General features: G+C 42.5%; 1 protein-coding gene and 1 pseudogene across 4 annotated transcripts; both read right to left on the reverse strand.

Annotated features, from left to right (window-relative positions):
* Positions 1 to 6408: 6408 nt before the first annotated feature.
* LOC100355042 (putative monooxygenase p33MONOX pseudogene) lies at positions 6409 to 7291 on the reverse strand (annotated as a pseudogene).
* A 14010-nt stretch (positions 7292 to 21301) lies between these two features.
* OLFM4 (olfactomedin 4) lies at positions 21302 to 74882 on the reverse strand. Of its 4 annotated transcripts, none has more exons than XM_089303633.1 (5): positions 74765 to 74882; positions 39550 to 39702; positions 32831 to 33043; positions 31632 to 31791; positions 21302 to 23312 (listed from the first exon to the last, which is right to left on the reverse strand). In XM_089303633.1, the coding sequence occupies exons 3-5, from the start codon at positions 32969 to 32971 to the stop codon at positions 22501 to 22503; spliced, it is 1113 nt and encodes a 370-aa protein (XP_089159759.1). In that variant the 5' UTR covers positions 32972 to 33043; positions 39550 to 39702; positions 74765 to 74882; the 3' UTR covers positions 21302 to 22500. The 4 variants fall into 4 exon arrangements, with proteins under 4 accessions (XP_089159759.1, XP_089159760.1, XP_089159758.1 ...); XM_089303634.1 differs by lacking the exon at positions 74765 to 74882 and adding an exon at positions 74491 to 74603; XM_089303632.1 differs by lacking the exon at positions 74765 to 74882 and adding an exon at positions 74123 to 74244.
* Positions 74883 to 144179: the final 69297 nt, after the last annotated feature.

The following is a 144179-nucleotide window of genomic DNA, read 5'->3' on the forward strand; positions in this document are numbered from 1 at the left end:
AAAACAAAAGATACAGGCAACAGAAGATATGGATTAGTTCTCTCTCCAGATGGATTAACATTTGGATTGTTTTTCCCAGATGTGACCAGCCAGGATTAAAAACCTACCATATTCCTCCCACAGGGGGACACTCACATGGAGGCCACGGAGACTCATGGGGACCCTAAAGAGACAGCTGTCACCTTATGAGTTCCCCATGGGGATCTCACTCTGCAGAGGTGCAGAGCTGGAACCAGGCAGGCTCCGGGCGGGAGATGTAGTCCCTCTCCAGCCAAGGCAGCCACCTCTGTCCCTCCACCCACACAGGGCCCTCAGGGACTATACATCACACACCCAAGCCCAGAAGCCTAGAAAAAAAATAGAAAGACGTTGGCTTGGTCCTAAAGCACCAGATGGCTCCCTTCCAGATAAGACTTTCTAAGTGTCCACAGAATCCTTTCTTTCTTCCTGGCTAACCTTTGAGGCAGCCTTTTCTCCAACTGCACCTGGCTCCTACCAGCTGCTCTTCCCCAGGGGCTCTGTGAAAATGAGTCAGACTTTGTAGATTCTGGAAAAACAATTTCTGCCCCAGGATACAAGTCTCTGGAAGAAACAGCAGCATCCTCTGCCTATATGACGTGGCTCCTTCACACTCACTATCCCCCCCCTCTCCCCTCCAGCATCCTCCCTAGCACTCAAATCTTACCTATCCTTCAAGGAAAAGTAGCTGACAAACCATACTGCTCCCCCTCCAATAAAGCCTTCTCATATTTCCCAGAGTTTTCACTCTATTTCCTTGTTCTCCTGTTGCCTTGTATTTGTTATAACCTTGAGTTAAGTCTACTTGCATTATAGTTGCTGTGGGTCTGCTTCTCTCCCACTCTTGATTTTCAGCCCTTGGAGAGTAGAGCTCTGTTGGACTCAGCCAGTAGCCTCCAGGGCCTGCCACATGGAAGCTGTTCAGTCAATGTTTGTTGAATTCATTAGAATAGGTGAGTAAAGGAACAGGTTGCACTGCTGCCGTGAGAAGACACAGGTGTACCAAATGCAAGTCTGTTTCTATGAGCTGCCTGGATTTCATAACCCACTGTTATTGCAGGGGGACTTAGGGATGTCTGCCAGGAGCCATGGTTATAGGTTAGAGCATCCACTGGCCAAACCTACCAGGAGTTCACAGGGGAAACTTTGTGCCTCCAGGAAGAGTCCTGGCTCAAACATGGTTTAGTTGATCCTGGCTTTGGAGCCCTGTAATAACAGGCAAATCTCTTACCCTATCTAATTCTCAATTTCTTCATCTGTATAGGGATGATATGACTATCATTTCAACTCTTTAAAAAACTTGTAATGATAGGAATGACAGATGATGGTGCTTCACAAGATTTGCAGGAAAATAGAATTAAAAGATAAATTTATTTTGGTGCAAATAATTTTGCAAGTGATGCATAATACATGGTTTCCGTGAACTTTCTGAAGTACCCTTTTTGTGAAATCTGCAGTATGAGTAGGCACTTTACACAGTGCCTGGCACTAATTAGGTATGTGATCAATTCTTTGAATTGAAGGAGAATATTAACTAAGAGAAGGCACAGCATGGAGATGGGGAATGCTAAGCCTTTGAACAAGATTGGGCTTTTTATAAGATATATTTATTTATTTACTTGAAAGGCAGAGTTACAGAGAAGTAGAGGAACAGAAAGAGAGGGAGAGAGAGAGACAGAGAGAGAGGGGTCTTCCATCTGCTGGTTTACTCCCCAGATGGCCACAATGGCCAGAGCTGCACTGATCCAAAGCAAGGAGCCAGGAGCTTCTTCCATGTGGGTACAGGGGCCTAAGGACTTGGGCTATCTTCTACTGCTTTCCCATGCCACAGCAGAGAGCCAGATGAGAAGCGGGGCAGCCAGGACTCCAACCGGTGCCCATATGGGATGCCAGCACTGCAGGCAGTGGCTTTACCTGCTACGACACAGTGCCGGCCCCAAGATTGTTTCCTGTGACTCAGATTAGTGAAACTGTTTGGGTGTCAGTGCATTTGTCATCTGGGATAGTGAGCCCGAATTCTGACCCTAACTCCACCAGCACCAGAGAATACGCTGAATGAGTTTTCTGAGCCTTGATTACACTGGGTCAAAATCATTGTTTCCCCTATCTCTACAAGGTTACTCTGAATACCAAACCACACAAAGTGGTGATTCTCTTACGAAACAAGACATGCAGCTCAGCCCTGCACCCAGTCCCTAGAAAGCAAGCCATTAGAAGAATGTGGTCACTTCTGCTATTATCCTCCTTCCCCTCTAGACTCTAAGCTCCTGGGAGACAGGAACTGTGTCAGTTTGGCTTCTAACTCTGTACTCACATAGTTAACAAAGAACCCCTGACAGGTAGAGGGCCTTAAATAAAAAAGAAGGAAATCTGTTTGTAAACTATGAAGCAGGGAAGCTGTAATGATCAGTAATGTTTATTTCATTCTAAAATCATTCTAGTCTGATGTCCAGTCAGATGCTGTGACCAGTTCAGGTCAGGAAGAATTTCAGCAGTTCTATTTGTGGTGTATTGAATCATGAATAAAAACCAATCACGATTTTTGTTTTCTTTCTCAATCCTGTTTTCACTATGAAATAACTAGGAGCTGAGAAAAATTCTTTGCTCCTGTTTTTAATGTTAACCAACACACTTATGATCTTGAAGGTATATTAATAATTAGGATTCTTGTTTGATATTTAACTTGGACACATAGTTTTCCACTTGGGATTTTGCAGATTTTCTTGGCCATAGCACTGATAGAGAACAATCTGAATCCATGACCACTCGGAGTTCTGTCTGAACCAGGGCCACACCTCTGATCCTGCCCAAACCTGTGGTTCTAGAAATAGGAAAGAAGAGGGACATGACCATTTTTAATGTGCCAGTCCCTGTACAGGAATTCTTTTGCATTTGTGTAGCAGTAATTCACTCTGCCCACCAAGTGAATGGTTCAGGTTCTTCTCCTGGGAACACTTCCCTTCCCTCGTGAAGCTTGGTTCAGCCTTCTGACTTGCTTAGGCAACAAAATGGGAACAGGTGCATCTCACTTTGGGGGTAAAGTTGACAGAACTAGTGTGCTATTTTACACCCTCACCTTCCTTCCTTCCTTCCTTCCTTTCTTTCTTTCTTCTTTCTTCTTTCTTCTTTCTTCTTTCTTCTTTCTCTCTCCTTCCTTCCTTCCTTCCTTCTTTCCTTCCTTTCTTCCTTCCTTTATTTTTAAAGACCTATTTATTTATTTGAAAGCCAGAGTTACACACAGAGAGAGAAGGAGAGTCAGAGAGACAGAGAGAGAGGTCTTCCATCTGATGGTTCACTCCCCAGTTGGCTGCAATGGCCAGAGCTGTGCCGATTCGAAGCCAGGAGCCAGGAGCTTCCTCCGGGTCTCCCATGTGGGTGCAGGAGTCCAAGAACCCAGGTCATCCTCCACTGCTTTCCCAGGCCATAGCAGAGAATCAGATTGGAAATGGAGCAGCTGGGACCTGAACCGGTGCCCATATGGGATGCCAGCACTGCAGGCGGTGGCCCCACCCACTATGCCACAGCACCGGCCCCTACACCCTCATTTTCATCCTGTATGGCAGTGTGCCACATGGTGTGGTCTCCTTCAACCTGGGACCCAGAATTAGGAGGATCTGGAACTGAATCTCCCCGCTGGTTCCCCATAAATGTGTGGCATCAGCAAGACATAAACCTCGGGTTTATGGCACTGAAACTTGATTTCATGTGATACCACAACATAGCCTGGCCTGACCTGCCTGATGCCATTTATTAGTTCATTTAATTCTCATTTTTAAAAAATCCACAAGCGAGTGTTGGGAGGCCGTTCTTCAAGGGTCTCATGCATTCTGTGCGGTGTTCAAGTGAGGCACTAGCTGCCTTTTTTTCTGAATATCTTCTCAAGGACACTTGCACAGTCAAGGGCCTGCAAAAGAAGAGGCATTGTCTCCCTCCAGAGGAAGGGGGAGGCAGGCTTACTGCCCACGTTAAAGCAGGATACCTGAGCTTGCTTTAACACGACTCAATGTGTGAGCAAGCATCCATCTGAGCCGTTTGCAAGGGAAACATATATAAAGATGGTGATGCGCTTGTTTTTCTGTGCCCTAGGTCATGAAGGCCATGTATCTGAGTCCAAACATCCAATGCCTCCTGCCGGATTTTGAAACTGCAGCAGACTGGCCTGTTATCTCTCAAGCGGGTAGCATCTCGGACTTCTCATGGTTCCTGACAGTGGGTGTTAGCATCACTGCTTTACAGTGGATGAAACTGAGCCTCAGAGAGAAGGAGTTGCCCAAGGGTGCACCACTAGTAACTGGTAGAACCCATTTTTCCCAATCTTTCTCATTGCTTGCCATGGAAAAAAAATTAAAATGCCATTTATTCATTCTGATATTCCTGAATTCATTCATTCATTTACTCAATTAATGTCTACTAAAGACCTTTTTACTGTAAGCACCATGTGAGGGTGCAGTTTTCCAGCATGCTTTAAAAATTAGCATTGAATTCTCCCAACATCACCAATTTTGACATCTAAAATAAGCCACTTGTGATTATCATAATCTTATCAAATACAATACCTATTTTCAATCACCTTTGCCCAAGAAGCAGATGACCCGGATAGAGTAGGAGGAGTCAGGTACCATACAATGTAACATTGAGAGTACATTTTGCCTGTTGTTGGAGAGAGAGGTTTGGGGTCTCTGGAGGAAGCATAGAAGATAAAGAGTGTTTGGATCCCATAAATTACTTACTGCACATCAAGTGCACTCATATCTACACAGAGCTTCTCCCAGGTCTGCAATAGATGAGGAGGAACCAGGCGCTTAGCACAACTAAGCTATAATACATGGACTCACCTCCTCTTAGTGTAGAAGCATTTGGTTCCAGGAAAACTGAGCCAGGGTGTCACATCCACTACAAGAGACTCTAACAGAAGACACAAAGAAATTAATTGTCCTGGCAATTTTAGCCATCAGGACCTCTTTATAGGAAGGTCAGTATTTATGTAAACAAGATATGACCCAAAAGAAAAACCAACCGTGCTTGAGACAGTGCTCCAGACAATAACTGAACATGAACACAGTGATGAGAATTACAAAGGCAGCTTCTCTTGGGGACAGCATTGTGGTGTGGTTAAGTTAAGCTCCATAACAGAGCTCCAGCTCCAGTCCCAGCTACTCAGCTTCCAATACAGCTTCTTACTACTGTGCCTGGGAAAGCAGCAGAAGACAGCCCAAGTGCTTGGGGCCCTCCCACCTATGTGGAAGACCAGGATGGAGTTCCTGGCTCCTGGATCAGCCTGGCCCAGACCCAACTATTACAGCCATTTGAGAGGTAAACAAAAGGAAAGAAGATCTCCTTCCCTCCCTCTTTCTCTCTCTGTCACTCTGCCTTTCAAATAAATAAACAAATCTGTTTTCTAAAGCCAGATTCTCTTATTTCCTTTCCTCTGTTAGATATGTATTGCACAAGGGCATGAGGCTTATTTTGGTGAAAAATGCTTTTATATAGAGAACTTTTGAATGCTTCCACACCCTCCCACAACCCAAAAAAAAAAGTCTCAGGCCCTGACCATGATAAAGAAATCAAATAAAGGGGACACTACGTTGACATGAACACTAAGACAATAATCCAACTGAACTTTCTTTACTATCAATTTTGACATCCATTTGTCTATACCAAATCAATAGATTAAATTTTCTCCCTTAGTTTTCAACCAAATTGGAGTCAAATTAACCTCACTTTAAAGTGCAAGCAAACAAGATAGACAGGACTAGTGTTTGCTCTGCAACATAAAAGCATCATCCACCCGGCTGCACCGACTCAAGAGGCAACACCTGATGATAAATAGGCCGCAGGACACAGTGGCCAATTAGCTCTCCCACAAAAGCCTTACACAGAGAGGCTCCTGCCAAGTCTGACTTTTAACTGTACCCAACTCTCAAATCGACCTTAGGTCCCCTTAACTGGCCAGACTAGAGCACACACCAGCAGTCAAGGGGGCCAAGTTGTCCAAATCCATCAGTGAGTGTCTCTATGCCCTGATTTGCCAATGCTCATGCTGACAGTGGTCAGAGAACACAGAAGCCTGGGTTTTGGAACAGCACAAACCTTATTTACTGAGTAAGCAAAGATCGGATCCTTGTGTAGAGTAAATGATACAAAAAATAGGTAATGAGGTCTCCCATGCATCACTGCTGAGGTTATTTAGTCTAACTCTAAAGCAAGATGGTTTCTTCCAAATGATGAGGTCGGGTTTAGCATTGATGTGTCTCAAAAACCAATTATGCCTCCAGCTCTATCCTCAATTTAAGAGGATTTGTTAAAATAAGGCTTTCTTTCATCAGAGCTGAGGTTAAGGGGAGTGAGTGCAAGGGCCCTGTAACCAGACACCCTGGAACAGAAAGAGCTCTAGAACCTAGTGGGTGTGAGTACATTCAAGTCACAGGGTCTGAGTTGATGGGTCCACGGTGGTTATTTCTTCCCTTTTATCCCTGGGAAGCCCATCATGCACAGCTTGAAGTTTGCTGAATCTTCAGCCATTCGAGTGACCCAAGCACAGATCAATTCCATTGGAGAGGGCCCCTGGGTTCTTCTGTAGGCCTGGATGACAAAACTCCCAGGATCAGACTTCTGATCCTGATGAGTTCTTGCCCTTATGTCCATTTCCAGGATCCACAGTACTAGGATTTGGACCAGGTAAGGCTTTGGAGGAACTAAAAGTGAACCAGCCTCTGGGCTCCTGCTTTAGGAGAACAGTAGAGGCTGCTACTGGGGAGAACTGGCCTGACACAGGCTGCTTCTCTTCTTTGTTCTCTTCTCCATTCTGCAGCTTTAGTTCGTAGAGTGGTTCTGTCACTCAAAGGTACTTGGTCTGCTCAGTGGTAAGGCTCCGGTGGGGTGTGTAGCCAGCATCTCTCAATTCTGCCTGTTGCTCAAAATGCTGAATGCTTCTGTAGGTCTGTTTTGTGATCAGAGAATTTGTGATGACATGAGTAGCTTTAGCCTTCACCACCAGCGCCTTGTCCATATTGTCAGTGAATGTTGACAGGGTCATGACAGGGTAAGGACACACTGGCATCTCCTTTGTCCACCTTGACAGAGCATTGATACTGGCAGTCTGGAATCACTGGTTTCTAGGAGATGCTGCCCACATCCAGCGTAGTCAAGGATGCAGGTCCCTGAGAGCATCATCATAGCTGAATGCCTGGCAGCACATTCCAATGGGCAGGGACATCTTGTCTGCAAGCCCACTAGGTTCAAGAGCAGGCACTCCTGGATGTCCTGAAGCCATTCAAAGCCTGGGATCCAGGTGCTTTCTCTATATAAAATTCCAAGCTGGGTCTCTGCCACCATGGTGAGATGATGTGACCGCTATCCTGACAGATAGATGTCAGTGAGGACCATTGTCCCACTGCTGCCAATTAGCAAATCTTTCCAGGAAACTCACACAGAGTTTCTTTTCTCCCACTACTGTGAGGACACTGGCAGCCCAAATTCAAGCACTAAAGAGGTTTCAAGGATCCTGGTCTCCTAAGAGATCCAAGCTATGGTGAGATCTGTAGCAACACCATAAGTCCCCAGCACTGGTCAGGGTAGACTGGCTCCACTCTGCTCTCAATTCATCCTTTTCTAATGGGACACAGTGGAAAGGACTTGTGTCAACAGTTTTGGGTTCAACTCTTTACTGCAATGCTAATGCACTACTTCAGGGATTTTGGTGCAGTTTTTTTTAACCTCTCTGAGTTGTGTTTTCTCATTCATAAAGTAGGATAATAATAGCTAATTTATAAATTTTGTCAAGATGAATAAATGAGAGCCCTCTGTAAAGCACAGAGTCTGGCACACAGTAGGCTTTCAATAAACAGCAGCAACTCACATGATTACCATCGTCATTTTGCTTTGGCCAGGTAGACAGGACATCCCTTTAAACAAAAAGAAAATTAGACATTAGGTACAGAGTCACTGGCAGGAAGCCAAAGGGGGAAGATAAAGCGTTATAATTGCCTCTCCAGGGAAAAGCAATAAATCTGGGCAGCTGTGCCGCTCCCACTCTTTGGCAGCAGGAGAGAAGGGCTGCATCAGAGGACACTGTCTCGGAACATGTGAGCGTCCACCATGTACAAAGCCCTCAGTGGGCAATGCAATGATACAGAGATGGGACAGGCATGGTCCTGCCCCCAAGAATTTAGTATCTACTGAGACTGGGACAAAGGGAGAACTAGATCACTAAAGCAATCATTCTAACATGAAGCGAACTGATCAAAGGGAAGGATATGCACGTGGGTGAGTTTTCATTCTCATAACAGGTGCTAAGACAGGCTTCATATAGGATACTCAGGATGGGTACTGATAGATGACATTTCAGTAGAGAGCTATTGGGAGAGGTGGCGAAATTAAGGCAAAGGACAAGTAATATGAGTCTGACAAGGACTGGGTCCATTCAGAGAACAGTGAGCAATGCTTGGCTGGAAAGTGTGATAGGGTAACCAGGAAACCAAGTCTACCCGATGGGTGGCCTTGAGAGTGCTTAATCTGCTCATCATTGAAGAATGGCAGCCTCAGGACTGTATGTAAGGAAGATTAATTTAGCATCTGTGTGTAGAACAGGTTGGAGGAAGAAGAGACTGGCAGCAGGGAGACCAATTAGGTAAGTGTGCAACACTGGAAACATGAAGAATGGATGCCTAAACTCAGGGGAGTTGTCATGAGAACAGAAAGGATCATTTCAGGAAAGGAAAAGATTCTAGATCCAAGCAAGAGAAGCTTGAGGAGAAGCTTAGCAACGTTAAAGCCATGTAGCAAGCATTCCCTGGACTGGGACCACAGAGGGTATCATAAGCATCCTTGGGATGTGAGTACTGCCCCTACATTGTGGAGGGAGACATAATGCTAACTGTCCAGGATCAAACCAGTCAAGAATTGAGGGTGAACTTAATCAGCATTCTAGCACAGAAGAGCTAAAATCCATATAAATACAGCCAAGCAAAGGCCTCATGGGCTGGACGGTTCTGAGAGGTTTTATAAAGAAGCCTGATAGGGAATGCCATTCTACTTGGCAGAAGATGCTGGACTGGATCAGCTGAGATCCAGAGGTCATGTTCGAGTTCAGGAAGTCTCCGGTCTAGGGCTTCCTTAGGAGGAGGTTCCAAAGGATCCCTGAATCAGGATCATTTTCAACTGTTCTGGATGCAGCCCAGAAGGAGGAGGAGGAAATTGGCTTTGTATTGATTAAGGGTGTTAATTAGTAATTTGATGGCCCCTTTCACTAAAACAGTCCAGTGGGAAACCTTGGCTGGTGTAGCTTCGGAGAATGAGCTGTGCAAAGTAAAGCGTTGTTCTTTTGCAAAGCAGCTTGGTAGTATGGATCAAGATTTTGACAAATGTTTATGTTTCGACTCAATAATTTATTTCCAAGAGCCTCTCTCAAGAAAATGACCAAAAGTGCAGACCAATATTTTTATGCCATGAAGTTTTTATAAAGGCAGAAACAAAAAAGAAAAATGGGGGAAACAAATCAAATTACAGCAATAGGGAGATGGTTAAATAAACTATGCTATCTAGACATTAATAATCACCATTGTTCAAAGAGGTAAAACTTAGATTTGATGGCACTGGATTTTTCAGCTTTTGCCAGTGGCACAACTCCTACTCCCCAAACTGTGTTCTTGACAAATAAGATAATTTGTTCACAAAAGGCTGTTAAATGAAAAAATTAACCAATTAAATTGTGCATAAACTAGGATAATGTGATATAATATGTGTATACAATTCTATCTTCTCTTGGTGTGTCCACAACACAAAGGGTAGCAGTGTCCAAAGGAAGGAACTGAGGCAAATTTCATTTCTTTTGTATTTTTATGAAGTTGAAACTTTTCTATGATAAGTATGCATTAACAATAGTCATAACAACAAACATTTATTAAAGACTCACCATGTGTGAGGCTAGGTACTAATATGTAAATACACACACACACACAGAGGATACTTCATGAAAAATAGAAACAAAAGATAAGTTTATTTAGGTGCAAAATAAGTGTGAAACCTGTGCATAGGTTTTTATACTATGCATTTTCCATGCACTTTTTGGAGACCTTTCATATATCATCACACTTCATATATCACCACACAACTACAAAATAGGCACATTTATCATACCCACTTTACAGCTGAGGAAGCCGAGGCTCAGAGGGGTGGTTTGCTCAAAGGCACATGGTTAGGAAAGGATGGAAGCCAAACTTGGAGTCAAACCAACATGACCTAGCCTCTGTGCTTGGTCACTGCCCTAACTCTACCCTATGACCAGTGAATGCCCACAAAGGGGCTTCAGAAAGTTGGGGGGAAATGTCCATCTTTTAATTCTATTGCCAACAAACTTTTTGAATCCCCTCATGCGTGTAATGCTTTTAATTTTAAAATGTCCTTCTTTTCCTTTCGCATCTCACTTTATAAGGGAGTATAGGGTGTTTAACAGAAGTCTGACCTTTGGGAATCAGACTCTGGTTTTCTGCCAAGTCATTCACCTTTTATGCCAATGTCACCACTATACCGATGGTGGGAACTTCTTTGCAGTGGGAGGTACACAGATTATGAAAGGTCAAAGAAAACCACTTTCCATTATTAGCAATTAGCTAACTAAGTAAATTAAATTATGTTAATTAGTTAACACTAGACTCATCATTAGAGTTAATATGTAGATTAAGAACAAATAAGAATGGGCTTTTTTTACTTAGGAATAAAAGGAAATGAGAAAGATCTGCCCATTGTTTCCCTGAGGGGAGTTTGCTCCTTTCATAGACAATGAAGGGGAAGCACCAGGATGCTCACTTGGGCTCTGGATCCAGCCCAGGCCTGAGTCAGCTGTGTGGGGACCTTGAATGAACCACCTACCATCTCAGGGTCTCCATTCCCTTATCCAAGAACAAACAGGTCAGGCTAAATGATATTTCTAGTGCTGAGGATCCCTACTTCTACAGGTCTATGACAAAACCGGTATCGAAGATAAACTTGCATCAGACACAGTACACTACCGGGCACAGGAATTCAGCCATGTGGCCTTTCTTTGTCTATTTTTTCTCCTCTAGAAAGCAGAACCCTTGACCTTCTCTCCAGCTGGAAGCCCCGCCTTTACCAAAGCAGCCAAAATGGGAGTGGTGCTTCAAAAAAAATGCAGGATGAGGGAGGGAAGAGAATAGGGTGCTTTAGGGGTTGCCAGATCAATTCCTATCCATGCTTCCCCTCTGGAACTTCAAAACGCACCACCTCCTGATCCCTTTTTTATTTTATTTATTTATTTTTTACTTTTCCTTCTTAATCAGTACATGAGACTAAGAGTTTATAAGCCTAAGGGTCACTAAGCTCATTTATAAATGAGAAAAGAAACTAATCTCTGTGCCTGTAGTATGATCCTCCTGCCCCCCCACTCCCAACAATGCACACACAGGGCTGGCAGCACCTGGCTTGCTTCTCCTCCACACCAATTGATATTCTGCTCACGGCACAGCACACAGGAGAGTCAAGGCCAAACAGAGACGATGCACAATCAGAACAGGCCAAAAGCTGACCATTTTCTGGGGGAACAGATCCTGTTACCATCTTATTGTTTGGAGATCACAAGACACAAGAAGAACAGGCCCTCAACAATGTCTTTGAAGGACACTCATGCTAACTTACTCCAGGAGCTCCCTGCAGGAACCTGAAACAACCAAAATATAACTCCAAGCTGCGTTGGCCCCTAGTAAACAAACACCCACTCTGCTCCTTACCCTACTGTATTCCTTCTTTCAGCAGTGATAATAAGCACACATCTAGCAAGCCAGGGACCAGGCACATGCTGGATCCTGTAGTATATCTGAGGTTGGAAGAGCTGTGTCAGACCCAGATGCTGCCCAGACCATCAGGAACATGAAAACTGAAACTAAATAAAAGACTGTCTGGGCATGCGCCGTTGGCCAGAAAGAGCTCATTTTTCTCTCCTGCAAGCCTCCTCCTGCTCCACTTAAAGGTTCTTAAACACTGGAGCTGGAAGACAGGATGGAGAGACCAACATCTAGTGACCAACCCTAGGGGTCAGATATGGTGCTTAAAATGGGGACATATTTAATTAACAAATCCACACAACTACCACACTTTACCAATAAGGGACCCAAGACAGAGAGTTGAAGGAACCTAAGGTGACACAGTAAACTGTGGAGTTGAGAGGATTTGAACGCAAGTTTAATTACCCCCAAACCAGATCTGTTTCCAATAGGCTGTACAGTCACTTCACACCCATATGTTATGTGCCTTGTGTGGTGTGTGTGTGTGTGTGTGTGTGTGTGTGTGTCTCAAACTCCCTGGGATGTGAGAGGTCAACCCAGCACAACAAACTGCCCAGGCTCATGTGTCACCCACCTTTTCCTACTTCAAGGGTCCTTCTGGTGACCAGCATTGTGGCACAGTGGGTTAAGCCAACCACTTGTAAGGCTGACATCCCATATTAGAGTACCTGTGCAAGTTCTGGCTGCTCCACTTCTAATCCAGCTTCCTGCTAAGGCACCTGGGAAGACAGTAGAGGATGACTCAAATACTTGGATCCCTGACATCCACGTGGGAGGCCCAGATGAAGTTTGTGGCTCATGGCTTCAGCCTGGTACAGCCCTGGTCATTGCAGTCATTTGGAGAGTGAACAAGCAGATAGAAGATTCTCTCTCTCTCTCTCTCTCTCTCTCTCTCTCTCTCTCTCTCTCCCTCTCCCTCTCTCTCTCTCTCTCTCTGTAATTCTGGCTTTCAAATAACTAAAATAAATCTTTTTTTTTTTTTAATTAGTCCTTCTCTAGGGAGGGAGCCAGGACAGGTTATCAACCTTTGCTGTTGAAGCTGGAAGCAGGTGCAACTATGTCCTCCCCTACTTCAAGCATTTCCACCGGAGGCTGCCCCAACCACACAGCCACATCTTCAGCATATTGTGCTCAGGGCAGTTCTATCAGGGCCACTAGGCCGTCAACAGACTAGCCCACCATGCCACCTTACCTACCCTTCTCCCTGTTGCCACGACTGTAGCTCTAGTGCTAAGCAGTGATCACAACCAGCATCAAGGCCCAAGGAAGCACCAGGTATCCAGGAACCATGTGCTCCGTGTCCATCTGCATTTCGGGGGTGCCGTTTGCTTTCTTTTAGGCTTGCTTTGGCTTTTTTCCAGTTGACTCATGCTTTTGCTTGGCGCTAAATTGCTATGTGAAGGTGGAAGCATGTGTGTCCTCACAGCTTCCCCAAAACAAGATCATAAAGAGAGAAATAGACACAGGAGAGAGAAGCAAGAGGCCAAAACATGACCTTTCCTACAAGGTGCCTTCCAAGAGAGTGACTAAGTGATTTATTCATCAAACTGAAGCTCTTCTAAAAGTGAAAGGGAGCCCACTATTAAGAACCACACCAGGACAACAAGCATCAACTGAGCCAGGCAGGCATGATCTCTTCTCACCAGACAGAATGCAGGTCTCGGCAAGTAGGGTCCATACCACTGCTCTTTCCTGGGTAGCTCTTTGCTGGTAGTAGGAGGTAGTGCTGATTGTTCTTATGGTTTTAAAAAATACCTCTGAAAAACAAGAAGGGAAAAAAGCAAGAGTTTTTCGCAGGAGAGGGAATAGAGGGTGGGAGCCCAGCAGAAGCAGGAACCTGTATCTCTCCAGCTTGGGTCTCTCCCTCTCCTATCCCTTGTACTGTCTAGATGTCTCTCATCTCTGACTAGCTCCCCACATTCCTGAAAATCTTCCTCCTTCCCATTATTCAAACTATTCAGGCACTATTGAAGAACAAATAGTTCAAATTCTCTTTGTCAAAGACATTTGCATGTTAACTGTGAACAAATCCCTAAGGCAAAGGCGTGGCTCTCTGCAGCTTGGAAATAGGGTACCAGGTAGGCAGCAGCCTGCTCCGTGCTCTAAGGAAGCCCCTGCCTAATGAAAAGCCCCACCCCCATTCCTTGCTTTGTCAGAGGGTTTGCAGGGAATAACCTGGCCCTCATGTATATTGAATCCCTAGGATTAACTGGCACTAAGCTTTGTCATCGAGACCAGGTTAATGAGAGACAGAGACCCAAGCTAGGGACACGTGCTGTGCCGCATGGCCTCCTCACCTGCATAGGAGGGCACCCAGGGGTGCTCTCCTCCTCTGTGGGGCTTGTGGATGCAGATGTCCACTCCAGATCCCCAATCTCCCGTTCACAGAATTGCAGTTTCTCTCTTTACAGGCGTTGATGACCCGAGCTCTTGTGAGCTGAGTAGCGCCGAGAAAGCTAGCAGGGTACTTCTTAATTGGGTGCACTGAATCCAGAGCCTACTAATGGCCATTTAAATATCAACCCCATTAGCTGTCTCGCTGTAGAACTAGCTACCAGATGTGTAACAAACATATTTACTGGTCGGTATGCAGGCAGTTGTACCTTCTCTGGGCTCATGCCCCATTCATTCAAACAGCTGTGTCTCCATCTGCTTCAATGAGAAAACCGCAAAGCAGCCTCAGGTCACGCAGTCTGTTTGTGTGTGATGTGTGTGTGTACATGCAGGTGCACACACACACAACACACACACAGGATGCCTAGGACAGGCTCAGGAGGGACTGCAATGTTGAGGTCAGAGGGCTGCAGCCATCCGATTGTTATTAAACACAACATTTAGAAATAACAACCATCTTATTGCTACCAGAGTACTGTACTGTATTTTTCTGCTGGGAGAAGCAAAGCTCTCTGAATGTTTTATTCAGCAGGAACTAGAACACTGTTGTTATAAACTTTCTTTCCCAAACTAATTCCCTGAGCTTATGCTGCCAGAATCTCTCCTCTCCAGGGCAGTTCTGCCTTCGTTCACTGACTTCTCGGATCCTGCTAGGAAATCCGCCACCCGCATGCCAGCAAGCGGCAGATCAGCTCAGTGGGGCTGGAACTCACTGCGGTGCAGCCCCGCCTGGGACAGCTCTGAGAAAACAGTTGTACTGTGTGGTTTTGTGGGAAAGGAACACAGACTTACCAGGACTTATCAGGATTCTCCCTGGGTGGAGACTGGCAGTGGGATGGGCCCCACCTGCCCTGACATCTCAGGATTCCAGATAAAGCGTCACGTCCTCAAAGCAGCAGTCTGTAAGTCTATGGGAAAAGTTATCTGCCAGAATTTCAGAGATGATGAACAGGAGAGAAACAAAGGACATGGGTTACCCCCAATTCTGGATGCTTCTGTGTGGCTTCACAACTAGAAGGGATTCTTACCCAGAGGCAATAAAAGAACAAGGGTATCCAAGCCTGTCCTAGGACACTGCTGATGCCCCTGGGAGTGACTCACTAGGTAGCAGCTTTGTCCCCACTGGCGACTAATGGAGGGGTTGTCGAGAAGCAAGAGGCAGCTCCCCTTCAAAGCCCTTCAGAGAAATCACGGGGGCAGGAGGAACTTGCCGTTACATTGGCACGAGGCAAGGCCACTGCTGGGTGCAAAGGCACAGACACTCCTCAATTCACAATGGTTCAATTTAAGGTTCTTTTCAACTTTACCATGGTGTGAAAAAGAGATGCATTCAGTAGAAACTGTACTTTGAATCTTGATCTTTTCCCAGGCTGATGACATGCAATAAGATCCTCTCAAAAAGCCAGGCAGCCCCACCAGCAGAAGGGGAAAAAAATCCAGAACTATACAGTATCCATTACTCAATAAACTACATGGAATAGCCAACACTTTATTATAAAACAGACTTTGTGTTTGCATTAGATGATTTTGCCCACGTGTAGGCTAAGTATTCTAAGGACTTATTCTGATTAGGGTAGACTAGATTAAGCAACGCTGTTTGGTGGGTTAGGTATATATTAGATACATTTCTGACTTTACCATATTTCCAATTGATGATGAGTTTGTTGGCATGTAGTCTCACCATAAGGTGAAGAGATTGCAGTGATAGGTGATCAGAGGGCAAGGAGGTGCCAAAAGAAGCAGTCACCAAAGAAGAAAGGAATTGTTGTGCCACGTTTCAGACAAACTTTGTCCACTGGCGCTAGCACCGATTCCCAACCTCTTCTGTCATCTTCCCTATATTACCAGAAAGAAAAACTAAGATGCCATTTCCCAAGATTTCTTTATAGATACAGTGTTGGGTGCATTTTAGATTCCACCCACAAGATTCATTTACGTGAGATTTGCAAAGTGGAAGGCTACAGGGACATAAGTGGGCATCCACACAGCTGAGTGGTTTTGGCAGACGGTCTCCATGTTCCATCATCTCGTACCAGTTTGGGGAATGTGGGATGACACCAATGGCAGTGGCAGAATGCAGTTCCTCAGTTTCTGGACTGTAGGTGATGGTGTGGCTTCAAAGTCAAGCATTCACCAGTGGCCTCTGCTTGCTGCACTTCTAGCCTTTCTGATGATTAAGCACCTAACTCTGTCTTCAATACTCTTCTTGTAATACCTAGAGTAGTGAGATGGACTGGCCATTTTCTCTTCCCCTGCATACCCGCTAGACCATGTTTCAGGCCTCCCTTGCAGCTAGGCATGGCCCTGTGCTAATGGATTGTGAGCAGGAATGTTGTACACCACTCTCAGACTGATGCTCATCAACCAGCAACCTAATTTCCTTCATGTTCTCTCCTCCTTACAGTTGCTTTGCTAGAAAGGAGTACAGTGAGCTGGGAAGCTGTATGTGGACATGGTGGAGACACAAGATGGAAGCAGCCTGGATTCCTGAACCACTACTCTAGAAGCTGTTCCTGAATTGCTGTTCCTGAAGTTCTCCTCCATCATGGTGGAGAAAAAAAATCACAACTAGAGTGTGAGATGGGAAAAAAAAAAAAAAAAAAAAAAAAAAAAAAAAAAAAAGAGGATGCTGGAAATGGGAAAGGGGTTAAAAAGAAACAATGACAAGGACAGAATTGTGAAAGCCTGCTGTTGTGCTCAACCACTTAACAGCGATCTTTGCCTGCTACAGCAGGTAGCAGCACCCCAGTAAAAAGAAGCTATCTCTGCTCTTACACTGAACTCTGACTTACAGCAGGCAGCAGGTGAAAACCAGAGTAAGTCACCAGTCACGCTGATGTACAGCATGATTGATCCCAACCAAAAAGAACACATCGGTTGGTAGAATCCAAGTGAGAAGAGAGGAGATTTGGTAGCTATGTCAGACAATGTGCCAGTTAATTAGTTAATTAGCTTAATTGTGACAATCATTTCACAGTGTATATATGTGGCAATGCATCGTGTTTTATACCTTGAATGTTTACCATTTTTATCAATTATACCTCAATACAGCTGCAAAAAGAGATTTGATTTGGAGTCACTGTAAATGTCCTGGGTGGAGGCGCGGGAATCAAAGCCCTTTGATGGCACAGAAACCCTGGCTCTGTGCATCATTCCATCCTAACACTCTGTCACCTTCCATTTGCACTGAGTTCTACCCAAATCACACAGAAGTCCTCAAACACACCTTAGGTCCGTCTTTGGTAGTCCTTGAGGGGCTGAGGTCTGAGAAACTGTCTTCACAGTGGAACTCCTGGCTCCCAGGAGTCCAGGGGTGGCACCCAAGAAGCTGCTCCCCCTTGGAGAGATGATGGGCCTCTTTCTCCACTATGAACCTTGATTCTCTGATTGTTCCCCCTGATGAAATCCAGGAACAGATGCGGATCTCAGAGACGAGTGGGCACAAGCCAGTTACAGATGTGGGGCCTGGCAGCTGAACTGAAACTCAAACAGCATCTCTCATCCATGAGCAATGCCAGCTGGTCTGTTCCACTGGTTGGGAGTGTGCCTTAGAAATGTGTCTGCCTTTTATTTTCTGATGTGTCACAATTCACTCTTTTGTTGTTCCAGAACATTCTGGAGCACAGGAGGCTAATCACCCTTCATGACATGACATCTGTTTGAAATGACAGAAGGCCTGGGCTCAGAACCTCTCTATGCCATCCTGAAGGTGGCCACACAGTCACCTTCTATCCCTCCTTTGACAAGCTGTCCCATTCAGTGGTTCATGAAACAAGAGAGAAGAAAAACATACTCTCAAGGTTAGGGATGTAAACAAACTCTTAAAGGCTTGTGTTACTAAAAGGGAGTACAAAATGACCTTTTTCTAAAGGTTATTTTACTAAAAGTAGAGTACAAAATAAGGACCTATCTCTGTTCTGAAAAACTGACATTCTTCTTGACTATGGCAAAACAAGTAGGAAATTGTATGCATCTATTTTAGTCTTATCCACAGGGCTTGATGAAAGCCAGCCTTCATCTAGGTGTCAGTGCCCCCAAAGAGAGGGGAAACAGGGTCAGTTTCTACTGCTCACATTGTTCTCTCTTTTGCAGCCAACACATAGCAGACATTAGTGCTCAGGATCAATCTTGGAGTTGAAGACAAAGAGATGTCCCAACCTGCATAACTCTTTCAGGCCAAAATGGCATCTGCTTCAAAGAGTCACTGATAGCAACAACGATTATAGAGGAGAAATGTAAACTCCAATTAGCTTTATATCTTATCAACATAATGACCATTCTGCAGATGAAATTTGACATGGGAAACAGGGATAATAACTCTTCATTAGGGCAATGCATGTGCCAAAGACTTTACTAAACACTTGATATACATAATATCATTTATTACACCCAACAGGATTGTGAAGTAGGTGGCATTATCCAAATCCCTTCTTGTTGAAAAAACAAAACACTGTTTCCAAGAAGTTAAGGATACATACCCTTGTAAGAAGAACTAAGAGTCAAATCTCATTTGCATGACTCTGCATCCTTTGCTTTTAACTACTTGATTCTTCACTGGTAAATGTCAGAACTCACCTGGGTATAGATGGTCGAGGCATAGGGGTAGAGACTGAAGAATTAACCGTGAACAAGGCTGGTAGTAAGGAAACTTTTCAGCTTTGGGCATGCTACCAGAAAAGACTGATTGATGCCCAGAGTTGGGTCTCTCTACTTTGTGGCAACTTCCGGCCACTAAGGAACACTTAGAAGGGCAGTGGATCACCATCACCACAGCTCTCCACAATTTCCTATTCAGACATAAGAAAAATAATTTTACAATGCAGAGAACCCCAAGAGTCACTGATAAACCCAGTTACCTACCTTATTCTGGTGTAATTTGAACTCACTAGTTTTATTTTTTCTTTCTTTTTTAAAATGTTTTTATTTATAAAAAGGGAACAAACTCCATGTATTTCCTATACATTGTTATAAAAGCATAATGAGGGGCTGGCATTGTGATGTAGTAGGTTAAGCCTCTGCCTGCGATGTCAGCATCCCTTATGGGCACTGATTTGAGACCTGGCTGCTCCACTTCCAGTCCAGCTTCTTTCCAATGTGCCTGGGAAAGCAGTGGAAGATGGTCCAAGTTCTTGGGCTCCTGAATCCACATGGGAGACCCAGAAGAAGCTTCAGGCTCTGGGCTCCTGGTTAAGCCCAGCCCAGCTCCAGCCATTGCAGCCACTTGGGGAGTGAACCAGCAGATGAAAGATATCTCTCTCTCTCTCTCCCCCTCTCCCTCTCCCTCTCCTCCTCTCTCTGTATCTCCACCTTTCAGATAAATAAAAAATAAATCTTAAAAAAGAAAGAGCATAATGAAGCTTCCTACTCCCCTCCTTCTCTCACTCCCACCTTCCCCCTTTCTTGTAATTTTTACAATGATGTACCTTCAATTTTCTTTATATAGTCACAAGCTTCACTAGTTTTACTTTAGAAGAAGTCAGATTCAAAAGGCTACCCAGAGTATGTTTTCATGGCCAGGTCGTTCTAGAGAAAGCAAAACTACAGTTTTGGAAAACAGGTCAGCATGTCAGGAGCTGACAACAAAAGGGTACAATAGAACTAAATTTTTTTTTGGGGGGGGGTTAATGGAAATGTTTTATTTCCTAATTGTGGTAGTCTTTATATGACTACTCACTTCTAAAAACTCATTGAACTGGCAAATGTTATCACATATGAATTGTACTTGAATAAAGCTTATTTAAATACACACACACACACATGCACACACACGCACAACTTCCACTGTGTTAAATGCATTGCAGTAAACCTTTGAGCCTAAATCCCTCAGTCACTCAATTTTTCCAGCAGGGAGGCTTCCTGCAGGCAATCAGTGCAGGCTCGTACTCCACGTGCAGTGGGAAGGAGGTTCGGAAATGAATTTGCAGACTAACGCCTCTGTAGCCGTTCAAACAAGAAGTTGATTGTGAGAGTTACCTCGGCTTCCTGCCTCCTCTCCGAATCTTCAGAGGTCATACTGTGTACTTGGTAGAAACATTCATCTGGAAAATTGCCTTCAGCCAGATTAAATATAACATCACTGTTTTTAACCTACACCTCACATGACATACGTGTCTTTATCTTTTATATCTCATTGCATTTTGAAGGCCATACCTGTCTCTATGTTCAGCTCTGAAAAAGATAGGGGAAAACATTGTCAAAAATACTAGATAGTTTAGCTGCCATCTGCCTTACAAAGCTTGGCATGGGTAAAAAGGTGAGCATTTCAGTAAGACGAATATATTAGCAGAGTCCATCTGTCCTTCCAGCTCTAGTATCAATTGTCCCCTGCACATTCTCGTGGGTAGAGGTACTTTCTTCTGGATAAGGCCAGTTAGTCCTTTGCTTTCTGTCCAAGACACTCTGTGTGGGAAGGATCTGGAGGCTTCTGACCCATGCTAATGGTTCACTTGGAAAAGGAACATAACCACACAAATATAGTCTAGCATTGGAAATAATCAGATCATTCATGCAAATTAATAAGAACATAAGGTCATATCCCAAAAGATAAGAGGGCAATCCTGTACAATAAAAAGCTTCCAGAAAGAACAGATTTTAAAGGGAAATGAAAACCAAAGAGCCAGCCTGATTTTGAATCCTTATATAAAAGTTACTGATATGATCTGCCCTTAGGTGACCACTCATGTTTGGGAGGTAGCCATTCTATGTACCTCACAGCAGGAAGTGGACTATCTTAAGATGTTGGATTATTTATTTATTTATTTATTTATTATTTTTCTTTTTTTAAAATTTTTTTAACTTTTATTAAATGAATATAAATTTCCAAAGTACAGCTTATGGATTACAATGGCTTCCTCCCCCCATAACTTCCCTCCCACATGCAACCCTCCCCTCTCCCACTCCCTCTCCCCTTCCATTCACATCAAGATTCATTTTCGATTATCTTTATATACAGAAGATCAATTTAGCATATATTAAGTAAAGCTTTCAACAGTTTGCACTCACACAGAAACACAAAGTGAAAAATACTGTTTGAGTACTAGTTATAGCATTAGAATTTTTTATTTAAAAAGTAAATAACAACAACAGACAACTTTTAATTTTAATCATTTATTAAAAGGGGGACAGTATAGCATATAAGAAACCAATCCTATAGACTAGCACTTGAGCATCAATGTAAAACAGACCAAGATCAGATGATAAAGCCATCTTTTGACACAGAGACCTGCAAGGGTTTCAACCTGCACCAATTTACTAGAGAGTTTCAACAGCTTTCCAACATCTCTTCCATACAAAATAAAATTAAAATTTCATTTTCTCACAAGTTCCAGACTTAAAGAAAGACAAAAATTACATGAAACAACTGATGTGACTTAATGCAAGTGTCACATATGCTCCAGGGTCTTTATTATATAATCACAGATGCTAACATTTTATCACTGCCATTTGGTTTTCTTTCAGTTGTTAGAGCCCTCTAAATAGAAGTACATGATGAGACAAAAGAAAGCTTTCTTATATTTTTCTGTAGAAAAATGGTGAAATTTTTATAACAAACAGTAGAGAGGAGGTGGGGGAAATTGGTTGGCAATTCTGATTCTAACCTTCTGAGCTGCCTTTGGAATGAAGTGATGAGGTAGAGGGTTCTACTGACTCTTATGCTGGTACACAATGAGAAAGGAAAGTTAAGTTCCTCATCTGCAGATCCTTCTGGGATTTATGTGCGATACACAATTTAGTGCATCAAAAGCCCTTTCTCCAGAAAACTCAGAGCACTTCACAGATTTACCTACGTTCTAAATACAAAGCATCATTCTACGTGCTACTGGAAAAAAAAAAAGTTAGAAATTTGGTCCTTCAGGGAGCTTTGAAATTAGTCTGCCTTATTAAGCCCCAGGGTCCTTTCTGGCTTGGAAGAATTACTGGGGCTGTCTAGATGAAGAGCAGCCCTTGAGCACTCCCTCCTGCACAGAGGACCCCAGAACCTTACTAAGTGCTCTTTGTGTTGCTTCTTTCTCAAACGTCACTGCACCATAGGCTTCACTGAACCCATAATGCTCCCTAAAACTCTGAGATTCCATCCTGGAAAAACCTTATTTTAGCTGGAAAATAGATCCCAATAGACAGATGCTCCCAAAAGAACTCACCAAGTCAGAGCAAACGTCATAGGTCCCTAGTATTGCAGAACCATGCACCCAATTACCACTAACCAATCACATTTCTAGATCTCCCTGCAAATAGCTAACTAGGTAAAGACTACTTTTAACAAATATTTTGATCTCCTTCACTCTAACACCTAAACAGTTTTCTGGGGTTCTTGTAAGAAAATAAGATCATAAGTCAGGAGGTAACCATCATTATAAACGAAAAGTTTTTGCTCAAAAGGGTGATAGTTAATGCTCTGCACTCTTTCCTGTACCTTATGCATTGGAATCTGAAGCTGGCCCTCTTTTTCTGTGTTTGTGTCATAGTAGTAAAAAATCTCTTCGGCTCTGGTGTTCAGAGTACGGGTGGCATATAGAACCCCACAAACCATGAAGGCATTAGAAACAGATGGTTTATACTGCTTGGTAGACCAAGTATTTAGCACCTGAAGTGTGGTGTCATTGAGTTTGCTAATCACCATGTTACCAGTACTGGCTTCAGTTGAATAAATCACCCACAATCCATGCTCATCCACAGCAATGTCAATATCTTGCCAAGCAACATTAGCGTATGAAAAACGGTTATTATAAGCAGCACCAGGGAGATTTTGAGTCACAGCAACTGTATTGGTGGTCAGGTTAACTCTGGCAATGTTTCCGGTGTTGTACCAGTTGACATACATGTTGTTGTTGTAAACAGCTGTACCACTGCCTTGGCCATAAGCAATCCGAGACTGTCGTGCATGTTTATACAGTAGCAAATCATCCAGTGTGTTATAGATTCTGTAGTATTCCAACACTCTCGCATCTGTATTTAAAGGTGCCACCCAATACAGTCCTTGGTCTGGGTGCTGGGGAGAATAATCCCGACCCCAGGCACCAAACTTATAGGAAAACCCTTGCCAGTTGAGCTGAACTATAGATGGTTTGCTGATGTTCAATACACCACCGTGACCACAGCTCCCTATACAAACGAGAAAATAAAAAGGCATTCTTAGAGAAAAATGAATGACAGGATATAGACAGTTTAATAACCTAACAACCAAAAGAATCCATATCCTGTCAACGTTCAATGACAGCAGTGGTTCTGATGGAGAAGAGCCAAGCCTCCTCCTATTGGCTTCCGTCTCAACGTGAACCTGCCGCTGGCTCTGCAGAGAGCCACCTTCTGTTTCTGTGGAAGGGCTTTCAATCTGGGAAATGGGAATAATGAAACTGCCAATAACCACATTCAAGAAGTCTGAGGGTCCAGGGAGAGACAAGCAAGAGACTTGATGTTTTTAACATATTTTTCTTTAGCAGAAACCATTTGGAAAATGTTATCTTATTTCACTTTACTTACAGAGAAATCAAGACAGAAAGAGTATCCCAGAATTCTACCTTACTTCCATTAAGCCAGAAGGTGCTGTTCCCCAGGGTCAGCCCCAGGGAGGATCGTGACAAAGTTGGAGATTATCCTGGGCAGTCTTCATGTTCTGATTCGCTCTGCCTTTCCCTGGGACCCCAAGTGCCTACCCACACAGACACCAATCCCACTCCAAGCTAATCTCAGGAATGGATGTTTAAAATAAAGTATTTTATGGATCTATAAAGAGGGTTCTAAGATGCTGGGAATTCAGGCTTGAGAAGCCATGAAGTTATTTGAGGGCAATGTTGTCTGTGTGTACCTAATGCATAGCACATCCCATAAGTCAGTTGGTGAGCCTCCTGCTGCAGAGTTGCAAGGTAAGACTTGCTGTTCATGAAGCATATGCTACTGTGCCAGGGAATGACAGGCAAGTATTTCATCCTTCCCATTTGGACACAGTCATTGTCTCAATGTGTACAATCAAGTGCGACCAGATGCACTGATCCATTGACTCTATCTTCCCTGTAACTCTTGGGGAAATTACTCAGGCTGGGCAACTGGCCCTTGCACTGTCACAGAAATGCTTGCCAATTTGAAGGTTTTATGAGCTATAAAAAACATAAATAGAATTCCCTTGGGATTTTTACAATAACTATCCTAGAGTTGAATATACATTTTCTGGAATCTTCATAAATACCCTTGAAAAAGACTGATGAGGGAGTTTATTGGCCAAGAAGAAAATTCAACTTTAAGTACATTTGAGTTCATTTTCTCCTGTACTGCTGTCCAGAGTGGAGCAGGTGAAGGAAGGAAGGAGCAGAGCCTGAAATGCTTGGAGGGAATCAGGGAGCCCCTGAGGACATATGAAGTGACCTGGAGCCAAAAGCAGAGATCTGTGGAATTGCCTGAGACTGGCACTCTGGGAGACAAAGGAGTGAGTAGAGCTTCTGTCTCTGAGTCTCTGCTTCTGTCCAATATGGAAAGTCTCAGTCCCTGCCTTGCTAAATGTTTCTCCCCTCTTTCCTCCCCATTCAAGAACTGTTCAGAGGTGAAATCATTACTAGAAATCTTGCTTTTATTTTTCCAATCTGCAGAGGCTTTTTTGGTCCTGGAATTAATACGTGCTCCTTAAATGCTCTCATAAATCCACAGTTGGTAGGAAAGCCAGCCAACCATACAACAGGTAGAGAAATGAAACCACTCTGTACCCAACCTCAAATAATTTTGCATATCATTAAGCACAACACAGTCGCGGGTTTATTTTAATAATGCATGCGCCATTTCATAAATAAAAAAGCAACGTGTGTTCAGCCAAGAGACTGCTCTCCACTAAAGAAATAATAAATAGAATTATAAATTATTATTTCTTCTCCTAAAAGTGATCTCTCAGATGAATGCTTGTTTGCTTTTGTTTATGAAACAATGCATGAATTATTAAAATAAAGTTAGCAGTGTGCTCAGTTTAATGATAACAAAAACTGTTCCAGTTTCCATATGCTACAAACTGGATTTTCTAGTTGAAATATCTTCCTGAGAACTTATTTATTCAACTACATTTCACTCTGAGGAAATGAAAGAAAGTCACCTTTTTTTTTTTTCCTTTCAGATTGGAAGACTTAGGAATTATTTGCTTCATTGAATCTTGCCTTCCCAGAAAGGAAATGTCCCAAACCAACAGAGACAAAATATTTGGGGAAAATCTGTGGTGCATATAGCTTATTTAAGTATTATCATAGGGTTTAAGATAATAAACTATTTTGTCCCCAGATGCAGAAATCTAAAGATACAAAGGAACCGAAATCAACTTTTCAAAAATTACTATTACTATTGTCCTAAGAGTACCTTTATTAAGAATATTAATACTGGGGCTGGCATTGTGGAGCTCAGTGGGTTAGGCTGCTGCCTGTGATGAGCACTGGATCAAGTCTTGGCTGTCCCACTTCTGATCGAGCTCCCTGCTAATGCACCTGGGAAAGCAGCAGCAGATGGCCCAAGTGCTTAGGGCCCTCCCATCCATGTGGGAGACCTGGATGGAATTCTAGGCTCCTGGTTTCAGCCTGGCCCAGCCCTGGTCTTTGTGGCCATTTGGGGAGCGAATGCTACTTATGCAACTACTACTACTACTAATAAAAATGGTTCATCTTTTTTTATTTAATATTTATTGTTTAGTCTTAATATTTAAATCAGGTACAATTTTAATTTTATGATCAACTTATAAAATGATGAGCCACTAGTATTAGCAGCAGTAGTAATAATGTTATACTAATAAAAATATTATTAGTATAATTAGTAGTAGTAGTAGTGGTAATCTTGAGAAGTTTATTTTTGTTCCTTCATGCCTAAATATTTCCTCATCTGGGGATATAGTAGATTACTTTCTTTAATGCCATGATAATGCCTGACTAAGTTATATGCACTATCAATTTTTCCAAAGTTCCCAGCATGGTAAGGTGTTCACAATAGCCTATTATATATTTTCTGAGCAAACAAGAGAGTTTGAAGTCTCCAATTATAAAGCAATGGCAAAGAGAGGGAGATGTTAATCACCCTCTTTTGGTCACTATACATTGTATACATGTATTAAAATGTCAGACTGTATCTAATAATCTGTACAATTATAGTTGGTCAAAAAATTTTTTAAATGAAGAGATGGAAAGGCTAACTAACCATATTTGATCTTCACATGTTAAATACCTGTGTTTAATTATCACAATGTATCCCATGAATATGTAGAAATTAAAATAATAATAAAAAGAAAACAGGAGCAGGCAGTTAGCCTAGCAGCTTAGACCCTGATTAGGAGGCCCCCCGTTTTGCTTCTGAGTTCCTGGGTTTGATTCCCAGCTCTGATTCCTGATTTTGGCTTTCTGCTAATGCAGACCTGAGGAGGCAGCAATTATCACTCAAGTGATTGAAATCTCTGTCACCCCTGTGCAAGATCTGGATTGAGCTCCTGGCCCAAGCCTGGTCATCGCAGCCCTTTGGGGAGTATGCTAGTGAATGGGAATTCTCTCTGTGTGTCTGTTTCTGTCTGTCTGTCTCTCTCTCTCCCCCTCTCTTCCTCTCTCCATATGTATATGTGTCCACACACATATACAGGTGCACATGCACACATATCTGCTTCTCAAATAACTAAATTAAACAAAAAAATGAGATAAATTTCTTTACTTAGCCCCTCAACTATTCCTAAATACCCTCCTGTCCATTTTATTAATCCCCCCTTTTCTCCATCCCCTCTGGGCCACTTTTAGGGTCTTGGTTATGGTTAAATAGAAGTGGAAATAGGTACAAGAACCAAGTATGATAGCCGATACTATAGATGTGGCCGCACCAGTGACAGAGCAATGAAAAACTGGCAGCTTCCTCAACTCCTGGCCGCAAACCTCCATGGAAATAATAGTGGGTCCCCATTGCCCTCACCCCATCGACTCTGAGCTTCTTCCCACACTTCCTCTTCTCACACTGCTCCCCAGACCCTTCCTTTACTTCAAGCTCTTAGTTACACTCCATTCCATTCCTACCTAGTTCCCCTCCCAACTTAACCCTGGTGCTTAGGCATTGCCCAGTCATGACTCAAGTATGGGAAAGAACCAATGAATCACGTTACATTTTCTGGTGGAAGAGAACACAGCTCAGAACCATCAGGGCAAAAGTACCCTTTTAGCTCCTCCCTATGTGAGTCTCCACGGTACAGTGAAAATACTACCAGGCAGGTTCCAATTCAAATCCTGATTCCTCCAACACGTAGTAGTTGTATATCTTTGAGCAAGTTACTTAACTTTATGAGCCTCAGTTTCCCCACATTGAGTGAAAAATCCCTCCCCTGCAGGACCATTAGGAAGGAGAAAAGAAGGCATCAAATTTAACTCGATAGCAGGTAACTATCACCATCTGAATCACATCGAGTTACAACCGGAGATCTGGATGACTGTCTCCCTTCCTGGACCATGGCTTCAAGGGATTTCTATACCCATCCTGGTAACCCTAAACCTAGAACACAGCCAGCTACACAGCAGGACTAAATTACATTTGTGCAAAACAGGAACTAAAGACTGAACAAAAGACCTAAACCCATCTTACCTGTATGTGTAAAACACTAGCCCTCCAACCTGCAACACATCTGAGTTTTCCAGAAGCCTGGTACTGACTCCACAGAACATAGTGGAAGGAACCCACTATGCAACTGAAGCCTTCCTCATCTAATTCATCAGTTACTACCATGGCATTCTAAAGAAGCCAGAATTGTGAGATTTTAAAAATTCTAAAAAGCTTTTCAAAGCTATGATTAACAGTGTGTTGTTTTAAAAATTCTAAAAAGCTTTTCAAAGCTATGATTAACAGTGTGTTTTTTTTAAGCTGAAACTTAATCTTGGATCTACTGATGTACACTCTTACCTGGGCAACTGCACTTTGAGACAAGAGGCAGATATGATTGGTTTGTAAGAATTAGGCAAGCAAGGGCAGGTCTTTAGGCTAGCAGTTAAGCCACCCACATTCCACATGAGAGTGCTCTGGCTCTGGCTCCTGGCCCCAGCTTCCCAAAATGCAGACCTTGGGAGGCAGTGATAATGGTTCAAGGAATTCGGTCCCTGCCACCCAAGTGGGAGACCTCAGTTGTGTTCCTAGTTCCTGGCTTCTGCCCCAGCTGTTGAAGGAGTGAAGTGAACTAGCAGATAAGAGCTTGTTCTATATCTGCCTCTCTCTCTCTCTCTTTCTGTACATATATGTATGTGTGTGTGTACACAAACACATATCAAACATATATATGTATATACACACATATGTATGCCTTTCAAATACAAGTTTTTAATTTTTTATAGAATTAGGCAATTAAGGCCGGCGCCGCGGCTCACTAGGCTAATCCTCCGCCTAGCGGCGCCGGCACACCGGGTTCTAGTCCCGGTTGGGGCGCCGGATTCTGTCCCGGTTGCCCCTCTTCCAGGCCAGCCCTCTGCTGTGGCCAGGGAGTGCAGTGGAGGATGGCCCAGGTGCTTGGGCCCTGCACCCCATGGGAGACCAGGAAAAGCACCTGGCTCCTGGCTCCTGCCATCGGATCAGTGCGGTGCGCCGGCCGCAGCGCGCCGGCCGCGGCGGCCATTGGAGGGTGAACCAACGGCAAAGGAAGACCTTTCTCTCTGTCTCTCTCTCTCTCACTGTCCACTCTGCCTGTCAAAAAATAAAAAATAAAAAAATAAAAAAAGAATTAGGCAATTAAAATCATCATGATCACAAATGATTAAGACTAAATTGACTGAATTATTTGATATATGCTACTCAACCATGCTCTTTTCTAAGCTTGGGGTTTTAGCAGACCAATCCATGTCTTTCATGCACTATTCAACTGCCAGCCCTTCACTGAGCACCTACTATGTACGAGCACATAACTCAGCATCCCAAGCAAAATGTGAGAAACCTCAGAATTCCCATCACATCTTGCCTTTATGTGGTCATTTAGATTCAGAGGAAAAAGAGAGAGACTGAAATCAATTGTTTCAGGGAGAAAAGTTAATGAGTAGAAGGCCAATTATTTTAGATTAGAAAGTTCTACGAAATGAAGCAGAAAAGGATGTGATTTGCAGCAAGAATCAAATATCAAGTGCATTTTATTGAATCCCAAGTACTGGTTCTAAGTTCAAGCTGACCACAGGGTTGGCAAACTGTAGCCACAAGGGAGAGGCCCAGAAAGTGCAGAGTTACTTTACAGCTGAGACCTGCATGCAGTCATTTTTGTTCTGTGCAACTCTGCAGTGAAAAAAAGCAGACAGGCCAGATTTTCAAGTCCCATAATAGTGAGGAACTTTAATTAAAGTCTCCACAGGCTCACAACTCGGCAGTGCCTGGGGATTTTCCAATTCTGCATTATCAACCAATCCAAACAGAAAGAGAGCAAGTGAAAGAAATTGATTTAAAAACACGACAAAAAGTCAGTTTAATATAAACATCATAAATATAATATGAACAAAGCTGGAGAAGGGCCAAGTGGCTTGGCAGGGATCCAGGTACAGCCAAGGTTGTGGGAAAGTGAGTGGAAATCTGGGTCCTGTTTGCTAAAACAACACAGCTGAGCTGGGAGTGTTCATTCACAGAAGCCGAAGTGTGAAGACCGAGGGGAAAGTTCTTGGAAAACTTTCTAACAAAAACAATCCAACGGATTCACTCGTTTCCCTCCCAGGATACTAAGTGATGCGTTTTCTCCCTCACCACCACGCTTGCACTACTGACACCTGACACTGCATGTCCTGCGATGACCAGTGAGTGAGGATTCTTATACATCAGCTGCAGCTCTGTCCCTAACCACCTGTGTGGACTCAGGAAAAGCAACATCCTTGCCACCCAAGACCCCTCTCTGAGACAAGGCGGGGCCAAAATAGATGCCTTGCATGCTCCTTCCTGCTCTAAAATGTCCTCATTCTAAGGGAAGCATCGAAAATGGAGCCACTTATAAGGTCTACTCCGTGAGGATGATTTGCTGGCAGGGCGGCAGGGGGACATTTGGCTCAGTTATGTTCAGGCGTTGTCATCACATTGACCCCTGCCCCACTGAGCCTTCTGTGGTCCTGCAGAAGCAGCTGTCATTTCCAATGCATGTTTACACCACTGATCCCAGACCCCACTCCGACTGAGTTTGTTACCGAAGACAGACATGGCCTCTGCCCTAAGTCTCCCATGTATGTCATAGGAAGGCAGATTCCCAACCACAGAGGGAAAAGAGTCCCTTGGATAAGACCAAGAGGCTTCTGACCATGGCCACCTCTGATTAAAGCTTTGAAGAAGCCATCCACATTGACAGGAGCCCCAAAACTCATGGTATAAAAGAAACTAGCTTGTGAGGATTACAATCAAGGAAAGTAACAATGGCTGCACATGAAGATACAGACGGCATTCAGGCTGAAAGGTTCATGTCCTGCAGAGAGAAGTTTCCTGAGGCATGGCTGTCACTAATGGACGGGCTGAGCAGCTGTCTTGAGCTGCCCCGGGGGAACATCAATGCACTTCACTGCACAGGGACTTCGTCCTGCTTTTGTTCACAATGAGGTTCCCACCTCAGTGACCCGCATCACTACTAATATCCGCTGCCTGCGTGTAAGTGCCTGCTGCAGAGCCCGAGCTTCCCAAGCCTTGCCTCCAGTGCCCACAGCAACCCGGAAAGGCGGGTGCTATTCATCTCCACCTTACTAATGAGGGGAGTGAGGACCTTTTTTTGCCATGACCACATTCCTGGGAAGCCCAGGTCCATGGGATTCCAAAGTTTTGCTCTTGAAACCATCACTCTGCTGTTTCCACTCATGGATGTATTTACAGCACCCAGCTCTGGGCTGAATTTAACCCTAAGAGAGTGAGATGTCAACCCTGCCCCCAGGAATTCACAGTCCAGGAGGGGTAGCAACACACATCTGCAAGTGTCCCCAGCAGGCAGGGCCAGCCCTTCCATCCTCACTGAATTCCAGGACACACGATATAGCAGGTGCCTGGCAAGTATCTAAGGCATGAATACAGGAAAAATCAAGGAGGAGGACGGAGAGAGAGAGGCTGAAAGGATTCATGGCCAAAACCCAGTTCATCGTACTCATAAGCCAATCAGCCCTCATGATCCACGGGGAAGTGGATTCTGGGATTCCAGAGGCTTTCCTTGGACCCCCCCACAGCTCCTCTGTCATCACAGAGATGCTGTCTCTGAGAGTAAAGGTAAAGGGAGGATGTGTAACCTGTGGGTTTTGCTTTCAATCGACTCATTGTTTGTGCTCTGCCTCTGTGAACCCCAGAAGATGCTGGTATGTAGAAGTCCTTGGTGGAATTTAAAACATGAAAGATTAAACTCAGAACAGCAAAAAATCCCATCTTCCCATCAACATTGCAATTCTGCATCCTTTCCCCTACCCCACTCACAGCTCCTTTGGGGATCCAGCTCAAGAGATAAAAAGGTGGCCTGCTTACCTGGAGCAGGGGGAGGGACAGTGGCATGAAGGTTTTCATCTCTCGAGGCCTCACATTCCTTCAGCTTCTTCTTCAGAGCCAAGATTTCTCGGCGAATGGCAAGGACATTGTTTGCATCTAGCGTCTCGAGCTTCTCCACCAGGAGAGTCATATTCCTTATCTAAGGAAATAAAATTCAGAGTGACTTTATATTATTGGGCAATTTCTTTCATAAACATTCCAGGGCTGAATTTGTCACTTAGTGAAACATTGCTGGAGAATACACCCGAGATTCTTCTGAATGGTTTCATTTGGAAGAATACATTTTAGGGTTGAACGTGAAGGCCTGTCAGATCTCAGGCAGATACATGTGACAAGAAGAAAATGGCAAAGATTTTAGCAGCTTTAATAACAGAGCAGAGACTCATTCCAGGCATTCACAAATGTCCATTAAAGTTCATTTCTAATAACCTTCCCCTATAAACTCGTGTTTACTCATGTTGTATTATAATTAAGTTTCTAATGAATAGTGAGGGCCAGAGAAAACTCAAATTCTAAAATACGTAACTAGAATTCTCAATTATAGCCCATGTCATGACTGTGCTAGTAAATTCTCCTTGATACAAATTACCCAACCATAACATTAACATGATAGTCTTTATCCACAGAATTAAAAAGGCTTCACTAAAACACACTCACAAGAAATTTCTGAAAGGAGGCCTCCAGTACGTGCAGAAGTTTTCCAAGAGGATTTGAGGGTTATCTCATCATTCAAAAGGAGAGAGAGATCCCACCAGTCCACAATCAGGTAAACTGTGGGTTTCTAGCCCCTTGAGGATAAATCCAAAGCAGACAGATGCATTAGCTTGGCCATAGGAAGTCATTCAGACTTATACCTTCTTTTTAAACAGAAATCAAAAGGCCATTTGGTTCTGGGCCAGGATTTTCACCATCAGATGATGTTTGCTCATCATGTTCTCAATGTGCTTAATCTACTACTCAAAGACAGGCATCCATCCAAAACAGAACATGGACTGTGCCGTGTGATCATAAGAGAGTGCAGAATTAGAATTTGGAGGGGTGGGAGGGGGGAAAGGGGGAGAAAGAGAGAGAGAGAGCAGGAGAGAGAGAGACTGACTGACTCATATCCCAGCCTTAGCACTTGCTCATAGTCACTGGAAAGAATTTATGATTTACTGAGAAGTTAGCTCACTCCTTACCTCCACTTCCAGCTGGTCAACAATGTGTGTGCTTCCCACAAAACTCTCCTTCAGCTGTATGATCAGTTTCTCCATCTCCTTTATTTCCATCTTGATCAGCTCAAAGTCAAGTTCAGTGTAAGAAATAGTATCCTTTTCCATGATCTCAATCCGGACAGTTAGGTTGAAGAGTTTCTTTTCATATACACTGATTAATTGGACATATTCCTTCACCTGAAGGTGAATCAAAAGGCTCCAATCAATTCAGAGTAGCATTGTACAGTCTTCCTCCATGGCCAGTCCTTTGAAGACTATTTGATTCCTATCAATCACTTTTTTTGTATAAAGAAATAGATCAAAGTATGTTTAGCTATATTCCTTAAATCTCTCTAAATACAGACTAAAAAGAGCATATTGCTACAATGAGGCGGTGGAGTGGACTTTGTACTTACCTCAACTAATAATTTTGCTTCAGAACCATCATTTGAAAGTATATTTTAATCTCTAATATTTGAAGACATTAGTTTCCAAAACTAAACCGGTATGAATCAGAGACCCTTGATGCTCCCCCACCTCTCAACACACTTGTTCTGAATCAAGATTTCTCAGACTCAGCCCTAGTGACATAAGGGAAAATGGATGCTTCTTTCTTGTGGGGGAGAGGGAAGGATCCAGGGGGCTGTGTTTTGTGTTGTATGTGTTTGTAGTATTTTCAGCAGCTCTAGATGCCAGTATCTGTCCCCTACTCAAAGTTGTGACAAACAAAAAATGTCTCCAGATAGTACTGGATGTTCTCCGGAGACAAAGTCACCACCACCACCACCGTGCTGTCTCATTGCATTCCTTCTCTGATGAGCATATGCAATGAGTTTTGAGCCCCTCTGCCTTTTAAAAAGTGGCATAGAAAACCAACTTACTACACAATATGTGAGTGTATGTGTAACTGTAAAAGTGCACATTTCATTAAGTATGCTCACATTTATTCCAAGAACTGATTATTGCAATCAGACCTTTAAATTACACATTTGTTGCATATATTTGAATGTCTGATCATTAAGTTAAAATACTTCCAAAAATTCCCTTGGTGGTTTGGTGTATAATTGGAATCTCCAAACAGATATTTGAATAAGCAGTTGGTGGTACTTTCTGTATCTGATCTCTGCAAGAAATGCCACGGCTTTTTTTAAGGACTTGCTCGTTAAAAGGTACTGGGTTTATGTTCCTTTTAAAAATATGAACCTACGTGATACTTTTCCCCAAACTGCAGCAATGTCAAGTAGCTGATCCACAGTGCCTGGATGAAATCAGAGCCAGATGCTGGCCTCTAATCCTTCTAATACCAAAGGCAGCCCTAACTTCTGTCATTTTAGCCCTTCCACTTAACCCCACTGTGCAAATTAGAGTAGACTCATAGGCCACAGACCTAAAGGGCTAGGGCTTCAGGCAAAGAGGATTTTAATGAAAGTTGAAAATGCAGCCCTTGGCACTGCTGGTGTATCTCCTCGGGCAACTGATGCTCACTGCCATCAAATGCACCATCACTCAGGGCAGATATGGCTGGTGACATTTTGGTGGATAGGGAAGTTAAGAAAATTATATACACATACATATAATCTGCTTAACAGATACTTTTACATATACACACACATATATATAAGCTGCTTAGCAAACTCTTTTACATATGTGTTTGTTACATCAAAAATGCATGAATATGTTTTTTTTCTGAGAAACCATGCACAGACTTCAAACACTTTTATGCCAACATAGACTTGTCTTTTAATTCTACTTTAGCTTGAATTTTCTGATGGGCCCTCGTGTGTTTGTGTGTGAAACCTGACAAATCCCCCTAAAAAGTATACATACAGATATCAAGTATCCAGTTTAAATTTTTACAGAAATTGCACATAGAACCTTGCCTGTGTTGCTTTTTTTTTTTTTTCAAAGTGTAATCCGTTGCAGAAATGGAAGCCTGAGGAATGAATATGCTTGTTGGCATTTGGCCTTGCCAGCTCTTGGAACACATGAAACACCCTCAGCTTTCCTGGAACACTGTGGTGGCACATCGCAGCTGTTGCTCTACAAAAATGAGTGATGCAACTGTCATCTCTGCTCGTGCCGCACAGGAAGCCAAGGCAAAGCCTGGAGGTCGCTGCCCAGTGCCGGGTGCCTGCACCAGCTCAGCCCTGGGACGAAGACAATCTGAAGATGTACGAGGGGAAGGCACTTGGAGGCCTTTCAGCTGACATTTAAAGAAAAGCTCAGTGGTGTTCAGGAAAACTGGAATCGTCCACAGACTTGTAGAAGGAGGAGAGAATTTGAAGATGGGCCAGAAGAGTGTGCAGTTTATTAGTTTAAGCAGATTATTTGTACAAACCTCTCACATGTGGGCATCTGGCCCGAGAAGGCGACACGGACAATTGTGAGAACCTGCCAGGTCTTCCCGGGAGCCACAGTCTCAGGAGAGCAGCCCAGCTTGCCCAGGGGCACTTAGTGCATTTCTTCCACTTCCAGAAAATATTTAGGTTTGCAGCCATTGTTCTCAGAGACAGGGAGGGGAGGTGGTTTAGGCCCTAGGGAACATTCAGTGGTGTCTGGAGACATTCTTGGTTATCACAACTGGGACATCAAGGGGGTGCTATTGGCATCCAGTGGTCAGGGATGCTGCTCAGCATTCTAGCAGATGGGCCCAGCCCTGAGAGGACACAGTGCTGCAAGAACATTTTCGCCTCTAGCGACCTCATTACTACAAGTTTGAGCACTAGAAGACTCATCTGTGATTCTCCTCAGACCACCGGCCTAACGTTCAGAACTTCTGCTTTATTTCGTTGGTTATACACTTAGCTTGCTATTGTTTTGTTTGTTGTTCACTTAGTTCCTTATGTCATTGATGAAGAATTAGAGTTTGTTTTCGACCAGCTGCTATTGTCCCTGCTAATGAATAAAGGTGTATAATGGCTTCCCGTTGCATCTATATTCTTGCAAATAAAAGGATTTCATTTTATATTTTCACTGGTGCATAGCATTCGAAATAAGCCAGTCCCAAAAAGACAAATACCATATGTTCTCTCTGATCTGCAGTAACTAATAGAGTACATAAAAGGTAATCTATAGGAGTAAAATTGACACTTTGAGTTGCGATGCTTTTTAACAGCCCTTGTCTTGACAGTTGAGGAACAGTGGCTTTTTTTCTTCATACTATTTATTGAACTCTTTACTTTGTGTAGGGTTAATCTCATGGGTATAAAGCTAACTGAACGTAGATCTTTGTAAAAAAAAAATAAGAATGGGAATAGGATGGGAGGGAGGAAGAAAGGTGGGAGTGAGAAGGGTGGGAAGCACTACAGTGTTTCTGAATCTGTATATATGAAATACATGAAATTTGTATACCTTAAATAAAAATTTTAAAAATGAAGGTGTAGAACAGCCGGGTGTAATACAAATGACTTTGGTTTGTGTTTCTGCCAGAGCCTCAAGATCTATGATTTTAACCATGGCCAGATTACTTGAAATAAGGAAATGTACTTTGTAACATGCTGCTTTTTTTCAATACGTATTTTTAAAAAGTGATTGCAGTAAGGTTCATTGGGCCTGAAGGGAACATCAAGACATGAAGCACTTTGGCACTGGACCCTCCTGAGCTTAAATCTGACTTTAGTCCTTAATGGGTAAATCATTTAATTTCGCTAAACCTTCGTTTCCTCCTAAAAGTGGAGATAATGGTATCAAGCTTGCAAGATTATTTTGAAGACTAGAGTTAATGTGCATTAAGTGCCTAGCTAATGGATGACCTATAAATTACAGAAATTAATAGAGAACGAGTGATTTCAGTGTTTTCCAATCTGACCTTTTAATTTATTATATTTCACTGCACAAAACATTGCTCAATCAATGTTGTTTGTTTATGAGTTGCCGAAATGTCTCCCAGGCTCCCTCAACCTTCTCATGCATGAAGATCTATTAGCCAATGTGTCATATTAAATAACTTGCCCCAAAGACCATAAGCCTGCAGACAAAGGGAAAATCCTGAGCTGCCTCGTGTTCCACCCTGTCCTTAGTCACAAAAAGACATGTCATAAACAGAAAAGCATAAAATGCTTTCAGCTCCTTATGCAGAGGCAGCTTCCTGTCTTCTCTGTGTACTGACAGATCATGAATCAAGGCAAGGCAGTCAAAACCCTTTCCCACTGACCCGCCCAAAGCGGGCATTTCCCCAGGTCCCTGGATAAATGGTGATTTCCATGGCAGCCTAGGGACAGCTATAATAATTTTGCCTGAAATGCAAAAGCCCTCAGCTAAAGAGGTAACTTTGGACTTGAAGGCACTGCTGACCTACTGTATCTCTTCTCGGAACTGCACTGAGCACAGTATCAGCATGACCAGGATGAAAGAGAGCTGCAATGATTGCAAAGACCTGAATTCCTGAGCTGGCTTAGCCAGCCCAGAGGAGGGTGGCCATGGGCAAGTCCTTTTCCCCTTCATGAATCTCAGTTTTTCTGTCCCAAAATGGGAGGGCAAACCTGGTCCACCTGCCCTAAACACATTGCTTGAGAGAACAGAACTGGAAGCATTTGGAAAAACGCACACAAAAGCTGCTGTTATGGTTCATATTAGCACCTGCCACACCAAAGCAACGCCATAAATGCCAGCTGGCAGGTAAACTCCTTCCTTAGGCCTCAATCACTAATTATTTCAGGACCAGTTACTGATACTTTCAGAACTAAAAATTTTCCCACCTATTCTGCACTTCTTTGCCAGTCATTAGCAAAGCAGATGCCACCTGCACCTCTCTACCCTCATCCTCCACTGCCACCTTACAGGACAGGAGTTAAACGCCCCATATTCATAAACTTGGCAGGCTACATGCTCTCCCTGGAGCAACATGGGGTTTCAAACTGCCCTTCACACTCCTGGCAGCAAAGACAACATGCAAATCAGTAGCTTCCACTATTTCAAAGCAAATGACTCTAACTGAAAAGATCTTTACCTAGGATTTTCCTCTACTTGTTATGTTTTTATGCATAACTTCTTATCTGTACTTGATTATGCTGGAATAAGGCTATGAATATTAATGGTTGGAATTTATAATTTAATGCTGTGCCTTTTCTGCTGATTAATTCAAGGACATTTTATTTCTTAAGAAGCTAGGTTACTGGAGTAGTCAAACACATTTTCCTGGACACTCATTTAAACTTGGAATGTTTATCTACCAATTCAGGTTGAAAGCAAGGTCTCAGCCTCACCATAATTTTTGTCTGCAAGGATAACTATGTTGGATATTGAGGTGGCTAAGCTTAAATTTCTCAGGAGAACTTATTTTGAATCTCGCAATAAAGTCAGAGCTCCTTGTCAATTAATGGAGTTGCATTAAATAATATATAACGTGATTATAACGTAACGTGGGCTTCACCTGTACAGAAAATGGGAGCATTTCTAATTGATTTTTTAACTTGACTAAAAAGGTAGAAGGGGTCAAAACCAGAATGCTAAATTCCATTGCTTTCCAGTTAGCTCACAGAAAGGTAAACTTTTAAGATAACTTCCTCGGCCGGCGCCACGGCTCACTAGGCTAATCCTCTGCCTTGCTGAGCTGGCACACCGGGTTCTAGTCCCGGTCGGGGCGCCAGATTCTGTCCCGGTTGCCCCCTTCCAGGCCAGCTCTCTGCTGTGGCCAGGGAGTGCAGTGGAAGATGGCCCAAGTGCTTGGGCCCTGCACCCCATGGGAAACCAGGAGAAGTACCTGGCTCCTGGCTTCGGATCAGCGCGATGCGCCGGCCACAGCGCACCAGCCACGGCGGCCATTGGAGGGTGAACCAACGGCAAAGGAAGACCTTTCTCTCTGTCTCTCTCTCTCACTGTCCACTCTGCCTGTCAAAAATTAAAAAAAGAAAAAGAAAAAAAAAAGATAACTTCCTCCAGGTGGAGAGAAAGCAGGAGGCAGAGGGCTGGAGTCAGGGTGGGCTGACAGACTTATTAGTCTGGATTCAAATTCCCAGAGAAGCCTTCAATTTTGGTCTAAGGCTAAACAGGTCTAATAAAATGGTTTTGTGGAGACAGTAAAATGTAACTACCAAGAGAGAAAGAGAAAGAGAAGGGGAGAACAAATTATTAACAAAAGAAGAGAACAGAAGAGAGAGGAGGACGAAGATGAAAGAGGAGGAGGATGAAGATGAAAGAGAGATGATTTGGGCAAGTGCAGGAGCAGGAGGGAGAAAAGGAAAAGAAACAGAAGGAACCATCTAAAAATAAGAAAAAAAAAAGTCCAAAAAGGAAATGGAATTCGAAAGGTTTGTGGTGAGAATAAGGAACCAAAGGAATGAGGGATGAAATAGAAAGAGAGGAAGAGGTGGAAAGGAAAGAAAACAGAACAGAACTAAAGAGGATGGAGGAGAGGAAAGAAAAACAAAATCAAAGCTTGAGGAAAGAGCCAGCAGAAGACCCAAAGGAAATACAAATGGCAGGGCAGGGCTCGTAGGGAGAACTCAGGACCTGAGTGCCACACTGCAGTGAGCTGGTCCTCTGCGAAGGCAACCTTGACCCCATCTGCTCTCGTTTTCTGGGCTCTGAACAACTCCACAGGTGGGTGGTAAATTGACAGCTATAACTTCATAGGACACAAATGCACTGTCTGTGATACGTGATATGGTGAGGAACAGCTGCCTATAAAATGCTGAATTATAAAAAGTTTTGTTTTGTTGTTTGTTTATTCTTACCAACATACTAGTGGAAAAGAAAATGCTTACTTTAGAAAGCTCTTTCTCGAACTTCTCGGAAAGGATGTGAGCTGTGAATTCCAAGCGTTCCACTCTTTCCACGGGAAAGACCTTGTCTGGCAGGGACACGGAGCACTGGCAGGTGCCGCGGTCATCCACAGAGCCCGTGAAATTGGAAAACGACTGTAAATAATAATAAGGTGAGCATCAGTTATAAGCTGGAAAATGAACTCTTTGGCAACTGGAGTAGCAGAAATTGGCTTGTCAAAAGAGTGCTTAGAGGCGAGCAAGTGGAGTCCAACATGTAAATGAATAGAATCATAGAAACAAGCTCCCGTGGCTGTGTTTCCACAGGCAGTAACCACACACAGCATCCAACGACATCTCCGCCTGTTGGACGAACCCACTAGGTCTGCAGCCGTACCAGCAGGAAGGGTCTCCACTCTTGAGGAGCCTGAAAGGAAATCATTCCTGGAAATGAAAGGAAAGGGCAATAAAGAAGCGACGAGGAGCCTGGTGTGAACCTCAATCCCGCCACTCTCTGGATGTGAGGCCGTGATCCATCTCAGTTTTCTCATCTGTGAAGTAGAGAACCCACTTCAAGGGGTTCTCCTTGGGATTAACCAAGGAACACGAGCCAATTGCTGGCTCCTTCTGGTTGGTGGCCAGTAATTGTCATGTCTCTTTCCTTCATGACTCAATTCCTTTTCTTCACCTTCACCCCAACCCCAAACCAATTCTTCCCAAATGAAACAAGGAAACTATTAAGAATATAGGCTACAACAAAAATAGTGCAATCTCATAGGCTCCCTTCATTTGGGAAAACGTGTCATTATCCTTCAAAATGACAACAGCCGCCATTTGTCAAAAACTCAACAGCATATGAGTTTGTGGGGTTTGTGGAAATTTTAAAAAATAAAAGTGTTCTAGCTTGCCACTTGCAGAAAAGTCACTTTAAAATATTTGATGTTTCTTTAAGATATTCAGGCTCACACCTCAGTGCTGCTGCATATTTTTAAATGACAGGTTTGAAAGATCCTGTTTTTCTTTTGTCCCCTTTGAACTACCCCAAGGGGACCCTGGCACAATTAACATTTTTTTTATTACTACTATTGCCTTCCAGAGTAACTCTTGGCAGCCGACTGGCCATGCCTTTTAATGATCTCATCTGAAGGCTAACCCAAAGCTCACCTGTGGAGCATCAGCCTGAAGGGGCTCTTTATGAAACTACTAAGGAGAGAGCAATGATTTTCAGAGTTTTAAAGAGACTCGGGTCATGTCGCTTAAAGCTCAGATCAGCTGGTGGCAGCTGAGGGTGTATGCTTTGTATATTTAATGTCCACCAACCTCCCAGCAGCTGTAGAGGCTTGGCCTATATGCTTCCATAATGAAGAACTTTCCCATCAGTGACCTCTGAGCCAATTAAGGTTTCTAGGATTAAGTTGTTTCAAAAATTTCATCTAAAGGGCCATCGTGGTGGAGCAGCAAGTTAAGCTGCAACTTGGGATGTCAGCGTCCCATATAAGCGCCTATTCAACTCCCAGCGGCTCTGCTTCCAGTCCAGCTGCCTTCTAATGCACCTGAGAAAGCAGCAGAGGATGGCCCAAGTGGTTAGACCCCTGCTACCCATGTGGGAGACCCAGATGGAGCTCCTGGCTCTGGGTTTTGTCCTGTTCCCACCCCGGCCATTGCAGCCATTTGGGGAGTGAACCAGTGAATGGAAGATCTCTTTCTCTCTCTCCCTCCTTTTCTCTCCTTGGAACTCTGCATTTCAAATAAATAAAACTGAACCTTTAACAAAACAAAAAAATAAATAAAATTTGGTGTAAGCTTCTTTAAAATGAACAGAAGGAAAAATCTGTACAAGTGCACCTAAATATTTCTAGGCTAGGTAAGTTCTTGACATTGGCTTCAATTTTCTTTTTCTTTTTTAAAGATTTATTTTATTTATTTGAAAGACACAGTTACAGAGCAAGGTAGAGCCAGAGAGAGAGAGAAAGAGAGAGAGCAAGAGAGAAAGAGAGAGAGCAAGGTCTTCCATCTTCTGGTTCACTCCCCAGATGACCGCAATGACCAGAGCTGAGTTGATCCAAAGCCAGGAGCCAGGAGCTTCTTTCGGGTCTCCCATGTGGGTGCAGGGGCCCAAAGACTTGGGCCATCTTCTACTGCTTTCCCAGGCCATAGCAGAGAGCTAGATTGGAAGTCAAACAGCCAGCGCCCATATGGGATGCCGGTACTGCAGGCCACGGCTTTAACCCACTGTGCCACAGCGCCAGCCCCTCAATTTTCTTTTTTTTTTTTTTTTTTTTAATCTTTTATTTAATGAATATAACTTTCCAAAGTACGACTCATGTGTTACAATGGCTTCCCCCCCCATACCGTCCCTCCCACCCACAACCCTCCCCTTTCCCACTCCCTCTCCCCTTCCATTCACATCAAGATTCATTTTCGATTATCTTAATATACAGAAGATCAGCTTAGTATACCTTAAGTAAGTATTTCAACAGTTTGCTCCCACACAGAAACATAAAGTGAAAAATAATAGATGATTTTTTTTAAATGATGATGAAATCAGATCAGACCTATTGTCATGTTTAATCCCAGTGAGAGTCAAGTTGGGAATTGATAATTTCTTTCTTTTTTTTTTCTTTTTACAGAAGATCAGTTTAGTGTACATTAAGTAAAGATTTCAGTCGTTTGCACCCCCATAGAAACACAAAGTGAAATATACTGTTTGAGTACTCGTTATAGCATTAAGCCTCAGTGTACAGCACGTTAAGGACAGAGATCCTACATGAGGAGTAAGTGCACAGTGACTCCTGTTGTTGACTTTACCAATTGACACTCCTGTTTATGGCATCAGTAATCTCCCTATGCACCAGTTATGAGTTTCCAAGGCTATGGAAGCCCCTTGAGTTCTCCGACTCTTATCTTGTTTAGACAAGGTCATAGTCAAAGTGGAGGTTCTCTCCTCCCTTCAGAGAAAGGCACCTCCCTCTTTGAAGACCTGTTCTTTCCACTGGGATCTCACTCACAGAGATCTTTTTGCCAGAGTGTCTTGGCTTTCCATGCCTGAAATACTCTCATGGGCTTTTCAGCCAGATCCGAGTGCCTTTAGGGCTGATTCTGAGGCCAGAGTGCTATTTAGGACATCCGCCATTCTATGAGTCTGCTGAGTATCTCACTTCCCATGTTGGATCACTCTCCCCTTTATTTATTCTATCGGTTGGTGTTAGCAGATACTAGACTTGTTTATGTGCTCCCTTTGACTCTTAGTCCTTTCATTATGATCAATTGTGAACTGAAATTGATCACTTGGAGTAGTGAGATGGCATTGGCACATGCCACCTTGATGGGATTGAATTGGAATCCCCTGGTATGTTTCCAACTCTACCAATTGGGGCAAGTCAGCCCGAGCATGCCCCAAATTATACATCTCTTCCCTCTCTTATTCCCACTCTTATGTTTAACAGGGATCACATTTCAGTTAATTTTCAACACTTAAGAATAACTGTGTGATAATTACAGAATTAAACCAGTCATATTAAGTAGAACAGACAAAAAAAAAATACTATGAGGGATAATGTATTAAGTTGTCCATTAGCAGTCAGGGCTATGCTGATCAAGTCACCATTTCTCATAGTGTCCATTTCACTTCAGGAGGTTTCCTTTTTGGTGTTCAGTCAGTTGTCACCGATCAGGGAGAACATATGGTATTTGTCCCTTTGGGACTGGCTTACTTCACTCAGCATGATGTGTTCCAGATTCCTCCATTTTGTTGCAAATGACTGGATTTCGTTGTTTCTTACTGCGGTATAGTACTCTAAAGAATACATATCCCATAATTTCTTTATCCAGTCTACCGTTGATGGGCATTTAGGTTGGTTCCAGGTCTTGGCTATTGTGAATTGTGCTGCAATAAACATTAGGGTGCAGACCGCTTTTTTCTTTATCAATTTAAACTCCTTTGGGTAAATTCCAAGGAGTGGGATGGCTGGGTCGAACGGTAGGGTTATATTCAGGTTTCTGAGGAATCTCCAGACTGATTTCCATAGTGGCTTGACCAGTTTGCATTCCCACCAACAGTGGGTTAGTGTCCCTTTTTCCCCACATCCTCGCCAGCATCTGTTGTTGGTAGATTTCTGTATGTGAGCCATTCTAACCGGGGTGAGGTGAAACCTCATTGTGCTTTTGATTTGCATTTCCCTGATTGCTAGTGACCTTGAACATTTTTTCATGTGCCTGTTGGCCATTTGGATTTCCTCTTTTGAAAAATGTCTATTGAAGTCCTTGGCCCATCTCTTAAGTGGGTTGTTGGTTTTGTTTTTGTGGAGTTTCTTGATCTCTTTTTAGATTCTGGTTATTAACCCTTTATCTGTTGCATAGTGTGCAAATATTTTTTCCCATTCTGTCGGTTGTCTCTTCACTCTCCTGACTGTTTCTTTTGCAGTACAGAAACTTCTCAATTTGATGCAATCCCAATAGTTGATTTTGGCTTTGACTGTCTGTGCCTCCCGGGTCTTTTCCAGAAATTCTTTGCCTGTGCCAATATCTTGAAGGGTTTCTCCAATGTTCTCTAATAACTTAATGGTGTCAGGACGTAGATTTAGGTCTTTAATCCACGTTGAGTGGATTTTTGTGTAAGGTGTAAGGTAGGGGTCTTGCTTCATGCTTCTGCACGTGGAAATCCAGTTTTCCCAGCACCATTTATTGAATAGACTGTCCTTGCTCCAGGAATTAGTTTTAGATCCTTGATCAAATATAAGTTGGCTGTAGATGTTTGGGTTGATTTCTGGTGTTTCAATTCTGTTCCATTGGTCTATCCATCTGTTTCTGTACCAGTACCATGCTGTTTTGATTACAACTGCCCTGTAGTATGTCCTGAAGTCTGGTATTGTGATGCCTCCAGCTTTGTTTTTGTTGTACAAGATTGCTTTAGCTATTCGAGGTCTCTTGTGCCTCCATATGAATTTCAGCATCATTTTTTCTAGATCTGCGAAGAATGTCTTTGGTATCTTGATTGGGATTGCATTGAATCTATAAATTGCTTTTGGGAGAATGGACATTTTGATGATGTTGATTCTTCCAATCCATGAGCATGGAAGATTTTTCCATTTTTTGGTATCCTCTTCTATTTCTTTCTTTAAGGTTTTGTAGTTTTCATCGTAGAGATCTTTAACGTCCTTGGTTAAGTTTATTCCAAGGTATCTGATTGTTTTTGTAGCTATTGTGAATGGGATTGATCTTAGCAGCTCTTTCTCAGTCATGGCATTGCTTGTGTATACAAAGGCTGTTGATTTTTGTGCATTGATTTTATATCCTGCCACTTTGCCAAACTCCTCTATGAGTTCCAATAGTCTCTTAGTAGAGTTCTTTGGATCCTCTAAGTACAGAATCATATCGTCTGCAAAGAGGGATAGTTTGACTTCTTCCTTCTTGATTTGTATTCCTTTGATTTCTTTTTCTTGTCTGATGGCTCTGGCTAAAACTTCCAGAACTATGTTAAATAGCAGTGGTGAGAGTGGGCATCCCTGCCTGGTGCCAGATTTCAGTGGAAATGCTTCCAACTTTTCCCCATTCAATAGGATGCTGGCTGTGGGTTTTTTATAAATTGCTTTGATTATATTGAGGAATGTTCCTTCTATACCCAATTTGCTTAGAGTTTTCATCATGAAAGGGTGTTGAATTTTATCAAATGCTTTCTCTGCATCAATTGAGATAATCATATGGTTTTTCTTCTGCAGTCTGTTAATGTGGTGAATCACATTGATTGATTTGCGAATGTTGAACCATCCCTGCATACCAGGGATGAATCCCACTTGGTCTGGGTGGATGATTTTCCTGATGTGTTGTTGTATTCTATTGGCCAGAATTTTATTGAGGATTTTTGCGTCTATGTTCATCAGGGATATTGGTCTGTAATTTTCTTTCAGTGCTGCATCTTTCTCTGGCTTAGGGATTAAGGTGATGCTGGCTTCATAGAAAGAATTTGGGAGGATTCCCTCTTTTTCGATTGTTCTGAATAGTTTGAGAAGAAATGGGATTAGTTCTTCTTTAAATGTCTGGTAGAATTCAGCAGTGAATCCATCTGGTCCTGGGCTTTTCTTTGTTGGGAGGGCCTTTATTACTGTTTCAATTTCTGTTTCAGTTATGGGTCTATTTAGGTTTTCGATGTCTTCATGGTTCAATTTTGGTAGATTGCATGTGTCCAGGAATCTATCCATTTCTGATAGGTTTTCCTGTTTGCTGGCATACAGGTCCTTGTAGTAATTTCTGATGATTCTTTTTATTTCTGTGGTGTCTGTTGTTACGTTTCCTTTTTCATCTCTGATTTTATTGATTTGGGTCTTTTCTCTTCTTTTTTTAGTTAGTTGGGCCAATGGGGTGTCAATTTTGTTTATTTTTTCAAAAAACCAGCTTCTCGCTTGGCTGATTTTTTGTAATGTTTTTTTGGATTCAATCCTGTTAATTTCTTCTCTGATTTTAATTATTTCTCTTCTCCTACTAGATTTGGGTTTGGTTTGCTGCAGTTTTTCTAGGTCCTTGAGGTGCGCTGAAAGCTCATTTATTTGGTACCTTTCCAATTTCTTGGTATAGGCACCTATTGCTAGAAATTTGCCTCTCAATACTGCTTTTGCTGTATCCCATAAGTTTTGATATGTTGTGTTGTTGTCTTCATTTACTTCCAGAAAGTTTTTGATTTCTCTTTTGATTTCTTGAATGACCCAGTGTTCATTCAGGAGCATGTTGTTCAGTCTCCATGTGTTTGCATACTTTCTGGGGTTTCCTGAGTTGCTAATTTCCAACTTCATCCCGCTGTGGTCTGAGAAGCTGCATGGTATGATTCTAATTCTTTTAAATTTGCTGAGACTTGCTTTATGGCCTAGTATGTGGTCAATCCTAGAGAAGGTTCCATGCGCTGCTGAGAAGAATGTGAAGTCTGTAGATGTAGGGTTGAAAGTTCTGTAGATATCTGTTAGATCCATTTGGGCAATAGTGTCAATTAAATCTGCTGTTTCCTTGTTGATCTTCTGTCCGGATGATCTGTCTATTTCTGAGAGTGGAGTATTGAAGTCCCCCAGTACTATTGTATTGGAATCTAAATCTCCCTTTAAGTCCCTTAACATATCTTTTAAATAGACCGGTGCCCTGTAATTAGGTGCATATACATTTATAATAGTTACATCTTCCTGTTGAATTGAACCCTTAATCATTATATAGTGTCCCTCTTTGTCTCTCTTAACAGTTTTTGTATTAAAGTTTATTTTGTCTGATATTAATATGGCTACACCTGCTTTTTTTTGGTTTCTGTTGGCATGGAATATCTTTTTCCAACCTTTCACTTTCAGTCTGCATGCCTCTTTGTTAGAGAGATGTGTTTCTTGTAGGCAACAAATAGTTGGGTTGTGTTCTGTGAGCCAGTCAGCTAAACGGTGTCTTTTAACTGAAGAATTCAGACCATTAATGTTCAATGTGACTATTGATACGTAGTGACTTTGCCCTGCCATTTTCCCGGAAATATTTTCTAGTATATGCTTTGAGCTTCCCATGCTCTTTTACTGGTAGGTGTTCTTCCTTTCCCTTCTTTCATATTGATGGCCGTGTTTCTGTGTTTCTGAGTGTAGCACATCTTTAAGTATCTTTTGCAGGGCCGGACGAGTGGCCACAAAGTCTTTCAATTTCTGTTTGCTATGAAAGGTCTTTATTTCACCTTCATTCACAAATGAGAGCTTGGCAGGATATAATATTCTGGGCTGGCAATTTTTCTCTCTTAGCACCTGTGCTATGTCTCGCCATTCCCTCCTAGCTTGTAGGGTTTCTGATGAGAAGTCAGCTGTGAGTCTGATTGGAGATCCTCTGAGAGTAATCTGACGTTTCTCTCTTGCACATTTTAGGATCTTTTCTTTATGTTTCACTGTGGTAAGTTTAATTACCACGTGTCGTGGTGAGGATCTCTTTTGGTCATGTTTATTGGGGGTTCTATGAGCTTCCTGTACTAGGATATCTCTGTCCTTCTCCAAACCTGGAAAGTTCTCTGCTAGTATCTCACTAAAAAGGCCTTCCAATCCTTTCTCTCTCTCCATGCCTTCAGGAACTCCTAGAACTCGAATGTTGGTTTTTTTAATAGTATCCTGTAGATTCCCAACAATATTTTTTAGGTTTCTAATTTCCTCTTCTTTTCTTTGGTTTGACTGTATGTTTTCCTGTGCTCTATCTTCTAAGTCCGATATTCTCTCTTCTGCTTCACCCATTCTGTTTTTAAGGCTTTCTAATGTGTTTGTCATTTGATCTATTGAGCTCTTCATTTCATTTTGATTTCTCTTCACTATAACACTTTCCTGTTCTACTAGTTTCTGAGTTTCATTTTGACTCTTCCTTAAAATTTCGTTTTCACGAGAGAGATTTTCAATCTTGTCCATTAAGGATTTCTGTAGTTCAAGGATTTGCTTTTGAAAACTTCTAAATGTTCTTATCATAAATTTTTTGAAATCCGTATCTTGCATTTCTTCTATCTCATCATCTTCATACTCTTGGCTTGGGGTGTTTTGCTTATTTGGAGGCATCATAGTGTCATCGTTGATCTTGCTCCCTCTATTTCTGTGTTTGTTACTCGGCATAGTTAATTCTTCTTGCGTCACTGTGCGTTTTTTTTTCTTCTTCTTTTTTTTTTTTTTTTTTATACTGTGTCCGTGTTAAGTGGACTGCCTGCTGTTGGAGGAGCCTTGGAGGCTTGAGATGGGTGCGGCCTGAGAGCTCTGCCTGGTTCTTCCAGGTTAAGGGTGTGCAAAGGTGACACCCTCAGGTTATGCGTGGTAAATCTCTCTCTTTTTATTTATTTATTTATTTTATTTATTCAGGGGGTAAGTAACACCGCAGGGCAGGGCTGTGCAGAATTGATGGTATTTAGCTTCCAGTCTTTGGCTCCTCTGGACTCCCACTGGGTTGCCTAGGCTACTGAATTGTAGTGACTCAGTTCCTTAGCTCTCCCCCATTGATATGTAAATCCAGAGAGCAGGCCTGCTCTTTGTCTCTTGGGAATTCTTCTAGCCTCACAGCCTTGTAACCTTTGCAAGGTTAGGGGGAAGAGAAACCCCGAAGCTTTTTTTTCCTTCTTTCCGGTAGTGAGTTTGCTGCACTTTCTGGCCCCCCTCTAGATTCTGACCCCCGTTTCCCCACCAATGTCTCGGGTTATTGAGCTCACCTCCCCTTCCAGCGCCGATGTGTGGACTCGGAGCCCTGAGCGTCCCAAGTCTCCCCGCTGTTGTCTGTGTGGCATGCACTCCCCTTGGAGCACTGGGGCTTCTGCGGCTCAGTCCCGCGATTTGGCTTCCGCGCGGTGGGCGACCTTGTTCTCCCAGTATGTCCTCCGATTCACGATTCCCGTGCAATTTTTTCCTGGTTCTTTTTTCTGCGGCTACCGTAACTCCCCTTTTATTAAACTAAATTTTCCCGGACTATCGGTGCGCCCCCTCACTATTCCGCCATCTTGGCTCCGCCCCTCTCCCCTCAATTTTCTTTTTCAATCACATCCCCATACCTGCAGGAATTGGGGAGCTGTACAGAGGGACAAGCAGGCATATGCTAAAAAGCTAGGGTGGGGTATGAAGAGGTAAAGGGATTTTGCCAGGGATGAACAAGGACAGGGTAAGAAACACCACAAGCCTGGCAGAAAGGCTGGCTTCTTCTGGGACCATCTCCATCTACCACTCTCTCTAAAGTTAGACTCCAGCTCAAGGTGGGCATCATGGCACAGCTGCTTGAGCCATTGCCTGGGACACCTGCATCCCCTAGCAGAAGGCCAATTTGAGTCCCGGCTTCTCCATTTCTGATTCAACTTCCTGCTGATGCACCTAGAAAGACAGGGATGATGGTCCCTGCTTTCCACATGGGGGACCTAGATGAAGTTCTAGGCTCATGGCTTTGACCTGGTCCAGCTTGGCCATTGCAGCGATTTGGGGAGTAAACCAGAAGATGGAAGCATTCTTTCTCTCTCTCCCTAGTTCTCTGTCTCTCTCTATATATGTTTCTCCTCTCTGTCACTCTGCCTTTCAAATAAAAAATATTTTTAAAAAGTAAAAAGAAAGGTTCCAGCTCAAGCATGCAGAAGCTTTCATAGAAAGGACCAACCTACAATGGGCTTTTGAAGAAATGGCTTATTATAAAAGCTGTCTAGCAAAAAATAAAAATCTTGTATTGCATTTTGACAAGGAGAGGTTAATTAGCTGCACAAGACATTCTTAGAGTTCTCTGAAAAGCTCTGTCAACTCAAGAAACCATGGATATCATAAGCAGTCTCTAGACAATCAACTAAGAATGAATAGCTAACAACTTTTAGTCCTGAAGTTCACCTGAAAGACAGGCAAATAATTATGAGCCCTGCTGACAGCCATTCTCCCAGCTCCTATTGAACATCTATGTCCTGACACTGTGGATGCCCCGGCTTCCATCCTGCTTATCATCAGCCCGGTGTGCTCAACTGACATCAAAATGGTCCATAAGTTTGATCAGTGTCTCCCATTAGAGATATTTCTGCTCCTTGCATTCAAAGACAATGAAGCAAATGGTGATGAGTCTCTCTCTGTGGTGAATGTTTAAACTATAAGTGAGAGTAACCTGGGGAATGGGAGACAAAGCCAACTGCTCGTCTCCTTGGTCTTTGGAAGGACATGTGATTGCTGAGGGCAAACAGGACCCTGTGAACCTCATAGGACCCCCTACGCTGATGGGCTCTCACTCTGCGCATGTTCAAAGAATGTTTGCTGATGTCTACTACACAGCAGGTTCTGGCTTTATGGAGATGATTGAGACCCAGTTTCTGTCCGGAAATCAGGCCATTGTCATTGCCTAGTAGCCTGATGACAAAAGCACCTGGCTCATTATGCCAGTTACCAAGGGAGAGGAGCATGGAGACTTTCCTTATCTGTGACACGAGGACCTGTGATGGTCCCTTCTTTAGAGGATGGCATCTGAAGTGTGTGCAGTGCTCCAAGCACTACAGCAGAAGGTGCTACTCACATCTCTGATTTATGGATGCAATTGGCTCTAATTAGCAGCCCAGTCTAAGTGCCCGCAAAGATTCAAGGCATAAAATAATGGTACTCAACATTTTCAAAGTACAGAAAATGATACGTTTGGAACTTGCTCAATGACAGTTATAAAAGGGTTTTCCACTGCTTTCCAAAGAGCTCATCAAAATGACAGCCAGCCCCAGAAAATTAGGCTTCGAGTGGAATTGATACCTAGTCCGCTGTAAAAGACATTGGAGTTGTAATACTGACCCACCAGAGGGAGATTAGTAAACTGGTAAGGAAATAAAAACCTCTAAGTACAACTTAACCACCTTTTCTTATCTACTTTTAAATATCTGTCTCCTTCCTAGACAATAGGCATTTTGAATTTCTCTGGTTCTTGATCCATATTTTGTTTGCTGATAATCTTACCTAACTTTTGGCTTCTGATCAGTGATGAACTTTCATAATAAATTATTATTGTTAAAATCATTCCAAAAAGAAACCATGCAAACCAATTCTAATCATCCCATCATTTAATATCATGGAAGAAAATTGTGCATCTGATTTCTGGTTACAAAGAATCCTTGTGCATATTCATGATTCCTAAAGCTTTCTCTTCTTAAAAATATGCAAGTTTCATCTCTCTTCTCTGGAAATATAGACAACTGTATATTGAGAGATGGTAAAGAGAGTGAATAGACCAATTTTGACCCATGTAACTTGCTAGCGTCATGACTTCCAGCTAACAATTTCACCTTGCTAAGCCTTAGCTTGGACATCCGCAAATGGAACCAATAATCTTGCCTACCTCCTATGGCTAAATAACATAATACATATTATAGACTTAGCCTCAGGCCAGTGCCGCAGCTCAATAGGCTAATCCTCTGCCTTGCGGCGCCAGCACACCGGGTTCTAGTCCCGGTCGGGGTGCCGGAGTCTGTCTCGGTTGCCCCCTTCCAGGCCAGCTCTCTGCTGTGGCCAGGGAGTGCAGTGGAGGATGGCCCAAGTGCTTGGGCCCTGCACCCCATGGGAGACCAGGAGAAGTACCTGGCTCCTGCCATCGGATCAGTGTGGTGTGCAGGCCATAGCGCGCCAGCCGCGGCGGCCATTGGAGGGTGAACCAATGGCAAAGGAAGACGTTTCTCTCTCTCTCTCTCACTGTCCACTCTGCCTGTCCAAAAAAAAAAAAAAAAAAAAAAAGACTTAGCTTCATCTTGGCATGGATTAGGCACACAGTGAACATCATTGTTGCTATGTCCCTAGCCAAACCATGTGTTAATTTCCCATGTTGTTGTTGTTATCTATTACTTCTGACAGCGAAAATGAAAACAATCAAAAGACTTTTCCTTTCCTTCTCTCATTCACCCTTCCATCCAGACTCGCACCTGTTAGCAGCTAGCTGACTTAAGAGTAAAGATCGAGTGCAGGGCCAGTGCTGTGGCATAGTGGGTAAAGCCACTGCCTGCAGTGCTGTCATTCCATATGGGCACCAGTTCAAGTCCCAGCTGCTCCACTTCCAATCCAGCTCTCTGCTATGGCCTGGGAAAGCAATGGAGGATGGCCCAAGTCCTTAGGCCCCTGCACCTGCGTGGGAGACCCAGGGGGAAGCTCCTGACTCCTGGCTTCAGATTGGTGCAGCTCCAGCTGTTGCAGCCAATTGGAGAGTGAACCAATGGATGGAAGACCTCTCTCTCCCTCTCTCTCTCTCCCTCCGTCTGCCTCTCCTTCTCTCTCTGTGTAACTCTAACTTTCAAATAAATAAATAAATCTTTTTTTTTTTTTAAAAAAGATCAAGTGCAGAGGAGGAACTCAGGAGGAGTTAGGGCTCCTGTACCCTCTTAGAAGTTGGGCAGCTTCGAGCTCCTGTGGAAAGCCCCAGAAGTAAAGTGAGTCTCTGTTTCTGGCAACTTTAAAGAGATCCAGAGATAACCTGTCCCCTGAGGAGCTGAGCTCACTGTGCTTCCCAAGAGGTAGCCTGGCCCAACCAATACCTGTGTAGTGTGCAGTTTTTTTGTTTTGTCTGCTTGTTGCTGCTCTTGTTTGAAGCTAAAAATGACCCCCAAAGATTCCTTGTAAAGAACATTGAAAATACTTCATACTCCTCAGAAAGTGTCCCTATGGAATGGTACTTTTCTAAGACCAGTAACCCCTCCCCCTGACTTCTGTCATTCATCTCCTTTGCAAGTCAGGCACAAAGGAACTGCCAGCACTACAACAGGAGCAGTCTGGCCCTCACTCCCTCAGGGCCAGGATTCACAGTCTGCAGGGTCCCTCCTGGGCAGCAAATAAATGGGACAAGCTTTCCTGGAGCTGTAGTGTCCCCTCCCTAACAGTTCTCTTCTGGATCTGCATGCTAGAAACCAGTATGAGAGCTTTTTAACGATAATTGATTTGGGGGACAGCATGTAGCAGTTAAATCATTGCTTAGGATGCCCGCATCTCCTATCAGAGTCCTTGGGTTAGTCCTGCCTCCACTTCCAATCCCGCTTCCTGCTAGTGTGCACCTGGAGAGGCAGCAGGTATTCTTAACTCCAGTAGTTAGGTCTTTGCCATTATGTGGGAGACCTGGCTTTTGTTCCAGGCTCCTGACTTCAGCCTGGTCCAGCCCTGGCTGTTGTGAACATTTAGAGAGGGACCAGTGGATGGAAGATTTTTCTCTCATTCTCTTGCTCTCTCCCTCCTACTCCCCCCCCCCATCTCTCTGTTTTCAAATAAATAAAATAAAGAGAAATTGCTTTTCAAAAACCAATGGCAGAAACTCATACCATGGCTAATTCAGTGAAGTAGAATTGTTTAAAAACATCTACATGGAATAGAACCCAGGTATGTGTAATTTTAGAGCCCCCGGCTGCCTGTTCTAATGTGCAGCCCAGTTTCACAGCCTCTTCAAACCACAGATTCCTTCCCACAAGTCCTCAGCTGGAGAACAGAGATGTTGTCTCTCTTGCTAATGATTTAATTATTTCACCCAGGTTTTAATTCATGTCCTGGGTGCCTATAGTGAACAAAAGGAGTCATAAATCTTTTAGAGTGCCCAGGACTAGCCATCTGTGAAATTATATTCAGGTCCCCCAAAAGAGAGGAAAGGAATGAATGCAGCTCACGTGGGCTCTGAGGCCCCTCACCTGGGACACAGGACCGCCTTCTGCCCAAGAGGCTGTCAAGGGAGCTGTCCAAGGAGTCAGAGCTGGATCTGTAGTCACCGGTAAGTTTGGAGTTGAGGCCAAAGTCTGGGGTGGAGTAGAGGACAGTTGTCTCAAATTCCCCAAGCTCCCTGCAGCTGGACCGAGGAGGAACAGAAGGGCTAGCGGAAAGGTGAGGCCCAACCTCATCTTGTCCTCTTGGCTGGAGCTGCTGGCTTCTACACAGAGCCCGCGGCCTTTTTATAGTGCCCTGTGGGGATTTTCCCCAGCCCCTCTATGGGGAAAGAGGAAGCAGCCAGGGAGCACACGACGCACCCCAGGAATACCGGGAACCTGACGGTTGTCCACAACCTGTCGCTGAGCCGCCCTCTGTGGGCTGCCCTTGGATCCAGATATCTCCTGCCAAATATTAACTCCCTGGTGCTTTTTTTGCAAGCCAAATATCTGGTTTCTAACGCGGTACTTCCTTGAGAGAGATTGGATCAAAGGCGTCTTTGTGGATGAGACACAGCTCAGAGGCCAAAAGGAGGAAAAACAGCCCTCAGTCACCCATCTGGTAGCTGCATCGCTTTGTTCAACCCCTGTCTGCAGAATGTCACTTCCTGAGAAAGCTAAGGAACTCACTTTGGAGACTGACTCTCCCCTGGGGAAGCTTCTCTCTGCAGCTCCTCCTGCCTGTCTCTTGCAGAGTCTGCATCTATACAAAGTTCTCCAAATGACCTCCTCTGAAGGGGAGATCCCTGGAAAGCCAGACAGGGCTCTGCACTATGATGCACTGCCCACTGTCTGCTGGATGGAGGGTAGAGAGGGAACTCAAACCACCTTGAGGTCCCTAGAAGGCCCAGTGCCCACTCTCCCGGGCCAGGGTTCTGCTCCATATCCAGTCTAGGAAGACCCAGGGGAGCAACTTCCCTTTCCATCTGACTCAAGCTAACCTCCATTGCCTCTGAACTCCTGGGAGCTGGCCAGGCATTCCAGACCCAATGCACGTTCTCCATGAAACTGAGAACAGGCTATGCTCTCTCACCCAGCGGCCCCGACCCAAGCTTCAGCTCTGTTTGCCTTTCTCCTGTGTATTACACACCTTCATGACCTCTGCTTCCCTCTCTGCAGGTTGGAAAAGGTGTGTTGGTCTACAAAGTAAACCCAGCTCTGTCACGCATGGTTGGTGGCCTCAGACATGACACTTAGCCCCTGTAGGGTTGTAACAATTCTTAAATTGTTAGAATTAAGTGAAATATTAGTTGATGATAAGCTTTGTAGTACTATACAAATGTCAGATTTTTTGGTGCTGTGTTTAGTTTCTTAAGGCTGGATCGATATGTAAGGTTGTTAGGTTCAACACACAAAAAGAAGGTCCATGCCCCTACCACCCTAGAAGCCCTTGGGAAGACCTGGTTTGAAAGGTTTTCACAGCTTAACCTCATGGGCTCCACAAGCTCAGAATAAAGATGATGTTACTATGAAAGGAAGTGTCTTAAACTCTTGATGTACTATGCACATATGCTCAGTCGGGGGAGGCAGACAGGAAAGCTATATGGAAGAAAAGAGAGTGAAAGCAGAAGAGATGGGGGTAAGGGGGGTATGAAGGTAAGTCTGCCTCTTTTTTGGGGGGGCTTCCAAAATCCCCTGGTGTTACAACCTGGATTCAGAGGGCTGCATGCATACCCCACCCAGACCAGTCTCCCCATTCTAGGGTCCATACCACCCCAGACCTCCAGACTGACATTGCTGCTTCTACCCATCCTCCACATTGAAGTGCACCTGCTGAGCCACCTAAGGGTGTCTTCTCAGGCCAGCCTTACACCCATTTCATGTGGATGTGGTTAGAGACAGAGGACACCCAGGAATGACAGAAGTATTTCCCCAGAATCTTTCTGGAAACAACTGTGTCCATCTACAAGTATCCATCTGCTCCAAAGGAAATTTGTGGTGAAGATTAAGATCAGCAACAAGCGAATCACAACCAGTTGATAGGAGTAAGAAATGTATTTTTGAAGTCCTCAGCTCTCATATTCTTCCCTATATAGGTTGCCAGATTTAGCAAATAAAAATACAGGCGCCCAGTTTCAATTTGAACTTTTACTAAGTAACAAATAATGTTTAGGATAAGTATGTTCCATGCAATCATTGGGATGTACTTATTCTAAAATACATTCATGCAGTCTATCTAACATTCAAGTTGAACTGGATATCCTGTATTTTATTTAGGAGTCCTACTATTAAAGCAGAATATGGGCTAAGAAGTTCATTGCTCTCTATGGAAAACAATTCATCTTTGGCTTCTTTGACCAAATATTCTAGCCTCTTGGATGTCCAGTCCAAGATAGGGAAGACATAAGCATACGTTGCCAGCGCCGCAGCTCACTAGGTTAATCCTTTGCCTGCGGCGCCAGCACACCAGGTCCCAGTCAGAGTGCTGGATTTTGTCCTGGTTGCTCCTCTTCCAGTCCAGCTCTCTACTGTGGCCCAGGAGTGCAGTGGAGGATGGCCCAAGTGCTTGGGCCCTGTACCCGCATGGGAGACCAGGAGGAAGCACCTGGCTCCTGGCTTCAGATCAGCGTGGTGCACCGGCCACAGTGCACCAGCCACAGCGGCCATTGGAGGGTGAACTAACGGAAAAGGAAGACCTTTCTCTCTGTCTCTCTCTCTCTCTCACTGTCCATTCTGCCTGTCAAAAAAAAAAAAAAGACATAAGCATATGTGAGAATGAAAATAAGTACATGCCAATTCTATTATTCTGAGATAAAATGCTATGAATACGGATGTAGAGAAGAGAGCATAGCTCTTCCTCACATCATAGTTCCCCTCTTCCTCCTGATTCCCACCAAAGCAAAGGGCAAGATCTGTTCCCATTTGCTAGTAGCCTCTTCCTGGAGCCATAATGAACCTGCCTCATCCCTTTTTTTCCTAGGAGCACATTGATGTACTTGTTGGGGATGGGAGACTCATTAACAATGGTAGCCCATATACGTGACGCCTTAAGGGCTTCTATAGCTTGTCCTTTAGGAGGAGGGGCATGGCTATGAAAATGAGACAGCACTTCTCCCAAACATCAGTGTGTCTTATCCAGAAGGAATCACCACCTCTCTGAGCCTGTAAGCTGCTCAGTTCTCATATGCTTCGATAGCTTTCAAAATAAAACTTTCATCTACTTAGCAGCTTCAAATGCACAAAAGCATGGGTGATGCTTCAGTAATGAGATTATTAATAAAAATAGTTTGATCAGTTCCTTTGCAAATACCTTTGTCTTAAGAAACAACAAACTTCCTGGTTATCTGACAGTCTCAAAGACAGGAGAAACTTATTAGTGCTGCAAAGCAAACAGTGTTTTATTTATAAAAATGTATTCCAACCACAGGCTCCCTTCAGCCTAAGGGGGTCACTGAAATTCACCTGCATAATACAGCATTCCTCACTGACAGCCTGAAAGAATGTGTGTGTTTATGCGCTTCATTAGGGGAACTCCACAAAGCTGAGCTTCTGTGACAGTTGAAACACACCGGGAAGACATCCAAACAGGTAGAGTCTTAATGTCATCTTCTTGTCATTAAAAACCGCCATCATTCTATCATGCTTTCAGAAGAGAGCATGTACAGGGTATTTGAGGTTGTGTTTAGTTTACAGATCAATGAAGGCTGTGTTGGGCTGACCATTTTCATGTCAGTTGACTATGTCCCCTGTAACCTTCAGGTCTTTATTAGCAGTACCTATCATCACGTGTAAAATGAAAACCAACTGATGCCATTCATTCACCCTAGGAACTGGCCCCTCAGTTAGCAAAGTGAATTAGAGCCTACTCAATGCAAAGTCACAGGCCCTATGATGAGTTATACAGAAAGAATAAAGCATAATTTTTGCTAAAGAAGTGTCTAGTCATTTAGGGGAGACAGGCCACCTCTGGGAATATACTAGGAACAAATACAACAAATTGAATGCAAAACCAATGATGTTAATATTCAGGGAATGATTGTACAGACTATGAAGACCCAACCCAGGTGAGTCTACATGAAGAATTCACCAGGTGATGAGCTTCCTGATGATGGGGGCTGTGGTTTCCAATCTCCAGCACCTAGATAAGTGCTTGGCACTTGGTGCCCAAAAAACATTTGCACATTGAGGAATATGTTTAAAAAAATAAATAAATGCATGACCAAATAGGTTGATTTAATAAGAATTGTAAAGGACATTCTTAGGTAACTATTAGAAATAGTACTAAAGTTAAACCAGAGAAGGGAGTGAGTGCCAAGCAAGAGATGTTACATGAGTAAAAGAATTCAGGAGGTGAATTCTCTCCAGGGTCATGAGTATGCCGATGGCCTGGCAAGCACATGTAGCCAATGCCAGCGAGGAATCCTCAGATCAGAGTTCCTCAAGTTGTTCCTCAGCTTGACTCAAACCATCACATCAATATGTTAACCCCTCTAAGCATTTCCTATATCAGGAACTGCCTAGATTTAGCTTTCCAATCATGGTTTAGATGATCCAGATCCAAATTACAGAACCTTCAACCAACCACTTAAGGTTCCAGTCTGTTGCAAATTTGTCTTTGTTAAAAAAAAACAAAAAAACAAAAAACAGAACAAAACTAATTAAAAGGGCAACTAGTGGAAATCAGCAAAAACATCTGTGCAAACCCTAAAAGGCAACAAGAACAGCGAAGTGTTAAAAGATAGCATATACATATACTAACCTTTTAGGAAAAAGAGAAACCTTACAACCTCTACAGAGGAACTTTGGACGAATGAGCCAGAAGAGAAGAGTGCTCAGAAGTTATGTTCCGCAGTTAAGAAACACCTATCACCATCACTGTGGACAGGTGGACTTGAGAGACACCAATCCTCAACTCCTGAAGACAGTCTACTCAGAGACACAGAGTCAAAGCCTGCTCCCTAAAAGCCTCTGCCGTTTGCCTGACTACTGCACTACCTTCACTTCATCCCAAACCCAAGTTTTCTACTCCTCTTTGGATGCCGTGAATTCCCAATCATTCCTCAAAGGCCAGGGAGCTGGCTTCTCCAACCAGAGAAAAAGTGCTTCCTTTGGTTATTTATCTGTCACATTTCAGAAACCCCTGCCAGCCTCACATCTAAACCACTTGAGTTATAATATCTAGGTTCTCAAGTGATCAATTTCAGTTCACAATTGATCATAATGAAAGGACTAAGAGTCAAAGGGAGCACATAAACAAGTCTAGTACCTGCTAATACTAACCAATAGAATAAATAAAGGGAAGAGTGATCCAACATGGGAAGCGAGATACTCAGCAGACTCATAGAATGGCAGATGTCCTAAACAGCACTCTGGCCTCAGAATCAGCCCTAAAGGCATTCGGATCTGGCTGAAAAGCCCATGAGAGTATTTCAGGCATGGAAAGCCAAGACACTCTGGCAAAAAAAAAAAAAACCTAAATGAAAGATCTCTGCAAGTGAGATCCCAGTGGAAAGAACAGGTCTTCAAAGAAGGAGGTACCTTTCTCTGAAGGGAGGAGAGAACCTCCACTTTGACTATGACCTTGTCTAAACAAGATAAGAGTCGGAGAACTCAAAAGGCTTCCATAGCCTTGGAAACTCATGACTGGAGCATAGGGAGATTACTGATGCCATAGACAGGAGTGTCAATTGGTAAAGTCAACAACAGGAGTCACTGTGCACTTACTCCTCATGTAGGATCTCTGTCCTTAATGTGCCGTGCATTGAGATTTAATGCTATAACAAGTACTCAAACAATATATTTCACTTTGTGTTTCTATGGGGGTGCAAACTGTTGAAATCTTTACTTAATGCATACTAAACTGATCTTCTGTAAAAAAAAAAAAAAGAAAGAAAGAAATTATCAATTCCCAACTTGACTCTCACTGGGATTAAACATGACAATAGGTCTGATCTGATTTCATCATTTAAAAAAAATCAACTATTATTTTTCACTTTATGTTTCTGTGTGGGAGCAAACTGTTGAAATCCTTACTTAATGTATACTAAGCTGATCTTCTGTATATTAAGATAATCGAAAATGAATCTTGATGTGAATGGAAGGGGAGAGGGAGTGGGAAAGGGGAGGGTTGTGGGTGGGAGGAACGGTATTGGGGGGAAGCCATTGTAATCCATAAGTCGTACTTTGGAAATTTATATTCATTAAATAAAAGTTAAAAAAAGAAAAGAAATTATCAATTCCCAATTTGACTCTCACTGAGATAAAACATGACAATAGGTCTGATCTGATTTCATCATCATTTAAAAAATCATCTATTATTTTTCACTTTATGTTTCTGTGTGGGAGCAAACTGTTGAAATCTTTACTTAATGTATGCCAAACTGATCTTCTGTATATAAAGAGAATTGAAAATGAAAAAAAAAATCTAGGTTCTCAACAAGACCTGTTTTCTTCATAATTGGTGTGCATGTCTAGCCCCGTTACACCTCTTGCTCTGAGAAAGAGCAAACTCTTTCTGCATCTATGAGACTTTGTTGCCAGGAAACCTTAAAGTGTGACCACTGCAACTAATGCAGCATTTTCAGATTTTATGTTTGCTTTCTGCTCCTCTGTTTCCTACTTCCTTTCTCAAATCTTCCCAAATCCTGTGTTGTTCCCCCCACAAAGAAAAATGTTGAAATCTTAATATGGTAGCATTTAGAGCTAGGGTCTTTGGAAAGTAACTAGGTCACAAGAGTAGAGCATGCATGATGAGATTAGTGCCCTTACAGAAGGGACATCAACAGTTCTCATGCCCTTTGCCTCATGTATAGGTACAAAGTGAAGTTGTCAGTCTGCAAACCAAAAGACAGCCATGAAGAATCCAACCATGGTGAAATCCACATATCAGACTTTCAGCCTCCATAACATTAGAAATCCATTTCTATTGTTAACAAATCATCTAGTTATGACATTTTATTACACAGCCCAAACTAAGACGTACTACAAATGGTAAGCCCAAGCTAGATGTCAGAATTCTACACTTAATACTTAGGAGCAAAGTAGTTCTCAATGTAGTGAGAAAAGCAAAGAGGTCAAAATAATGAGCGGATGTATTGCAACTTTGTGGCTTTGTGGCATAGCAGGTAAAGTTACCACCTACAATATCAACATACCATATGGGGGCCAGTTTGTGTTCTGGCTGCTCCACTTCCAACTCACTCCCTGCTGATAGCCTGCAAAAAGCAACAGAAGATGGCCCAAGTGTTTGGGTCCCTGCCATCCATTTGGAAGACCTGGATGAAGCTCCTGGCCCAACCCTGACCGTTGCGGCCATCTAGGGAGTGAACCAGAAGATGAGTGATCTCTCTCTGTCTCTCTCTCTCTCTCTCTCTCTCTCTCTCTATATATATATATATATATATATATATATATATATATAACTCTCTCTATAACTCTATAACTCTTTATAAAGAAACAGCATTGTATGTAGCCACCAGCCACATAATGGCCACTGAACACTTGAAACATGGTCTGAACTGAGATATGTTGTAAGTTAAAAATATACATTGAATTTCAAATATTTAGTATGAAAAAGAATGCAAGATATTTCAATAATTTCTATATTAATCACATGTTGAAATGCTGTTTTATGTATGTTGAGTTAAATAAAACATTTTATGAAAATCATGTTCACCTATTTTTCTGTTTTTAATGTGTCTTGTAGCATAATTTTGATGGCACTTATGGCTTCCATTATATTTCTCTGACACAACACAGCATGATTAGCTATGACAAAGAGGTTTCAGAGATTACCAGAACACCAGAAGTTGCACCAAATATCTCTTCCCACACACAAGAGGTGAGCTAACCAGGTGGGTTGCTGTCACTAGATTTCAAATTTAGTGTTTCTTCACAAGTGTTAAATGTTAAAAATCCCCTAAAGAATCTCAGGGTGAAATTGGAAAGTGTTTCATTATTTTAAAAAGCTTTTTCACATGAGACAAGTGAACAGCACCTGGGTGCTCCTGGAGACAAAGTGAAGGCATCCTGTCAAGAATTACCTCTGCCCACGTAGTCAATGGTGTTTTATTGTAGCCCAAATTAGGACTACACGCCATGATCCATGAGGCTGGGCGACATCATCCCTTTAATGGCAGATACACTCCACATTGCCACATCCCCATCATCGCTCCCCCATTTCTCTTCCCATGTATAGTGACCTGTTCAGCCTTTCAGGGCCTTTGGGTATATTATCGCTGTTTGAAGATTCCAAATTTGGAAAGTGTACACTTTATAGAGGCAAAAAAAAATTTTAAAGCAAAAAAAAAAAAAAAGAATGTAGCAATTTGGACATTGCATTTCTCCCTCTTTCATCTGAAGAATAGCACAATGTTATAATGTATTATGAAGGATAACATAATATCACTAAACTTAGATTTATGGGTTCTGGAAAACAGACATAATGAAACAAATTGTGAAACTGCTATTTAAAATGGAGCAAAATTTAATGAATCATTAAATGAAGCAATGGCCAAACATGTGCAGGAAATTTATGCAAATAAATTTCATGAAACTACCAAATAACTCAACCTCATCTCTGATCCTATAAACAGAATTGAAGTTAGCTATTGACTTCTCTATCCTAGTCCTCACTTAACCTCATCCAGCTGTTACTTACTGCAATGAACTGGTTCCTTTGAGGCATGTAACAAAAGGAAAATGTGGAGCCCTTGTTAGAAAATGATTAAGAATTTTTAGACATTGATAGCAAAGCATTAATCCAAGTGCAAGACCCTTCTAAATGTGGGACCCCACATGAATCAAAGGTAAATGCACATGAAACCCACCCTAACTAGAGCAACAGAGGCATCTAATCAATCCAGGGATGTTAAGAAAATCTTTGTACAGGAGGGAAAATTCCAACACAAGACTTGAAACATTGTTTTCTCATCTGTATCATCCAATACTGGACTTGGCAGCATTGGGGTGGAAGAGCTGCTCTTTGGGGTCTCCCCTGTACCTACTGAGCAGTGACTGACATCCTGTTTCTGAAACCTCAAGCACCATGGATAGTGTGATGAGACAGCTGAAGACTTCCCTAATTTAAGCTCGCTTTTAAGGATTTTGCACTTGGATGGTTATGTAATGATGCTATTTCCTTAATGTGTGTAAATCTTGCTACTATACATGGAATGACTATTGCTTTGATATCATCATGAAAGTTAATATTCAATGAAACGTTTAAAAGATTTTTTAAAAAAATAAGCACATTCATAAAACATTAACCTGGATTAGTATGGCTTAGTTACAACCCTCTGGTGACCAGACCAACGATTGCCAAAGCAGGTGTCCTTATACAGGATCCTTCCCCTTCCCAAGAACACTTGAGTTTTGCTATGCCTGTGCTTGACTAAGTTGTCTGTGTGTGTGTGTGTCTTTATCTTAACTTCCTAATTTCTTCATCCATTGATTGGAAAAGAAAAAACATTAATGCTTATTTGATAGTACTGTTCATTCATTTATTTATAAATATTTCAGGAGTATGTTCCATGTGTTAGGTATTGTTCCAAGCACAGGGGATGTAACAATCTGTCCTCATGGATCTAACAGCTGAACTGAGACAAACAACAGACTATATGAATAAGTAAAGTATACAATATGCTAGATGGTGCTAAGTGCCATGGAGAAGAAATAAAGCAGGAAAGGGATAAAGGGAACGGTGTGGTCAGGAGTTGCATGTTGAGTAAAGAAAGTAGTAGGGGGAGGCCTCAGTGAGAAGCTGGAGTAATGATGAGAAGAAGAGAAGAGAGAAAGACTGATTCTAGCTGCAGGGAAGCATTTCAGAAGAAGGCTGATGGAAACCTTGCCCCTGGCATGCATGTCACCTGGAACTGAATGACATCGTAAGGAGGCCCTCACAGCTGGCATGAAACAGATGGAAGAGAAAAGGAAGTGCACACTGAACAGGGCCTTTGCATCATTCCAGGGATTTGGTTTTTTTTGTTTTTGTTTTTGTTTTTTTTTATCCTAGATAGGTGAAAGTCATTTGCTTAGAAGACTGACATGATCTGGTTTACTTTAACAGGATCCCTCTGACTGCTCTGTTGAGACTGGACAGTGCTGAGCAAGCACAGAAATATGACGCTGGTGTGAAGACTTCCGAGGTCATCTCGGCAGAGATGAGAGGGATTCAGAGCAGGATGACAGCAGGGGGTCGGATCCGGGGAGAAGTGGCCACGTTCTGGATGAGCCTTGGTGTTAGAGATGAGCATGTCGGCTGTGGGCTATGAAAGCGAGGACTGCAGGCTCACTCAAGGTCTTTGCTCTTAGCCAATGGAAGGGTGATGTCAGCACAAACTGAAACAGAGAAGATCTTAAGAGGAGCATGTTGAGAGGGAAGACCAGAGGCTGAGTGGAGGAATTCAAGGTTGGAGATGGATTTAGATATCCAAAAGGAGATGTTATGTAGGTAGTTGGATATATGCGTCTGGAGAGAAGGCGAGAACTCTTGACTCATGATTTTTGGGAACTGTTGGCATATCAATGATATTTAAAACAATGAAACTCAATGATATCACCAATGTCCTGAGTATACATAGACAAGAAAGTACATCTGAGATCTGAGACGGAGGAGTTCCCAAGATTAAAATTCAGGGCTATGTGGAGCTAATAGACAAGGAGATGAAGAAGAGGTGTCTGAGGTCAGAGGAAAGCCAGGCAAGTGTGACAACCTTGAAGGCAAATGAAGAAAGAATTTCAGAGAGGAGAGAGCAATCAACCATATCGAATCACTCCAATGGGTCAAGGAAGATGAGAAGACTGAGAACTGGCAACTGTATCTAGCAGTCATGGTGACCTTTTATAAAAGTAGTGTCAACAGGGTGGTGGGCCTGCGAGCATGACTGAGAGGAGTTAATAAAATGAGTGAGCACAAAACTGTAGACAGCAAGCATAAGCAACACTGAGAGGAGTTTTGTTTGAAAAGCCACCAAATATAAAAACCAAATGAGATATTGTGTGAGAGAGCACTTTGGAAATTATAAAAGCACTATGTAAATGCTGGGGTGTGATTGTAAGAACTGAGACTTGCTGTGTACTAAAAATATGGCTTTCAAAACGTCAGCCAGACTCAAGGATGTTTATGCCTAGTTAGAGCATCAGCATCCCTAGAAGACTGTTTTCTCACTACACCCATGGCTGCCCTAAGGAACCACCAAACCCTCAAGCAATCAGGGTCCAATGCCTTCGACTGTAAGAAGTAGGACCTACTAAGCTCCTTCTCCCAACCTGGTTATACAATCAGCCCACCAAGTATTATACACAAAGGAAAGTATTCTGTTACTCTTGAGAGAAAGGGGGCCATTATTCTTCAAGCTTGCAGAGCCTGCTTTGGTAAATACCCAAGCTAATCAGACATCATATTTGATTATAGTATTAATATATCACATGGGGCTGGCGCTATGGTGCAGTGGGTTAAAGCCCAAGCCTGCAGCACCAGCATCCCATAAGGGTGCCAGTTTGAATCCCAGCTGCTCCTCTTCCGATCCCGCTCTCTGCTATGGCCTGGGAAAGCAGTGGAGGATGGCCTAAGTCCTTAGGTTCCTGCACCTGCATGGGAGACCCAGAAGAAGTTCCTGGCTTCAGATCAGCTCAGCTCTGGCCATTGCAGTCATTTGGGGAGTGAACCATCAGAATGGAAGACCTCTCTCTCTCTCTGGCTCTACCTCTCTCTGTAATTCTTTCAAATAAATAAAATAATTCCTTTTTTATAAAAAAAAAATCACAAAAATGAGGGATGTCCAGTAAGAAAGTGTCCTCACCCGCAGCTGCTACCAATGAACAATTTGGTGGTACCGTGGGATGTTGCAATTGTTCAAAATTAACATCTGCTCAGTTCATAATGTCATGAAAATGTTTTATTCCCTGAAAAAAAAATGGACACAGGTGCATAACATGGCTGCGAGACAGAGTCCATAAGCTTTAAGTAGTCTCCAAGTGGCTCTGCCCTTGAAGGCTCAGGCCCACAGACCCCAGACAGCCAGGAGGCCCAGCTCAGAGTATGGAGCATGAGAAGGAGGAAGAGCAACGAACACGAGCTGGGGCTGAGATGGGAAGACAGTGGCTTAACCCTTCCTACAGATCCATTTACCAACTCACTCATTCAACACTTATGCTAGGTAGTACACTTCAGGTCAGTGCAATCCAAGAGCCACAAATACAAGCTTCAGATATGATTTTGAGTTTTCTAGAAGCCACATTAAGAGGAGTTAAAAAAAATAAGCAGATGAACTTAATATTATTTTTAATTTAATGCATTATATTCTAAGAGGAGGGTTATATAATTTCTCTGTACCTAGAAGTTGTTGGAGAAGCCAAATTTAGGGCCTGGGTCCTCTGGCTCCTTGTCCATCGAGTAGAAAATGGCAACAAGAGCTCACAACCCATTAGGAGAGGTAATGGCCCTAGTGAGCTGATAGGGAACCAGAAATCTCTGGTTTTTGTCACTAACCATCACTTAGTGGTTCTACCATTATGACTTAATGATTTGGGGTGTGGATACCTTTATAACCCCATGGCTGCCTTTTTACACATAATTAGCCACAGGACTAGGCCAACTTTGAAATATTATCCATGAACAGAGATTAAATAAGATCAGGAATGGGACACAGAAAAGCTGGATGCCTAGGTGTCAGAAGGAGAGCGTGGGTTGGCATACAGGGGCTCTGAGCAGGGCAGGAGGCACAAAAGTCAGTTTCACCATCTTTACAGAATTTCCTGGAACTAGTTCTGAGGCTACAGAGCATTGCCTGGGCATCTAATGGGTATGAGGCACTGTGCCACACCTTAGGGGATACACAAAGAAGTATAATAAATGTTTCTGGACTCTCTGTGCTTAAAATCCAGCTGACAGCATATTCACATTCCAGGGCTACAATTACAAATTAGCACCACACACATTTAAAGCAACACACATATGTGATCAGACAGTTCTGGAGGCTGGAAGTCTGATGCAGGTCTCGGAGGCTAAAATCAAGGTGTCATCAGGGCTGTGTTCTAATCTGGGGTCCCTAGGGGAGAATGTGTTCCCTTGCCTCTTCCCACTTGTAGAAGCCACCTGCATTCCTTGGCTTGTGACCCTTCCTCCATCTTCCATAGCAGCCTGGCCAGTGGGGCCTTAATCACTTCAGCTCACTCTGACACTGACTTCCACTTTCAAGGACCCTAATGATGACACTGGGTCCCTGATGATGCTCATTCAGGACCATGTGCTCATCTCAAAGGCAGCTGATTAGCAGTGGTAATCCCATCCGCAATCTGGGCTTTAACACGTCCCAGCTCACAGGGCTCAGAAGTGGACAGTGTTTCTCTTTAGGGATGTCATTCTTCTGCCCACTACAGGAGACTTAAACATTCACATGTGCTATGGTTTTGGTTTGTCCCACACCTGAAACTCATGGTGGAATCTGATTACCATTGTGGCCGTGTTGGGAGGTGAGGCCTTCGTCACTAAGAAGGATGAATGCCTTTCTCATGGGATGGAGTTAATTCTCCAGAGATTGGTTTAGTTACCACAAGTCTGAATTATTGTAAAGCAAGGCCACTGTTAGGACACAGCATGAGGCCCTCGCCAGATGCAGCCACTTGATCCTGAATTTCCAGTCTCCAGGGCCATAAACTAAACCAACTCCTTTCCTTTATGAATTACCCAATCTCATGCCTTCTATTAAAGCTACAGAAAAGGAACGAAGCAAGGCAAGATACAAAACTCACTGCAAGTTAAGGCAAAAGCCACACAAATCACAAGTGTGGTGATATGCAGGAGAGCAAGCTCCCCTCCAGCTGGGGCCATGGAGAAAGACATTGCCATGGGCTGTGCAAAGTAGAGGAGATACCAGGATACCCCAGGCAAGGAGGGCTTGGCTCTGTGCCCATGATCTTCTGTCCAGTTCTGAAAACTTGTATCCCACATAAACAGCAGCAGCAAGATGGCAGGAATAGAAAAGGCTGAGCTGTGACTGACAGTGCCTGGGGAAATCACAGATTCTCTGTGGAGAGGAGATGGCTGGGCGTGGGGTCACGGAGGGCTTGGGGTGTCAGGCCCAGGGGTGGGGCTCTATCCCTTACGCATGAGCAGCAAGTGACCCAAAAAATGCATCAGATGATGATGCAGGGAATATGAGGGTGGGGAGTAATAAGGCAGGAAGAGTAACCATGTTTCCAGCAATACAGATGGAGGGAAAGAGACGGGATGTTGGATGGGGGCCGGAGGACTAGAGAAGAGGGCAGGCCCACAGGTCTCTTGCAAGGAGAACTGAGAGGTCTGGCAGAGGTGGGTGATGGGGAGTTACTGTGCTGAGTAGGGAAAGAAGGATATTTTAGGAGCAGGAGTCTGAGGCATCCGTGAGGTCCCCATGGGGAACGGTTCAGCATGGGGAATGGGTCAGTGGGAAAGCAGAGTAGGCCTGCAACAGTGTCAGGAATTGGGAGGAACAAGTGTCTAATCAAAAGTAACCACAGGGGCTGGCACTATGGGGTAGCACATAAAGCCGCCACCTGCAGTACCGGCAGCCCATATGGGTGTCAGTTCGAGTTGCAGCTGCTCCACTTCCAATCCAGCTCTCTGCTATGGCCTGGGAAAGCACTAGAAGATGGCCCAAGTCCTTGGGCCCCTGCACCCGCGTGGGAGATCTGGAAGAAGCTCTTGACTCCTGGCTTTGGATCAGCTCAGCTCTGGCCATAGTGGCCATTTGGGGAGTGAACTAGCAGCTGGAAGACCGATGCATTCTCCCTCTCCCTCCCTCCCTCCCTCCCTCCCTTTCTCCCTCTCCCCCACTCCCTGCCCCGCCTCTGCCTCTCTGTAACTCTGCCTTTCAAATAAATAAATAAATCTTTAAAAAAAAATAACGTTGGGGCCGACGCTGTAGCACAGTAGGTTAATCCTCTGCCTTCAGCGCTGGCATCCCATATGGGCGCCAGTTCTAGTCCCGGATGCTTCTCTTCCCATCCAGCTCTCTGCTGTGGCCTAGGAGAGCTGAAGATGGCCCAAGTGCTTGGGCCCCTGCACCCACGTGGGAGACCCAGAAGAAGCTCCTGGCTCCCGGCTTTGGATCAGCACAGCTCTGGGCATTACAGCCATTTGGGGAGTAAACCAGTGGATGAAAGACCTCTCTCTCTGTCTCTCCCTCTCACTGTCTGTAACTCTACCTCTCAAATAAATAAATAAAATCTTAAAAAACAAATAATGTGAAAGGGCTAGGCATTTGGCACAGCAGTTAGCTGCTGCTTAGGACACCTGCATTCCAAGAAGAGCACCTGGGTTGGAATCCTGCTCCACTTCTAATCCCAGCCCCCTGGGATACACACCTGGAGAGGCAAGAGGTGATGGCTCAAGTAGTTGGGTCCCTGCTACCCAGATGGGATGCCTGGATTGAGGTCTAGCTCTTGGCCCAAACTCATCTGTTGTGGGCATTTGGAGAATGAACCAGTGGATAGAATCTCAATATCTATCTCTAGCTCTCTCTCTCTCTCTCTCTCCCACTGCCTTCAAATAAATTTTAAAAGGGTAATGTAGTAAAGGAAAGGGGCATTGAGGACACAACCTATTGAGGATGCCCTATTGATGTCTAGGGGAGGAAAGAAGGCATAGTCAGAGATGGAGGCAAATAACACCCTCCACCCCCCACTCCCCCACCCTACCCCACCCCACCCCCACCCCCAGAGCCCCACATGAGCACAGCTGCTCAGGTTTATAGCATTATCAAGATTCAAGTCCTTATCAGGAGGGTGTGAAGCCGTGAACTGTTATCTGCCACAAAACTTATCACTTACTGGTCTACCCAACCCAGTAACTCACAGAGGAAAAGGCAGGCCCTGAGTGACTGTAACAGGTGGGGCAGGAGCGGCAGAACAGCAAAGGGTGGGACTCTACCAACAGGTAGAATTCAAGCCATGCCGCCACAGGACAAGCAGGAGTGTTGATGCCACTTACAGGAGCCTCCTGAGAGGGCAGGTGAGGGCACCAAAGCCAGCTGGTTTTGAGACCTGCCATGGGTCCTCTGCAGCTCCTAAGCTTGCTGGGCTGAGACAGGGCCCCTTCCTAGTTACCCCACAGAGCCCCAGATGCTGTTCATAATATCTCTTGGGCAACTGGGTATGTTCACAGCCTTTGGCACAATGTCCCGTGTGTAACAGACCAACCATGTTTAATGCTTGCAAAGACAGAAGGGACAGAACCCCTCAGAGCACTTCCCGGAAAGATTTTTCTCTATTGGAAACTATGCTATGGTGAAACAGAGCATAATGTGTTGTGCCATTACATAAAATTCCCAAGAAGGGACAAAGTATCTGGGGCTAGAAGTCAGCATAGAGGTGGCCCCTGGGGCTGGGGAGGAGACAAGGTGGCAATATAAGGAAGGCTTTTGAGCACTGGGCAATGCTCTGTTCCTTACTCTGGGGCTGATTGTGTGAGGAGATTTGGAAAGAATTTGGTAAAAACTCATCAAGCTGCACCACTAAGGCTTATGCATTTTTTGTACATATATATTACATATCCATCAAAAAGTTTGCTTTTATAAACACCATTGTGAGCCATTGCTGTGGTGCAATGGGTTAAAGCCCCAGCCTACCATGCTGGCATCCCATATGGACATGGGTTCAAGTCCAGGCAGTTCCACTTCTGATTCAGCTGCCTGCTAATGTGCCTGGGAAAGCAGCAGAGGATGGCCCAAATCCTTGGGCTCCTGCATCCATCAGAGAGCCCTAGAAGAAGCTCCTCGCTCCTGGCTTCAGATCAGCTCAGCTCCTGCCATTGCAGCTATTTGGGGAATGAACTAGCAGACAGAAGATGTCTCTCTCTCTCTCTGTAACTCTTTCAAATAAATAAAATAAATCTTAACAACAACAAAAAACACTGTTGTAGGGGGTCTGCACTGTGGCATAGGTTAAGCCTCCACCTGCAACACCAGCATCCCACACAGGTGCCAGTTTGAGTCCCAGATGCTCTACTTCTGTTCCAGCCCTCTGCTGATGGCCTGGGAAAGCAGTGGAAGATGGCCCAAGTGCTTGGACCCCTGCACTCACATGGGAGACCTGGTAGAAGCTCCTGGCTCCTGCCTTCGGATCTGCCCAGCTCCAGCCATTGGTGAGTGAACCAGTGGATGGAAGACCTATCTCTTTGTCCCTCTGTCTGTAACTCTGCCTCTCAATAAATTTCAAAAAAAATCTATTGTTGTAGGAGTGGGCCCTTGTGTATCTGTGGGGTAAGGGTTGCTGGGATAGGAAGACAGAAAATGATACCAAAAAGAGAACAGAAGGGCTTTGGCCATTCTGCTTGGACCACGATTGGCTTGCCCCCAAAGGCAGGTATCTGGCTCACAGCAGGGTCAGGGTCAGGGTCATAGCCACACCTCAGAGCTTACTGCTTATCATGGGAAGAATGTCCAATGGACTCCACAGTCAGCAGGACACTTGGCTAGACAGTGGTGCCCACTGATTTGGCCAAACACGAATCTCGCCTAGTGTTGTTAAGAAGTTTTTTAGATGTGATCAACCAGACATCTCGAAGTAAAGCAGATTACTCACCATCAGGTGAGTAGGCCTCATCCAATCACATGAAGGTCTTGTGAGCAGAGACGGAGGTTTCTCATAAAGGAAAGAATTCTGCCTCCAGAAAGCAACATAGGAATTTTGACTGAATTTCCAACCATCAGACTAAAAACTGAAACATTAACCTTTACAAGAATCTCCAGCCTGCCCTACAGATGTTGAATTTATCAGCTTCCACAACCATAAGAGACAATCCCTCAAACATGTGAAAGAATCCATGCAACTGGGTAGAAATATTCTCTTATATATGAGAATATATATATACACACATATATATACACACACACCATATATATATATGTATATGTATATATATATATATATATATATATATAAAATGTCAGTTCTATTTCTCTGGAGAGCCCTAATTTCTCAGGACTCTCCTAAAAGTATACAAGTGGGCAGGGGGCAGCAGCCTAAAGTCCAGGACTCATCTCCAGAAAAGAATTCCACAGTCAGTTTAGGAAACTCAGTGCTGGCTTTGTCCTCATTTCTCTCAGCTTGGCTCATGTCACCAGACACATTCTAGCTTGCACTGGTCTGAGAAACTGGAAGTACCGAAAGAAGGAAATGTTAATATAAATCTGCACATTTCCAGTTTTTCCTGCTAGGGACTTAACATGACTTTTTTCAGAGTCAATAGTCACCTTCCTGCAGGTGCGCCTAACTCCCCCTAAACTCTGACCCAGCGCGATGTAGCAGAGGGAGTGGACAAAACAAACAGGAACATTTGTGGGTGCTTTAATCTTCTCCAAACACTGAAATATTGTTGAGATGTTTTATCTTCCATTGCGCATAGAGGAGATTAAAAAGCCGTGATAAATGGTGTGCTCTCCAGGAGGGAATGCCATATATAGGGCAATACATAATTTCCTGCTTCTGGTACCGTTCGGGATAATTGTCCTGGTAACGTGAAAACAGGAGGGATATTAATTTAAGATTAAAGCACAATTATAAGCTCTGTCATACTGTTAATTTCTTTTAAATGTTCGTCTGAATAATTCCACCTTTGCAAGATGGAATAAGCACACAATTAAAAACTGCATTAAATAAATGAATAACTAATTAATGAATGAAAAGAACTCTGAAAATAAAATGGGCTTTGCAAATTCTGAATAATGACTGTAACATCGGGCCAGATCTTAATCCTTCCTATCTTGGAAGGAGAGCATTTGGGTGGAGACAGATAGCATTTCCCACTAGACTGGAGTCAGGAATGGTTGTGTTCTTTGTCCCTGCACTGCCCAGGGACAGCTCTAGGTGTAGACACTGCAGGCAATCGGGCTGCCATGGAGCCAGAAGTAGCTGGCCAGCCTGAATGCTGCTTTACAACTGCAGTTTTAACCCCACTGCCTCTTCCATTATGCCCCAAATTTTATTCTTTCTTTTGTTCTACAGCCAGAAATTTTACCAGGGTGATCCACTGGGAAATCCATTAGAAAATACAAACATTCCAGAAAAGGAGCTGTTCATGTAAGGGTTAAAGGATGATCATTTACTAGCCTACCATGTTCATATAAATTTTTATTATCCAATTGCTTTCCTCCCCACACCTCACTGAAGCCCGTGGGATGCACCGTGGGATGCAGGAGAGAGCAGGAGTCATTCTGCAGCACGAGATGATAGTCCCAGAAGGGCAGCACTGCCTAGGTGTGGCCCAGGGCAGGAGCTCTCTGAGAGCCTAGCAACAGGAGAGCTTAGGGCTCCATAATGAGACTCCGTTCCGTATCCAAAACACAACCAACACGTCAAGGATAAGCCACAAGCATGAGGAAGAAAGGGAGGGAACTCTCCTCTGAAAAGCTTTCTGCATCCCCAGTGAAAGTCACTATTAGGCATGGCATTGTGGTATAGCAGGTTAAGTAGCCACTTGCAATGCTGGCATCCCATATCTGGGTGATGGTTCCAGTTCCAGCTGTTCTGCTTCCAATTCAACTCCCTGCTAATGCACCTGGGAAAGCAGAAGATGATGGCTCAAGTGCTTGGGCCTCTGCTACTCACCTGGGAGAACAGATGGTGTTCCTGACTCCTGGCTCATTCCTGGCCATTGCAGCCATATGGGGACTGAACCAGCAGATGGAAGATAGCATGTGCACTCTTGCTTGGTCGCTCTCTCTCCCTCTCTCTGACACTCTGCCTCTCAAATAAATAAAATCAATATTTAAATAAAAGAAAGTCACTGTCATCAGATGCATGCTACCAGCTGAGGAAAACCACACTCTTAAGGAATTACTAATAACCCAAGACCACACAGTACTGTGGCAAATGGGAGAAGAGAAATCAAACCCTTTGTCCATCTGACCCCAAAATCCATGCCCTTTCTTTTCTAAGATTTATTTATTTGAAAGGCAGAGTTATACAGAGAGAGAGAGAGAGAGAGAGAGAGAGAGAGAGAGAGATCATCCATCCATCCTCTGGTTCACTTTCCAAATGGCCGCAATGCCAGAGCTAGGCTGATCCTAAGCCAGGAGCCTGGAGCTTCTGTCACTTCTCACATGCAGGTTCAGGGGTCCAAGGACTTGGGCCGTCTTCTACTGCTTTCCCAGGCCATAGCAGAGAGCTGGATCAGAAGTGGAGCAGCTGGGACTTGAACCAGCATCCATATGGGATGCCGGCACTACATCCGGCACTACATGCTGGCAGCTTTACCTGCTATGCCACAGTGACGGCCCCTCCATGCCCTTTCAACCACACCACACTTCCTCACAGTAACCTTATGAGTTAGAGATGATTGCCCCCATTTCTAAGATGAGCAAATCAAGGCTTTCAGAGACTAAAGAAGAGGCAGAATCACTCAGCAGTTCCAGGCATGTGCAGACATTACAAATAGTCTTGACCCCTGTACAAGTATTGGCATAGCAGGAAATGAGGCTGAAAGCTGAGATTTGGGACCCAGGAAAAACATAAGGATCAAGCTCACTCACTCACCCCACACTCCCAGGCTGCTCTGACCTTGTAACTATGTCAAATTGCCAAACCTGTGAGAGCCCCAGCTACAGCTCAAAGCACTGTTTTCACTTAAAACCAGCTTGCTCTAAGGGCCATTGATAAGAGCTGCAATTAACAGCTCTGGTATCAGAGGCAAATTACCAACACTGAAACCTGCAGTTATTAAGATTATCACTTAAGACTGGGAGAGAATTGTGAGATAATCTCCTTCACCAGGTGTCAGGGGAAAATGGAAAACACTGGACTTGGGAAAGCATCTGGGACCAGCAGCCAAGGAAGTTTCTCATGTGGCCAACTGCAGGCATCACAGAACCCAGTGCTGCCTGAGACACGCAGCTTTCTCCTACCTTGTTGGCAAGCTCCCTTGCTAGCAGCCTGGCCAAGCCTTCTCAGCTGGCTACCCCAGGGCCCTCGGAGTCATCCCGCTACCTGCGTTTCTCCAGAAGATTCTTCCAGGTCTAGCTCTTTCCAAAATCCCCCTGTTTCTTTGACAACCTGGAGACTCCATCCTCCAAGATTCCCAGATCTGCTGGGGATAGAGACATCCCTGTCTTCAACAACCCCCAGTGTGTTCCTCTCCCCAATCTCTTCCTCCTTCTAGAGTTAATCTGATAAACTCACCCTGGTCCCGGCTATACCTCATTGTCAGCTCTTGTCTTGTGTTGCAGGTGGTTATCACAGTGCCTTTCCCCATCCATTTATTATGTTTCCACCGTATTCTTAGTACTGTGGGTGCCAGGTATACGGGGGTGGGGGTGGGGTGGAGAGAAAAGCACTGCCTTGGCCCTCCAGTCTCCTCTAGATCAAATACACCTTTGAAGCAGGACCCAAACTGCATTCATCTGTGAAATCCCAGCCCCTAATACAGTGCCTTATACAGAGTGCAGCCAAATAGCAATATGAAAGCTAAGGGATATAATTACAGTTTACAGAGGTTTCTGATTGCTGTCTTAAAGTGCTTGGGTATTAATGGCCAAAAGACAATCAATAGGTTTTCCATCATGGATATTCTATTTGCATTTTAATGAAAACTATTAATCCCTTAAAACTCACTCTCCAACCCTTCTCTCCTCCAAGCCCTAATGGTTAGGATAGGGGTCCCAGAAGTCCTAAGAGGATGATATTTGAAGAAGAAGCCCTTCCAAACTACACTACTTTAATAGCCTTTTACTCTAGCCATGTGAAAAATTGGCCTTGTGGATCTGTCTAGACTCCCCGTGTGAAAGCTAACAGAGGGGCCAGTGTTGTGAAACAGCAGGTTAAGTCACCACCTATACCACCACCCATATGAGTCTGTACAGGTCCTATATGAGTGCCTGTTTGAGTCCTGGTTACTCCATTTCCGATCCAGCTCCCTGCTAATGTGCCTGGGAAAGCAGCAGAGGATGGCCCAAGTACTTGGACCTCTGCACCCACATGGGAGATGGAGATGGAGTTCATGCTCCTGGCTTCAGCCTGGCCCAGCCCTGGCTGTTGCAGCCATTTGAGGAGTGAACCAGCAGATGAAAGATCTCTCTCTCTCCCTCTCATTCCTTCTCTCTCTCTCTACCTTTCTCTGTAATCCTTCCCTTCAAATAAATAAAAATAAACCTTAAAAAAAAACTAATAGAGTATCCTACTTGACACTTTTCAAGAGTCTTAAACTTCTAGGCCAAAGCCAAATCCAATCTACAGATGTTTCTTTAAGGCCCTGCAGTAATTCATCAACTTTGAATTATACAAAATGAATGCTTCAGTTTGCCACAGGCCTCACCAATCTCTATTACTTTACATCTGGCCCTCAACAACAGATACATGTTACTTGCCTACCCCTACCCCAGAAGCATTTAGATGTTTGGGTCCGAATAATGTGTAGGCGATTTAAAGTAATCTGATGCCCACAATACTGTGTGAGCTAGGTAGGGGAATGTTATATCCCCGTCTGGTGGCTGAAGAGTCTGAAGCTCATGGGAGAGGTGAATGATTTCCCCGATTTCCACTGATCTTTCTAGTCTGTGTCAGCCTGATGTGGGGGGTTTAACAGTCTAGGCCACTGGCAACCACCAGTGACTGCCTCCAATGCAGTGATGGTGTGTAGGAGGTTATCAGTCTGGATCCGTGCATCTCTCAAGGTTCTAGAGCTGGGGCTTCAAGGGTCCCATGACCTCTTGACACGGCACACAATTCTGTGAGGATGTGTGTTTGCAGGAGCAGAGGCCCAGAGCTCTCAACAGACTCTCACAGAACACAGAACAGCAGCATGAGGTTGCCACTTGGTTGGCAGTTCTCTCCTGCTTGCAATGGCAAAGGCAGCAGGCAGTACCTGAGCTCTACCTGTGGGTTTATAAGCAACCAAGTAATATAATCATTATCTACACTTGCCAGCAATCCCTGGATTGTCTCTGCATCTGGGGGAGTGGAGGGCTCTAACCGGCCCTTTGAAGTGACTCACCTGGAAAGGGGCCCAGGCCCTTTTTTTAATTGCTGGCTACTTACAGCAACATAAAATAATGCCTGGGAACCCCCCCGCCCCCGCTCCGAGGAGGGGGGATGTAAAAGCAGCAGGAAGTCAAAGTACTGAAAGTTTCCTGACAATGAGGTGAGAGGGGAGAATCTAGAAGGCAATAGTAAACACAGCACAAATTTACAGCCCTCAGCAAGGTCACTATAGGAGCCCCCTCATCCTCATAGGAACTTCACCCACACCCAGACTCTTTATTGTTTTTCTTTTCTAAAGATTTATTTATTTACCTGAAAGGCAGAGTTACAGAGAGAGGTTGGAGAGACAGAGAGAGAGAGGTCTTCCATCTGCTGGTTCACTCCCCAAATGGCTACAATGGCCAGGAGCAGATCTCAAATCAGGAGCCAGGGGCTTCAACCGGGTCTCCCACATGGGTGTAGGGGCCCAAAGACCTGGGCCACCCTCCGCTGCTGTCGTAGGTGCATCAGCCGGTTAGATGGTTCAGAATTGGAGCACCCACATCAAAGAAGGAGGTACCTTTCTCTGAAGGGAGGAGAGAACTTCCACTTTGACTATGACCCTGTTGGAATAAGATTAAAGTCGGCGAACTCAAAAGGCTTCCATAGCATTGGCAACTCATGACTAGAGCCTAGGGAGATTACTGATGCCATAAATAAGAGTGTCAAATTGTTAAGTCAACAACAGGAGTCACTGTGTACCTACTTCTCATGTGGGATCTGTCCTTAGTGTGTTGTCCAATGTGAAGTAATGCTATAACTAGTACTGAAACAGTATTTCACACTTTGTGTTTCTGTGTGGGAGCAAACTGATGAAATCTTTACTTAATATATACTGAATTGACCTTCTGTATATAAAGATAATTGAAAATGAATCTTGATGTGAATGGAATGGGAGAGGGAGCGGGAGATGGGAGGGGTGTGAGTGGGAGGGAAATTATGGGGGGGAAGCCATTGTAATCCATTAACTGTACTTTGAAAATTTATATTTACTAAATAAAAAATAAATTTAAAAAATGAGAAAAAAAAAAGAATTGGAGCACCCAGGACTCAAACCAGAGCCCATATGGCATGCCAGCACTATAGGCAGCAACTTAACCTACTATGCTACAGGGTCAACCCCAGGCTATTCATGATCCTAAGTCATCTTCCTGGGATCCATCAAAATCGACTCCAAAGAAAGAATGGAAACCTGGTTCTACTGACATCTTAAAGGACTAGTAGGGCTTAATAATGTCCTATAGTGCTTTTCCGTGTGGGTTTTTGTTTTATAGGAATGAACTATTAAGTCAAAGGAATGACTCTCCACCTGCAAAGTTTCTAACAACAATCCAGCAGTGGATGGAAGCAAGACATTTTTGTGGCTTTTGAGAGAAAACCTGAACAGACATAAAGAAGGGCAGCCAAATATAGAAGCTGAAGACTTGCAGCCAGGAGAGCAATTATCTTATATATTGGGCTTCTTTTAAGTTTTCATTTAAAGAAGAGTTTCCTTTTTAAAAGCAGGGAAAGACAATTAAAGCCATCAGTTTAGTTATTACTAAGATCAGATCCTTTAGGATTTAAAGACAAAAAAAAATCTGTAATTCTGAAACTTGGATCTCACTGCCCCTGACACATGCAAAGCCACAAGTCTGTCGAGAATGTCAAGGTATTCTAGACACATCCCAGAAGAGCTAATTTTAACAGCATCACACCCCACCCACCTTTGGGACTAGCTTTCTAGGCAGAGGGAGAGGCCAGGAGAGAAAGAGAGTAAGCATGTTCCCCTATTTGCTGGTTCACTCTCCAGATGCACAATAGGTGGGGCCAGGCCAAGGCCAAAGCCAGGAGTCACAATCTCCATCCAAGTCTCCCACGTGGGCAGCAGGTCTACACTGGCAGGAAGCTGGAGCCAGGTATGGAAGCCAGGTAGTTGAATGTGGGACACAGGTGTTTTAAGCAGCAGACTAAATGCCTGGCCCTAGAGTCATCTTTGACTGTTCTCTTTCCTTGACCCCTACATTGAGCCTATTAACACATCCCACTGGTTCTGTGTCCAAAACACACCGGCAAGCTGAGTACTTTCCACCAACTCTTTGGCTCCCTGCCTCAGGCAAGCCATCACTACCTCTGGCTTGGATACGGACACAGCTTCTCTGATTTCTCAGCTTCCACCATCTCCCCTTTCCTATGTTCTTCCCCACACAATGTTCCTTCCAAAACACACACGTATCACATACTTTATACTGTGTATAAAACCCCTAGCTCTTACCCAAAGCCTAAAAGGCCTTACATTTCTGCCTCTTTCTGTCTCTACCTTTTCATCGCCCCCAGCCATTCTGATTCACTTCCTTCAGAATTATACTATCTTAAATGATCTTTTTCATGCTCTCATTCAGCAAATACTTATTAAACACCTAATTTCAAGCAGCCAGGGCCTATGCTAGGCACTAGGAACACAGCAATGAACGAAAAACAAACAAAACTTGCCGTTGGAGAGCTTATGTTCCTATGTAGACAAACTGGGGAATTTATTTATTTGTTTGTTGACTGTCTTTCCTGCTAAAATGTAAACAGGGACCTTAACTATCTGGATCACAGCTTATCCCCTGTATTTGGAACTACAACTAATTGTTGATGCCCAGCAAATATTTATGGAGTAAGGGAAAGTTTCTTGATCAAAGACCAGTTTAGTCCTCCATTCAGAAGAGACATCTCATAGCAGTTTGGAAGTGTGGAGAATCATCCAAGAAGGAACTCAGGAGAAGACCTCACACCAGCCCTTCCAGCACAACGGGATAACAAGAGCACAGTGGCTCCACTTGTGACTCCACTTCCAAGCTTGGACAGTCGGCTGGTCAAGGAGGAATACTGACTTCTGAATCAAGTGTCCCAGTCTGCTCCTCTGCCTTCCAAGAAGCCAGCCGGAAACACTCATGCCAGAGTCTGGGGTTGCCTCACACTCAGATGTGACATCCTCCCCTGCATCCTCACCAACTCCTAAGGCCAGGAGCCTCAGAGGGGTCCCTGCCCACTGTTCCCTGACTAGGATCTGCTCTCCGCTTCGAGTGTATTCAGCCAGCACTCACGGTCCACAACAAGGCCGCCCATTTAGAAGTGAACTAGTGAAACTGATGGCTGCTTGTCTTGACTGTCGAGGAACAGTTTTCTTTTTCTCTTCTTTATACTATTTGTTGAACTCTTTACTTAATATAGAATTAATCACATATGTATAAAATTGAAGAGAGATCTCAGTAAAAAAAAAAAAGTGGGAATAAGAGAAGGAGGAGGAAGTTTGTAAAGCTGTATAGTTCTGTATACAATTACATTACATATGTAATCCTATGGACTTACTTCTAAGGGTATAATTTAAAAACTTGCCATGGGACCCCCAAATCCCATTAAGCTGGGTGGTAAAAATGCCATTTTTAAGTGTTAAAGTGATCATATAGATAGGATTAAGTGTTAAAGGGATCATATAAATAAGATCAAATGTCGAGTAATAATAATAGACATGTTACAACATGGGAAGCAGCCCACACAGCAGACTCATAGAATGACAATCACTTTAAGTAGCACTCTGACCTCAGAATCAGCTGTTAAGGCATTCTAGTCTGGCTGAAAAAACCATGAGAGCATTTCAGGCACAGAAAGCCAAGGCACTGTGAAAAAAAAAATGTCCTACATTAAGGATCTCTATGAGAGAGACCCCAGTGGAATGAAGTGGCCATCAAAGAAGGATGTACTTTTTTCTGAAGGGAGGAGAGAACTTCCACTTTGCTTATTGCCTTGTCTAAATACTGATGGAGTTTGTGGATTCAAAAGGCTTCTATAGCCTTGGCAGTTCATGTCAAGAGCCTTGGGTGATCACTGACCTTATCCATAAGAGTGTTAATTGTTAAATTAACAACAGGAGTCACTATGCACTTAGTTCCCATGAAGGACTTCTATTCTCAATGAGTTGTATCATGAGAGTTAACTGTAAAACTTGTTCTCAAACAGTTTGTGTGTGTGTATGTGTGTGTATGCAAATTGTTGAAATCTTTACTTAGTATAGAGTTGGTCTTCTGGGTATAAGGTTAACTGAAAATGAATCTTATTGGAGAATGGGACTGGGAATGGGAGAGGGAGGAGGTGGTGGGTTGGGGGTAGGGATGGGAGGGTGGGTATGGTAGATAGAATCACTATATTCCTAAAGTTGTACTCATTAAATAAAAGGTTTATTTGGAAAAAAAAAAAAAGAAATTGATGGCTGTTTCCATCATCAAACCCCATGCACACCCCCACCCTATAGCAATTTCACTCTGGCCAATGGGAGGCATCTCACCCAGACTCCGAATAATGAGTGAAGATCTCTATTTCACAGAATGGGTTAAAGAAGTAACTTTCGAAAGAAGGCTCAACACTTTCCCCTGCCAGCGCTTAAAACATTTCATAAGCAACATCTAATTAATCTTCACCAAGTCCCTAAGAGGGGGTCGGGTTTTATCGTCTTTTTTTTAGCAACAGAGAAAACACAGAGACTCGGCATTTTCCTCCACAGCCAGGATCTGAGTGCACACTGTGGGGTGGGGCCATTACCTGTACAAGCCAGACAGTGCCCATGGGACCATGCTGTGGCACCCTGGGGAGCTGCAGAGGAGGAAAGGAGAGAAAACATAAATCTAAAGACTCCTCCAGTTGTGATGGGAAAAGGTGTCAAAGAAATCCCATGTCGTGCAGCTCTTGTGGCGCTACCTTCTCACTGTCCTTGGGAAGCACCGGCATGCTTTCTCTGAGAGGTAACAAGCTTTCATACTGAAAGATTCTTTTTCATCTCCCTGGGAAGTTGGGATACCAAGAGACTGTGTTTTGAAATACATATATTGACAACCAATTACACAGCTCTGCTCCAGTAGAACACTCCTTTGTCAGATCACTCTCCAGGCCTGGCTGTGATCTGCTCCTATCTGCTTCATTTTCATGGGAAGGCATCTCTCCCTCTCGGGGTTTCTCAGCAGCTCGCTGTGCCCAGCGAGAAATTACTCTAAGCGTGGGAGGAGGCAGCAGGAGAGGGTGTCAGGTTGACTCTGGCTGCCAGGGAGGGCCAGCAGCTGGAACAGGGGACGACAGGTGCCCCAGGAGAGTGATTATGCTGCCAAGCTGCTCTCTGGAGGGAGACACCTGTTCTGTGGTCCTTTTCTCCTCCATGTCAATTTGCTTCTCAAATATCCCTCAGGGGAAACACCAAGATTGCCTTGGGTCTGCCCCTCTAGTATACCATGTTCTAGACATGACGGGTCAGATAGCGTACCCCAGTGTGGCTGTAGGCATCAGTTGCCTGCTGTGATGGTCCAACAAGGAACCATTTGATCTGAACCTTCCGGAAACTCAATATCCTAATCTATGGGCTGGCATTGTACAGCGGGTTGAGCCTCCTCGTTCAATGTTGGTATCTCACATCAGAGTGCTGGTTAGGGACCCAGCTACTCCACTTCCAGTCCAGATCCTTGCTAATGCACCTGGGAAGGCAGCAGAAGGTGACCCATGTACTTGGGCCCCTGCCACCCATGTAGAAGACCAGGATGAAGCTCCTGGCTCTTGGCTTTGGCCTGGTCCAACCATAGCCATCGCAGCCATTTGGGAAGTAAACCAGTAGATGGAAGCTATCTCTCTATTTCTCTCTCTCACTTTCGCTCTGCCTTTCAACAAATAAATAAGTCTTCTTTTTTTAATCTTACCTAGAGATTCTTGATCTAAACTGCAGGAATTTATCAAATTCCCGAAATTATATTATAGGCAAATCTGTACAATGTGTCCATATGAATATTTATGTTGTTTTGGAGAAAGGGGTCACAGTTTTCATCTGATTCCTATAAGGCTCCATCCCTGGAAAATGTTAAGAATTAGAAAACCAAGAAAAAACTTTCCAATAAACTAACCAAAAAATTGAGGGACAGGTATTATTCCTTAATAATAATCAGTAGCCGCGCCACAGCTCAATAGGCTAATCCTCCGCCTTGCGGTGCCGGCACACTGGGTTCTAGTCCCGGTCGGGGCGCCAGATTCTGTCCCAGTTGCCCCTCTTCCAGGCCAGCTCTCTGCTGTGGCCAGGGAGTGCAGTGGAGGATGGCCCAATTACTTGGGCCCTGCACCCCATGGGAGACAAGTACTTGGGCCCTGCATTCCATAGGAGACCAGGATAAGTACCTGGCTCCTGCCATCGGATCAGCATGGTGCGCCGGCTGCAGCGCGCCGGCTGCAGTGACCATTGAAGGGTGAACCAACGGCAAAAGGAAAACCTTTCTCTCTGTCTCTCTCTCACTGTCCACTCTGACTGTCAAAAAAAATAATAATAATAATCAGTGACATGCACTGGAGGCTTCCCAAGTACCAGGAACTGTCCTAAGTACTCTGGACTCATAAACTTAGTTAAGCCTGATCATAGCCCTATAAAGAGTACTTGTGCTGAGCCCATGTTACAGATCGTGAAACTGAGATACCAACAGTCATAGCACACAAGATGTAACTCTGGATTGGAAACCAGGCAGCCTGGCTGGAGGCAGGGGAGGTCTATGCAGTGAATCCCAATACCATGCAGGGGCTATTGGTACCTGCGCCACTGGTGTCTCTTCACCCTCAGGCTCCAGCTGCAAAACCGAACTCTATACACTCCCTGCGCCAGAAAAGACAATGGCTTTGGCAGATCTCTTCCCAGAAACTACACACTTGAGATGATCTATTATAACCAAGTGCTTTGTAGGCTGTGCAGTGCTATATAAACGTGAATTAGGATGACAACTATGGTCTATGCTTTGCCTGATAAAGTATAATTTTTAAAAATCATCCTAAGAGCTACAGAATTTTTCCATTTGAACCAAAATGCTTTCTGCTGTACTCACTCTTGGCCACATTTTATACTCACTAGCTACTCCTCACAAATGAATCTAAATACATGAAATCTGACATCCTTGGTTAAAAGTACTGGAAACATAAAATTCCCACAACTAGAACATCTGGCCTCACAGCAGCACAGATGTGCATGCCACACATTTAATGGGTTTTTGGGTACTTTCAGCACTCTGCACCCAATGGGTGCTCAAATATTTTGTCAGTGTCAATGGTGACCTTATAAGAGATTGCATTTTCCCTAACGCTGTTTCCCTTAGACTCACATTTTAAAGTGTCTCATATGATTCAATAAGATAGATTCAACAGTAGTTATTCAAATAAAAATATACTTCACTTGATTGAAATTCTTTTGCATAGAGATCTCAATCTTCACAAACACATAAAATACAGCTTCAGTCCAGCTCAATACATATTATTTTCCAGAAGGAAAAACAAAACATATAACAAAAATTGGGCTACAAGAAGATTAACTATGAAAATGAAATTGGATTAGCCCCTCTTGTCACCTCAGTATTAAGTCTACTTAGGATGGCAGCAGACTTCTCATTCAAGTGTTCAAACAACAAACATTCATTCAATGAACACTGAGTACTTCCTATGTGCCTGGACCACCTTAGAATCTTGGGCTGCATCTGTAAATAAAACAGATGTTCCCCTTGCAGAGCTGATATACCAATGAAGGTGTCAGAAAATAAGTAAAAACGTAATAAGTGGATGAATTAGGTAGCAGATTCAAAACTAACAAGATTCCTGGGAAAAGCAGAGCAGGATACGTGGGTGAATATAACTCGAAGTTGGGGGTTACAGTTTTACATACGGTAAGCAGACACTGAGCAAAAATGTCATGTTGGTAAGGGAGGGAGTCACGTGGACATCTGGGATAGAAAAACACCGACAGAGATGCTAAGATAGCAGAGAGCAAGGCAGAAGGGTCCAGGTGTATGACCACAGGGGCTGAGGTGAGAGTGGAGGGGGTTGGATCTGTTATCTTAAGGGGCTGGCCTCTGGCTGCTATGCTAAGACCAAACTGTAGGGGGCGGGCGTGAGGGATCTGGGGGAGAGGGTCTATTGAGGAATCTAGAAAGGACAATTAGGATGGTATTAAAGTTACCCAGACAAAGAGAGGGAGGTGGCTGAAAGAAAGAGGTCGAGTGGAGATGGTGAGAAATGGTCAGATTCTGGAGATATTTTGAAAGCAGAGCCTTCTTGGCTGATGTATTGGACATGGGATACAAAAGAAGAGGGTCCAAGATGAATCTGGCCTGAGCATTTTATTACCAAAAATAACCACTTCCTTGGTTCTCTATTTATTTAATTTTTAAAAGATTTACTTATTTGTTTGAAAGTCTGAGTGGTAGAGGGAGAGAGAAAGGGGGAGAGGGAGAGAGAGAGAGAGAGAGAGCAAGAGAGAGAGAGCACAAAGTCTTCTATCTGCTGGTTCATTCCCCAAATGGCCACAAAAGCCAGAGCTGAGCATATCCGAAGCCAGGAGCCAGGAGTTTCTTCTGGATCTGCCATGTGGGTGCAGGGGTCCAAGGACTTGGCTCATCTTCTGCTGCTTTCCCAGTCACATTAGCAGGAAGCTGGACTGGAAGTGGAGCAGCCAGGACTGAAACCGGTGCCCATATATGATGCTAGCACTGCAAGTGGCAGCTTTACCTGCTACACCACAGCACTGGTTCCTGGTTCTCTCTTTAAAAAAAAAAAAAAAAAAAAAAAAACTATTCATTTGAAAGTCAGAGAGGGAGAGTGACAGAGAGAGAGAAAGTGATCTTTCATCCACTGGTTCACTCCCCTAGATGGCGGTAACTAAGCTAGGGGCCTGGAACTCCATCCAGGTTTCCTATGTGAGTTGCATGGTCCTGCCGCCTTCCTAGGTGCATTAAAAAGGAGCTGCATGAGCGGCAGAGCAGCCGGGATTCCAATTCACACTCCAATATGGGATGTCATCATTCCAACCAGCAGCTTAACCAACTGTACTACCACACCAGCCCCAATACCTTGGTTCTCTCAATGTAAAATCAAAGAAAGCAGCAGGAAACGGGTTCAGCCTGGCTTACAGAGGCAGAGGTGGGCTGCCAAGTCATGGGTACCCTTATCTGCCCACAGCCACACCTCAGAGAAGGCACACGGGGTCCTTAATTCCCTATGCCATTCCTTTTCCCCTTCTTTCTGCACATCCAAGGCACCCCATGCATATATCAATTCTGTACTTCTTTTATTTTCTTTGATGGTAACACCTGTCCTAATCTTTATTCTTGAAGTTTTCAGGATTGCCCGGAGTCCTGATCATGCAAGAATGATGAGCAAATGTGCCATTCATGATTTCAGAGATGCTGGTTCCATTCCCCTTCAATGTTCAACTCCATGAACACCAATGGGTTAAACACAAATTTCATGGATTAAAGAAATGTCATGGATTTTTCTGAACATATCTGTAAAATGGTTTAATAGGTGACATATTAGTTTCAATCTAACCCAGACCCAGAAGTTCATATTTGTTCTTTTTACGAAAGGCACCTCATTAAATCACTGTCTAGTCCGTAACTGGCTTTATTGGAACATAAATTCATTTCACTAAACCAATAAATGTTAATTCTTCACCCTGGAGATTCTAGTCGGTCTGGTTTTATCCTGCTCAAGCTCCTGAGGCTGCCATCAATTACTCATGTTTGGGTTTATATGTCATTATGGAATCACTTTAGCTCAAACTAACGGGAAGTGAAAGGACAATAAAGCTAAGCCTCATTCCAAAGAGAATATACAGAAGAGGGCATTCACCTGAACCCCATTATTCTTTTCTATAAATTAAAATATCCTGGCATTCTGCAGCAGCAATCCATTATATTTAGATCCTCTGCAAAAGCCGAGGCAGGCGAGTGGCGGGTACTAATGAAGGCAGCTGGAGGGTCTGGAGAGGTGACTAAGCTCAGACTCAGAAGGCCTGGGTTAGAGACCTGCTCTGCAATAACTGTGACTTTCAGCCAATTGCTTAATGTCACAGAAACTCAGTCTCACCTGCAAAACAAGTACCACAACACCAGCTTCGCAAGCTGGGGGACAAGTACATGAGAGGGTTGGGATTGGGGTGAAGGGGGCTACCTGGACCAGAGGAGCTTGCCCACCTGTCTCTCTCTCCCTCTATCTCCCTCTCCCTCTCTCTCTTTCTCTCTATCCAAACACACACATATAAGCACACACAAAGAGAGACCGTGGCTGCTGGAGCCAATTGCTTGCCCCAGCACCTTTCCATTGTAGTCTTAAACAAATAAGTCACCTCTTTGAGCTTCAATTTTCCCATTTGAAAAGTGGGGCTGATCCTATCTGCCTTCCATTTTACCCTCACCAGGTGCAGTGATACGGATTCTCTCTGTACAGTTCTTAGCATCTGACCGGAAATGGGGTCAATTTTAGAAGAATGCAATACCATGGGAAGCAGAATTCCATTTTTAAAAACAAAGGCATTATCTCTTCAACAAAATGTTCTTTTCTGTGATGGAAGGGTTTCTCTTTAAAGCCGTCAGCTTTTTTTGCCCCTCAGATAGAAAATGGCTTCCTCTCTCAGAACCATATATAACTTCAGAGCAAGTGTGGAGAAAAAGCAGAGTTGGCAAAAAGTAGAGGTGAACTGAATGCCTCTACATCCCATTCAGGATAAACTGCCCTTGGTATAAAACAGTCAGTAACATTTTACAAGGAAAAAGTGCAGATAAATGACTGCAGTCCCAGGACAGTGCTCCTGTTGGCTTTTTATAAACCATGCACGCTGCCTGGACGCCTCTGTGCCTGTTCCTTCAGAGCGAATGCGTGAGCAGGGCTTCAAGCCAGGCACGCCACAGTGCCAGCCCTTGCTCCAGTTGCAGGCCAGAGAGCCTCATCTTAGCAGCAGCTCCTGTACTGGAGCTGAGGAAGTCCAAGAACAGACTTAGATCTGGAGAGGTGCAGCGAGCCTTGGTGCCAGGCCCCAAGCAGGAGCTGAACAATGAGGGGGCCTGCAGAGTGAAATGGGGTTGGCATGGGTTTGGAGTGAGTCCCATTGGAAAGCTGATTCCAACACTTAGAGCATGACCTTGAATTGTTTCCTCCTTTGATAATTGGAGATTTTTAAATCCTACCATACAGGTTGTTGGGAGGATAATGCGCTAAGACATTATGAATGCACTTAATGCATGGTTGGTGCTTCATCCCTAGTTACTGGAGTTAGCTCATGTAGTCCCCACTTGAGTGCTGCCAACTCATGAGGAATTTGCCAGTAAGAAAACTCAGGTATGAAGTGACTTGTTCGACAGCCTCCTGTCTGCTGACTTCATGCTCACTCTTTAATGAAGAAACAGACTCAGAGACATGAATGAGTTAAAAGTCTTTCCCAAGCAGATGCAAGTCAGGGCTATTTGCTTCCAGTTTGATACTTCTTACACTATCCTCCAGCCTTAGAGGTCATCTTCATTTCACAGACAAGGAAACTGAAGCCCAAAAGAGGCAATGACTTGCTCAAAAACCACACTCCATGGATTGGCAAAGGACCTAGAGATCTTTCAAAGTCCTCTACTGTATCCTGGTGTCCTATGAGCTCACAGCCTATATCTATTGAACTGATTCATTGAGAACCTGCTGTATGTTCCAGACACAGTCCCTGCTCTCAACGAGATTAGGACCATGTAGGGGAAAAATCTCCATAAGCAAGGACATCTCTGTGGCATTTGCTACTACAAGGGTAAACTCAGGATGGGAGGAGCACATGAGAAGGACTAGTCCAGTGTTGAAGGGTCCCGATTGACTTACTCAAGGAAGTTAGATCTAAGCTACAAGATAAATAGGAAGCTACTAAAATAATAAATAAATAAAACTGAAGGGAGGAGAATGTTCAGGAAGTGGAAACAGGGTGGGGGTGTCAAGAGTCAGAGGTTTAAAGAGTGTAGCCTATTTTAAAAACTGAGACATAAGGGCAACACAAAGGAAAACAAAACTAAGTCCTTGTAAGCTGCATGCAAACTTTGCACTCCATGCTGTCAAAGGCAGCTCTTGCTTGTTACCTGGTGAATTTGGCCTTGACCATGACTGGAGGGGTGAGACCTATGTCTGTCTGACAGAGTGTACTTCCAGTTTCCCATCAGGCCCAAATTCCCACTAATATCAAATAGAAAGAACTAATCAAACCATTGCATAATGAATCTTGATTTTAGTAAACCACTTCAATATCTTTCTTGATTACAAACATGATGGAGAAACACAGGCTAGAAAATAGTCCAACTCTGTGAAGGAGTAGTTGGCTGGACATTTTCATTTGGAGTTGATTAAAGGGCTGATGTCTTTCTCAAGTGAAGTCTCTAACACAATGCCACACAATTCTCTCTCCTGGGTCCCTTTCTGCTGGGTGTGTTCAAAGACTTTGCAGAAGACATGGAAGGCTTGTTCATCAAAAGTCAAGATGACTCCAGGGTGGAAGAATGCCTAGCACTTCAGGAATAGTAGTTTTTTTAAGTATCAACAAGGTAATATAAGTAAAAGTAAAGGTATTAAGGACAACTGTAAAATCTTGCATTTAGGCCCAAAAAATTGACTGCAGTATGTGGATGAACTTAATTGACAGTGATTTAGATGTTAAAATATTTTCATTAACTATGTGACATGATTGCTAAATAAAAATTGACTAAGTCTTTATTGGAAATAGGGAAGAATGAGGGAAATGAATAAAATCTGGCTCATATTCCTAGGATAGTGAGGTCTGGGGGAAGGGGAGACCAGGGCAGGACCCAGTCAGAGTCATGAAGCAGCACTTCTTCAGAGTTCTGAGTTTCTCCTGCCTGAGCAACCCCACTGGGATGCCTCACATACACCTGCAAATACAGGGCTTCTTGAAATGGCCTCCCCTCCCTGCTGGTATTGGCTGTGTGACTTCTGGGGAGATGTGTCTCAAGGGCTGCTGTGACATCTCCTGAATATCCACATGGTGGCTGGCCATAGCACTCTGTGACAGAGAAACCACAGGTCCAGCACTCTCTACTGCTTAACATCCTCCCACAGTGCCCTCTCTGAGAGTCACTTATCCTACCAAACTTGTGCTCATTGACATTTTTTGATTAGGTTGGTTTCTTCCCATGACCTCTTGATTGTCTATGTAAACAAACCAAATGAATCTGCCATCCCAGCTCTCCCAGACCTACTGGACTTGTCTGAGTCTCAGAGTTTGAACTCTTCAGGACTTGCCCTGCATACATGACCTGTCTGCATTAAGATTCTGCCCAGATCAAAAGAGGTTATAACCCAGCTACAGTTCATGACGATCGACCCATATCCTCTGGATACAGTATTGTAAGCACATTCTCAAACCTGAATATTTATAGGGAATGATAAAAGTTCTAGAGCTACGTGTGAAGAGCAATGGCTGAAGAACTCTTCTATTTGTCTTGGAGAAAGTTTCATGCAGATATAATATTTGCCTCTAAACATCTAAATGGTTATCCCATCGAGGTGGGGGGGAGCATATTTTGTGGAGCTCCAACACAAATAACTAGGTTTAAAATGTGTAAGATGCAATGAAGCATATTTTGGTTCATGGTAAGGCAGCGCTTCCTAACAATTGAAGCCATCCATAAATGAAATGAGCTGCCTGGAAAAGCAATGATTTCCCGAGCACTGGAGTAGTTCCCAGCATATTCCTAAAGGCCACAGGCCAGGAGTACTGCAGAAAATACGTGTGCTTTGGTGGAAAGTTGGACCATATGTTGGATTCTTTCCAAACCAGAGGCTGTGTAAGCTGCTGGGTCTTTGTGTAGATGCCTGGGGTGCTCTGTAGCTCCCATGTTAAGTGCATGGGTCCCTGAGTATCTAAAGACAGGCAAGAAAATACAGGGAGCCTGACTTGTTATCGGTCTATCCTCCTGATTTTATTACACAAAATGGATGAGACTCTGGAAATCACAATATTTCCCTAGATAAACTCTTCTAGTTTGTATCTCTTATCAGAAAGATTTCCGTTTTCTTCCTCCTAAATCTCTAGGCCTAACTCTTAAGCCCATTCCTTCTGGCTTTATGCTCAGTGAATGTGAAGAACAATCAATCATATACTTCATTACACCAATTCATACAACTAGAAATAGATTGTGTAAGGCTTCTCTTCTCCAAGCTGAGAAATTCCTGCTCATTTCTTGTTCTTCAATGTCCCTTCTAATGAACACTTCTCCAAGTTCCACTAAAAGTTCTCTAAAGCTGAGCACAGAACTTATAATGACTCCCTGTTTTCTAAAACAGGGTTTTCAAAAGGCATTCTGTGGAACATTAGTTAATATTTGCTGGGATATTTTTTATAGTACTCTCTGCCCAAATAAATTTAAAATATTTCTGGGATAAACATTGTGGCATGATGGTTTAAGACAATGTTTGTGACACTAGCGTCCCATATCAGGGTGCCAGTTTGAGTTCTGGCTGCTGTATTTCTGATCCAGCTCCTTGCTAATGCACCTGATAAGGCAGCAGATGATGGCCCAATTACTTTTTTCCCTGTAACCCATGTGGGAGACCAGAATGGAGTTCCAGGCTCCTACTATCAGCCTGTCCCAGCCTTGGCCATTACAGCCATTTGGTAACTGAACCAGCAAAGGGAAGATCAATATCTCTCCTTCTCTCTCTCTCTCTCTCTCTCTCTCTCAAATAAGTGAATAAGTCATTTTTAAATAATTAAAACCTTCCAGACTAAGTAAATTTAATCAGACTCCTCAGAGCTCTCAATATGCATTAGGAATCTAGACCATAATACAGTATTAGTATTTCTGCTATGGTTTGAATATGGTTTCTCCTCCCAAATTCATGTAGGAGCTTAATCCCGAAAGTCGTATCTTAATGGTATTAAGAGGGAGTATATTAATCCAACCATGAGGTGCACAGCTGGAGTCTTTGGAAAGTGATTAGGTATAAATAAGGCCATTAGGGTGGAAGCCTCGTGGTTGAATCCTGGTGGCTTCAGAGGAAGAAGGACAGAGATCAGATGCACAGACAGACAAGTGCTCTTGTCCTATGATGTCTCTTGTCATGTGATACTCTGTGCTGCCCTGGCACTCTGCAAGAAGACCATCACCAGGTAAGGTCCCCAAACTTGTACCTCCAGAAGTGTGAGCCTCCTTTTTTTTTTTTTTTAACAAAGTAGTCTGCCTCAGTTATTTCATTATTGGAATATAAAACTGACTAATATGAACTCCCAAACTTATTAACACTCTTTCAGAGCCTCTCAAAGGCTGAATGTTCTACAGATCTACATTTGGAAAGTGCTCTTCTATGAAACGATGGCTAAAATCCATGCCAACCCCACAGAGCTCTCCATACTGAAACCCTCCTCCATCCATGAGACCAAGCTTCCCTCCCCTTCCCTGCAGGAAACCTCCCCCGGCAAGCCACGCTCACAGTCTCACCCTCCCTCCACTATTCATGTTAATCCTCCCCTCATCTCTTACCCAAATCTTCAAACTGCAACCCCAGCTTCAGCTGAAATGGTGTAATGGAGAGATGGAGGTAACCATGCAAGCCCCTTCCAGAGACAGATGAGACAACTAAGAATAGAAAGGTTGGATGCTCAAGTCACAGCCAGGCAAGGAAATTATTGCATCCTTTATGCCATACCAATTGGTTAATCTGCAAATCAGAAACTCATTGTTAAAAAAAAAAAAAAAAAAAAAAAAAAAAAAGAAGGAAGGGAGGGAGGAAACAAACAAACTGTATTCCAGGGCCTTACTCCAAGACCCCTGAATCAGACTCCCTTGAAAGCTGTATTTTTGAGAAGGCTCAGAAGATATCCTCCAGGTTTGGGAACCACCACACTACAGTGCCATCTTGCAGAGCAATATCATGTATACAATCCAGTCTGGAACCTGCTCCCAATTTCTTGAGTCATTCAGACAAGGTGACTTAACTGAGCCTCCACTTCTTCTTTTTTTTATATATTTTATTTTTTTTAACTTTTATTTAATGAATATAAATTTCCAAAGTACGACTTATGGATTACAATGGCTTCCCCCCAATACCGTCCCTCCCACCCACTACCCTCCCCTTTCCCACTCCCTCTCCCCTTCCATTCACATCAAGATTCATTTTCGATTATCTTAATATACAGAAGATCAGCTTAGTATACATTAAGTAAGGATTTCAACAGTTTGCTCCCACACAGAAACATAAAGTGGAAAATAATAGATGATTTTTTTTAAATGATGATGAAATCAGATCAGACCTATTGTCATGTTTAATCCCAGTGAGAGTCAAGTTGGGAATTGATAATTTCTTTTTTATTTTTTTTTACAGAAGATCAGTTTAGTATGCATTAAGTAAAGATTTCAACAGTTTGCACCCCCATAGAAACACAAAGTGAAATATATTGTTTGAGTACTCGTTATAGCATTAAATCTCAATGCACAGCACATTAAGGACAGAGATCCTACATGAGGAGTAAGTGCACAGTGACTCCTGTTGTTGACTTTACAAATTGACACTCCTGTCTATGGCATCAGTAATCTCCCTATGCTCCAGTCATGAGTTTCCAAGGCTATGGAAGCCCTCTGAGCCTCCACTTCTGAATTGGTAGAGTGACCTGTCTGGCCCACCTGTTGTTGACTTTACAAATTGACACTCCTGTCTATGGCATCAGTAATCTCCCTATGCTCCAGTCATGAGTTTCCAAGGCTATGGAAGCCCTCTGAGCCTCCACTTCTGAATTGGTAGAGTGACCTGTCTGGCCCAGTTAACCTCTAAGACCCCTTCTAGGCATTTGATTCTGTCATCTTTAAGTGCTGCCTAAGTTATGCTCAGCATTTACACATCCACTCCAGCCGGTACTATTCTCTCTAGCCTCTGCACATTTGTATACCTATTATTAAGGGCTAGATTATGATGTATTACATAATATACCATCTTAGAATAATATTTTTGGAGTGTCTCCAATGTGGCAGGTGCTATACAAATGTTATTGCTAACGCTTGCAACAACCCCAAAGGTATTCCTACCCTATTAAATACAAAGAAACTGGGTATCTACAATGTGAATAAAATGTACAAGCTGTGGAACTGCATTTCTAAAGCAGGCTGGTCTGATTTCAGAGGCTGTGCTCTCTTCTCCATGCCATGCAGCTTGTGAGTGACTCATGCTTCCTCATTAAAGGTGAAAGCTCTCCTCATCATGCACCCTCTACAGCACTAGCACCCAGCTGAGCATCCAGTAGGCACTCAATAAATATTTGTTGACTTGATTAGTGGCTTAACTCTCCTTCTACCTGGAACAAAGACCATATCTTTCCAATGTTGTGAAAGTGTCCTAAACCCAGAGACCATCTGCAGGCTTCCAGTTAGCTTAGAGTGGAAAATTACAGCTGTGTAGACTGCACCTGTAAAGTCAAGCTTAATTAATAGGCTTATCTTGGATTGAGTGAGTCACAGATACAGTACTTCATGCAAAAGGCACTGGGGATCATGATGTGGAGGAGGCATGTTTCATTTCTCTTGTTTCATACTATTAAAACCATGTTAATGAACATGTATTATTAGTAGTAGTAATAATAAAGATGAAAATCCTCCCTCTCCTGATCCCTTACAAATGTTGTTTTTCATTTCCAATCCCAAATCCTCAGGGGAGAAGTGGGAGGGAGTGTCACAAATCCAGATAATGATCTTGGGTATTACACTGTTCATTTGGAGCTCTGATTTAGCTAAGCTGACAGATGTTGGGGAAAAACATGTCTAGCCTGAAAACTCTCTGGTGGCTGCCCAGCTGTGGCTGCAGAGGACTGAAGTTTCTCCACCAGAGTTTCACATTCATTTAAATTCAGCATTTGACATGCAGAATCTGCCCTACACTAAAGGTAGAACATTGAGGAAGTAAATAAAATACATATGTTGACAGAAAGTCTCTTTGGAAATTGGGAAATTTCTTTAAAAACTCAAAGTGGCTATCTTGGTTATTGCCCTTCCTAGGATCAATATGTATCATCTTTCTCACACTCTTGCTAGGACCATGTATATTAAACTGTCTTGCACACTTTATGTTATCCAGGTTTAAACAACCAGAGGCCATCAGACTCCAAGTGGTACTGCAGACGATGCCTCTAAAGAAGCCCACATTCTATGTTAGACTAACTTTCAGAAGAACACCAAGCTTCTGTTTCCCCAAAGACACCTTTTTCAGTAGGAGGCAGCCAGAGAGGTCATTGTCCAGTCCCCCCCCCTAACAGAAGTTAGGGTTCCATTCTTCTGGAGGGGGGAATGTAAGGAGTCAAATGGGTAATAGGCAGTCAGAGTGGTCCCCTGGTAGAAAACTGGAATTGTGAGGTATCTGCTCCCTATCACAAAAGGTCATCTTTAGAAACTCAAAGTGGCTATCTTGGTTATTGCCCTTCCTAGGATCAATATGTATCATCTTTCTCACACTCTTGCTAGGACCATGTATATTAAATTGTCTTGCACACTTTATGTTATCCAGATCCAAGATCAAAGTGTCCTCCTTCCTTAGGAATCTCCAAATTTACAAATTTATCATGAGAATAGCAAGGAAGTGGTGATTCCTCCTGAGCTCATAGTTTATTGTGAAAACAACTTACCTACCCCAAGGCCAGACAGGATAGAGAATTGTAAATCAGGTCTTTTGTTGGATTTGTCCCCACCTTATTGATTGACAGTTTGGTCCCCAAGATTGTACTTAAAAACCTCATTACCTCCAGCCCTTCAGGTCTTCCTTTCTTGGAACCCCTCTCTTTGCCACTGTTGCAGGAGGTTTTCAACCTGAATAAATACTTCCCACTATACCCACCCTCCTACCCACACTCCCACCCTTTTTCAGGCTCAGAGCCCAAGGCTAAGCCTAGAGCCATGCTTCCTTCACACCTCTGCTCTCCAAAATAAAAGTAAAGATAAAAAGAAAATGAAGGTAGAGCATTACAGCAATGTGAGGACCTGACCTGTGCTTAAGCACACAACTCACTCCACAGTCCTTGACTTTGCTGCGGCTGGTTTGGCCTCCATCATGACACAGTTACCATTTACACCAGAGAAAGGGAAAACACACCTTTGTGTTAACCACCCTAGTGTGACACTTCCTTTGTTCTCTCCCAGAGCAGTGTTGAAGAAGGGACTGTTTAATTCACCTTTAAATGAAAACAATTTCCCTAATGACAGACTGAATAAATAGGCAAGTGGCACCATGGGAAAGAACCAGGGTAAGGGAGACAAAAACAACTCAAAGGGTGACCTCTAATGTCTTTGGGCCTTGGATCTCCTACCTGAAAATTTTATAAAAGGCATTTTTATCTCAAAGGGGATAATCTGCTAAAATAATAAATATGAAGCAGAAGGCCAGCTCTGCTCAGCAACAGTGGAGAGAGGTCAGCCCTCACAGCTCAGCCTTTGGAGAACAGAGGTGAGAAGAAAACATTGCACTAGGCTTAGCCACGGGCTGAGCCCGAAGAAGGGTGGGAATGTGGGTGGGAGTGTGGGTACAGTGGGGAGAACCATTATGTTCCTAAAGTTGTATTTATGAAAAGGATGAAGTATTCCTTAGTATTCCTTAAATAAAAGGTTTCTGGGGGGTGGGGAAGAGAAGTGCATAGAACAAAATATATAGCACTTAAAGGGCCAACATGTTTTCTGGAAAGTAGAAACCTTCCTAGAATAGAATAGCCTTCTAGCACAGGTGCCTCTAAGCTTTGAGTACTAATAATTATGCTGAATTCTGCAGTAAGGTGCAAGTCAAGAAGACACTTGTCAATGTAGTTCAACTAATACATGGAAAAGAAAACGACATCATAGTGAATTTGTCACTGTAGTTGAGTCCTAACCACAGGTCCCTTGGAAGTTCTAGCATCTTGAAGGTGCTCTTGGAATTTCTCACTCCTGAGCCCCTACTCCAAATAAATAAAAGCATTTGCAAGCACAATTGGAAAAAGGAGTAACTTAGAGGTCTATGATACCAGTGAGACAGAAAGGGCTGTGGGGAGACTCTGCCCCTCACAGCCCTGCCCTGGGGCTGGGGGCCACCATCTTAGACTGTTTCCTGGTCTGCCTCTGGACCTTAGTTGCAATCCAAATACTTTAAAAATCAGCCATCTCATTTAGGTGAGATTAGTAGACTCACACCAACAGGGGCTCTGTTTGATCTCCTTAAATTTTCCCTGTGTCTTGATACAAAATGTGAGAGAAAAGGTACTATCCTATGGTCAACTGTCCATAAGAAGGCTTAGAACTTACATCATACTTTTATTCTAAAGGGCTTCAGAGTCAAAGGGTGAAAGCACCTACATTGACTATAACCATGCAGAATGCTTATAGTGTAGGCGGAGAGAGCATTATCCTTCCCCTCATCCCTATGAACCTGGAGACAAAGGTTCCTAAGCAGAGACTCCATGTGTTTTGCTCAAGGTTTCTAAGATTATTCTTTCCCTTATTCACTCAACAAACATTCTGAACATCTTATCTTTGCCAAGTTTCCAGACTAAAAAGAGACTTAAAAAAAAAAAATCTGTCCCTGATCTCACAGAGGTATGAAAGGCCATCAAGATGAACAGATTTGAAAAAGATTGTTGGAGGGAGGATGGTGCCGTGGCACACTAGGTTAATCCTCCACCTGTAGTGCTGGCATCCCATATGGATGCTGGGTTCTAGTCTCAGTTGCTCCTCTTCCAGTCCAGCTTTCTGCTGTGGCCCGGGAGTGCAGTGGAGGATGGCCCAAGTCCTTGGGCCCTGCACCTGCATGGGAGACCAGGAGAAGCACCTGGCTCCTGGCTTCAGATCAGCGCGGTGCACTGGCCGCAGCAGCCATTGTGGGGTGAACCAACGGAAAAAGGAAGACCTTTCTCTCTGTCTCTCTTTCTCACTGTCCACTCTGCCTGTCAAAAAAAAAAAAGTGTTTCATGGCAGGCATTGTGGTACAGTGGATTAAGCTCCTGCTTGGGACACCTGTATCCCATATAGGAATGCTTGTTCAAGTCCCAATTACTCCTCTTCTGATCCAGCTTCCTGCAAATGCTCCTGGAAAGACAAATGAAGATGGTCCAAGTACCTGGGCTCCTGCCACCCATGTGGGAGACCAGCATGGAGTTCTGAACTCCTGGTTTTGGCCTGGGTCAGCTGTGGCTATTGTAGGCATTTGAAGAGGGAACCAGCACATAGACAATATCTCCCCCTACACATACCTCTCTCCCTTCCCCTTTGCCTCTCATCTCTCTATCACTCTGCATTAAAAAAAAAAAAAAACACCACAGATAAAACTATTGGGTAATCCAGTGAAGCAGTATCAGTTGAAAACCACTGTATTATCATAAGCCAAGGCCCATCACCACTGAAGCTCTTAGCTTATGTGCTAATTCAAACTTTATCACCTTATATGTGTGCCCCATCTACCCTTATATCTCATCAACCTCTTCAGGACAGAACCAGGACTTTCAACTCTTCCATAGCTAATCCAATCCCCATGGGGCTAAGCATAACATAATCATGGGATAAACATTTAAAGAACACATCTACTTCATGAAGAAGATAACAAAATGATGGCTGAATTTGTCCATGCATGCCTTCTGTTCATAACTCTAAGGCTGAGGTTGTGCCAGCACAATAATGAAGTATTACAGGTAGGTTTGGTTCAGCTGGATCAGAAATATGTGTATGATTAAATCCAAAGACAATGATTGACTTGATGACCAGCTACCATCTGCTAATGAGTTTTTCCTCTGAAAAAAGTAGAAAGCAAAAAAACATTTCCCAAGATGGCACACTGCCATTTATCAGAGGGCAAAGGACCTCAATTCCAGTGAAATGGATTTAAAAAAAAAAAAAAGCAAGTTGACAGCATCCAGCACTCAGCTGGCAATCAATGGGTATAGAGGGAAATGAATTCAGGCTTTTGTTGGATTAACTGCTGGCCTTGTAAAACGGAAGCCACCGGGAAGCTGTGCCAAGTTTGGGGTCCACTAAATCAGTCAGAAGTTTCCAGTTCTAAAGTCTCCCTGACAATGGTTGTCTGGGACTGCAGAACAAATAGCAGCTGCTGGCCATGGCCTACCTGCTGAGATGCTGCTCAGTCAGGTGCCCACGCCAGCTCAGCTTCATCTATGCCCAAGACAGAGTGGAACTTTTCTGATTGAACTAAATCCTCCAAGCCTCATTAAATCACGCTTTAGTACCACATTGTTCGGCCATTGCCGCTCCCAGTGTTGTATGTCAAACCTGTCCCCTCACCGTCTCGGATAATAAAATGTTTTATGGTTTTGCTGGATGATTGCTCCGCATCCCTTTTATTTTCAAAATGGCACATAATAAATACCCCCGTGGAGGAAAGACTGATTTGATGGAAAACACTGCACTAGGTAGAGCCAAAAGCAATCAGGCTCTCCCAGAAAAGACAGCACAGCTGGTGAGGGTTCTGGAACCATGTCATTTGCAAATGTTTCCTCAGCCATTCATGAAAAGCACAACTAGCAGGATGTGGCTCTGTGCCCCCAGATAAGTGGCCTGTGACACAGCCAATCCAGCTGACTTGGTCCCTTGTGTAGTCAATATCTCAGTCAGCTGACAAGGACCAACCCTAAATTCAGCCAAAGGTGTCTTGTAGAATGATTGGATGCACACACATATGGCATGCTAAAGAAGAACCGACAGCTCACAGCCACCACGGGAGGGTCAGGGGACTTGCTGTCATTCTCGGTGCACCTGTACCTTCGCTCTGAAGGCTAATCATGTGAGTCCTACCAACTCATTGTCTGATAGTGTAACTGCCACTTCATCTCAAAAAGCTCAATTTAGCTTATAAAGAAAGAACCTGTTATCTATAATAAAGAACATATGGAACTCTGATTCAACTTCAGTCTGATATTTTGATAGCCCAATTCAATTATTTTAATAATGCATAGGCTTAGGTTTCAATCCAACCTAGTTCAGTCAACATTCTAAAAATGAAACTTTGATGCCTTTTTTGTAAAAAATTAGAATCTGACTTTAGTTTTAGATTCCTAAATTGGTATGATAGATTCCATTTTGGCTTTGGAGCTTTAGTTAAGTGCCCTGTTACAATGAGATTCATTATCTTGGATATCACTACATTTGCGAATTATATCCTCAATAACATGATTACCTCCAGGAGATTAGCCAACAGTCAGCATTGCTTCCTAATTTAAAGGGCTGTAAGTGGATATCTCTAAATATATTTATGAAATTCAGATGTTATCTTAGTCCATCTTGGGGCTGCTACAACAAAATACATGAAACTTAGTACTTTATAAAGAAAAGAGGATTATCTAGGTTAGAGTTCTGGTGGCAGGAGGATCCACACAGCATGGCACCAGTATTCTGTTAAGGGCCCCTTGGGTGAACCATAGTGGAGAACTGCAAAATTCCCTTCCAATGCAGGGCTCCTGTGACTGATTGCTTCCCAGTAGGCCCCATCTCTTATAAGTTCCACCACCTCTCAACACCATCACACTGGGGACCAAGCTTGTTGCACATGAACTTAGGAGGTACAAACCACATCCAAAGAAAAGCAAGTGTGTTTATTTGAAAAATATCTTTTTGATTATTATTATTTTTGTGACATGAGTTATCCAAAGAACTATTTTGTTTTCTAGAATGAAATTCTAAGATCAAACATCTACAAAGAGTGAACAGATACATTTATTCACACTCACTGATTGCTACTTTTAATCAATTATATCATCTTTTTAAGGAAATAAATGAGTCAAGTTTGTTTTATAAGATAAAATTCATTAATGAGGTTATTCTCTCCCTAGCCTGGATATTAGCCAATAATTGGTAGAATGGACTCTCCTGGTCAATGTTCTATAAGTCAAACAAAAGCAACTATTTCTCCAGGAAAGTAAAAATAACCAGTCACCTTTGCATAATATTCCTAGATCCCACCCAAGATAGGAAATCAGAAAAGATGCCTGGAGATTCCAGGACATTGGAGCCTTTGCAAGCTGCACTTCTACCATGGCCATATCCAAGGGTCTTAGAAAGGAAGGGATGGTCCATGTCATAGATAGTTTTAACCACATAAAGATATAGCTAATAACATAACCAATAAAGAAAAATTCTTTAGAAATTATTTGAATTTCAGATTAGGGAAAAAGAATGTTGGAAACATGAGAGACTTTAGAGGGACAGAGAAGGTAGTGTAAAGTGGCCTGTTTTATGCTGTTAGGATTCCACAAGACAGAGTGGATGCAGAGGAGGTAATAACTATCTGTTTGCAGATAACATAATTCTATATACAGAAAAAAACTAAAGATACCACCAAAGGACTCTTAGTACCAATGAATGAATTCATCAAGTTGGAGGATATAAAATCTACATACAAAAATCAGTAGCATTTTTATATACCAATAACAAACTTGTTAAGGATGAAATCAAGAATGCAATCTCATTCACAACAGCTTTAAAACCCAATAATAATAAAATACCTGGGAATAAATTTAACCAAGAAGGTGAATGACCCCTAAATGAAAATTATAAAACACTGGTGAAAGAAATTGAAGACACTAAGAAACAGAAAAACCTTCTGTGTTCATGAATTAAAAAATATTAGTATTGTTAAGATGTTGAGTTTCCCAAACTGTTTAATGGATTCAATGCAAACCTTATCAAAATATCCATAACATTCTGTGCAGAAATAGAAGAAATAATATCAAAATTCATATGAAATCACAGAAGACTGCTGAATAGGTAAAGTCATCTGGAGCAAAAAGAACGAAGCTGGGGGCTTCACAATAGATGTCAACACATACCACAAGGCTATAGTAACCAAGACGAGAATGGTACTGGCTTAAAGTAGACACATGGGCAATAGAACAGAACACAGAACCCAGAAATAAATCTACATAGCTACAGCCAAATGATCTTAAACAAAGGTGCCAAAAACATACATTAGAAAAAGAATAGTCTTTCAGTAAGTGAACATAGGAAAACTGGGTATTTACATGGAGAAGAATGAAATGACATCTATCTCTCACTGTATATAAAAATCAATTCAAAATGAATCATCAAAGAACTAAATATGAGAAATGGAGCCAGGAAATTACTAGAAGAAAATATAATGGAAATACTTCAAGATATCAGCATAGTGGCTGGCACTGTGGTATATAGTAGGTAAAGCCACTGTCTGTAGTGCTGGCATCCTATATGGCTGCTGGTTCAATCCAGCTCTCTGCCATGGCCTCAGAAGGTAGTAGAAGATGGCCCAGGTTCTTGAGCCCCTGCACCCACATAGGAAACCTGGAAGAAGCTCCTAGCTCCTGGCTTTGGCCTGGCCCAGCCTTGGTAGTTGTGGTCATTTGGCAAATGAACCAGCAGATGGAGGACCTCTCTCTCTGTCTCTGCCTCTCTCTGTAACTCTACTTTTCAAACTAATAATCTTTAAAAAAAAATAAGCAAAGGTTCTGAACAGACATTTCTCAAAAGAAGATATAAAAATAGCCAACAACTATATGAACATTCACTATCACCAGTCATCAGAGAAAGGCAAAACAAACCACAGTGAGATACATCTCACCGCATCAGAATGGCTGTTATCAAACAAAACAAAGTAAGAAATGCTGGCAAAGATGTGGAGTAAAGGGAACTAACCCTTACACAATGTTGATGGAAATGTAAATTAATATAGCCACTATAAAGAACAGGATGGAGGTTCCCCAAAAATCAAACTAACATGATCTAGCAAACCCACTTCTGGTGGCATACCCAAAAGCAATGAAATCAAGAGATCAAAGAGATGTTTACTGCAGCACTGTTCAAAATTGATAATATATTGAATCAACTGAAGTTTCCTTGGGAAGATAAATAAAGAAAACATGGTATAGATACACAGTGGAATATTATTCAGTCATAAAAAATGAAATTCTATCTTTAGCAGAAAAATGGCTGGAACTGGAGGACATTATATTAAGTATATTAAGGAAAATAAGCCAGACACAAAAGACAAATACTGCATGTTCTCATTCATATATGAGAATTAATCTCAAAGAAGAGGATAGGATAATGATTACTAGAAAGGGGAGTGGGGAGTAGACAGAGTTGGATAACAGGTATCAAAGTACAGGTAGATGGAAGAGTAAGTTCTGGTGTTGGATTAAGATGGCAGAGTAGGGAGGGAGCTTACAGCTCATCTAGAAGATAGTTTTAAAAAAGTGGAGAGAGTGCAGTCTTAGGGAAGAGTTAGGGAGAAAACAGCAGAGGAAACTCCACACAAATTAGAGGGACACAGCGGACCTATGTGGAGGGTGTGGACATGCACAAATCAGGACACCATCAGCCAAGAGCTTCCACACCAGCTTTTCAGAGAGGTAAGACCAGACTGCAGCAGCCCAAGCCACTGGGGATAAAGCTGCAGGAAAAGCCTGGAGGGAATCTGGCTTGGAGCCCTGTGGGGGATAGTGTACCTGACAAACTAGAGGAGAAAACAACATGGGGAGGCACGTTTCTCTCCCCTCAATCACCCTACAATGGCATCCTGTAACAAGCTGATAGAGAGCAGTGCCATTTTAGACATATGTAACAGATGCCCTATCTCATGTCCATGCCCAGTAACTAGCCAAGTGACAGCTCCTGAGTCTGGGGAGGAGAACTGATGGGGTGCTAGGTGCTCGTGATTATGGGAGGCTTGTGTGCCCGGACGGAAAACACTTAGACTGCAGGGCTTTGAAAACACTGAGGCTGCGTTGGAAGGCTCAGGTTGTGGCTGGGACTTTGGACAGTCACTGTGTGAGGCTCCACATAATCAGGGCTCTCTGGTTCCCTGGTGAGAGACACTGCTGGGGAATCTGCTTACACCGAGGAATGCAAAGATCCTTTGTGTGGTCCTTGTTGACGTGCAGATGAATAATATACCCACTGGGGCTAGCGCCCAGGCACTGGTCTCCTGTAAGGAGAGGAAATGAGCTGAGTCTATACCAATAGAACAGAAAAACCTCCCCTCTGACTGAAAAAAAAAAAAAAAAAAGAAAGAAAGAGATTTATCACACCCAACCTGGGTGTGACCTTACTACTCCCTTCACCCTGGAGCACTGAATAGTTTCCTGGCCACACCCACCACATGCTTCTAGGTATTCCCTGAAAGCAGTCACTCCACTAATCCACACAGACATAGTCCAAAGATAAAAGCCACCACAGCAAAAAAAAAAAAGAGATACCAAAGAGTATCTCCACAAATGCTGAAAAATAAACACACCAATTTGAGAAACAAGAATAAAAAACACAACGTGATGCCCCCAAAAGAATGCAACACTTCAATACTAGACTGTGAAGATGATGAGATTGCAGAAATGGAATTCAAAACATTGATCATAGGATTACTCAGAAGTACTCCGAAGCAATTGTATGAACTAATGAAATCCATACATGACATGAAAGAAAAGTTCTCCCGTGAAATTGAGATCTTAAAGAGAAAGCAAAATGAAGTCTTCTATTGAAGAATTCAATAGAACAAATAAAAAATACGGTGGAAAGCCTTAACAAAAGAATCAGTGAAGCAGAAGAAAGAATATCAGACTTAGAAGACAAATCACAAGAAATTATACACTCAGACAAAAATAAGAAGAGGAAATTAGAAAACTGAAAAACATTGTTGGGAATCTACAGCATATTATCAAACATAACATACGAGTCCTAGGAGCTCCTGAAGGCAAGGAAAGAGAGACAGGATTAAAATGCCTTTTTAGTGAAATAATAGCAGAAAACTTCCCTAATTTGGAGAAAGAAAGGGACACCCAAGTACAAGAAACACATAGAACTTCTAATAGACATGACCAGAAAAGATCTTCACCACGACACATTGTAATCAAACTCTCCACAGTAAAACATAAAGAAAAGATTCTAAAATGTACATGAGAGAAATACCAGATTACTTTCAAAGGATCTCCAGTTCCACTTACAATGAACTTCTCATTAGAGTTGCTACAGGCTAAGAGAGAATGGTGAGATATATTCCAAGTCTTAAGAGAAAAAAAAGTCAACCCAGAATACTATAACAAAACTCTCATTTATGAATGAAGGTGAAATAAAGACCTTCCATAACAAACATAAATTAAAAGAACTTGTCACCACCCAGCCAGCCCTGGAAAAGATGCTTAAGGATGTGATGCACATAGAAACACATAAATATGGTCATCACTACAAAAGAAGGTGAAGGCAGAAAATCTCCCAGTACAAGTACAAAGAAAATATAGTAAAATACAGGAATATTTTTGGAAAAATGGCAGGCAAAGTCATTACTTATCAATAGTCACTTTGAATGTAAATGGCCTCAACTCTCTAGTTAAAAGGCACAGACTGGCTGAATGGATTAAAAAACAAAACCCATCTACTGTGGCCAGCACCATGGCTCACTTAGTTAATCCTCTGCCTGTGGCGCCAGAATCCTATATGGGTGCCGGGTTCTAGTCCCGGTTGCTCCTCTTCCAGTCCAGTTCTCTGCTGTGGCCCAGGGGGCAGTGAAGGATGGCCCAACTGTTTGGGCCCCTGTACCCGCATGGCAGACCAGGAGGAAGTACCTGGCTCCTGGCTTTGGATTGGCAAAGCTCTGGCAGTAGTGGCCACTTGGGGAGTGAACCAATGGAAGGAAGACCTTTCTCTCTCTCTCTCTCTCTCTCTCTGTCTATAATTCGACCTGTCAAATAAAAAAAATCTATTTGCAGCCAGCGCCGCGGCTCACTAGGCTAACCCTCCGCCTAGCGGCGCCGGCACACCGGGTTCTAGTCCTGGTCGGGGCGCCGGATTCTGTCCCGGTTGCCCCTCTTCCAAGCCAGCTCTCTGCTGTGGCCAGGGAGTGCAGTGGAGGATGGCCCAGGTGCTTGGGCCCTGCACCCCATGGGAGACCAGGAAAAGCACCTGGCTCCTGGCTCCTGCCATCGGATCAGCGCGGTGCGCCGGCCGCAGCGCGCCGGCCACGGCGGCCATTGGAGGGTGAACCAACGGCAAAGGAAGACCTTTCTCTCTGTCTCTCTCTCTCACTGTCCACTCTGCCTGTCAAAAAAAAAATCTATTTGCTGCCTACAATAAACACATCTTACCAACAAAGATGCACACAGACTGAAAGTGAAAGGATGGAAAAGATATTCCATACTAACGAAAAGGAAAAAAGAGCTGATGTAGCCATGCTAATATCAGACAAAATAGACTTTAACACAAAAACTATTAAAAGAGACAAAGAAGGGCATTATGTAATGATTAAGGGATCAGTTTAACAGGAAAATATAACCATTATAAATGTATATGTACCTAATTACAGGGCATGTGAATATTTAAAAGAAATATTAATAGATCTAAAGGGAGACATGGACTCAAATACAATAGTAGTGGGGGACTTCAATATCCCACTTTTAGCGTGGACAGAACAACCAGACAGAAAATCAGCAAGCAAACAACAGAGTTAATAAACACTATGACCAAATAGACCAAACAAATATTTATAGAAGTTCCACCCTACATCTGCAGAATGCACATTATTCTCATCAGTACATGGAACTTTCTCTAGGAATGAACACATACTAGGCCATAAAGCAAATATCAGCAAGTTCAAAAAAATTGAAATCATACCATGCATCTTCTCATACTACAGTGGAATGAAGCTAGAAATCACCAACTCAGAAATCCCTAGAATACATGCAAACACATGGATACTGAACAACATGCTCCTGAATGAACAATACGTCATTGAAGAAATTAAGAGAGAAATCAAAAAATTTCTGGAAACAAATGAAGATGACAATAAAACATAGCAAAACATATGAGATACAGCAAAAGCAGTGTTAAAAGGAAAGTTTATAGCAATTGGTGCCTACATCAAGAAATTGGGAAGATACCAAATAAATGAGCTATCAATGCATCTCAAGGATCTAGAGAAACAACAGCAAACCAAGCAAAAACTAGTAGGAGAAAAGAAATAATTAAAATTAGAGAAGAAATCAACAATATTGATAACAAAAAATGAAAAACATCAGCAAAATGAAGAATTTTTTTTGAAAAAATAAACAAAACTGGCACACCATTGGCCCAATTAACCAAAAAAAAAAAAAAAAAAAGAGAGAGAGAGACAGAGAGAACACCCAAATTAAAATCAGTGATAGAAAAGAAAATGTAACAACAAACACCACAGAAATAAAAAGAATTATCAGATTTTACTGCAAAAAGCAATATGGCAACAAACTTGGAGACCTAAAAGAAATGGATAGATTCCTGGATATATACTTCCTACCTTAACTGAGCCTCGAAGACAAAGAAAACCTTAACATACCCATAAGCAAGATAGAAATTGAATCAGTAATAAAGACCTTCTCAACAACAACAACAAAAAGCCCAGGACTTGATGGCTTCACTGCTGAATTATACTAGACACTAAAAGAACTAACTCCAATTCTTCTCAAGCTATTCAAAACAATCAAAAGGAGGGAATCTTCCCAAACTCTTTCTATGAAACCAGCATCACCTTAATCCCTAAACCTAAAAAAGATATAACAAAGAGAACCACAGACCAATTTCCTTGATGCACATAGGTGCAAAAATCCTCAACAAAATTCTGGCCAATCAAATCCAACAACACATTAGAAAGATCATTCACTTGGATGAGGTGGGATTTATCCCTGGTATGCAGGGATGGTTTAATACTTGCAAATAATTCAATGTGATACATCACATTAACAAAATAAAGAATAAAAACAATAGGATTTTCAGATTAAGCATTTGATAAAATACAACATGCTTTCATGATGAAAACTTTAAGAAAATTGTGTATAGAAGGAACATTACTCAGCATAATTAAGGCAATTTATGACAAACCCACAACCAGCATCCTATTGAATGGGAAAAAGATGGAAGCATTCCCACTGAGATCTAGAATCAGACAAGGATTCCTACTGTCACCATTGCTATTCAATATATTCATGGAAGTTTTAGCCAGAGCCATTAGGCAAGAAAAAGGAATCAAAGGGATACAAATTGAGAAGGAATAAGTCAGATTATCCCTATTTGCAGATGACATTATTCTATATAAACAGAATCCAAAAGACTCCACTAAGAGACTATTAGAACTCATAGAAGAATTTAGTAAAGTCAAAGGCTATAAAGTCAACACACAAAAATCAATAGCCTTTGTATACACAGACAATGCCACAGCTGAGAAAGAACTTCTAAGATCAATGCCATTCATAATAGCTACAAAAAATTAAATACTTTGGAATAAATTTAACCAAGGATGTCAAAGATATCTACCATGAGAATTACAAAACATTAAAGAAAGAAATAGAAAAAGATATAAAAAATGGAAAAATCTTCCCTGGTCATGGGTTGGAAGAATCAATATCATTAAAATGTCCCTACTTCCAAAAATAATTTACAGATTCAATGTGATACCATTCAAAATACCGAGCTCATTCTTCCCAGATATAGAAAAAATGATGTTGAAATTCATATGGAAATACAGGAGATCCTGAATAGCTAAAGCAATCTTATACAACAAAAACAAAGCCAGAAGCATCACAATATCAGATTTTAAGACATACTACAGGGCAGTTATAATCAAAATAGCCTGGTACTGGTACAAAAATAGATGGCTAGACCAATATAACAGAATAGAAATATAGAAATAGATCTAAACAGCCATCTTGCATTTCACCATGGAGCTAAAGTCAATCCATGGATCAAGAACAATCTTTTCAACAAATAGCACTGGGAAAACTGGATTTCTACATGCAGACAATATGAAGCAAGACCCCTACCTTACACCTTACACAAAAACCCACTTAAAATGGGTTAAAGACCTAAATCTACAACCTGACGCCATCAAATTATTAGAGAACACTGGGGAAACCCTGAAAGAAATTGGCATAGCAAAGACTGCTTAGAAATGCCTCCAGAGACACAAGCAATCAAAGCCAAAATTCACAAATGGGATTACATCAAATTGAGAAGCTTCTGTACTGCAAAAGAAACACTCAGTGAAGTGAAGAGGCTACCAAAAGAATGGGGCAAATTAATTGCAAACTATGCAACTGATAAAGGATTAATAACCAGAATATATAAAGACATTGAGAAATGAAACATAAACCCAATGAAGAAATGGACAATGGACTTAAACAGGCCTTCTTCAAAAGAAGAAATCCAAATGGCCAACAGACACAAGAAAAAATGCTCAGGATCACTGGCTGTCAGAGAAACATGAATCAAAACCACAATGAGGTTTCACCTCACCCCAGTTAGAATGGCTTTCATATGGAAATCAACAAACAATAAATTCTGGTAAGGATGTGGGGAAAAGGGTGCCCCAATCCAGTTTGTTAGAATATAAACTGGTAAAGCCCATATGGAAGACAGTATTAAGATACCTCAAAAATCTGAATATAGACCTACTATATGACCTAGCACCCCACTCCTGAGAATTTACCCAAGGGAAATGAAATCAGCATATGAAAAAGTTATCTGCACCCCCATGTTTATTTTAGTTCAATTCACAATAGCTAAGACATGGAATCAACCCCAAATGCCCATCAACTGAAGGCTGGATAAAGAAATTATGGGATGTGTACACTATGGAATATTATACAGCGGTAAAAAAAGAAAGAAATCTGGTCATTTTCAACAAAATGGATGAATCTGGAAAACGTCATACTTAGTGAAATAAGACAGTCCCAAAGGGACAAGTCCCACATGTTCTCCTTGACCTGTAAGAACTAACAGAGCACCTAAAAGGCAATCTGTAGAAGTGAAATTGACACTTTGAGAAGCAATGACTTGTATAGCCCTTGTCTTGAGTGTTGAGGAACAGCTAGTTTTATATACTATTTGTGGAACTCTTTACTTAGCATAGAGTTAAACATATGTATATAAAGTTAATTGAAAATATATCACAGCAAAAAAAAAATAAGAGTGGGATTAAGAGAGGGAGAAGGAAGAGTGCTGGGAGTATGGATGGGAGGGTGGGCATGGTAGGAAGAAGCACCATGTTCCTAAAGTTGTAATTATGAAGTCTATGAAGTTTGTAACTGTAAAGCTGTATAGTTGTGCATACATTCCTATGGATTTACTTCTAAGGGTACAATTTAAAAACTTGCCATGTGACCCCAAATCCCCCTAAACTGGGTGGTAAAAATGCCATCTTAAGTGTTAAAGTGATCATATGGATAAAATTAAGTATTAAAGTGATCATATAAATAGGATTAAGTGTCTGGTAATAATAGAATTAAAAAGGAGTAAATGCTCCAAAACATGGAAAGCAGTCCACACAGCAGATTCATAGAATGACAATAACTTTAAGTAGCCCTCTGACCTCAGAATCAGCTCTTAAGGCATTCCAGTCTGGCTGAAAAGTCCATGAGAGCATTTCAGGCATAAAAAGCCAAGACACCATGGCAAATTGTCCTACATGAAAGACCTCGGTGTATGAGACCCCATTTTGCTTATGGCCCTGTCCAAATACTGACAGAGTTGTGAATTCAAAAGGCTTCCATAGCCTAGGCAGCTCATGTCAAGAGCCTCAGGTGATCGCTGATGTCATACATAAGAGTGTTAATTGTGAAATTAACAACGAGAGTCCCTGTGCTCTAATTTTCCATGCAGGACCTCTGTCCTCAAAGAGTTGTATTATAATTATGTCTAAGTGCTCACAAAAGATGTATCATTCTTGGGTGATGCTTTAAAGTTAATTAAGTTTCTTAAAAAAAAAAAAAAGTCATGTAACTTCAAGATGCAATGACTTTGAACAGCCCTTGTCTTGACTGCTGAGGAACAGTTTTTTGTTCTGTTTTGTTTTTTGTCTTCTTAGTTTTTTTTTCCGTGCAAATTGTTAAACTCTTTACTACTATAGGGTTGGTCATTTGTGTATAAAGTTAATCGAAAATGGATCTTAGTGGAGAATGGGACTGAGAATGAGAGGGAGGAGGAGAAGGGGTAGGAGAGTTGGTGAGAGGGTGTGTATGGTGGGAAGAATCACTATATTCCTAAAAGTTGTACTTACAAAATACATGAAGTCTGTATTCCTTAAATAAAAGATTTATTTGAGGGGAAAATAAATAAAAACATAAATAAATTTTAAAAGCCTATTACATATAAGGAGTCGTCAGAAAGTTCATGGAAGATTCATATTATGAAAATACTATGTGCATGGGGCCAGCACTGTAGCGCAGCAGGTTAACACCCTGGCCTGAACCACTGGCATCCCATATGAGCACCGGTTCTAGTCCCAGCTGCTCCACTTCCAATCTGCTGTGGCCTGGGAAAGCAGTAGAAGATGGCCCAAGTCCTTGGGCTCCTGCACCCACGTGGGAGACCTGGAAGAAGCTCCTGGCTCCTGGCTTTGGATCAGCGCCGCTCCGGCTGTTGAAGCCAATTGGGGAGTAAACCATTGGATGGAAGATCTCTCTCTCTCTCTCTGCCCCTCTCCTCTCTATGTAACTCTCTGACTTTCAAATAAATAAATAAAATCTTTTAAAGAAAAAAAGAAAATATTATGTGCAGATTTCAAAAATTTTTGCACCAAAATAAACATGCTTAAATTTTATTTTCAGGGCCTGTGTTGTGGCATAGCAGGTAAAGCTTCTACCTGCAACATCAGCATCCCATATGGATGTAGGTCTGTGTCCCATCTGTTCCACTATGATCCAACACCCTGTTAATTGCCTGGGAAAAGCAGCAAAAGATGGCCCAAGTATTTGGGACCTTGCCACCCATATGGGAGACCCATATGAAGCTCCTGGCTCCTGGCTATTATGGCCACTGTGGCCATCTGGGAGGTGAACCAGCAGATGGAAGATTCTCTCTCTCCCTCTGTCTCTCCCTCTGTCTCTCTAACACTTTCAAATAAATAAATCTTTAAAGAAATTCATTCCTAAGAACTTTTTGAAGTACCCTGGTATTTTATGAAGAACTGGAAGAGAGGAAGGAGTTCAGAGGCTCCCAACAAAAATAAACTAGTGATGGAAATTCTAATTATCCTGATCATTATATATTGTTACACATATTAAGTTCTCACTGTACACCCTATAAAAATATGTAATCATTATGTCTCAATTAAAAAGAAAACTTAAACTATAAAAAGTTTAAAAACAAACTATAAAAAAATAATTTTTCAAAACTGATGAAAGATACTAGCCTCAGATTCAGGACTTGTGAGGAACTGTAAGCAACAAGATGAATAAAAAAATCCATACTTAGACATATCATAATGAAACTACAGAACACCAGAAAAGAGTTAAGAGAACGATACGTCACTTGTAAAGGAAGAGCTACTAGACAGCAAGCCAGAAAACAACAGGTTAATATCAAAATGCACTAAAAATAAATAACAAGCAACCTAGAATTTTATGTCCAGCAAGAAAATCTTTCAGGACACTGGTGAAATTTTCAGACCACATACACAAAAAGAATATGCCACAATTGACTCTCACTAAAATAAATCCTAAAGAATATAATTCAATGAAAAGCATCTCAAATAAAGTATCTTATGTAGAAGAAACGAAATGATGAAAAAACAAAATGGTAAAAATGTGGTTAGCATTAAACACATGTTGACTGCAAAAAATACATTAAATCTACAAATCACCTTGCTGAATCACAAAGCAAGATAGAGTCACCTGGGTCCTTGGTAAGCTTATGTGTCAATCTCTTTGGAGTGACATATTTTTATTTCTCTAGTAAATATACATGAATAGAATTCCTTGGGCCACAGGGTAATTGTAAGTTTATGAATACAAATATATAACTGCAAAACAGTTTTCCAAAAATGGCTACATCATTACAATCCTACCAGCAGCATGTGAGTTCCAGATGATTCCACACTGAATATTGCTTTTTTTATGTTAGCCATTTTAGTGGGTGATTTTAATTTGCATGTCATTAATGACTAATATCTGGAAAGTATTTTTTAAAAAGATTTATTTATTTGAAAGTCAGAGTCACACACAGAGAGAAGGAGAGGCAGAGAGAGGGCAAGGTCTTCTATCCGCTGGTTCACTCCCTAATTGGTCGAAATGGCTGGAGCTGCGCTAATCTGAAGCCAGGAGCCAGGAGCTTCTTCTGGGTCTCCCACGTGGGTGCAGGGGCCCAAGGACTTGGGCCATCTTCTACTGCTTTTCCAGGCCACAGCAGAGCGCTGGATTGGAAGTGGAGCAGCTGGGACTCGAACCGGCACGCATATGGGATGCCGGCACTGCAAGTGGCGGCTTTACCCGCTATGCCACAGCACTGGCCCTGAAAGTATTTTCACTTGATTTTTGGTATTCATACATCTTATTTTACTTCTATATCTCCTACTCGTACTCATATATCTACATATCTATGTTCTTCAGACATTGTGAAATGTCTGTTCAAATATTTTGTCCATTTTTATTGAGCTGTTTTATTATTGATTGGTAAGAGTGTTTTGTATATTCCAATATTAGTATTTTATCATACATAGGCAATCTGATAAAAAGAAAGTTTTTATTTTGGTGAAGTCAAATTTCCCCAGAATTATTCTACAAATTCAAAGCAATCCCAATCGAAATTCCACCTGTATTTGCTGAGATGTTCAATAAACAAACTAAATTTTATGTGAAGGCTGCATTTGATGCAATAGTTAAGACACTGCTTGGGATGCCCATATCTCATGTCAGAGTGCCTGATTTGATTCCTGACTCCTCTGCTTCCAGTCCAGCTTCCTGCTAATACATACTTTAAGAGGTGGCAGATGATGGCTCAAGTACTTGAGAATCTGCCTTCCATATGGGAAAAGGGGATGGAGCTCCTGGCTCCTGAGTTCAGCCTGGCCCAGCCCTGGCTATTGTGGGCATTTGGTTAGTAAACCAGTGGGTAGAAGACTTCTCTGTCTCTCTGCCTTTCAAATAAAATGAAGACAAAAAAGATTAAAAATGTCTTTGAAAAAATGTCAAATTAGTTTTTAAAACTGTGTGAAGAGACAAGTGTTTATGCACAGTTCAGTTGACCTTAAAGAAGGGTTGACCTACCAGGCTCAGGATACTCTTTTTTTTTTTTCATATATTTCTTTATACTGATCATATGAGAATATTAGCACAGCTTTTTTTAAAAAAATTATTTGTTTATTTGAAAGAGTCACACAGAGAGAGAAGGAAAGGCAGAAAAAGAGAGGTCTTCTGTCCACTGGTTCACTCCCTAACTGGCAGCAATGGCCAGAGCCATGCCAATCCGAAACCAGGAGCCAGGAACTTCTTCTGGGTCTCCCATACAGGTGCAGAGGTCCAAGGACTTGGGCCGTCTTCTACTGCTTTCCCAGGCCATAGCAGAGAGCTGGATCGGCAGTAGAGCAGCCAGGACTTGAACCAGCGCCCATATGGGATGCCAACACTGCAGGCAGTGGCTTTACCTACTACGCCACAGCGCTGGCCCCAGGATACTCTTTAAATAATAATAACAGTAATAAGGTTTTGGTAGAGAAACTCAAGAGATGGGGTCCAGCATAGTGGGTAAAGCTACTGCCTGTAAGGCCAACATCCCATGTGGGCATTGGTTCATGTCTTAACTGCTTCACATCCAATTTAGCTCCTTGCCTTAGAAAAGCAGCAGCAGATGACCCAAGTGTTTGGACCCCTGCCAATCATTTGGATGACCGGGATGAAGCTCCTGGCTCCTGGCTCCTGGCTTTGGTATGGTCCAGCCCTGGCTGTTGTGGCCATTTGAGATGTGAAGCAATAGACAGAAGATATCCTACCCCCCGCCATTTCTCTGTAACTCTTCCTTATTCAATTTTATTTAAGTTACACAAGCTTCATGTATTTCATGTATACAGATTTAGGAACAAAGGGACACTTCCCACTCTACCCTCCTTCCTGCCCATGCTGTAACCCTTCTTCCTCCTCCCGCTCCCATTCCCACTCTTAACTTTTACAAAGATCTACTTTCAGTTTACTTAATTATCTTAAAGTTAACCTTAAACTAAGTAAAATATTTCAACAAATAATATGGAAAAAAAAAAAAAACACTGTTCCTGAGTGGAAGAGATAAGGGCTGTTCTTTTTTTTTTTTAATTTTTTGACAGGCAGAGTGGACAGTGAGAGAGAGAGACAGAGAGAAAGGTCTTCCTTTGCTATTGGTTAACCCTCCAATGGCTGCCGCGGCTAGCATGCTGCGGCCGGCACACCGCGCTGATCCAATGGCAGGAGCCAGGTACTTCTCCTGGTCTCCCATGGGGTGCAGGGCCCAAGGACTTGGGCCATCCTCCACTGCACTCCCGGGCCACAGCAGAGAGCTGGCCTGGAAGAGGGTTAACCGCGACAGAATCCAGAGCCCCGACCGGGACTAGAACCCGGTGTGCCTGTGCCGCGAGGCAGAGGATTAGCCTAGTGAGCTGCGGCGCTGGCCAGGGCTGTTCTTTAAAAAAAAAAAAAATACAGAGACCTCTTCATACACACATGTAAGCAATCTATTACATAATAATTGTAGCTCAAAGCTCAGTTGGGGAAAACAGGTGATTTAGGCTATATGATTAGAAAAATATCTTTGATTCATAAAGGAAGAAAAGCCTAATATGTAGGATTTCTAAGAAACGCCTGCAACTCAAGGTGCAAAAGAAACTACAATAGAAATAAATACAAAGTATATGAACAGGGAATACACAAAAGAACACCCCAAAAAGCCAACTAGCATATGAGAAATATAGCAAAACATTGATAATCAGAAAACATAAATTAAAACAAAAATACTTATTACCTTATACCTAGCAAACTGCTAAAATAGGAAAGATAGATGAATCCAATTGTTGGATGGAATCATGGGGACATGGGAGAGCCCATTTTATCTTGGCGAATTGATAAACAGAGAGAGAAATCAACCCAGCTTATTCAAGCTATTTGCACGTATCCCTACTGCACAGAAATTCTGCTGCTGAGTATATATGCCCACACAGGTCCATGAGGACACACTTTCTGTTATGTACATTGTAGCAGGAAAACAGGAATTGGGGGCAACCCAGAGTTCACACTGCTACTACTAATAATTAATAGTTATTAGCAAGCCAAAAGCTGACTTTGTTTTTAAGAGCAATAACATAGACAAACAAGCAATACAGATCAAGTAAAAAGCAAGGCACAAATCATGTATAATCTTAGGAATAGTAAAAAAGATATAACTACATACAATAAATGTTTTAAAAGACTGAGAACATTACAAACAACTCTAAGCCAAATAAATTTGAAAACTGAGACATGATGGACAAATTCCAAGAGAAATTCCTAGAAGTTGAAGATTTAAACAATCTTAAAACTCTTTAAAAACTTGAATCAACAGATACACAGATGGTTTTCGCCAGCAAACTCTATCAAACATTCAAGGAATAAATAATTTCAGTCTTATAAAAATCTACCCCAAAGAAGAGCAAAAGAGAGAATACGCTCTAACTTAATTTGTGAAATTGGCAGCATAGCCTCAATTCCAAAGCCTGGCAAGGATAACTGGAGAAAACAAAATGACATACTCATCTCACTCATGAACATAGAGGCAAAAATTCCAAATAAAATGTGATCAAGTCAAATTCAACAGTCTGTGAAAAAAGATAATATGTCACAAACAAGTTGGACTTAAACCAGGATTGAAAATTTGGTTTAACATTAGAGAATCATTTTAATGTGCTTTATCATATTAAATATGATAAAATAAGAAAAGTTTTGGTTCTTTTAATTAAAGCAGAAAATGTTTTTGATAGAATTTCAAATGTTTTCAGAATAGAAGAAAAGTTCCTTAGCCTGATAAATGGTGTTTGATGAAAATCTATAAATCTTCATCATATTAGTTTAGGAAAAGCTCTTTTATATACCAAAAGCTCACATGACAAAATAAATGTAGATAAACAGACATCATCAAAATTTAAAACTTTTGTGCTTTCAAGAAAGTGAAAAGACAAACTATGAGGGAGAAAAATGTTTGCAAATCACATATCTGATAAGGGACTTCTATCTAGACTATATAAAGAATTACTAAAATCAATGAGACAAGTAACCCAACTTAAAAATAGACAAAGGAGCAGAAAAACACTTCTCCAGTTAGAATATATAAATAGCCAATAACCACATGTAAATATCCTCAATATTGCTAGCCATTAGAAAAATGCAAAATACCAATGAATAACTTGTCACACTATACAGAATAACAATGATCAGGGGCTGGCACTGTGATGCAGCAGGTTAACGCCCTGGCTTAAAGCACAAGCATCCCATATGGGTGCCAGTTCTAGTCTCACCTGCTCCTCTTCTGATCCAGCTCTCTGCTATGGCCTGTGATAGCAGTAGATGTCCCAAGTCCTTGGGCCCCTGCACACATGTGGGAGACTGGGAAGAATGGCTCCTGGCTTCGGATCAGTGCAGCTCTGGCCAATGCGGCCAATTGGGGAGTGAGCCATCGGATGGAAGATCTCTCTCTCTCTCTCTCTCTCTCTCTCTCTCTCTCTCTCTGCCTTTCCTCTCTCTGTATAACTCTGACTTTCAAATAAATAAATAAATCTTTTAAAAAATGATCAAAAAAACAGACAAGAATGTAGAGAAACTAGAACCTATGTACCATGCCTTGTGGGAATGTAAAATGGTGCAGTACTTTAGAAAAGTCTGGCAATTCTTCAAAAGGTCAAATTTCGGAGTTAACATAAGGTCCAGAATTTCACTACTAGACATATACTTGAGAGAATGGAAAATATTTGTTCACACAAAAATGTATATACATGGATGCTTACAGCAGCAGTATACGTAATAGCTAAAAAGTAATAACAACCCAAATGTCAATCCACTAATAAATAAATACAATATGACATATCCCTAAAAAGGAATATTATTAGGCAATAAAAAAGGAAAAATGTCCTGATATATGCCACAACATGGATGAACCTTGAAAATATAATGCTAAGGAGAAGATGCCAGTCATAAAAAGTTACATACTTTATTTGTTATGAAATGTCCAGAATAGACAAATCTATTTTAGATTAGTGATTGTCTAGAGCTGAGGATTAGGGGGCAGTGTTAGCATGGGAAGTAATGCCTGTTCATAAATACAGGCATTCTTTATGGGATAATAAAAATGATCTAAAATTAAATTGTAGTGATGCTTATGTCATTTTACAAATGCACTAAAAACCATTGAATCATACAATTGAAATAAGTAAATGTATAGCATGTGAATTATATTTCAATAAAGATTTTTACATGGCAAATTACCTACCATCTATGTGACACTGTACTGGAGACCCTAAATAGTGTACAAGAATGAAGGGGAGGAATGGAAAGAGAAAGGAAAAATGGATAGGAGGAAGTGAGGAAGGGAGAGAAGAGTAGGAGAAAAAGAAGGAAGGCGGGAGGGAGGGAAAAAAGGAAGGGAGAAAGAAGAATAAAGGGCAGAGTAAGGGATATAGTGACAGAGGGAACTGTGGGGAATCCCAAAGGAGTCTCGAAAACAGTCACAGATCACCGCTTACCTGAAAAGGAGAGGAACTGTGGAAACTCCACAGTAAAACATTGAGTTAAGAAGTTACCACTAGCCACAAAATGAACAGTAAAGTGGAGTTATAAGTCAGGAGCTGAGGCAATGCCTAACGGCTGTTAGGGAGACACTCCTAATCACACCAAGCAGACATCTCTGGTCAGTCAGATAACAGTGTGCTATGGACAATACCCTCCTACCCACGCTGACTGGACTGTTCAAACGTAAGTAAGGAGGGAACAGTACTGACTGGACTATTCAACTGCAAGCAAGGAGGAAACAGCATTGATTGGACAACAAGCTGGAGAATGGCAAGCTGGAGGACTGCTAGAAAATGAGAATAAAAAGGGATCCCTTGCGCCGCTCTCCATCCTCTCGGGGATCATGGCCCGGTGTGTGAACCTCTGGATCTCCACACACCTGGAGCTGAAGAGGCAGCCCGTTACTCTGCATGGAGCAGATAGCAGCACAAGCTGACAACGGACAAAGGGCCCAGTGCATATAAACCTCTGGATCTCCTCACACTTGGAGCTGAAGAGCCAGCTCACTAGCCCCCTTGTTAAGCGACACAAGGCGACTACAGGATCAAAACTCCAGCTGAGATGCCGCCTCACCGCTTTGCCTGGAGTCCTTATCAGCCTGCTGCCAGAGTTGACCATAGAGCCGGACCAGGCCTCTCAGCAGGGAACCTCTCCAAATTCTCGCCTGACCATCCTCCTTGTAACTTTGAGCCTACTGCCCAGAGTGACAGCCTTCCCATGACGTCCTGCCCATAAGTGACTGATCCGAGATCCATCTCTGCCGAGACATGGAGCTCTGGACCTTGAACGCTGACACTCTTTTTTATGACCGTGATACGAGCCTTGAAAACACAATAATGTTAGTCGTGTGTAATGTAATATAACTATGCTTTGACCCTATGTTTTGACCCTATGCAAGGTATCTGCAAATAATGCTGGAGACCTTGATGTACATGTACTATTATAATTGGATAGTCCTCAAAATTACTTTAACACTGTACACTGTGATCTGTGGATTAATGAATAAGTTCAAGTAGTAGTATTGATATTGATATTAATGGTAGTGATTCCGGTAGTCCTCTAGTCATTAAGGAAATAGTGTTACTCTGATAGTTTAGCGTTATTGTAGTAAGTAAGTTAAGTAGAAGATAAGTAGTTATGTTAAGCTAAGTAGTTAAGCTAAGTAGTTAAGTGGTGGTGTTCAGTTTATTGATAAGTGTATTAAATAGTATAGATTGATTAGTATATTGATACTGATAAGTGTATTGACCTCAATGAGCATGTTGATGAGTAGTGTGATTAAAAAAAAAAACTCTGGTGTATAAGCAATAAAATCTCTCATCGGAAAGACAGTCTTGTGTCCTGATGTTCCTTTCTTCCCCGTGACTGACAAGTGGTACGTTGCACTTGCTACTGTAGAGCTGCATGACAGTAGGCGCTCGTGACAGGAACAAAGAAGTAAGGATTGAAAAAAGAGAAATAAATTGAGAATACTAGTATTACATGATTGTCCAAAAGAATGCAAGTTACTAGAATTAATAACAAAGCTGCTGAAGATAAAACCAGGATTCAAAAATCAATTGGATTTCTATATGCCATCAATGACACTCAGAAAATAAAATTTTAACAAACATATTTATTAAATAACATATCCCCAAAGATACATTACTAGATATAAATCTAATAAAAGATATGCAAAATATCTATGAAAATACTCTAAAGCTCTACTGAAAGACTTTAAAGAAGAAAAAATTGGGGAGATATGATATGTTCATGGACTGAAGAACTCAGTACTTCTACAAACATGTCAAGGTTTTCCAAGAAGATCTAGAACCTCAGTGTAATTCCCCTAGATGTAAATAATGTTGCTTATTTATGGAATTTCACAAGGAGATCCTAAAATGCATATGGAAAATAGAAGATTAAAGAATAGGAAAGATATTCCAGAAGAAGAGAGAGGGGAACTTGATGAAACACAATTGAAAAATTATTGTAAAACTAAAAAAAAAGGCAAGAAAAAAACCTAAAACTAAAAAAAGTCGTGCAAGGGTGGATCCATGTTATACAGAGCCTGACATTTATGTATTTGGGGCACATTTCTACAAAAAAAAATTAAATTTGGGATTCCTGCTAATGAAGGATGCTGAAGTGCCAAGATACTAAAGTGTGGGTTTCTTTCTTGTTTTTTTTTTTTTACATTATTTATTTGAAAAAGAGAGAGAGAGGCAAAGACAGAGATGGGCAAAGAATATGCTCTACCCACTAGTTCTCTCTCTCAAATGCCCACAACAGCCCCAGCTGAATCAGGTTGCAGCTAGGAACCTAGGATTTAAATCTGGGTCTCCCAGTTTCCTGTAAGAGACCCAAGTACTTGGGGTATCACCTGCTGCCACCCAGGTGCACTAGCAGTAAGTGGAATCAGTTGGAAGCAGAACTGACCCTCAAACTTGGGCATGCTGATATAGGAAGCAAGCGACCCGAACAGCATCTTATCTTCTATGCCAAATGCCCAGCCTTCTCTGGCTTCATGCTAAATCCACATCCAACTGTGTGGAAATGGTGTTGAAATTAACACGTATACCAATGGAACAAATTTCAGAGCCCAGGAACAGACCCATGCATATTCATGGATAGATTAGTTGAGAAAGGATGGACATTTTAATATTTGAATAATTAATTAGCATTACTTTGCAGGTTTCTTCACACCATAATCTAGAATCAATTCTAGGTTAACTAAAAGCTTAAGAGTGGAAGGCAAATCTATACAACATATAGAAGAGAGGCAGGTGTTTGGCACAGTGGTTAAGACAGGGGTTGAGATATCCATGTTCCACGTTGGAGTGTCTAGGTTTTGGCTCTCCTTCTAATTTCAGCTTCCTGCTAATGCACATCCTGGCAGTCAGGAGAGGTTCCTGGTTCTTGGTTCCCTTTGAACTACATGGGAGTTCCAAGTTCTCTTGGAGAGGTTCCAAGTTCTTGGTTCCCTTTGAACTACATGGGAGACTTAGATTGAGTTCCAGGCTTCTGGTTTCAGCCTGGCCCACCCTGTCTGTCTGCCTTTGTCTTTATTTCTCTCTTTCTCATTTACCCTTTCAAGTAAAATTAAAATACATTATAGATGTAATCATATATATACACACATATATGTGTATACATATACATCATACTTATATATAAATATATGTATATATTATATAATAATATATGTATATGCATGTGTACACAATGCATGTAGAGGAAAATATTGAAAAAATACAGAGGCTCGCATTGTGGCGCAGTGGGTTAAGCCACTACCTGCAGTGCTGGCATTCCATATGGGTGCTGGTTTGAGGTCCCATATGGGTGCTCCACTTCTGATCCAGCTCCCTGCTAATGCACCTGGGAAGTAGCAGAAAATGGCCCAAGTCCTTGAACCCCTTTGCACATGAGGGATATCCAGAAGAAGCTCCTGGTTCTTGGCTTCAGCCTGGCCCAGCCCTAACTGTTGCAACCATTTCAGAAGGGAACCAGTAGATGGAAGATCTCTGTTGTCTCCTCTCTCTCTCTCTCTCTCTCTCTCTCTCTCTCTCTCTCTCAGTCTACCTTTCAAATAAATAAATCTTTAAAGAAAATAAAGTTCATATAAAATATTTAATTAAAAATAAGTTTATTTTGGTACAAAAACTTTTAAATCAATGCAGGTTTTTTTTCATAATATGCATGTCCCATGAATTTTTTAATACCCTACATATCTTTATTATCATAAGGAAGGGAAGACTTCTTAAAAAAGGAAATACAAAAATCATAGAGAATTTTTTTTAATTTTTAAATTGGACTATATTGGACTTTTCCTCCCATAAACATTTTATTTAAAGAATACAAACTGCATGCATTTCATAAGTACAACTTTAGGAATATCATGATTCTCCCCACCATACCCACCCTCCAAAACACATTTCTACCCCTCTTCATCCTCACTCTCCTATTCCCAGCCTTATTTTTTACTAAGATATATTTTCAATTAACTTTACACACATAAGATTAAGTCTATACTAAGTAAAGAGTTCAACAAATAGTATCCAAAAAAAAAAAAAAAAAAACTGTACCGTACTGTGTCTCAATAGTTGAGAAAAGGGCTATTCAAAGTCATTGCATCTCAAACTATCAATTTAACTTCTATAGGTTACATTTTAGGTGCCCTATTAGTGATCACAGATCAAAGAGAACACATACGATATTTGTCCTTTGGCACTTGCTTATTTAACTAAGTATGGTATTTTCCAGTTTCATGCATTTTGTTGCAAACAGTAGGGATTCATTTTTTTTACCTCTGTGTAATATTCCATGGTATACATATCCCACAATTTCTTTATTCTGGTTCCAGATCTCAGTGGGAATGCTTCCAACTTTTCCCTGTTCAATAGGGTGCTGGCTGTGTGTAAAGTAGGGGTCTTGCTTCATACTTCAGCATGTGGACATCCAGTTTTTACAGCACCATTTGTTGAAGAGACTCTCCTTGCTCCAAGGATTGATTTTAGCTCCTTTGTCAAAATAAATTGGTTGTACATGTGTGTATTGATTTCCTGAGTTTCTATTCTGTTCCATTAGTCTATACATCTGTTTTTGTGGCAGTACCAGGCTGTTTTGATTATTACTGCCCTGTAATATGTCTTGAAATCTGATATTGTGATGCCTCCAGCTTTATTTTTGTTGTATAAGATTGCTTTAGCTATTCATGGTCTCCTGTGTTTCCATGAAAATTTCAACATCCTTTTTTCTATATCTGAGAAGAATGTCCTTAATTTTTTGATTGGTATCACATTGAATCTGAAAATTGCTTTCAGTAATATGAGCATTTTGATGATATTGATTCTTCCAATCCATGAACATGGAAGATTTTTCCATTTTTTATTTCCTTCTTCAATGTTTTGTAATTCTCATAGTAAAAATCATCCTTGGTTAAATTTATTCCAAGTTATTTACTTTTTTGTAGCTATTGTGAATGGCATTGATCTTTTTTTTTTTTTTTTTTTTTTTTTTGGACAGGCAGAGTGGACAGTGAGAGAGAGAGACAGAGAGAAAGGTCTTCCTTTGCCGTTAGTTCACCCTCCAATGGCCGCCGCAGCTGGCGCGCTGCGGCCGGCGCACCGCGCTGATCCCATGGCAGGAGCCAGGTACTTATCCTGGTCTCCCATGGGGTGCAGGGCCCAAGCACTTGGGCCATCCTCCACTGCACTCCCAGGCCACAGCAGAGAGCTTGCCTGGAAGAAGGGCAACCGGGACAGAATCCGGCGCCCTGACTGGGACTAGAACCTGGTATGCCGGTGCCGCAAGGCAGAGGATTAGCCTAGTGAGCTGCAGCGCCGGCGGATGGCATTGATCTTAGAAATTCTTTCTCAGCTGTGGCATTGTCTGTGTATACACAGGCTATTGATTTTTGTGTGATTTTATATCCTGCCACTTTACCAAATTCTTCCGAGTTCCAATAGTCTCTAGGTGGAGTTTTTTGGATCTGCTATATATAGAATCATGTCATCTGCAATTAAGGATAGTTTGACTTCCTCCTTCCCATCTTATATCCTTTTGATTTCTTTTTCTTGCCTAATGGTTCTGGCTAAAACTTCTATATAGTGAATAACAGTGATGAGAGTGGGCATCTTCGTCTGGTCCCAGATCTCAGTGGGAATGCTTCCAACTTTTCCCTATTCAATAGGGTGCCGGCTGTGTGTTTGTCATAATTTGCTTGATTGTGTTGAGGAATGTTCCTTCTAGACACAATTTGCTTAAAGTTTTCATCATGAAAGCATGTTGTATTTTATCAAATACTTATTCTGCATCTATTGAGATAACCATATGGTTTTTGTTCTTCATTTTGTTAATGTGATGTATCACAATGTTTGATTTGAAAATGTCAAACCATCTCTGCATACCAGGGATAAATCCCACTTCATCTGAGTGAATGATCTTTCTGATGTGTTGTTGGATTTGATTGGCCAGAATTTTGTTGATTTTTGCATTATGTTCCATCTGTAGTCCTCCTTCTCTGTTAAATCTTTTTCAGGTTTAGGAATTAAAGTGATGCTGGCTTCATAGAAAAAATTTGGGAGTATTCCCTCCCTTTTGATTGTTTTGAATAGCTTGAGAAGAATTGGAGTTAGTTCTTCTTTTAGTGTCTAGTATAATTCAGCAGTGAAGCCATCATGTCCTGGGCATTTTGTTGGGAGAGTCTTTCTTACTGATTCAATATCCATCTTGGTTATTGATCTGTTTAGGTTTTCTATGCTTCATGGCTCTAATTAAGTAGGTTGTATGTGTCCAGGAACCTCCATTTATTCTAGGTCTCCAAGTTTGTTGCCATTCAGCTCTTTATAGTAAAATCTGATGATTCTTTTTCTTTCTGTGGTGTTTGTTGTTACATTCCCTTTTTCATTTCTAATTTTATTGATTTGGGTCTTCACCCTCTTTTTTCTTCTTCTTCTTCTTTTTTGGTTAGTTGGGGCAATGGTCTATCAATTTTGTTTATTGTTTCAAAAAATCAGCTGTTTCATTGATCTTTTATATTTTTTATTTCAATTTCATTGATTTCTTCTCTAATTTTAGTTATTTCTTTTCTCCTATTAATTTTGGGTTTAGTTCGCTGTTATTTTTCTAGGTCCTTGAGATGCACTGATAGTTCATTTATTTGGTGCCTTTCCAATGTCTTGATGTAGGAACCAACTGGTATAAACTTTCCTGTTAACACTGCTTTTGCTGAATCTCTTAAGTTTGGATATGTTGTGTTGTCATCGTCATTCATTTCCAGAAATTTTTCTATTTCTCTTTTGATTTCTTCAGAGACCCACTGTTCATTCAGGAGCATGTTGTTCAGTTTCCATGTACTTGCACATGTTCTAGAGATTCTTGAGTTATTGAAGTTGTTCCAGTTTCATTCCACTGTGGTCAGAGAAGATGCATGGTATGATTTCCATTTTTTTCTAACTTGCTGAGACTTGCTTTATGTCCTAGCATGTGTTCAATCCTAGAGAAACTTCCATGCAATGGTGAGAAGAATGTGTATTCTGCAACTGTAGGATGAAAGTTCTATAATTATCTGTTAGGTCCACTTGGTCTATAGTGTTGATTAACTCTCTTGTTTCCTTGCTGATTTCCTGTCTTGTTGATCTGTCCATTGCTGAAAGCAGGGTATTGACATTCTCCATTACTGCTGTATTTGAGTCTATGTCTCCCTTTAGATCTATTAACATTTCTTTTAGATATCCAGGTGCCCTGTAATTAGGTGCTTATATGTTTATAATAGTCACATCTTCCTGTTGAATTGATCCCTTAATCATTACATAGTGCCTTTCTTTGTCTCTTTTAATAGTTTTTGTGTTGAAGTCTGTTTTGTCTGATATTAGCATGGCTACACCAACTCTTTTTTTCTCTCTGTTAGTATGGACTATCTTTTTCCATCCTTTCACTTTCATTCAGCATGTATCTTTGTTAGTGAGATGTATTTGTTGTAGGCAGCAAATACATGATTTTGTCTTTTAATCCATTCAGCCAGTCTGTTTTAATTGGAGAGTTGAGCTCACTTGCATTCAAAGTGATTTTTGATAAGTAACAACTTGGCCCTGCCATTTCTCTATAAATATTCATATTGTTTTCTTTGGATTTCCTTTGTACTTTTACTGGGAGATTTTCTGCCTTCACCTTCTTTCATAGTGATTACCATGTGTCTGTGTATCTGTATGTAGCACATCCTTAAGCATCTTTTGTAAGGCTGGATAAGTGGTAACAAATTTTTTCAATTTCTGTTTGTTATGGAACGTCTTTATTTCACCTTCTTTCATAAATGGGAGCCTTGTAAGGTACAGTATTCTGGGTTGACAGTTTTTTTCTCTTAAGACTTGGACTATATCTTGCCATTCTCTCCTAGCCTGTAGGGTTCCTGATGAGAAGTCTGCTGTGTATCTAATTAAAGATCCCCTGAAAGTAACCTGGCATTTCCCTCATGCAGATTTTAGAACCGTTTCTTTATGTTTTACTGCAGAGAGTTTGATCACTATGTGTCGTGGTGAAGATCTCTTCTGGTCACGGCTATTAGGAGTTCTCTGTGCTTCCTATACTTGGAAATCCCTTTATTTCTACAAATTAGGGTACTTTTCTGTAATTATTTCACTAAATAAACCTTCTAATCCATTCTCTCTTTCCATGTCGAATTCCTAAGACCTGTATTTTGGATTATTTAATAGTATCCCATAGATCTCCAACACTGCTTTTTAGTTTTCTTTTTTTTTTTTTTTTTTTTTTGCCCTTACTGCAAAATTTCCAGAGATTTGTCTTCTAACTTGGCTATTCTTTCTCCTGTCTGAGTCTGTTGTGAAGGCTTTCTGCCATTTTATTATTATTATTTTTATTCTATTTAATTCTTCATTTCCAATATTTCATTTTGATTTCTCTTTAAAATATCAATTTCATGGGAAATTTTTTCATTCGTGTCATGTACAAATTTCTGCAGTTCTTGGATTTGCTTCTGATTACTTCTAAGTAATCCCATGATCAATTTTTTGAATTCTGTTTCTAGCATTTCTTCAGTTTCTTCATCTTTGCATTCTAGTATTGAATTGTTGTTTTGTTTTAGGGGTGTCATGTCGTCTTCCTTATTCTTGTTTCTTGAATTGCTGCAGTTACTATTAGGCATCTGTGGAGATACTTGTTGGTTTTTTGTTCCTATGATGGCTTTTATCTTTAGACCATGCCTCTGTAGTTTAGTGGAATGTCTGCTCTTTCAGTGAATTCCCAGAGGCCTGTGTTGGGTGTGGTCAGTGGGAGCTGGTTCAGAGCTCCATGGTGAGGGGAGTGTCCAAGATGACACCCAAGTTGGGCATGGTAAATTTCTTTTTTTTTTAAACAGAGAGGGGGCTTATTCTGCTCTGTTGGAGTAGTCTCATGCTTACCCCCTCTCCTCAAAGGAGACCAATGTCTGGGCACTAGCCCCAGTGTATACAATATTCATCCACACTGCCACAAAAACCACACAAAATATCCATGCAGTCCTTGGTGTGAGCATGGATTCTGCAGCAATGACCCTCACCAGGGAACCAGGAAGCCCCGAGTGTGTGGAGCCATCCTCAGTGACCGCCCAAAGTCCCAGCCACCCTGTACTCTCCTACATAGTCACAGTGTTTTCACAGTTCCAGTACACAGGGCTCTCACAGTCATGAGCACCCAGCCCCCTGTCAATCCTCCCACACAGACTCAGGCATCTCCACTCAGCTAGTTGCTGATCTTGCAGGCACAAGCTGATGCAGCTGTTACATATGTCCAAAATGGCAGCCGCCCTCCCTCAGCTTGTTACAGGACACCAGTGATGGGTGGTCGGAGAGAGGGAAACGCGACCCCCTTTTTTCTCTATAGGTTGGCAGGTACACTGTCCCTCAGAGGGCTGCATGCTGTGCTCACGCCAGGCTCTTCCTGCTGCTTTATCGCCAGTGGCTTGGGCTGCTGCAGTCTGGACTTGCCTCATTCTCTAAAGCTGGTGCTGAGGCTCTCAGCTGCGGGGGTACTGAATTTTGTGCATCCACACCCTCCACGTAGGTCCACAGAGTCCCTCTAATTTATGAGGAGTTTCCTCTGGAATTTTCTCCCTAACTCTTCCCTGAGATTGAACTCTCTCCACTTTGTTAAAACTATCTTCCCCTAGACTAGAGCAATAAGCTCCCTCCCTATTCTGCCATCTTGAAAATTCTGGAGTTTAAAATTGGACTATATTAAGAACTAGGTTGCACCAAGATACAATATATAGAAGGTAAAGAAACAAAATACAAACTGAGAGACCATATTTTAAAATAAACTTAATTGGCAAAATATTAATAACCAGATTACACATTTCATTATAAAATGTACATTTTCTTCATATTTTACCATCTCTTTAATCAAGATGCATCTTACAATGAACAATGTGTGACAATTTGAATTGTTAGTGTTTTTCTTTCTTAGTGCTAAATAAAATTCCAACATCTCTCCAAGTAAGTGGTCTCCATAATTTAATGAAACATACTCTAAAGAACTAGGTCACCACACCAAAAAAGCAAAATATCAAAACTAGACAGAAGGGCAGGTGTTTGACCTAACAGTTTAGATCCCCACATTCCATATCATATTGCTTGGGTTCAGTTCCCAGCTCTGGCTCCTGATCCCAGCATCTGGCCAAACCCTGAGAGATAGCAGGTGATGGCTCAAATTCGTCGGTTCCAGCCTCCTATGTGGAAAACCTGGATCAAATTCCTGGCTTCCAGCTTCCAGCTCCTATTGCAGGTATTTAGAGGAGTGAACCAGTAAGTGGGAGTGTACTTTCTATCTCCCTCTCACCCCTCTTCTCCCTCTCACCCCTCTTCTCCCTCTCCCTCTCTCTTCCCCACCCTCTTGAATAAACAAACAAGTTTTTAATGAGCAGAATATTTGAATAAGCACTTCACCAAAAAGAACATTTGAATAGCCTATAAATATGTGGGAGAAAGGCTCAGACTCATCAGTAGTCAGGGGAATGCAAATGAAACTATAATGAAACACTGCTTTCCACTTGCCAGCTTGGCAAAAATTAAGGGCTTGACAACACCAAATGCTAGAAAGAACATAGAACAACTAAAATGCTTACACTCTGCCAACTGGGAGTGCACATTTGTACAATTACTTTAGAGATAATTTTGACTTTATCTAATCTAAGATGCATATAACTTGTGACTTAGCAATTCCAATCCTAGATTCATAGTCAAGATAAACTCTTACACATGTCACAGAGCCATACAGAAAACATGTTTAAAAGTACTGTTGGTAATATCAAGCCTAGAAAAAAACCCATTAGGATGGATAAATGTATGTGGAGTAGATTTAGAAGGGGACATTATACATCAGTGAAAATGAATGAGCCACAGCCATACTCACTGAAGAATAATGATCTCATAAATATGATATTAAGCAAAACTTAAGTTGCCAATTGCTAATAGTATGTTTCCATTTATAAACAATCACAAACATGCATAGTTAAGTAGTAATATTATTCAGGCTGAAAATACATATTTCAAAGTCATATATGAAGCAAGACTGTCGCTCCCCCTCTTCGTGGAGGAACGACACTAAACCCTGCCTAGGCTTCATATCCGAGTCACGGCACCATTATGTTGCTCCCCGTCTTCGTGGAGGAACGACACAGGACCCTGCGCTGTTCTTTCGTCTGCTCGGCCCTCCCCGGGTTTGCTGCTGGTTCTTCCCGGGTTGGCTACCGACCCTTCCACCTCCGTGGAAGGGCGGTTCCCCCTGCCACATTCCCCACTTCCACGGGGGAGTGGCACACCGCCGGCTGGCTCTCTCAGGGGCTGCACAGGTGTTCCTTCAGATAGATGTTCCTCTTAGATGTTCCTGGTGCATGCCGTCTCTCTCCTCCTTTATAGTCCTCTTCCACCAATCCCAACTCTGCTACCCACACACCGAGTACGCTGCTCTCCTCCAATCAGGAGCAGGTCCCACAGTTTATTGGTTGAACTGGAGGCAGCTGTGTAGAAGCTGTTTCCCTTCTCAGCGCCATATTGTGGGAAAGCAGATGCATAGAATAAGTCTTAATTCCAATAACTTAGTCTAGTCCGAGTTGCTCCCAGTTGCTCCCCACAGATCCCCCTTTCTTTTTATTTTTGGCGTTGATACGCGCCTGTCTTCGGTGCCCCGCGGCACACACTCTGCTCTGCTTGCTAGAGTTGCCCACAGGTTCTTACAAGTCCTATCAATCAGGCAAACCGAATCCGGGTCCTCTCTTCGCCATGTTGTGAGGAGGTTTTTAGGCGCTGATGCGTGCCTGTGTTCGGTGCCCTGCAGCGCATGCTCTGCTCTGCCTGAAGGTGCTTACAAGCCCTAGCAATCAGGCAAACCGAATCCAAGCCTTCTCATTGCCGTATTGTGGGGAGACTTATTGGTGTTGATAATGTGCCTGTCTTCGGTGACCTGCGGCGCATAAGCTGCTAGCCGCCCGCAGGTGCTCATCGCCTCACTAATCAGGCAGACCAAATCCAAGCTCTCTCATAGCCATGTTGTGGGGAGGCCTTTCTATTTCTCTATTTCTCTATCTCCGGGCATTCCTATTTCTCCCATTTTACTTCTATCTTCCAGCATTCCTATTTCTCTCATTTTACTTCTAAACTTCTGTTTCTCTTATCCCTGCGGCTTCCCGGCGCCCGCCCCGAGGCTGCTTCTCGGCACCTCGCCCGCGGCAGCTTCACGGCTCTGCGCAGCTTCCCGGCGCCTTGCCCCGCCGGCGGGCTCCCGGCTCTGCGCAGCTCGGCTTCGCGCGCACACTCCGCGGTCTCCACGCCCCTTCGCGTCCGCACCACGGCCTCGCGCCAGCCCCGCGTTCCCTATCTATTCACGCCCCATGCTCTCTCTGCACGCGGCAGCTTCCGCGAGTCACACAGCGTAGCTTACGTCTCCGCCACTAGCATTCAATCCAAGTTCCCTGGACTAACCTGGCGAATTCCAACCTGGCGGCCCACGTCTCTGCCTCTGGTTCCAGATCTTCGCCTCTTGCTCCCCGGGCTGACTTGAATTCCAAAATGGCTTCCGTCTCCGCCTCGGCCTGCACTCGCGGCTTCATCCTCCCTAACATTTTTCTCTACCCGGTATGTTTTCCTAAGTTTTCTTCCAACAATATTCCTCCCTCATTTCTCCTGGCCTCTCCCCACAGTCCGTATCCAAGTCTAAGTTTCTTATAGGTTTCACTTTCACTTTCAACCTGCAGTCCGTATCTGAGTCTATGTTTCTTCTTGCTTTCACTTTAAATCCTAACTTCTTTCCCACAGTCCGTATCCAAGTCTATGCCTAGGCTTTCAATAGCTTCTTCCGGCACCTTTTCCGTCCGGCTTTCCCCTAGGCTCTTCTAGTCTCTCTCTCCGGTATTTTCCACTTCTTCCCTCCTAGGCTTCATATCCGAGTCACGGCACCATTATGTCGCTCCCCCTCTTCGTGGAGGAACGACACTAAACCCTGCCTGGGCTTCATATCCGAGTCACGGCACCATTATGTCGCTCCCCGTCTTCGTGGAGGAACGACACAGGACCCTGCGCTGTTCTTTTGTCTGCTCGGCCCTCCCCGGGTTTGCTGCTGGTTCTTCCTGGGTTGGCTACCGACCCTTCCACCTCCGTGGAAGGGCGGTTCCCCCTGCCACATTCCCCACTTCCACGGGGGAGTGGCACACCGCCGGCTGGCTCTCTCAGGGGCTGCACAGGTGTTCCTTCAGATAGATGTTCCTCTTAGATGTTCCTGGTGCATGTCGTCTCTCTCCTCCTTTATAGTCCTCTTCCACCAATCCCAACTCTGCTACCCACACGCCGAGTACGCTACTCTCCTCCAATCAGGAGCAGGTCCCACAGTTTATTGGTTGAACTGGAGGCAGCTGTGTAGAAGCTGTTTCCCTTCTCAGCGCCATATTGTGGGAAAGCAGATGCATAGAATAAGTCTTAATTCCAATAACTTAGTCTAGTCCGAGTTGCTCCCAGTTGCTCCCCACACAAGACAGTCATGAACACAAAATTTGGAACAGTAGTTGTATCCAAGGGTAAAAAGAAAGAGAAGGGTGAGAAGGCACAACCTGCAGATTTTAGTTTTTAAAATATTATCTTTTTAAAATTTGGTTCTGGGTGCATTTAATTCCTTGTATAGCTATACTTTTTACTATTACATTCCATAAATAATTTTTTAGTATTTACTCAACGTTTGATTTTTTTACATTAAAAAAGTCAAATCTTCACACCCAACCAGTTTCCCCAGTAATATCCTAGAATCTTGGTTTAAAAAAATCACTCATAAGTACATTTTACTCTTTAATGTCTCTAACAGTGATGAAGTCACCAGAAAAAAAGGCTTAAGGCCAGTGTATTCTTTCTAAGAGGCAGATATGTTTGTGTGCATCCTGGAAATATTTTGTTTAAAAGAGTACATAAAATTTTCTGGTGCTAAGTGAGATAAGCATTAGTTATCTGGAAAACTCACATATGTGGAAAGACTTGAACACTCATGAAGACAGATAAAGTGTAATGGATACTATACTGAAAATGAACTCTCATATTTTCTTTCAAATGGAAAACATCTCCACTTTAGAGAACACTGAACTTAAAAAATAATAATGATGATGAAATTCTTCAATCTCTAAAAACTTCCTAATCCTTATTTCTCAATCCTATTGTTTTCTCCCAGTTCTTCACCTTGCCCAGAACTCAACCTTCACAAATATGTTTAGAAAGAAAAATTCTAGGGGCTGGCATTGTGGTATAGAGGGTTAAGCAGCTACCTGCAATGCTGGCATCTCATATGGATTGCCAGCTCGAGTCCCGGCTGCTCCACTTCCAGTCCAGCTCCCTGCTGATGTGCCTTGGGAAAGCAGCAGCAGAAGACCCAAGTACTTAGGCCCCTGCACCCACGTGGGAGACCTGGAAGAAGCTCCTGGTTCCTGGCATCAGATCAGCCCAGCTACAGCAATTGCAGCCATTTGGGAAGTAAACCAGTGAATGGAAGACCTCTCTCTCTATCTCTAACTCCATCTTTCAAATAAACAAATCAATATTTTTTTAAAAAAGAAAAAAAAATTCCATAATGACAGAATCCTTGTTCAAGAAAGAGTAAACCATGGAAGAGGGCTTTATTGTTATAACTGAACAACTACCACATGCCATGTTCTATACAAACGCTGGGGATGAAACAAGGCAACACCAGAAACTTGGGAAGCTCGCAGTCTAGTGGGGGAAATGACCATTCATCAAGGAATCACTGGTCAGGAAAGAGTGAGCTAGGCAGTAAAGGAAAGTAGGCATGAGCTGGGCTTGCGTGTTGTGAGGAAGGAGTACGGAGAGGTGATGCCCGGGGTAGGGGCGATTCCAGGCAGAGAGACCAAATCACACAAAAGCACAATAACAGAAATTGTATGTGGTTTATACTCAGTAATCACATCAAAGGGAAATACAAGGCAACAATAATAATAAATAGGTATCCAGTAGTTTGCTCAGGTGAGTAAACAGTATGTTAAACTATTGAACCAATGGTAGCTATTTCTTATCTAGATTTCAATGATCGTGATGCATCTTTTTATGTGACAACACTTGTACTGCTCATCTTCTGGTTTCAATTCAGATCATACTTGAGAACATCTGAATATTTGTGTTGTGAACTCAAGAGTAAAATGTAAAGACAAAGAGAAAGGATACTGATGGATTCAGAAAGTTACATTATCATATTCAACATCTGAAAGTAATCTCACCCAAGCACATAAAACCTAAATGTATTTGTTCAACACCACACAGAAATACAGCCATTCACTTATTCATCAAACATTTAATGAATATCCAGTAGTGCCAGACAACATCACAGGTACAAGGCAGACACAGATGAAAAAACATAGAGCCTTGGCCAGCGCTGTGGCTCACTTGGCTAATCCTCTGCCTGTGGCACCGGCACACCGGGTTCTAGTCCCAGTCGGGGCACCGGTTCTGTCCCAGTTGCTCCGCTTCCAGTCCAGCTCTCTGCTGTGGCCCGGGAGTGCAGTGGAGGATGGTCCAAGTGCTTGGGCCCTGCACCCGCATGGGAGACCAGGAGGAAGCGCCTGGCTCCTGGCTTTGGATCAGTGCAGCGCCGGCCGTGGCAGCCATTTGGGGAGTGAACCAACAGAAGGAAGACCTTTCTCTCTGTCTCTCTCTCTCTCTCTCACTGTCTAACTCTGCCTGTCAAAAAAAAAAAAAAAAAAAAAAAAAAAAAAAAAAAAAAAAAACAACCATAGAGCCTCCTTCAAGAAGCTTGCTGTTCCATGGTGAATTAGTAAACAAAGAGAGAGTCACATGGAAGGTTGAGAAATGATAAAATAAATGGGGAATTACTGGGATTAAACATGACAATAGGTCTGATCTGATTTCATCATCATTTAAAAAAAAATCATCTATTATTTTTCACTTTATGTTTCTGTGTGGGAGCAAACTGTTGAAATTCTTACTTAATGTATACTAAGCTGATCTTCTGTATATTAAGATAATCGAAAATGAATCTTGATGTGAATGGAAGGGGAGAGGGAGTGGGAAAGGGGAGGGTTGTGGGTGGGAGGGACAGTATGGGGGGGAAGCCATTGTAATCCATAAATCGTACTTTGGAAATTTATATTCATTAAATAAAAGTTAAAAAATAAATAAATGGGGAATTTTGGGGGTGTCATGTATCCTTAAAGTCTTGTAATAATATTGGATATGTTAAGAACAAGCAATATACACAAAGAAAGCCAAGTGGAAGCATGAGGAAAAACTACCAGCTGTTGAAGAAAGAAAATGTAAACATGATACTGCACGTGGCTCTAAAGTGTAAGAGACACAGATACGCATGATAATGTAAGCACTTCAGTGCTGTAACTAAAAGACTCTTGAAGTATACCAGGAGAAGGAACAGGGAGTAGAACTGGAGAAGTAAATGATCACAGTAGAAAAAGAATAAATAATGCCTAAAGTTGATAAAAACAGGCCAGTATTGTGGCATAGCAGGTAAAGCCACCACCAGTGATATCAGCATCCTATTTGGGCACCAGTTTGTCTCAGCTGTTCCAATTCCAATCCAGCTCCCTGCTAATGGTTTGAGAAAAGCAGCAGCAGATAGTTCAAGTGTTTGGGCCCCTGCCTCCCAAGTGAGAGACCCTGAAGAAGTTCCTCACTCCTGCCTTCAGCTTGGTCCAGTGCTGGCCAGTGTGGCCCAGCAGATGGAAGAGCACCATGTGTGTGCGTCTCCCTCTCTTTCTATAACTCTTTCAAATAAATAAATAAATATATCTTTTTTTAAAAAAGAAACAAAATTACAAAAAAAAAAGTTGATAAAGCTACACATAACAATAACTACACAAATAAACAGCTAAAAAATTGCAGTGGTTGCCTCTGTGAAGTGGTTCTGAGACATGGTTGTGAGTGAGGCAGCTTCTACCACTCCCACAATAAGCCTCTCTGATTTTTTTCATCATGTCTATATATCACTTTGATCATTTTTAAATGAATGTTATTTTAAGAGAGACTATTATAATGCGAAGTCTATGTAATCTTGTAAATAGCATATAAATAAACAAGCATGACAAAGTGATCACAGCTTTATTAGGGAGATACCTTGGAGACCCAAAGGAATGAGGCACAGACCCATGCAATGTTGTTGTAAAAATGCTCTACAGGGGGCCAGCACTGTGGTGTAGCAGGTAAAGCTGCCACCTGCAGTGCTGGCATCCCATATGGGCACCGGTTCAATTCCTGGCTGCTCCACTTTCCATCCAGCTCTCTGCTGTGGCCTGGGAAGGCAGTAGAAGATGGCCCGAGTCCTTGGGCCCTGCACCCATGTGGGAGACCTGGAGGAAGCTCTTATCTCCTGGCTTTGGATTGGCACAGCTCCGGCTGTTGTGGTTAATTGGAGAGTGAACAGCAGATGGAAGACCTCTCTCTCTCTCTCTCTCTCTCTCTCTCTCCTCTTCTCTTCTCTCCTCTCCTCTCCTCTCCTCTCCTCTCCTCTCCTTCTCTCTATGTAATTCTTTTAAATAAATGAATTTTTTAAATTTTTTTTAAAAAATCTGCTCTACAGCCCAGCCCAAGTGGATCCACAGCCAGAGAAGAAATATGAGGGATCTTCAAAAAGTTCATGGTAATGCATATAATGAAAGTACTAGATTTCAAGATTTATAGGCACCAAAATAAATGCATCCTTTAATTCTATTTTTCCCTAATTTTTTTTTGAAGTCCCTTCACATAATGTAATCATTTCCATTCCCACGGAGAGCCAGGTTATTCCACTCTCCGGTTTCTTTCTGTGTGCTGGGATTTTTAGCAGCTCAAGGCTCTCAGCATGGCCACTCTGCCATGTTGCCATAATTGTGTGCCACTCTGCATGTTTCCTAAGTAACTCTGAGGACATTTTCCAAACATGCAACACACGACAGGCCTGACAAAGAGACTGGCAGGTAAAACCCATCACTTAGGCAACTGCCTGTGTTCTCATGAGAAAGCACCCTGTGATCCAGTTCTCCCTTCCACGTGTCACAGAATGAGAAACTCACCATGAAACAAAAAAACACCAGCTTTGGGGGTTGTGGGGAATCACTGTACCTGTTCAGTTCTAGAAGATTTTCTCAGAAGGATTTGTTCTAAGGACATTTTCTTCTTCGTGGAAAGGCAGGCAAAGATCGGCTAATTCTCAAAATGCTGACAGTCAATTCAACGCCTTCCAGAGAACAGGGCAGTCACTCACCTGTCTTGGGAAACTGTGTGCATTTAGAGTGAATCTCTCTCCTGGTTATTTCAATATATGAAATAACCATTTACCTTTGGGTGATTCTGAAGTATCTATCACCCACTCGCCTTCGCTCATCTATTCCGCTTCCTCCAGGCTCAGAAGCATTAATGGAAAGCTATTGATCATGTTGAGCGAAATGCTGAAAAGGTTACTGAGAGTCAAGGGGACCCCGTGAGCCAGGGGCAGGGAAAGCAGCCAGGCTTCCAAAGCAATCAAGAATTCATCTTCAGGGAAGGTGCTGTATATTGACAAGGGCTATTTCCATTCTTCTCAAAGGAGACCAAGGCAGTAGCTCCTCTCTAGCCAAGGCCAAAACTCCCTGCTAAGGGAACTAATAAGTGTTGTCTGTGGCTTTTAAATGACTAGCCAGTCAGTTTTTTTTTTTTTTAATTTGCCTCTACTGTCTTCCAGTTCAACAGTCAGCTTTATAGAGATGTGGAGAGGAAGACAGACAGGTGAAAGAGAAGGCTCTGCCGGAGGGGAGGGTTTGGTCATCTCTATCCATGTAGGAATAGAACTCCTTTCAGAGGTGACAGACTCTCAAACTGTCAGATTCTAGGCAGGCAAGGAAGCTGACCCACGTTTTCTTTGCAATGAACTATTTGTTCATCTGTAGTCAAAGCATCTACCATAGAGCAGGAGTTTGTGTTCAAATCCTAGCTCTGAATCCTAACCCCAGCTTCCTGTCATTGCATACCCTGAGAAGCAGCAGTGATGGCTCAAGTTACTTGGTTCCTGCCCCCAGTGAGGGGGCTCTGGACTGAGTTCTCAACTCCCAGCTTCAGCCACACCCCAACCCCTGCTGTTGCAGGCATTTGAGGAGTGAACCAGTGAGTGGGAGCTCAAGTTCTCTCTCTCTCTCTCCCTCTCTCTTCCTCCCTTCCTCTCACCCCCTCCCTCCTATCTCCATCAGTCAAAAAATTGTTTTAATATAAGTTGCTAAAGATATGTCAGGACTCAGAGAGGGCATTAAAATATATATGTAAGAAAGCATCCAGGGCCAGCATTGTGCTGCAACAGGTTAAACCGCATCTATAATGCCTGCATCCCACAAGGGCATCTAAGGGTTCATGTCCCAGCTGCTCCACTTCTGATCCAGCTCCCTGTCAATGGGTCTGGGAAGGCAGCAGCAGATGGTGCAAGTACTTGGCCCCTGCCACCCCCATGGGAGATCTGGATGGAGTTCTTGGCTCCTGGTTTCAGTCTGGCCCAGCTCTAGCAGTTGCAGCCATTTCAGGAAGAATCAGTGGATAGGCTCTCTCTTTAACTCATCCATTCTCTCCCTCCCTCCCTCCCTCTCTCTCTCTCTCTCTGTGTGTGTGTGTGTGTGTCTGTGTGTCTCAGTGTGTCTCTTTCAAATAATTTAAAAATAACAACATAAGCATCAGGAATGTGAGTATTCTCATTCATCTTAGATCTTCAGTCTAACGTTCTCCCAACTGAGCTATTTCGGCTCCCTCATTCATCTTAAACAATTTAAGATAATATTGAGGTTCCCCTACCTTCTCAAGAGCTAATCAAAATTTCTTCTCATTCTCTCACTCATTCAACAGTTATTTAAGGGGTATCATCTCATTGGTGCTCCCATCCACCCAGCACACCCTTTGCTCTTTATCTGCTAAGGAATCATTCCCCTGGCTAAAAGAGGTTGAAGAACAGTACCTCTATCCAAAAGACTCCAGTGAGAGACTATCTGAAACCATAAAAGCGTTTGGTAAAGTGGCAAGATATAATATTAACACACAAAAAAACCAAGTAGCCTTTATATACACAGACAATGACATAGTTGAGAAAGAACTTTTAAGATCAATCCCATTCACCATAGCTACAAAAAATTTAAATACCTTGAAATAAATTTAACCAAGGATGTCAAAGATCTCTATGATGAGAATTACAAAACATTAAAGAGAGAAATAGACAAAGATTTTTTAAAAATGGAAAAATCTTGAACATTTTTTCATGTGTCTGTTGGCCATTTGGATTTCCTCTTTTGAAAAATGTCTATTGGGGTCCTTGGCCCATCTCTTAAGTGGGTTGTTTGTTTTGATGTTGTGGAGTTTCTTGATTTCTTTGTAGATTCTGGTTATCAACCCTTTATCAGTTGCATAGTTTGCAAATATATTTTCCCATTCTGTCGGTTGTCTCTTCACTTTCCTGACTGTTTCTTTTGCAGTACAGAAACTTCTCAATTTGATGCAATCCCAAATGTTAATTTTGGCTTTGACTGCCTGTGCTTCTGGGGTGTTTTCCAAGAAGTCATTGCCGGTACCTATATCTTGCAGGGTTTTTCCAATGCTCTCTAATAATTTGATGGTGTCAGGTCGTAGATTTAAGTCTTTAATCCATGTTGAGTAGATTTTTGTGTAGGCTGAAAGGTAGGGGTCTTGCTTCATGCTTCTGCATGTGGAAATCCAATTTTCCCAGCACCATTTATTGAATAGACTGTCCTTACTCCAGGGATTGGTTTTGGATCCTTGATCAAATATGAGTTGGCTGTAGATGTTTGAATTGATTTCTGGTGTTTCAATTCTGTTCCACTGGCCTATCCATCTGTTTCTGTACCAGTACCATGCTGTTTTGATTACAACTGCCCTGTAGTATGTCCTGAAATCTGGTATTGTGATGCCTCCAGCTTTGTTTTTGTTGTACAAGATTGCTTTAGCTATTCGAGGTCTCCTGTGTCTCCATATAAATTTCAGCACCATTTTTTCCAGATCTGAGAAGAAGGTCTTCGGTATCTTGATTGGTATTGCATTGAATGTATAAATTGCTTTTGGGAGAATGGACATTTTTATGATATTGATTCTTCCAATCCATGAGCATGGAAGATTTTTCCATTTCTTGGTATCCTCTTCTATTTCTTTCTTTAAGGTTTTGTAATTTTCATCGTAGAGATCTTTAACGTCCTTGGTTAAGTTTATTCCAAGGTATTTGATTGTTTTTGTAGCTATTGTGAATGGGACTGATCTTAGAAGTTCTTCCTCAGCCATGGCATTGCCTGTGAAATGCAAATCAAAACCACAATGAGGTTTCACCTCACCCCAGTTAGAATGGCTCACATTCAGAAATCTACCAACAATAGATGCTGGCGAGGATGTGGGGAAAAAGGGACACTAACCCACTGTTGGTGGGAATGCAAACTGGTCAAGCCACTATGGAAGTCAGTCTGGAGATTCCTCAGAAACCTGAAGATAACCCTACCATTCGACCCAGCCATCCCACTCCTTGGAATTTACCCCAAGGAAATTAAATTGGCAAACAAACAAGCTGTCTGCACATTAATGTTTATTGCAGCTCAATTCACAATAGCTAAGACCTGGAACCAACCTAAATGCCCATCAACAGTAGACTGGATAAAGAAATTATGGGACATGTACTCTATAGAATACTATACAGCAGTCAAAAACAACGAAACCCGGTCATTTTCAACAAGATGGAGGAATTTGGAAAACATTGTGCTGAGTGAATTAAGCCAGTCCCAAAGGGACAAATGTCATATGTTCTCCCTGATCAATGACAACTAACTGAGCACCAAAGGGGAAACTTGTTAAAATGAAATGGACACTATGAGAAACAGTGACTTGATCAGCTCTTGTCCTGACGGTTGATGTACAATGTAATACTTTATCCATTTTAGTATTTTCTTTGTTCTAGTACCGTTGGTTGAACTCTGTAATTAACACACAATTAGGCCGGCGCCGCGGCTCACTAGGCTAATCCTCCGCCTAGCGGCGCCGGCACACCGGGTTCTAGTCCCAGTTGGGGCGCCGGATTCTGTCCCGGTTGCCCCTCTTCCAGGCCAGCCCTCTGCTGTGGCCATGGAGTGCAGTGGAGGATGGCCCAGGTGCTTGGGCCCTGCACCCCATGGGAGACCAGGAAAAGCACCTGGCTCCTGGCTCCTGCCATCGGATCAGCGCGGTGCACTGGCCGCAGCGCGCCGGCCACGGCGGCCATTGGAGGGTGAACCAACGGCAAAGGAAGACCTTTCTCTCTGTCTCTCTCTCTCACTGTCCACTCTGCCTGTCAAAAAAAAAATAATAATAAAAAAATAAAAAATAAAATAAAATAAAAAAACACACAATTATTCTTAGGTGTTTAAATTTTAACTGAAAAGTGATCCCTGTTAGGAATTTGGAAAATATTATGCTGAGTGAAATAAGCCAATCCCAAAGGGACAAATACCACTTGTTCTCCTTGATAGGTGACAACTAACTGAGCACCAAAAAGGAAACCTGTTAAAGTGAAATGAACACTACGAGAAACAGTGACTTGATCAGCCCTTACCCTGACTGTTAATGAGCAACTTAATATGTTATCCCTCTTAGTATTTTTTTTGTTTGTTCTACTTAATACTTTTGGTTGAATACTGTAATCAATACACAATTCTTCTTAAGTGCTGAAACTTAACTGAAAAGTGATCGCTGTTAAATATAAGAGTGGGAATAAGAGAGGGAAGAGATGTGCAATTCAGGACATGTTCAAGCTGACTTACCTCAAACGGTGGAGTTAGAAACATACCAGGGGATTCCAATACAATCCCATCAAGGTGGCATGTACCAATGCCATCCCCCTAGTCCCAGTGATCAATTTCTGTTCACAATTGATCATAATGACAGGACTAAGAACAAAAGGGATCACATAAACAAGAATAGTGTCTGCAAATACTAGCTGATAGAATAAAAAAGGGAGAGAATGATCCAACATGGGAAGTGAGATACACAGCAGACCCATAGAATGGCAGTTGTCCTAAACAGCACTCTGGCCTCAGAATCAGCCCTTAAGGCATGCGGATCTGGCTGAAAAGCCCATGAGAGTATTTCAGGCATGGAAAGCCAAGACACTCTGGGGGAAAAAAAAAAAACCTAAATGAAAGATCTCCGCAAGTGAGATCCCAGTGGAAAGAATGGGTCATCAAAGAAGGAGGTACCTTTCTCTGAAGGGAGGAGAGAACTTCCACTTTGACCATGGCCTTGTCTAAATATGATCAGAGTCAGTGAACTCAGGGGGTTTCCATAGCCTTGGCAGCTCATGACAAGAACCTAGGTGGATTACTGATGCCATAAACAAGAGTGTCAATTTGTTAAGTCAACAACAGGAGTCACTGTGCACTTACTCCTCATGTAGGATCTCTGTCCTTAGTGTGCTGTACATTGAGATTTAATGCTATAACTAGTACTCAAACAGTATTTTTCACTTTATGTTTCTGTGTGGGAGCAAACTGTTGAAATCTTCACTTAATGTATGCTAAACTGATCTTCTGTATATAAAGAGAAACGAAAATGAATCTTGATGTGAATGGAAGGGGAGAGGGAGTAGGAAAGGGGAGGGTTGCGGGTGGGAGGGACGTTATGGGGGGGAAGCCATTGTAATCCATATTCTGTACTTTGGAAATTTATATTCATTAAATAAAAGTTTAAAAAAAAAAAAGGAAAAATCTTCCATGTTCATGGATTGGAAGAATCAATATCATCAAAATGTCCATACTTCCAAAAGCAATTTACAGATTCAGTGAAATCTCAATCAAAATACTATGACATTCTTCTTAGATCTAGAAAAAATGATGCTAAAATTTATATGGAAACACAAGAGACTCTGAATAGCTAAAACAATCTCAAACAACAAAAACAAAGCCAGGGGCATCACAATACCTGATTTCAAGACATATTACAGGGCAGTTATAATCAAAAAAGCCCAGTACTGCATCAAAAACAGATGTGTAGACCACTGGAATAGAATAGAAACTCCAGAAATCAATACACACATGTAAAATCAACTTATTTTTGACAACATGTTCCATAGCATCCCTTTTTTTTTTTTAAGATTTATTTATTTATTTGAAAGGCAGAGCTACAAAGAGGCAGAGGCAGAGAGAGAGGTCTTCCATCCGCTGGATCACTTCCCAGATGGCTGCCATGGTGGGAGCTGTGCCAATCTGAAACCAGGAACCAGGAGCCTGCTCCAGGGCTCCCACATGGGTGCAGGGGCCCAAGGACTTGGGCCATCTTCTACTGCTTTCCCAGGCCATATCAGAGAGCTGGATCAGAAGTGGAGCAGCTAGGACTCAAACCAGCACCCATATGGGATGTCAGCATGGCAGGCAGCAGCTTTCCCTGCTATGCCACAGGGCTGGCCCCTATAGCAACACTTAATGACCCCAATTAGAAGGACCAAACATCTGCCAATCTCTCCAGCATGGCCTAGCATTGCAAATGGGTAGCAATCATGTCTTTCAGTTAGTGTCTGGCCCAGTATAAACATTAAACAAATATCTGGGGATCTAATGAACACTTTCCACAGATTGGTATTGCCCCTGGCACCATGAAAATATAAGGATCAATTCTTTCACTGAGCTCAGGATCAGGTAAGTGGGATGAGATATAGCAAGCAAGCACCTGCCAATTACTATATACTAGGCACTAATTTTAGTTGTATTGCACATCTTAACTCACCCACTTGATTCTCACAATGACTCTACAAGGTAGGTGCTACCACAATATACAGTTTGCAAATGAATAAGGAACAGAGTCCCTTGTACAGCTTCCATAGTGAGCAGGTGTCAGAGACAGCACTAAGGCACAGGGGGCTGGCTCCTAAGTCCAAATCCTCAACCACTTTGCCACTTTTCTGTGCCTATCCTTTTGTCCCCAAATGAGGACAGAGTAAGAGGCATATCTGCCATGTGCCAAAAGCAAGGTACATTGTACTCTGGGAGACAGGACACAGAAATAAATTTCAGTTGAGGAAATATTTTCCATATATACATTTTTAAATGTTTATTTATTTTAGAGACAGAAGCAGAGAGCTCCCATCCATTTGTTCAGTCCCCAAATGCCTATACTGTCTGGAGATGGGCTGTGGTCAAAGCAAGGGCTAGGAACTCTATCCAGATCTCTCACCTGAGTGGCAGGGACCCAATTACTTGAGTCACCACTTGCTATCACCCAGAGTCTGCATTAGCAGGAAACTGGAATCAGGAGCTGGAGCCAGGAATTGAACCCAAATACTCCAACACAGGATATGAGCATCTTAATTGCTAAGTTAAATGCTTGCCTACATATTTTATTTTTAATTGCTACATAGTAACTGTACATATTTATGGGGCATGGTATAGTATTTCAATGCATGTATGCACTGTGTGTTGATCACATTGAGATAACTGGCACACCCATCATGAGTTGAAGAAATTTATCTTAATATTTTTAAAGATTTATTTATTTATTTGAAAGGCAGAGTTACAGGCAGAGAGGTAGGGACAGACAGAAATCTTCCTTTTGCATGTTCATTCCCTAAATGGTCACAATGTCCAGGGTTGGGCCAGCCAGAAGCTAGAAGACTGAAACTATCTGGGTCTCCCACATGGGTGCCAGGGACCCAAACACTTGGGCTATCTTCTGCAGCTTTCCCAGGTGCATCAGCCAACAGCTGGACAGAAGGCAGAGCAGTCAGAACTCACACTGGCACTCCAATATGCAACACCAGTGTCACAGGCAGTATCTTAACTCACTGTGCCACAACACTGGTCCCGGGTTGAGGAACTCTCTGAGGTTAGACCTTAACAGCTCCCCTTGACCTTCTGCCATCCGTCCCCACTTCATAGATTCTTCAAGCCACCAATTTTAAAACCAACTTCAAAGCTTCAGAACCCATCAACACCCAATCAAACTCAGCATCCACAATTTAAATGGAAAGTTGAGGACCTAAATCTAACAATCCTCAGCATTTAGTCATAAATTGACTTGTGAGTGAAGCTGGTAAAAAAATTAAAAAAAGTTTTTTACAAAGTCCTTCAGTTCCCAGATGTTTGCTAAATATTATATACGACACAACCTGACAGAAAATATTTTTAAAAAGAAAGATCTTTTGACCTGACCCCTGTATTTATGGGCTTAAAAACTGAAGAGGTTTAAGATAAGGGTTTTTTTAAAAAATGATTGGCTTTTCTTCTTGTTCACTGCTTCGAAAATAAAGTGGCAATTCATG

This window comes from Oryctolagus cuniculus, chromosome 9 (genome assembly GCF_051225735.1).
Source record: "Oryctolagus cuniculus isolate XC-2025 breed Fujian yellow rabbit chromosome 9, ASM5122573v1, whole genome shotgun sequence".
Classification (NCBI taxonomy): Eukaryota; Metazoa; Chordata; class Mammalia; order Lagomorpha; family Leporidae; genus Oryctolagus; species Oryctolagus cuniculus.

Bases quoted from the DNA above. Each gene is read 5' to 3' on its own strand.
- OLFM4 (XM_070048735.2), bottom strand. From the start codon at position 53,863: ATGAGGTTGGGCCTCACCTTTCCGCTAGCCCTTCTGTTCCTCCTCGGT. The intron at 39,703-53,656 runs GTGAGGGGCCTC...TATTATTTACAG, and splicing joins AAGGCGGTCCTGTGTCCCAG to TCGTTTTCCAATTTCACGGG. The intron at 33,044-39,549 runs GTAAGCATTTTC...ATTCACCTTCAG, and splicing joins TCGAGAAAGAGCTTTCTAAA to GTGAAGGAATATGTCCAATT.